General features: G+C 38.6%; 11 protein-coding genes across 11 annotated transcripts; 6 read left to right on the top strand and 5 right to left on the bottom strand.

Annotated features, from left to right (window-relative positions):
- Positions 1–50,411: 50,411 nt before the first annotated feature.
- Positions 50,412–53,307, bottom strand: K441DRAFT_677648 (TPR-like protein; the record flags this gene model as incomplete). The annotated part of the gene is made up of 8 exons (XM_067651087.1): positions 50,412–51,782; positions 51,837–52,081; positions 52,139–52,295; positions 52,350–52,442; positions 52,496–52,675; positions 52,738–52,820; positions 52,878–53,081; positions 53,145–53,307. The coding sequence occupies 8 exons, from the start codon at positions 53,305–53,307 to the stop codon at positions 50,412–50,414; spliced, it is 2,496 nt and encodes an 831-aa protein (XP_067503630.1).
- A 1,967-nt stretch (positions 53,308–55,274) lies between these two features.
- Positions 55,275–56,320, top strand: K441DRAFT_120442 (uncharacterized protein). Its single transcript, XM_067640013.1, has one exon. It carries the CDS (start codon positions 55,464–55,466, stop codon positions 56,094–56,096), a length of 633 nt encoding a protein of 210 aa, XP_067503629.1. The 5' UTR covers positions 55,275–55,463; the 3' UTR covers positions 56,097–56,320.
- Positions 56,321–56,946: 626 nt separating this feature from the next.
- Positions 56,947–58,113, top strand: K441DRAFT_660388 (uncharacterized protein). The gene is made up of 2 exons (XM_067648691.1): positions 56,947–57,508; positions 57,597–58,113. Exons 1-2 carry the CDS (start codon positions 57,079–57,081, stop codon positions 57,830–57,832), a joined length of 666 nt encoding a protein of 221 aa, XP_067503628.1. The 5' UTR covers positions 56,947–57,078; the 3' UTR covers positions 57,833–58,113.
- A 1,320-nt stretch (positions 58,114–59,433) lies between these two features.
- On the top strand, positions 59,434–62,106 carry K441DRAFT_120390 (glycoside hydrolase family 16 protein). The gene is made up of 6 exons (XM_067640012.1): positions 59,434–60,267; positions 60,356–60,533; positions 60,583–60,684; positions 60,738–61,260; positions 61,309–61,789; positions 61,843–62,106. Exons 1-6 carry the CDS (start codon positions 59,615–59,617, stop codon positions 61,898–61,900), a joined length of 1,995 nt encoding a protein of 664 aa, XP_067503627.1. The 5' UTR covers positions 59,434–59,614; the 3' UTR covers positions 61,901–62,106.
- A 3,614-nt stretch (positions 62,107–65,720) lies between these two features.
- On the top strand, positions 65,721–66,994 carry K441DRAFT_660386 (HIRA-interacting protein 5). Its single transcript, XM_067648690.1, has 3 exons — positions 65,721–65,982; positions 66,037–66,569; positions 66,628–66,994. The coding sequence occupies exons 1-3, from the start codon at positions 65,947–65,949 to the stop codon at positions 66,791–66,793; spliced, it is 735 nt and encodes a 244-aa protein (XP_067503626.1). The 5' UTR covers positions 65,721–65,946; the 3' UTR covers positions 66,794–66,994.
- A 261-nt stretch (positions 66,995–67,255) lies between these two features.
- Positions 67,256–71,064, top strand: K441DRAFT_660385 (glycoside hydrolase family 63 protein-like protein). The gene is made up of 7 exons (XM_067648689.1): positions 67,256–67,642; positions 67,697–67,712; positions 67,764–67,786; positions 67,837–67,954; positions 68,003–68,102; positions 68,155–70,484; positions 70,544–71,064. Exons 1-7 carry the CDS (start codon positions 67,519–67,521, stop codon positions 70,980–70,982), a joined length of 3,150 nt encoding a protein of 1,049 aa, XP_067503625.1. The 5' UTR covers positions 67,256–67,518; the 3' UTR covers positions 70,983–71,064.
- A 111-nt stretch (positions 71,065–71,175) lies between these two features.
- Positions 71,176–72,937, top strand: K441DRAFT_120339 (maintenance of ploidy protein MOB2). The gene is made up of 6 exons (XM_067640011.1): positions 71,176–71,334; positions 71,394–71,481; positions 72,020–72,183; positions 72,257–72,350; positions 72,400–72,533; positions 72,579–72,937. The coding sequence occupies exons 2-6, from the start codon at positions 71,459–71,461 to the stop codon at positions 72,821–72,823; spliced, it is 660 nt and encodes a 219-aa protein (XP_067503624.1). The 5' UTR covers positions 71,176–71,334; positions 71,394–71,458; the 3' UTR covers positions 72,824–72,937.
- Positions 72,938–83,271: 10,334 nt separating this feature from the next.
- On the bottom strand, positions 83,272–83,436 carry K441DRAFT_440666 (uncharacterized protein; the record flags this gene model as incomplete). Its single annotated transcript, XM_067641672.1, has 1 exon — positions 83,272–83,436. A coding segment is annotated over one exon (165 nt), but the record flags the coding sequence as incomplete, so codon positions are not given.
- Positions 83,437–92,154: 8,718 nt separating this feature from the next.
- Positions 92,155–92,403, bottom strand: K441DRAFT_562092 (uncharacterized protein; the record flags this gene model as incomplete). The annotated part of the gene is made up of 1 exon (XM_067643553.1): positions 92,155–92,403. A coding segment is annotated over one exon (249 nt), but the record flags the coding sequence as incomplete, so codon positions are not given.
- A 276-nt stretch (positions 92,404–92,679) lies between these two features.
- Positions 92,680–92,847, bottom strand: K441DRAFT_562659 (uncharacterized protein; the record flags this gene model as incomplete). Its single annotated transcript, XM_067643568.1, has 1 exon — positions 92,680–92,847. A coding segment is annotated over one exon (168 nt), but the record flags the coding sequence as incomplete, so codon positions are not given.
- Positions 92,848–119,213: 26,366 nt separating this feature from the next.
- On the bottom strand, positions 119,214–119,381 carry K441DRAFT_562279 (uncharacterized protein; the record flags this gene model as incomplete). Its single annotated transcript, XM_067643555.1, has 1 exon — positions 119,214–119,381. A coding segment is annotated over one exon (168 nt), but the record flags the coding sequence as incomplete, so codon positions are not given.
- Positions 119,382–144,179: the final 24,798 nt, after the last annotated feature.

The following is a 144,179-nucleotide window of genomic DNA, read 5'->3' as shown; positions in this document are numbered from 1 at the left end:
CTTTTCTCTTCTAATTTACCGTACGTTTTTCTTTAATAGGCCTTATTTTTATAATAATCTCTACCTCTATAGTCTAAGCTTCTTCTATTTATTTATAACTGAGTATATTAACTCTATTAATACTTAGAGCTAAATTAATAGCTAATCTTTATAACCGTCGCTTCTTAATATATAAAATAGCCTTATATTACTCCTCTGTAAAGGCTCTTCTTAAGTTTTAAATATAAAACGACTTTATTAGCTTGTCGCCTAAGCTAATACGCTTTAAGGGAGATTCTAGGTAGAAAAAGGTGGAAATAGCGCAATTAAACTAACTTAGCGTCTTGGGTGTATCTATAGGCTAACTAGGTATAAAGGGAAGCTCTAAAGTACGTCTTAATAAGGGAGGAGAATAAGGATAACCGTTAAGTACTTACTGCTTAGGTAGTGTTAACCTACTAAACTACTAGAAAAGGTTAGCCATATCTATATAAATTAGTTCAATTCTTATATTTTTATAGGTAGTTATAACGCTCTTACCCGTAAAGATTAGCTCTAGTACTTACCTGCTAGTAGGAATTCTTAATATTACGTAGCTAACGGCAAGATAATGCGGTAATCTGCTGTAATTTACCCTAAATAGGCTAGTAATAGGCCTAAGCTCCCTAGCAGAATATTAAAATCTGCCCCTTTACTTCTCCGTTTTATTAACTGCATCTATACCAGTAAATATATAATTTAAAAGTGTTATACTTTATCTTTATATCTTTATTAACTTCTCTAACTTCTCTTATGTTAGTTATACCGAAGGTTTATTAACCTCTACTATACTAAAAAAATATAACTATAGCTTTTAAAAAGAATAAGGTATAGACTACCCTTTATATAGCTGCTTAAAATACTAATATATACCTAGGACTAAGGTAAAGGTAAAAGAAATAATATTACTAGTATAAGAAGAATCTAGAAACGTATACGTGAACGGCAGTTGGGCTAAAGTACTATAAATAGTATATACACGGTAGTATACAGCTAATTTTAGTAGATAGCTATATAAGGTAATAGAGTATCCAGGGATAGCGTCCTAAAACGTTAGTTAGATATAAATAGCGATTCTAAAAAAGATAGAGGCTTAATGCCCTAGGGAAGAACATATTATTAATAACTCTAGCAGAGTTTAGATAAAGAATCTCTAGATCTATATATATAGAATTTAACCATAGTATCTATTATATAGACCCTATTAATTTACACCCGCTAACGCTTTAATAGTGGTTATAAGTCCTAAATCGCCCTAATAAGCGGCTCTAATGCTACTATCCCTCTACTAAAGAGCTTATCTTTGGTGCTAAAGATAACTCTATAGCCGAGTCGTTTTATATAGCGCCTATACGCAGTAATAAGCAGCGGAAGTCTCGATATAGTATAGATACAGTTAGAAAATAGCAAGAAATAAGTTATAGCAGTAAACTTAAACTAAAACTTACGGATAAACTGATATTAAAAGCTGCCGTACGCTTCTTTTAAATATTTATAATATTAGGTAAGGCTCCTAAAGGTCTTTGTCTTACGTTGTGGCCGGAAGGGAATATAGCGACTCTAGAAAAGATAATGGACTTAGTATAGAATAAAGTAGTGGAGTATAATAGGGTTTCTAAAGGCGATAGTTCTAGCGAGGCTATATAAGAACTGTTGCTATTAATATATCGTATAGTAAGCTACCTTTTATTGCTTTTATATATACTAATATTAAATAAATATATAATAGTATTAGCTAGTTCTGGTTTTACCTATTAAAACGTATACGGGATTACGTAAAGACTAAGTACTTATTTAAAAAGCTCTCTAAGAAGGAAATAATTACTAAAGTAGAAGAGCTACTTTATATAGATAACTTTTAATACTTTAAGATAGTACGCATAGCTAAACTACCTTAGCACCCTCCTAACTATTTATAGGATAAGCAATCCCGCTTTATAGCACCGGTTATTATAGCCAGTCTCTTTAAGTTATTCTTTAAAGGAAAGCGGTAATTTGGGTTTAGTATAGATATATAGTACTTTCTGCGCCTAATTAGCCCAGGGGCTGTTATACTAATTTGTGTAGTAATCCGCCACGTTATTAATAAATAGAAAAGTAGTAGTTTTATCCAATAAAAGTTTAAAGTAGGTGCCAATCTTTATAGTAATTTATTCTTTCTCTACCCTTATTTTAACTACCCAGACTACGCCGTAACTAACTCTAATATTAGCTATATAGGAACGGATAAAGGCTATATAGGCAGATTAGTTAACAGAGCGCTAGAACCAGATTTTAGGGCTTTTGTAATAGGGCATCTTAAAAAGACTCCAAGTAACTATATATAGCGATAACCCTGCTATATAAGTAATTCTAAATCCATTTAAATATCGTCTTAATAATCTTTTTAACCTAGACTTTAACTATAATACAGGATTTAATAAGTAGCGCTTTAATATACTTCTACTAGTATGCGACTACTTATAATAATAGTTCTGGACTAATACTTATATCTAGGTACTTAACGTGTCCCTTTTCTTAAACTTAGATACCTTCTACCCTTTTGGTACTATTACTAAGCCTAATATACCCTATAATATATTGCTTAATTAGACCGACTATAGTACCAATTACTAAGGCGGTAGGCTTAATAATGTTAGCGACCCTAATAGTAGTATAGATAGCAGGACTAATATAAATAAGTATTGTAATAGATATAGCGGAGTTAATATAGATAAAGATAGTAATGTGGATAATAGAACGGATATAGCTCTAGGTGGTAATATAGATGATCGGAATAGTATAAGAAAGGGGGGCAATAAATACAATAGAGTAGATACAGGCAATAATACCAGCGTAAATAGTGGAGAAGATATAGATAAGGATAGTGGCGCTAGTAATAATTTCGGAAATAATACCTATAAGCTTATCTTTAAAGGTATAAAATTACGGAATTGGAAATATACTATTAATATACTATATCGCTAGAATTATAAACAGTTAATGGTTATAGTTAAGCTATTTAGAAAGACGCTTAGGGCTAAACCTAATATAAGTCTTTAGTATACTATTGGAAAAGGGGTTAAGTTTATACTATTTAATAATAAGGATTTAGATATCTTTAGAATAAAGGTAAAGAAGGGGCTAGGCAGGGTAAATACTTTATAGTCTATAATAGGTTTAGAGTAGCTATTTTATATAGTGGTTATAATATAAATATATTTTTAAAGGCATATTATAGCAATCTATAGTAATCTATGGTAATCTATAGCAATCTATAACAATCTATAGCAATCTATAGTAGTATATTATAATTTAAAGAAATATATATAGTTTATACCGTTTATATAGTTTATATAGTTTATATCATTTATATAGTTTATACGGTTTATATTATTTATATAATTTATACAGTTTATATAATTTATACGGTTTATATATAGTATAGATATTATATAATTTATACAGTTTATATAGTTTATATAATATATATAGTTTACGCACTATTTATTTATAGGGTAGCAATTTACTAGCATTAGTTTAGTAGTTAAGCGTTTTGCTATAATTTGCTAGCGGGGGCTACAAATTTATTGCGAAACGTGTGGTTTGCGCGAATCGCTAATGACTATATACGACTACGCAAATCGCACAGTTTGCAGCAAATTGCCGCAATCTGCAACAACGCGCCCAAAAAAAAATCCTAATAAAGCCTATATGATTGGATTGTCTATAAACAAGAATCTAAAGCTAGGAAAAGGAAAGGAGAAAAAAAGTAGCGCCGTTTAATGTTTTATAAGATCTTCGCGTCACGTAACCGTAATATACGGCACTCTGTGGCAACTTGCTAGTGTAAAGTTCTACTAAGTTCTACTAGTGCCATAACATTACCCCCCCCTCTAAAAAAGCCTGCCCTTAGGCTTTATTGCTAAAAATCTTAGTAAGAGAATCTAACTAATTAGATAACTTTAACCGCTAGTTAAAGTTCCTAGATATCTTAAGACCTTATATAACTAAGAAATTTCTAGGGTGTTTTTGTCCTTCCGTTCTTCTAGTAACTTATCGTCTTTATTATACTAGTATTCTATCCACTTATCTAGGTACTTTAGCAGTCCGGGTTTATTAGGGTAACGGTTATAGAACTTCTAAAGCTTATAGGGACTATCTATAAAGTTCTATATAGGGTACTAAGTAGGGTCTAGGTTATATCCTTTTTAACTAATATAATACTTTAACGTTCCCTTTACAAGTTTATAGGCTAGTATTTCTTTAATTTCCTATTTATTATTGCCATTAACTTAAATTAGTAGGGGAGGTTTATTCTTTTATCTAGATAGTAGGTTATTTATAGCTTTCTATAGCTTATCCAGTAAGAAGATAGGGTAAACTTTAATTAAGTTTGGGAGCTTAACCTTATATAAATTGCCTACTTTATTAAAAATCTTATACGGTCCTACTATCTTATAGTCTAGCTTATAGCTAGGCCGTTCTATCTTCTAGTTCTTTATTATAACCTAGACTATATCGCCTATAGTAAAGTTAGGCTCGCGCCTATATTTATTCGCCTACTATTTTATTAATTTTTAGGCCTTTTTTAGGTTTATACGGGCTACTTTCTAAGCTTCTTCTAAGCGCTTAGCGTACTACTAGGCTTCCTTATAAGATGGTTTTTCGCGTATAGTCTAGGGCCCTTTTAGTCTTTCCTAGTTAAAGCTTATACGGGGTAGGTAACCCATTTCTAGTTAAATAGGGGCAAATCCAGTGGAGTCGTAGGGTAGGGTCGCTTGGGCGTAGTTTATTAAGGGTAATAGTTCGGCCTAGTTATCCTAGAAGTAGTTAATAAAAGGCCAGAGTCTCTAGTCTAAGTATTAATTTATAATCTCTGTTTAACCGTCTATTTAGGAGTAATATACTATAGAAAGCTTTAGCTTAATGCCTAGAATCTAGGTAAACTTATTCCAAAAGGCTAATATAAACTACAGCCCGTAGTTAAATATAATAGTATCTAGTAGTCCGTAAATTCGGTAGACGTAGTAGATATACAGTTAGGCCGCCTCTTTAATATTAATATTCTTATAATAGGGAATTAAGAACGGGTGCTTGCTAAAGCGGTTAACTAGGATTATAACTATATTATATCCGTTATAGTCTAGAGGTAGCTTATAAAAGTCTATAGAGACATATTACTAGGGGCGGTTAGGTATTAGGAGGGATTTTAATAGTTCTAGGGTCTTATCTCGTGGAATTATAAACCTACGGCAGTTATTACAGTTCTATATATAGCGGTTAATATCTATAATTATTCCGGGCTAGTAATAGCGGTCGCTAATAATCCTGCAGGTCTTATTTTTTCTAGGGTAAGCTATAGAGACCTAGGTATATGCTTCGGCAATAAGCTAAGTCCATAAGTTCTGTTCCTCTACTACTACTAGCTATTTACAGTGCTTAAGTAGTCCACTTTTAAGGGACTATAGGCTAGAAACGTTCTTTGCCTTTTTACAGTACTCCTATAGAGAAGGGGCCGTACGGTTTGCCTATAGCAGTTTATTAATAAGGTTTAGTTCCATAGAGTTAATAGGGCATATCTCGGCATCTAAAGAGTCTATATTTAGTTCTGCCCGTATTTAGGGGTTAAGGTACTCTAGTTATAGTAGCGCTTAAGTCCGTAATAAGATCTTTACGGCTATCTAGTTATTTATATCCTATTTACGCTTTATAAAAGCGTTTGCACGGTTAGTAGCGCCTAGCCTATATATAATTAGGAAATTAAACTAAGATACGGTATCCGCCTAGCGCGCCTATCGGGCCGTAAGGGCCTTATAATTAGAAACTACCTAGATAGACTTAGGGGTGCCTTCTAATTAGGCTCGCCAGTACTAAAAGCTAAAGATAATAGCCAGTATTTCTTTATTATAAATCGGGTAGTTTAGCTCAGCATCTACTATAGTCTTTAAATAGTAAGCAATAGGGTGCCATTCTCTATCTATCTACTTTTAGGAGTAAACGCTAGCTATAATACTATCTAAGGCATCAGTTTCTAGCATTAAGGGCCATTTTAGGTTAAAGTGGGTAAGTAAGGGAGCAGAGACTAGTCGTTTCTTAAGCTTATTAAAGGCCTGCCTACATATAGTATTAAAGTAAAAGGGCCGGTCCTTATAGGTAAGTAGGCTTAGTAGCCGGGTAATCCTACTATAGTTTTTAATAAAGCGTTAGTAGAAGTTATAGAACCCTAAAAATAATTACACCCCCTTTACAGTCCTTAGGGGTACTTATTAGTTAATTATAGCTATCTTTTCTAGGTCTGCCTTAATCCCGTTTATACTAATAATAAACCCTAAGTACTTTATATGCTTAACACTAAATTCTAACTTCTTATTATTAGCTTAGAGGCTAGCTTCCTAAAGCCGTTATAGGACTTTATAAATATACTCTTTATATTCCAGTTCATTTTTAGAGTAGATTATAATATTATCTAGGTATACTATATAGAAGTTATTAAGGTAGTTAAATAGTATATTATTTATATATTATTAGTATATGGCTAGTCCGTTAGTTAGTCTAAAAGGTAGTACTTTATATTTATATGTTCTGTAATGGGTCCGAAACGTAATAAGGTCTTCTAATTTAGGGTTTATCCTAATTCAGTAAAAAGCCTAGCGGATATTAAGCTTTATAAAGATCTTAGCTCTACTTATTCGGGCCAAAGTCTCATTAAGTAAAGGCAGTGGGTAGCGGTCTTTAAGGGTTAAATTATTAAGCTTATGGTAGTCAATACAGAAACAAAGTCCTCTATTTAGCTTTTTAGTAAAGAGAATAGGTAAATTAAAAGGGGCTTAACTAGGCTTAATAAAGCCCTTATCCAGGTTATTAATAAGATACTACTTTATAGCCTATAATTTAGCAGTAGATTACTGTCGGAGGGGGCTATAGCTAAGGATAACCACCTTGTCCGGCTTAATTTTAATCTTATAGTCGTACAGTCGGTGGGGCGGAAGTATATTAGACACTACTTTGGAGAAAGTGTCTTTAAATTTCTAGTATTAACGGGGCAGTTTCTATTCTACTAGCTCCTTATCTATAAGCTCGCCTTTCTCTTAGGCTAGGGCTTCTTTCTCTTTAATTATTTAATTAATTTCGTATAAGCTAGTTATAAAGGTAATAGTATTAGGCTAAACTAGGTTCTAGTTAGAATCCTATAGCGCCAATACAGCAGATATTAACTAGTAGGAGGTCCATAGGTTTCTTTACGGATAATTTATTAGGCCGTATTTTGCGGTATAGGGTTTATAGTCTTCCTTAGCTTACATTCCATTTTCCGTAAGTTATCCTTTTAGTCTATTAGTTTAGTATATTATCCAATATCCCTAGCCTTCTTTTATAGCTACGTAGGGCCTAAGTTATCCTTTTAGTCTATTAGTTTAGTATATCATCCAATATCCCTAGCCTTCTTTTATAGCTACGTAGGGCCTAAGTTATCCTTTTAGTCTATTAGTTTAGTATATCATCCAATATCCCTAGCCTTCCTTTATAGCTACGTAGGGCCTAAGTTCTCCATTAGGGACTTAGCTAGGCTATTACCGACTTTCTAAGTCTCTAGTGCGGGTAGTGTAATATAGGCAGTCTAGAGGCGGTGTAGTATACAGATCCGTTACGGATTAAACTATATATCCTTCTTAAAAGCCTAGTCCCTACGCGTCGCATTAGCCTAGTAAACGGTGTTTATCTACGGCCGTATAAGGTTTTCTATTATAATACTAATCTCTTTTATAAAGGAAGGCGTTAGGGGTATAGTTTTAGGCTAGATAAGCTACCTATTCTATATATTAAGCTATAAGCCTAAATAGGCTAGCTATTTTCTTTTTAAGATTATATTATAGCTTCCAAGGTCCATAATAAGGAAGGGGATATTATACTACCTTTATCCGTTAACGCGGAGGTAAATCCGCAAGATAGTTATAATAGGTAGCCCTATTTATCCGTTATAACAATAAATAGGAATTAGTTTAGGTAGTTCTTTAAGGGGTATATTTAAAAAGTTAGCTAGTTTTACAGCGCATTTTATATTAATTAAGGTAAAGGTATTTGCTCCTAAGTTAGCTAAAGTAAAGGTTAAAACTTAATATCTATTACAGAATAAAGTATAAGGGATAGTACAGCTTCTTCTACTAACTAGCTAACCCAGATTAATATATAACATATTAATCCCTTTTAACCCTAAAGAGGAGTCTTCCTCTAAGGTTCCTCTTTTTCCGGCTCCACACTATCCTCCTAAATTAACAGGACCTCGTTTATCTTTACCTTTATTAGGCAGTTCCTTATAAGGTGGCCTATTTAACTATATAAAAAGCAAGCTCCTTAATCGCTAAGGGCCTATATATAGGGGTTACTATATATAGGCTAGGTATACACCGGGCCCATAATAGGGGTAGCTACGCGGCTAGCTGCTAGGTTAACTATAGGAGTTGCCAATTATACTAGGGCACTATAGGCCGTACTTATAGTACTTATGGCCTAGTTTGCAAGGTTTCTAGTTTTTAGCCAATTAGCGTATGCCTTAATTTAATAGAGGCCTTGGTTAATAGCTAGGTAATAGTCTATAAGTTCCTTTAATATCTATACCGTAGTATAAGCTAGCAATACGGCCCGTTATAGGTCTAGGGTAAGCTTATTAAAGAGGTCTAGTAGTAGGTCTTCCTAGGGGATCTAGGCCTATCCGGCTAGGTATAGAAAGCGGGTTTAGAAGGCTAAAAAGGTTTCCATTATTTTTATATTTAGGCTTTTATAGCTAAGGCAGGCGTTTTATACTTTAAAAGGGTCTTTATAAATAGAAAATAAGTGTTTAATTATTTCTTCTTTAGAGATAAAGGGGTTTATTAAGTCTTTAGTATATTATAGGCGTAAATGCGTTTAGGCGTCTTCGCCAGTACGGCTAAAGATATAGGCTATTCTAGCTCGGGCGCTAGGGAAGTGGTCTATATTAACTTTAAGCTTATCCCGTAATTAAAGCTTCTAATTATTAAATATAGGGTCGATTCCGTCTATAAGTAGTAGGGAATCCGCAACCTTTACCAACCGCTTTGGTGCTATATAGGCCTTAGTAGATCCACTAAGGCGCTAGAATAGGGCCTAAAGGACTATAGCAAGTCTTTAGTTATCTAATAATAACTTATTATTAGATATAGGGGTATCTCTAGCTTTAAGCAGCTCTCGCAGTTATTTAATTTCGGTATTAGTAGCCGCAAGCTCCGCCTAGGGGGTTAAAACGTTAATTATTTCTTTATCTAAAGTATTTATAGGTCCTATAGCTGCTTTACCTACTACTATATTTCGTGGCATAGTGGTAAGGGTATTAGGTAATTCCGGGTAATTTCTTTAGGGGTTCTAGTCTGTGCGTGTCTTATAGGTCCTTTCCTTAGGGTTCTGTTCTTTTCTTTTAGGTCTTGTCCTTAGGGTCCTATTCTATGTTCTTATCCTATTTATAGTTTTGTAAATATATTTAAGTTCCTTTTTAGGAAGAAAGAGTAAAGTGAGCTTTAGATAATGTTAGCGACTTAGTTAATTAAGGCATGGGCGCAGCAAAAGGGACGCGCAAGCCTGTACGATTAAATTATCTATAAACAAGAATCTAAAGCTAAGGAAAGGAAAGGAGAAGAAGTGTAGCGCCGTTCGATGTTTTATAAGATCTTCGCGTCACGTGACCGCAATATGCGGCAATCTGTGGCAACTTGCCGGTACGAAGTTCTGCTAAGTTCTGCCAGTGTTATAACATATACTTTTTTATCTAGTGGTCCTATACTATATAATTAGCGTAGCTTTAATACCTAGTAAATAGGAATACTTTATAATAGTACCTATAGCTATTTTACGATTATTAAAAACGATTATAAGGTTATTCTTTAATACTATAGTATTATTTTAGGTATAATTTAACCTATATACGTCTTTAATTGGCATTTTAATTGCTTTCCCCCAGCCGCGTCATTAGTTTTTATAAGGAAGTAATGGCTAAATAGCTTATACGCGTATTTCCTTCCTTTTAAATAGCGCTATTATAACGGAGTTATATTGGTAAGGTTGCGGCTATTTACTAGAAGGGTATTGGAAGGTAAAGTATAAAGATATAACGTTGTACACAAGCGAGCGCCGCACACGACCGAGCGCCGCACCCCACCAAGCTTCAACCACTTCGTAAGCTAATAGCAACCCACCACTACTAGCTATCGCTACAATAATTAACTAGTAGATAGCCAGCCTAATCTTCAGCTTGTTTACACGTTCTTAAATCATGCCCAGTCTCCCTACAGCGTCCACATCGCCTAGGCTGCGGCGCGACAGCTACTTTGCGCTTCTTGCCCTGGTACGTTTCCCCCCCTATCTGCTTATCAACCTTAGCCTAAGCTATTAGCTCTAAGCCCTCTGCCTTTATAAGTGTGCCTTGCTTTTATATGCGCTTTTTTTAACGCTTCTTGCGCTGTGTTACGGCCTCATTAGCCTTCTGTAGGCCAGCGACCTGTAAGCGCAGCAGCACAGCCGAATACATCATCTGCTCAGCACCCCTAGCTAGCTGATCCAGCGATTCTAGAATTGAGCTAGGTGAGCTATTCTGGTGATTTTGAATTCGATTACGTAGTAGAGCTGTTTAACTGCCTAGCTCAGCAACGTTGCTAGGTGTTTTGGGTTCCCATGGAGTAACCTCTGTAGGTGGTGTAGGTGTTCGAAGCCTGATATTAAGCTTTAAGAGTACAGCCTCTGGATCAAATGGAACTAGGCCTGCACCTCAAAAGCCTACGCGGATATTACCCTTAGTAATTAATTGCTGATAGGCTGCCTTAAACGCTGGCAGGAATTCAAGCTTTGTGACGTGGAAGATGTAGCTGCGGATAAGGCTATCAACCTGCTGTCCGTACGCGCGCTTAAGAGGCGCAAAGCAGCCTACATCTAGCGGCTGTAGTAGATGCGACGCGTGTGCTGGCATGCAGAGTGTAAGGATATTCTTCTCCTTACAGAGCTGTTGAAATTCAAGAGATTAATGGCTTTTATGGCCGTCGATTACTAGTAGACGATATACGCCTACAGTACGATCCTTCGTGTGCTTGTCAAAGTGCTGTAGCCATTTAATACCCAGCTGATTAGTCGTCCAGCCATTCTCGCTCAGCGCTATAGCCCATTCTGGTGGTATATCGTCGCCTTCGTACCAGGTAGAAAAGTGGTATTTTCCAGCAAATATGATAAATGGTGGAATTGCCCAGCCCTGAGCGTTTATACCCTAAATTACTATAACCCATTCTCTATTGCCTGGCTGTACAGCTTTAGGCTGGCTACGTCGCTCAGAGCCTGTAACAACTTTAGCAGTTAATGTAACACCCATTTAGAATCCAGTCTTATTAAAATTGTATAAGTCTTCGTCAACAATGCCATGCTTTGCCTTAAAATTACATACGAGGTTAAACCAAGGCTGGATAAACCCTAGGATCCTCGCATAGAGCTCGCTGATAGTCGTATTTCCGATTATATCGTGTCTTAACCTCTAGTGTTCGTCGTATGAAGCTAGCTGGCCAGTTAATGCCGACCTGGCTAGCAGGGCCGGTAGAGCGCGCAGCGAGCAGTTAATTAGCCATCTCTCTTACGTAGATAAGCTTAGGCGCGAATCCTCGTGAATCTAGGTCAAGAATATGCTGAACAATAGCTAATTCTTCTAGCTTAATAAGCTTCTTTGAATTGGCCTCGCAATCGCGTCGTGATTGGATTCCAGCGCGTCGTCGTCTAAGTGTACGGTCGTCAACGTTATAGGTTGCTGCAGCGCGTCGCACGCTCTGGAATTGATTCTGCTTGAGAGCTGAGATAGCTAGAGCTACCCTACCTTCTCTATAAACTGATTCAGGAACGTTATGTTGAGGCATAGTGGTTAGAAGCTGGTTGAACCCGTTCTCTTGGTGGGGTGCGGCGCTCGGTCGTGTGCGGCGCTCGCTTGTGTACAACGTTATTAGGAAAACTTTTTTTGGGCACGTTATCGCAAGCGAAAATCAGGGTCTGCAAAACCGCGATTTTGGCGATTTGCGGCGATTTGCGGCGATTTGCAGCGATTTGCTAGGCTACTTATATAAATTTCTGTAAATTGCTATAAATATATAAGCTACTTTTGCAAATTGCTACAAATTACTAAAATTGCGACTTAAGTAGACCCTAATTTTAGCTGTAATAAAAATACTACAAAATTGCAATAAAAATACTATAAAACTGCAATAAAAATACTATAAAGCTGCATAAAGCTCTGCATAAAGCTCTGCACGAAGCTTTACACGAAGCTCTATACGAATATCGCTAACAAAAGTTCTTGCACCTTCCTAATTAGGAAGTTACATTACTAACTCTCTTGGTATGTTATTAAATAAATATTTTTATATTTTTATATGAAGTTTCATAAGTTTTATATAAGTTCTAAATTAAAATTATTTTATAATTAATAATATTGAAGTAGTTATTATAACTTAAAATTTATCAAAATTTATTAGTACTATAATTTACGCAGCAGTGCTAAAAATTACGCATTTGTAGCGGGATCGTGTCTAAATTTACGTGGGGTAGGCCGATAACTGCGCACCCGTGATTGCGCGTGCGCAGTCGCTTAACTTCCTAATTTGGAAGGTGCAAGAACTTTTGTTAGCGATATTCGTACGAAGCTTTATATAAGGCTCTACACAAGGCTCTACACGAAGCTCTACACAAAGCTCTGCACGAAGCTCTACACGAAGCTCTACACGAAGCTCTACACGAAGCTCTGCACGAAGCTCTGCACGAAGCTCTGCACGAAGCTCTGCACGAAGCTCTGCACGAAGCTCTGCACGAAGCTATACACGAAGCTCTGCACGAGGCTCTACACGAAGCTCTACACAAAGCTCTACGTATAGAGGCTCTGCACGAGGCTCTACGCGAAGCTCTGCGTACGGAGGCTCTACACGAAGCTCTGCATCGGGTCCCCGCTATATTCCCGATAGCCTCTACACGTGCCTCTGCCAAGTATACCCCCTATATACACCTAGGTAGCCACCTTATTTTTTACCCTTCCTTCCTTACATCCTCCCTATCTAGGGAGACACCAGAACGACAGCCAGTAGACGACCGTCGCCAGAACCAGACGACCGTCGCCAGAGCTAGACGACCGTCGCCAGAGCCAGACGACCGTCGCCGGAGCCAGATGACTGTCGTCAGGGCCAGACGACTGTCGTCAGGGACAGGCGACTGTCGTCAGAGCCAGACGACTGTCGCCAGAGCTAGACGGCCGTCGCCAGAGCTAGACGACTGTCGCCGTCGCCAGATGACCGTCGTCAGGGCCAGACGACTGTCGTCAGAGCTAGACGGCCGTCGCCGTCGCCAGATGACCATCGCCAGAGCTAGACGACCGTCGTCAGAGCTACACGACCGCTGCTAGAACCAGACAACAACCGTTCAAACGACCAGCCAGCGAACACTATAAACGATTCAATCGATCAATTAAATCAAGGTGGCATAGACAGGTAGGCACAGACAGGTAGGCACAGACGGGTAGGCAGGCAGGCAGGCAGGCAGGCAGGCAGGCAGGCAGGCAGGCAGGCAGGTAGGTAGACAGACAGACAGACAGACAGACAGACAGACAGATAAACAGGCAGGCAGGCAGGCAGGCACTAGGCCAATTGACGATTTAGAGCCTCTGTGAAAGGCTTCTCCCCTTTACACCTAATTAGATGGCTCTGCATTTTATATAGTTATAATATAAATATATTNAAAAGTATATTATAGCAATCTGTGAAAATATATAATAATTTAGTTATAATTTATATAGACTAAAACTTACAAAACCTGTAAAACGCATAGGCTCTGCGCAGGGTGCTGCAAAACGCATAGGCTACGTGTAAGCTCCGCGCAAAGTGCTGCAAAACGTACAACGCGCAATAGACCATATACGACCGCTTAAATCGCACGTTTCGTTTCGCAGCAAATTGCCGCAATCTACAACAACGTGCCCCAAAAAAAAAATCCTGATGTACTTTACTTATTAAACTTAATCCTTTTTCTTAACACCTTACTTCCTATTATTAACCTTTATCTAATTTAGACGTATCTTTAATATATTATTAAGATTTTCTTCTTTTCTATTAATAATTTAATATACCTCTTCGTTCTCCTACTAACTACTCTTTTAAATAGATTCTATAGTGTGTCCTAGCTTTATCTTTATATATAAAACCCTAACCTCCGCTAACTGTTATAGGACACCTTTATAACACCTTATATACATCTACCTATTTTTACCAACTTAGTAACTAGAGACTAACTATAAGACGGTAACCTAATGGCAATTTACGGCAATCTGACGGCAATCTGCTATATTCTACCATATTCCACTAAGTTTTGCTAGGACTACTACCTAAATCCTATTCTACTTTGTGTATATATTAACTAAGTAACTAAGCTAATAATATATACCCTTTCTTCCCGTTTTCTTACCTTCTTTCCTTATATAACGTCTTAACTTTATTATACAGTTTATATACGTAGCTTAATAATATCTACTTTATTATATATTATCGTCGCTTATACTTACTCCGTAATACTATATTACGTTAAACCTATACTTTATACCGCCTATTTAGCATATAAAATAACCCTAAAGCCCATATATCTATAACTAACTTACGCGATATATTTACTAAATAAATTAAGAGCCTGCAATAGGCCTTTATAGACACCCTTGCTAAATAAGAAGCTTAATATTAGGAAATAATTAGATCTCCAAGAAAAGAAATTAAAGAGATCCGTTATTACCCACTATCTACTATACTATCGCCCTTACCTACTCCTACTAGTATTAACCTATAAGTACTAGATAGAGGAAATATGTCTAAAACTAACTCCTTAACCCCAAACTCGCTAATAAGTACCTCTATAAAGAAGCTAACTAAACGTCTCCCTAATTCTTCAGCCTATTTAGGTAAAAGGGGTAAACTACGCTCTTTCCTTAACTAACTTAAGAATAAACTAAACGGTAATATTGATTGCTACGCCACCCCTAATAGCTAACTACGTTATACCATAAGCTATTTAATAGGAGATGCCATAGAAACTATATATCTATTTTATCTAAGCACTATAGAATAACTAGTTACTATATTAGAAGTATCTTATAGCGACCCTAACTAAATTACTATAATATAAAGAAAACTAAATAAGATAATATAAGGCTCTAAAAGCTTTCCGTTATACTTTACTAAATTCTGCTACTATACTAAGGAGACTAAATAGAATAATCCCGCCTTAATTAATTACCTAATAGAGTCTCTAAACTCTGAACTAAAGGCCTCCCTTATAGGAGTTAAGCTGCCGGATACCCTTACCGCCTACGCTAATATTATTAATAGCTTATATAATAATATACTACGTCTTGTTCTAAAATATATACTCTAATATACTCCCCCTTAGCTACCTAAAACCCGTAAGGACCTAGATACTATAGATATTAATACGTCAATCGCGCGTTCCCGCTACTAGCCTTCCTTAATTAGACAGATATACAAATCCTCGCTAAATAAGATCCTTTAGCCCTTGGCATTCGTACTTGGTGAAATGGTAACTTTCTCCGCATCCAGAACAGGTCTGCTGGCCTTGTCTTCGCGTGCCTTGCTGACCCTATACGTCCCGCTGCGGCCGTCCAAAGGCAGTAGAATCCCGCGGATATCGATAGTCTTGCGGATATTAAGGGTCTTGCGGAGGTCGAGAGTCCTGCGGAGGTCGGGTGCTGTTCTGCCAGTCTTCGTATCCTCGTGCTGGGCTTTAAACTGTAGCCTAATCCGTGGTCGGTAACTGCTGCTATATTAGGGCTCCTCCGCGTATACCTAGTCTAGCTAGGTTAAGAAGTCTTCCTTCCCTTCGGCGGTTAATCTTATCCCTTTAAACCGGCTGCTAATTACGGAATTGTTAAACCAGCTAACAAAGGCTCTGCTCCTTAGGGTCCATTTTTAATAGACGATCTACGCCCTTATATAAACTAAGCCTGTCCTCTATAGCTCTTAGTAACTAATAGAAGTTAAAGGACTTTTGTCTATCCAGATCAGCTCCCGTTTTAGCTATAGCGTGTCTTTAATATTTAAGCGGAAGTCCTTTTGCAAACCAGTATCCTCGCTTACTGTTCTCTAGATTGCCTACCTCCGTAACCCTTTAGGAGATTAGTATAAACTGCCTACAGTACTTACGTATACTGCTTGGCGGATTATCCCTATACTGCCGCATATAGGCTTCTAAGAATTCTACTGTTTCCATCTATTGAAACTAGTCACTTCCTTAGTATTTTACCCTAAGCTTTCTTATAAGCTCCGTCCAGTCACTAGCTATAAATTTAGGTAAGCTTTAAATCCACATTCCTATCTAGTAATCGCAGTACTTTAGAAGACTCTGGTGCTTTTTCTTACTCGTTATATAGTGTTAGACGCATAACCGCTTATACTGTTTAATAAACTGCGACACATCCTGTCCTATAAAGTAGAGAGTTTAAGCAGCTCCTAGGGCTGGCATAGGCTGGACTATAATGTAGACCTTATTTTAAGCCGTTGACTGCTAGCTATAAGGTGCATCTAGAGCTTCCTTAGGAGCTTATGGGTGGTCCTTGCGGCTCTTATCCTTTGTCTACTGAGGATTATCAGTCCTAGGTGTTACGGGTAAACGCTGCAGTAGATCTGCCTGCATGGCCGTAGTCTTGACAAAGAGTGTCCCAGATAGCTATCCTGGCGGGACCTTAACAGGTATATGCTGTAGCTAGTCTACCTATACAGCCATGTCCCTAACGGAGGGCACCTACTTCTTAATGCCTAAGGGGGGGTCTCCCTAAGAGAGTAAAGAGTCCTTATCTTCTACTAATGCCGGGTCTCAATACGTCCGTCTGTTTTAGCCTACTGTTGTTCTACGCGGCAGTTCTTTACGGAGTGCCTCTAAAGCTGCTGCTAACATAATCCGGACGACTTAAAAGAGGATAAAGCTAAGCTAGAATAGGAAGCTTTTAAGGACAGATCTAATCTCATATGCTTGCGACCTTGCTCGGTATTGTATCCTTTGTTTATAAATGGCAGTACTAACTTCCTTCGCCGCCAAATATCTTAGATCTCGTTCCTATCTAATTAATTAGCCCTTAGCTTATCGTCTTTACATCTTCAATAAAGGTCTAGCCATGCTTGGTAGTAGATCTCAGTAACTCTAACCGCTAGTTAAAGTTGTCTAATTGGCTCGCTGGTTCGCCTAATGTCCTTATACATAACTTTCTAAGACCCTTCTCTTCCTATAACCGAGTTAAGGTGGCAAAGACATCCGATTTAGGTCGATAGACTTACAGTCTTTTACTTCTTATTGCCACTCTTTGGCCTATGCGTTAAGTCTAGCTATCCTGTCTTTTTCCGGTACTGCCTAGTTCCCCTTACTGTTTAATATTACCTAGTTCTCTTCTACTATCTCATCTATCTGGCTGGCGGTTCTTCCACAGCTGGTCATTCTTCCGCAGCTGGTCGTTCTTCCGCAGCTAATCGTTCTTCTACAGCTAGCGGTTCTTCTATAGTTGTAGGATGTTCCTACGCGTCTCCCGTGTATATAGCACTAGACTTCTAATCTAAAGAGCTTGCCGTCGTCCCTATGTAGAATGCCATAAAATATATGGGAGGGTACGACCTCTCTAAGATGGAAAGTCACGGTGCTGTTAGTCAGTTAGTCTATTAGTCGGTAGGTCGATTAATCGTAATTAGTCAGTAGAACAGTCAGTAAGAAAGAAAGAAAAGAGTGTATTTCCGGTAACTGGTAGAGTCGTGATGTGTATATATAAGGAAAGAAGGAAGGAAGCCGAAGGCTATATAAATACAGGAAAATGCCAAGATACTAGGCGTCGTCTAATCTACACCACCATAATAGTAGCCCTAAAACTCTAATACCTAAACCCTAAAGAACTAATTAAGCCTTTTATTACTATTTTAAGTTACCTAGTAATCCTTAGATAACCCTAGATAAAGCTATATAAGGTAGTTATTAATTAAAATAACCTTAAGCTTCTATTTACTACCCCTTATTATAAAAAGAAATGTTTTATAACGTACCGTCCTAAACCTAAACTAAAATCTAGGAAATCCACTAAGATCTACTAGCCTAAGATTTCTACTAATATCTACTCTACGCCTAAGGAATCTACTAGATTCTACCAATATAGGAATTCTACCGAATTCTACTAATATAAGAATTCTACTGACATCCACTAAGGATCTAAAAATTCTACTAAATTCCATAAGTTATTACTAAGCACTATACCGCCCCAAACTAAGTAAAAGCTTAAGCTTAATATACGAAACTACTAGAAGAACTAGTATCCTATAATAAAAAGGATACTTAAAGAACCTAAACCTAAACCTAGTACTAACTCCGTATTTAATACTAAACCTAAAGCCGAATAAGAATCTATATAAGAAACTATAGGCAACTTAAGTAAGCTTAACACCCTAAATATCCGCATAATTAGAGCTACCCCGCTAGCGTAACTTGCTAAAAAACCCAAATATACAATTTTCGTTATTACGATAGCCGATATTAAGAAGGCCTTAGTACTAAAGAAGTATACTAACCCTGCCATAAAGGTACTAGTAGAGTATTATTACCGCCTAGATATATTCTTATAAAAGCAAGCCGATAAGCTACTAGAATACTAACTATATAACTATAAGATTATACTTAAAAAAGGAAAATAGCCTAGATTTAGACCCTTATATAGGATATCCTAAAATAAACTCTAAGTACTATAAAAGTATTTAGACGAGAACCTAAGTAAAGGATTTATTAAAGTAAGCTTATCGCCTATAGCTATACTGGTGATCTTTGTTGGGGAACCTAGTAGCGGTTTACGCTTCTATATAAACTACTAAGCTCTTAACGCCATTACTGTTAAGAACTAATATCCGATTCTATTAATATAGGAGACACTAAACTAACTAAGTAAGGCTCGCTACTATATAAAGCTTAATATTATCTCTATATTTAACCGCTTCTATATTATAAAAGGAGATAAATAGCTTACTACATTTCATACTTAGTAATGCTATTCGGCCTCATAAATGCCCTAAGCTTGTTTTAATATTATATAAATAATACCTTATATCCCTACCTAGATATCTTCTATACTGCTTATATTAATAATATCCTAATATATAGTAATAACCTAACTAAATATTAGAAATACGTTAACCTTATTTTATAAGCCCTATACGGAGCTAGTCTATAATTAGATATAGATAAATACGAGTTTTATAAAATGGAAGTTCTATACCTTAGACTCCTTATTTTTATAAACGGTATATAGATAGACCTAAAGAAAGTTAAAGTAATTATAAACTAGAAAGAACCTAGGAATGTTAAGAATATAAAAGCCTTTATAGGATTTGCTAATTTCTACTAACGGTTTATTAATAACTTCTCTGCCCTAGTTTTACCCCTTATAGCTCTAACCTAAAAGGATAAAGCCTTTATCTTTAATAAGGAATATAAGAAGGCCTTTACTTATTTAAAGGTTATGTTTACTACCGCGCCTATACTCTAACACTTTAACCTAAACTAAATAAGTATTATAGAAGCTAATTTATCTAACTACATTACTAAAGGTATTTTATCTTAATATAATAAGGACGGAGTATTGTATCCTATAGTATACTTCTTAAAATAACTAAGACTAGCTAAATATAACTATAAGATCTACGATAAGGAGCTACTGGCTATTATTAGATATTTTAAATAATAGTAACCTAAGTTAGAAAGCGCTGGGTTTCTAATTAAGGTCCTTAGCGATTATAAGAATCTATAGTACTATCACAGTACTGCAATAAAGTAAACTAAATAACTACGTTATAGTATAAAGAGGAGAAGAAGGTGGAAAGGGGGTATTATATATAAATAGTAGGGCTGGCCGCTAAGGTACTAGTTATGGGGCAGCCAATAGTAGGAAATAGTACGAGATAGTATAAAACAGTATGCGTTAGGTTAGTGCCGTAACAGTACTCCTTTCCCCTAGATAGTTTGGTCCCTAAACTAAATAAATAACTCTAAAATAGGCAGTATTTAGGGTCGCCTATTTTTTACCATAAAGATATTAGTTCCGCTTACTACCCTTAACTAAGCTAATAGCGATTTTCCGTACCGGGTATAGAAAACCCTAATTAGTTAGTTTAGTAAGTAAGGTCGGCAGAACTCTATACCGCCACCTAAATTAATCTATATAGCGTTTCTTGGCAATAATCTAGCTAATTAAACAACTTTAACCGCTGGTTAAAGTTCTATAACATCTTAACCACTATAAATTTTAATATAGTGGTCGGCCACGACTTTAGCGTAACTTTTTTTTATTTTATACCTAGTCTAGGGGTCCTAGCTTCTTAAGGTATTACTTATAAAAGCGCTATACAGCCTATTTATAACCCTTTAGGTCTTCTTTTAGCTGCTATGTTGTGTCCTTATAATATTTCCATTTAATCTTATAAGTTAGGCCTTAGGGGTCTTCGTTATATACATTAAGGATTTTCTTAAACTTCTATTTGTCTTCTATATTACTATTATTATCTCTCTCTACTACTCGTCCTTATATATTGTGGCGCTCTATAGTATTAATATTTGCTTAGTTAGGGATTTCTTTAGTAGCCTAAAGGCGGACCTTAGATATATAGAAGGATTTATTTACTTAGATATAGTCTAGGAGGTCTACTATAACTACCCCTTAATATACTGTAAGTACGGGGTACGGGCCGTCCTATTTATCGTCTTATTTCTTCTTAGGTCTATTTATCTTTATATTTTCTAAGCTAACTATAACTATATCGCCTTCGTAGAATAACGCGCTCTTATCCCTATAGGTATTAGTATTGTCTTTATAGCTTTACTATAAAATCTGGGCTAGGGCCTTAAGCTATATTAATATCCGCTTAAAGCGGTTAGCCATAGAGTCTGCGTAAAAGAACTCCTTCTTTGCTTATACTAATAGTGTTAGTAGGTAGGGGCTAGTAGGCTTAATTCCAAGGTAAGGGTTAAAGCTATAGTTTATAAAAAAAATAGGGAAATGCCTATACTCTTATTAACTTAGTTATTTATAGCAAACTTAGTAAGCGGCAGGTAGTTAACCTAGTTATCCTATATAAAGCTAATAAAAGCATAAAGGTACGTATTTACGGCAGCGTTAATAATTTTAGTTTGGCCGTCTGTTTCTAGGTGCTAGGCTAAGCTTAGTCTTAAGGTTATTTTAAGGCGTTTACTTAATTATTACTAGAAGTTGCTAATAAATTATATGCTATAATTAGAGATAATTATGCTTAGTGTACCGTAGAGCTTATATATATTATTAATAAAGCCGTTAACTAGCTCCTCTATTAAGAGTCCTATTACTAAAATAAGGTATTATATTTTAGTTAGGCGGTTTATAATAATAAGGATATATTTATATACTTTACTATAGCGTTAGTATACTGGCAGCGTTATAATATAGTTAATTAAAATATCGGTTTATAGGTAAGTAGGTAGTTTTAGTAGCTTTAAAAAACCAGGTGGAGCAAAATAGGGGGTCTTAGTGCGAAAGTATAGGGTATAGTCTTTAATAAAGGTAGCCGTAAATTAGGAGATTCCTAGCCACTAGTATATTTAGTTTAAGAGGTTAAGGGTTTTAACCCAGCCGGGGTAACTAGCGGGGCTACTGCTATAAAAGTAATAGATAACTTCTAGGCGGAGGTCTAGGGCGTTAGGGACGAAGAGATATTAGCGGAAGTAGATTTATTTATTAATAATACTATATTCTAACTTATTATAACAGAGTAATTTCCTAATCTTTTTTAGCTAATAGCAAGCTTTCTAATTACGTAGGGCCGCTACTATATTTCTTACAAGTTTATTCTCCTAGTATTCTAACTAAATTAACTTATCTAGTAACTTTTTAGCTATTTTAGGGTCTAGAGCGGCTATAAACTTTATATTATTAGAGTTATAAAACTTATATAGCAATTCTTCTAAGATTATAGGGTTAATTTTCTAGGGTAATATAACGACTTAGGCTTAGTAGCGGAGGCGTTTATTATCAGCGTCCTTAGGCCTTATTTCTAGTAGCCGGCTTAGGGTATTAGGGAGCGTGGCTTTGCTACTAGGTCTGTATATAATTATAAAGTTAAACTATAAAAGAAACTCTGCCTACTAGACTTGGTATTAATTTAGCTACTTAGTAATTATAAACGTCTATAGGTTTTTATAGTTGGCAATAATTTTAAACAGCTCCTTAGTCCCTTATAGCTTAGGACGCTATTCCTCTAAAGCCTTAATAATAGCTAAGAGTTCTTTATTATAAATCTCATAGTTACACTCTAGCGTAGAGTACTTTACGAAAAAAAATGCGACTAGTCTTAATTTACCGTTATTATTATACTAGGAAAGGACTCCGCTAAAAGCCTAATTTAATACGTCTGTCTCTGCCACTGTCTTCTTTATATAGTTATAGTATACTAGTACTAGTGCTAAGGTAAAGGCTCCCTTAAGGGCCTTAAACAATTTAGCTTGTTTTAGTCCTCATAGTTATCCAATATCCTTTTTTAGAAGTTTTGTTATAGGTATAGCGACGGCAGAGTAGCCTTAAATAAATTATTAGTAGAAGTTCGCGAAGCTAAGAAATTATTATAGTTCTTTAATTAATATCGGGTCCTTTTATTCCTATAAGGCCTATACCTTTTTAGGGTCCATAATTATGCTATTAATTAAGATAATTAAGCTAAGGTATTTTGTTTTAGTAGAGTAGAACTTAAACTTATTAATATTAATTTAAAGTCTAGCATTACCGAGTCTTCGGATAACTTTATTTATATACTTAGTATGCTTAGTATATATTTTAGAAAAGATAAGGACGTCATTAAGGTAGATAGTATAGTAGTCGTTAAGGGCGTTATATAAGATATAATTAATATAGTTCTAGAATATAGCGGGTGTGTTATAGAGGCTAAATAGTATAACTAGCATCTTATAGAGTCCGAATGTCACGGAACCCCACCGTAGGGGCCTCTATAGGAGAGCCCCGTGCTCTTACATACACCTTGCGTACAGCTTATGTCAGCTACGCGTAGGTATATCACCTCCTTACGCCCTCGACCCTTACGATCGATCGCGTAACGTCTTGTAGACTCCTCAAATACATACGCTCTGTAGCCACTGCCCACGTTCTATAACATTACATTACGCCTTTTTTACTACTAACGCTTAGCCTACGACCAATTCTACGTCTTTATAATACTGTAGGTGCTGCTAGAAGTAGCGTGTTTATGAATTACCTTACTTTATACTTCTAAGGAACCTATAATAGTAAGATAATATTCTTTACTAGCTACTATATTAAACCTAAAGAACAATCTAATACCTATACTTAACCTACAACGCCAACCAATCCCAGAAGAATTCAATTTATTAGCTTTAGCCTTAACCCCTAAGGAGATAAACACCGATAATGTCTTATCTTTTATTAACTATATAACTACGGACAAGCAAACGGAAGGGCTACTACCTATTAAAATTAAAATATAAGACGCCGAGACGTTTATAAAAATGGTAGTATAAGACCCTAATAAATACTACCGCCTTCTATAGAACTATTACCTAAAGCTTATATAAGCTAAGATGCGTACTGCCTAAGATCGCGATATTATCTAAGACCTATAAGCTTGTAAGGCGCTTGCCGATAATACACGTTAAGAAACTAAAGATAACCTCTATGTGTCTAAACGCGACGTTTAATAGTTAAAGAAGAATAAGATTATACTAATTGCTACGGTTACTAAAAAAGAAGGTATAATTAAATACCTATAATCTTAGCTTAATAAGTATATTTATAATAACGCTAGATACCTCTCTACTATATATAACGCCACCTAAGTCTTTACGCCCCCGGCAACTTTACCTACTTAACGCTTAATAGAGGGTTAGCGCTAAGCAGCTTTACCTAATAGGAACCCCTACTAAAGCAGTAACGATAAAAGCCATAATAATTGGACCTAAACTGCTACTGTAGGGTCTAATATACGCTACTTTAATCCCCTAGTCTTTTAAGGAGACCATAAGGAATACAGCTACTAAAAGATATAAATCCGCAAGAAACTAACTTAGAGCGCCTACCTTTTTCCTACGGAAGATACTAAGATTGGCTATATTATTAGGCGAATAAAGGGTATATTATTTAATAGACTCTTCGCCTAATAGGAGACTAATAGCCCCTAGAAGTAGCAGTCTTACTAAGAAGTTCTTAACGATCTTAACCTAATATACCGTAACTATAACCTACTGGCTACTAACCGAGCTAAACTACGTGCCCTAAAGATGAGCTCTACTAAATTATTTAACGAGTTCTATATTAAATTCTAGAAATACACTAAAGCCCTCGTCTGAGACGATACTAAAAACTAAAAGAATCTCCTTAAAAAAGTTACTTATCGCCTTAGTTACGCAGCCGCTAGCTATAACTATAATAATATTTATAAGATAGTAGCAGCCCTACAGAAGATTAAACGATAACTAAATTAGATTGCTACTACTAACCCTTGCTTAAAGACCTCTCTATAAAAGCCCTCTGGGCCTATTAAACCTATATATACTAAGCTACTAACGCCTACTACCTTAAGTACCACTAGAGCTAATATTAACCTCTTTATACTAACCTTTCTATAAAAACTCCTAGATAGAGAGCGCAAGCTACTCTAAAAACTAAGACGCTGCTATAAATGCCGTTAAGAAGGCTGTTATTATAATAACCTAAACTGCCTAATAGCTAGGTTTAGTACTTACCGCCTAATACCTAACCTAATGCCCTAAACACTAAATACGTTGCTATACGCCACTACTATATAAGACGAAGACGTAGTAATAGTAGTAGAATTAGATACGGAAGCGGAAAACGCTAAGTCCTAGCCCTAAGTTATGGGTTAGGACGCCCTAATAATAGAAGGATCTATATATTAGCCTACTTAATAAATAACTTAATAAAAATAAACGGATAGAAATAGATAGTTTTACCTATAATAGGAACTACTGTTATAAAATAATATAAAAGCCGTTCTATAATTAACTGCGAAGCTACTAACTAATTTATAAATACCTAACTCGTACGTACTTATAATCTACCTACCTTACCCCTTACTAAAGCCCGCGCCCTATAACTTGCTAACGGTAGTTATACTATATAAAAGATTACCTATATAGTATAATTCTACTTAGATATAAACGGGCACTAGGAAGAGCTTTAGGCCTATATTATACTACTTACTAACTACCCTATTATCCTTAGAATAAGCTAGCTTAAATAACACAACCCCGCCATTAACTGGGAAAAGAGAGAAGTAACCTTTAACTCTAAATACTGTAGAGAGACTTGCCTAGGATATAGCCTAGCCGCCTTTATTTACTCACTAGGATATTAACCTAAGAAACCCCTTATTATCCTACCTATAACTAACTACTACTACGTAAGTGCCGCGGCCTTTTACTATATAGCACGTATAAAAGGCTAGACTATTACTATAGTTTCCCGATTATAATTATATAAGCTTAATAAAGAATAGGACTATGTCCTCTATAGTAATAGAATAGACATAGTTGACCTTTTAGAAGATAACGCCCCTGCGGAACTCTCTGGACTTTTACCTTTAGACTTTAAGAAGTTTATAAAACTTAAAAAAGGACTTACTAACGAAGAACTCCGTAAGCTCCTTCCTAAGAGGTACTATAACTTTATCAATATATGCTTATAAAAGGGCGCAGATATACTCCCCCTATATTGACCTAATAACTATACCATTAATATTAAATAAGGAAAAACGCTACCTTATAAGAGACCCTATCTAATATTAAAAGACGAACTTTTAGTTATAAGAAAGTATATTAACGAGTACCTTAATAAAGGGTTTATTCGTCCCAGTATATTACTAGTAGCCGCCCCTATCCTTCTTACTAAGAAGCTAAAAGGAGGTATTTAATTCTACGTTAACTATAGAGGACTTAACGCTATTATAATTAAAAACTAATACCTAGTACCGCTTATACGGGAGACCCTTAAGCGGCTTAGCTAAGTTAAAATCTATACTAAGCTTAATATTATCGCCGCCTTTAACTATCTCTAAATATAGNAAGNTAATAAATNGAAAACNGNATTTATATTACGCTTTNGCCAATTTAAATANACNGTTATACCCTTTAGCGTATATAACGGCCTAGGCACCTTCTAAAGCTATATTAATAACGCCTTATGGGACTACCTTAATGACTTCTACTCTGCGTACCTGGACGATATACTTATTTATAATAATAACCCTTTTAAATATACCAAACATGTTTAAAAGGTCCTATAGTATCTTAGGGACGTAGGACTTTATATTATTTTAAAGAAATGCGAATTCTTAGTTATAGAAGTAAAATACCTTAGACTAATTGTTACTACTAAGGGTGTCTATATAGACCCTAAGAAGGTACGTATAATTACTAAATAGTAAGCCCTTAACTATATTAAAGACGTATAAGCCTTCCTTAGTTTTGCTAACTTCTATTAAAAATTTATATATAACTTCTTAGGCGTAGTAGCACTATTTATAGCAATAATGCGAACAAAGGGCCTTTCTATAAAAGGAAGAAAAACGCATCTATACTTTACCTAGACGCCTAAATACAAGAAGGCGTTCTAAGACCTTAAAAATGCCTTTACTAAAGCACCTATCCTAGCTTACTTTATACTAGGATAATAACTCTATCTTAAAACCAACTCCTTAGACTATGTTAACGTAGGCGTCCTCTCCTAGATAGGTAATAACGGTCTTTTTTACCTAGTTGCATTCTACTTGTTTAAGCTTATACTATAAGAGTATAACTATAAGATCTATAATAAAGAACTCCTTATAATTATATAAGCGTTTAAAGAATTTTAACTAGAACTCTCCTTAGTAGAGCCTAACTAGCTAACTAAAGTCCTTACGGACTATTGCAACCTTAAGTACTTTATAACCACAAAGTAGCTAAACTAACGCTAAGCACGTTGAAACGAGTTCCTTTCTAGTTTTAACTTTAAAATTATATATAGACTAGGAGTATAAGGTACTAAGCCTAATAGCCTAATATGCCGCTCATAAGACCTTCCTTAGTCTAAAAATAACCCCCGTAATCAGTTCTAATAATAAATAATCTTAAAAGTATAAAATCTGGCCCTAGGCATACTACCTATAATAGAGCTAACTGTACCTTAGCTTTATACCATAGAACTAGAGTTACCTCCCAAAATTAATAAGCTTATTACTACGGCATAAAACACCTCTATTAACCTATTACTATATTAACTTATTGCTGTAAAGACCGCTAGCGCCTATACGCTACCTACTAACCTCTAAAGCTTAGGCTAGATTAATATAGCAGCCTTAAAAGTAAAAGAGAATAGGCTCTATTATAGAGGTCGCCTATTTATCCCTAACTTAGAAAATCTATAATGGTAACTAATCTAAATGGCCTATGACCTTTAATTAAGCGGCTACCTAGGCAAAGGAGAAACTTATAAGCTTCTTAGCCGATACTACTTTTGGCTAAAAATAATAGACTTAGTTAAACGCTTTATAGGCGCCTACTATAGTTATAAGCGCGCTAAGGCCTTTAATACAAAGTATTAAGGACTACTATACCCTTTACTAGTACCTATATAATGATAGGCAGATATCGCTATAGATTTCGTTATTAACCTACTACCCTATAAACGATATGGCCGTACCTATAAGAATATCCTTATAATAATATACCGACTTATAAAAGAGCGCCACTACGTCCTAACTAAAGGCGTAGCCGTTAGAAATATTACTAACGCCTTTCTTCGCAAAGTTTACCGACTATATAGGTTACCTAACTTAATTACGTCCGACTAAGGTATATAATTTAACTCCGATATATAGAGACGAATCTACTAACGCCTTAGCATCTCTGTTAAGATATCTATATCCTTTTACTATAAAACTGCTAGGTAACCGGAAAACGCTAATACTAGTATAAAAGCGTACCTATAATAGGTAGTCGCCTATAGTTAAAATAACTAGGTAGATTACCTCCTACTAGGTAAATTCGCAGCGAATAACTACGTCTTAACTACTATAGGACTTACCCCGTTCTTTATAAATAAGGGTTATTACCCCCAATCTAGTATAGAGCCACTAGAACCTATTAATAAGAAACTACTATATAGAAAACGCCTTAAGATGCTACTTACTAACCAGTATATAGACCGTATAAAAAATCTACTTAACTACTACAAGGGAGAAATGGCCTAGGCTTAAGTAAAGTAGGCCTACTTTACTAATTACTATAGAACGCCACCACCGGAGATACGTGTTGGCAACTGGGTATGGCTAGATATACGCAATATCTCTATATAGAGGCCTATAAAGTCACTTAATTATAAAAACTTTAGCCCCTATTTAATTAAATAAGTTATTAATAGGGGAGCCATATATAAGCTAGAACTTTTACTTACCCTAGCTACCCACGGGATATAGCCTATATCCTACCTATAGCTACTATACCTCTATTAGCCTAACCTTTTACTAGGGCAGATATAACCTAAACCCCTACTAGTACTAATCTAAAATAAGAATAAAGATAAGAACTATAAGGAGTGGACTGTTAAACGAATTATTGACTTTAAATACTTTAGTAAAGGCAGAGGACGACGGCTCTACTATAGAGCTATATATACAGGATTTGATATAGATTAGCTAGAATAGCAACTATAGGAAGATTTTGAAAATGCAAAGGATCTAATTAGCGACTTTTATTATATAAACCCACAGAAACCAGGTCTAAGTAGAGATTTTATACCTAATCCTTTATAGGAGCCCTTATAGAGTTAAACCGTTATATATTACCACGTAAGGGCAAATTGCCGTTAGATTGCGGTAAAGTGCGATTATATAACCGGAATATCGTTAAGATGTCTAGGAACTTTAACCGGCGGTTAAAGTTATCTAATTGGTTGGATTCTTAGATGCTAAGCCTTATTACATAATATTATTTTAAACCTTTAGTAATACCCCCCTTTTTTCTTCTTTTTTATACCTTAAGTATTTCTTTTATATATATATAGTAACCACAGCGTTGCCGGAGCTCCGCCTCTATAGAAGGGGGGGTAGTATTACGGAACCCTACCGCAGGGGCCTCTATAGGAGAGCCCCGTGCTCTTGCGTACACCTTGCGTACAGCTTATGTTAGCTACGCGTAGGTATATTACCTCCTTACGCCCTCAACCCTTACGATCGATCGCGCAACGTCTTATAGACTCCTTAAATACATACGCTCTATAGCCACTACCCACGTTCCGTAATACTAAACTGGGTAATAAATGCTATAAGCTACTTATAGCCCTCCGTAATCTAGATTTGGTTAAACGTAGCGATTATATTAAGTTTAGTAAAGTACTTAGTACTATAAAGTGCGTTAAATATCTTATGGATTAGTAGCAGTAAGTACCGATTCTTAATAGTAACTATATTTAGGCCTTGGTAGTTATAAGAGATTTATATACCGCTACTAGGCTTAGTAGCGAGGAGGAGTAATACGGTAACTAGTAAGGTTAATTTACGGATAAAACCCTTATCTAGCATCTTATTAATCCACTTTTTTACATGCGTAAGTTTAGTAGGTAAGAGTAGTCTATTTTTATAGTATGGGGCCTAGTTTTTAGGGATAATCTTAATTTTATAGTCCTATGGTTAGTAAGAGAGCAGCTTATCTACGTTTTTAGGGAGAAAGTGCTTAATATATTTATAGAACTCCTTTAGTAAGCATTATAAAATGTCTTTATAGGTTAATCCTAGTTTACCTTTTAGGAATTTTTTAATATTAGTATTAACTATCTTCCGGCGTAGAGACTTAGGCTTAGTTTTAAGGTTTGTTTTAAGGAAATTATAAAAATAAGGGGGTAGCGCTTTACGGGCTACTTCTATTATATAGTTGCCCTCTACTAGCTAGCGGAAAGTCTTTTTTAATAGGTTTAGTACTTCTATTAGGCCTATAGGCAGCTCTTTAAGCAGCTGTTAGTATTCTTCTTATTTAACTAGTTCTACTAGCTCCGCTATATAGATCCTTATTACCTTTACGCCTTTTTATTTATAGAACTGGGTGAAATTAACGGCATAAGTGTATCTAATGTCGTCCAGTTTAGGGCGTGTTTAGTTCTCTGGTGCTATAGCTAGGCTAACGCGGCTTAGTCAGCCCTAGGGGGCGGAAACGTAGCGGCGGCCCTATATAGTATGCGCGGGAGATAGATATAAGGTTAGGCGTTATAGGGGGAGGTCTTAATTACTCTAGTTTCGGTCTTAGCTGTAACGCCTTTAGCTGTTATACGCGCAGTCGTATATACGTATAGTAAATAACTTAGAGTTAGGTATCTTATTAGCTAGTTTAGGTTAAGCGGGTGTATATAGGGGACTTATAGTTTTAGTAGTGTTTATATTCTTAGGGGTAGGGCGGTATTTCTTAGGGGTAAGGCGGTGGTCCAGTCTTTTAAAATCTCTGTTTGGTTACTATATATATTAGCTTACTAGTATTAGGTACCTCTTTTACTATTAGCTAACAGTATCTAAGCGTTAGCCATATAATACGTCCGTATAGTACTACTTAGTTATAATTAGGGATATGCTATAGGAGACAGTTATAGGTATAGTAATTAGAGTTAAACTTAAGCCCTAAAACGGGGAAGTTTATACTTAGGTTATGCTTTTTAAGCTAGGACATTCTAAGAATTACTAGTATTAAGGGTAATAACTTTATAATATAGAAAAGCATAGATTCTATATAGTGGCCAATTATTATTTTTACTGTAAAGTAATAGGTAATAAAGCTAGATTAGAGTCCGTTAGTAAAGCGGAGTAGTTTTAGAATTAGGAGTCTTTTTATTATAATATTATGCTTTTTTATAAGCGAGTTTTCGTCTGTAAACACTAGTGCTGTACTACTACTATTAATAAGGCTTACTGTTTTAATAAGAACTTCTAAAAGTAGGTTATATAGTAACGAGAGGTAAGTCTAAATAAGGATAGAATTTCTATTATTATTTACTATTCTAAGATTAAATAGTAGCTAGTTTAGAACAAGGTTTAACTAATCTAGTAATATAAATCTAATCTTTTTATCCTCCTCCCCGTATAGTTTTAACCCTTAAAGGTAACTTAGTCTAAGGGTTAGCCTTTTAATAGCTATGTTATAGGGCTTGGCTAGTGGCTATAGTCTTAGCTAGTATATCCTAACGTGTTAGACTCTAACGGTGTATATATACTAGGGGGTACTTTGCCGATAATATAGCCGGTTTTGCGATTAGTAGTAATATGGAGTATTTATCTATAGTTCGCGTACAGAACTATTAGCTAGGGCTATATTAGGGAAGGGAATTATAGGGGTAGGTTTCTATATCTAAACCTATATCCTTATATACGGTTACTGCCTTAATTACTATCCCCTCTATTAAAGAATCCGCTATAGCTCGGGGGGGGGTTAGCGCGGTGGCATTAAAAGGGGATTTAGGTTTTATTAGGTTTTATAAGCATTTTTTTAGTAGCTAGGTTAACCACACGCTATATAGAGTCTATTATTTATATAATATCTTTAGACGTCGTTAGGGAGGCTATTACTACCGCTACTAAACTTAACGGCGTCTAGGTCTATTAGGTCATTCTATAATAATATAGGTTAATAGCCGCTAGCGGCACTTAGCTTAGCGGTATTTAACTTAGTATAGTAGGTATAGTTCTATAGGTTATAAGCGAATACATCTATTTACTTACTCTAGCCTTTATAGTTAGTATTACCAATTTTACGGCTAAGGGTAAGGGCCAGGTCCTTTATCTTAAAGGAAATATTCTTCTTAAGTAAATCCACTTTTTGTTTCTTAGTCTTATTTGCTTTAATTATTAACTTATTAAGCTCTGCTTTCTAGGACTAGTAGTTACGCTTACCTTAGCTTAAGGTATCTAACTTATTTTTAGCCACTTGGGTTATATCTATAGTCTTATAGTATCCTCTTATATATATAAATATAGACTCTCAGTTAGAAAAGGTCTATTTACTTAGGTTATTTAGGTATATGCATAGCGTATTAAGGCCATATTTAATATAATTATAAGCCTTATCCATTAGCATATCTAATATATAGAGGATTTCGTCTATTAGGGTCTTAAAGCACTTTACATCCCTCCGGAAAACGCCTTAGAATTTTATTTCCTATATTTTAAATTTTCTTACTTTTTAATTAGTAATCCCTTGCCATTAAATGGGGTTAGATCTTTTACTTTACGCTTTTTTCTATAGGGCTTAGTTAAAAGAGAGGAGCTAATAGTAGGGTTCTTATCGGTAATAGTCTTAGTAAGTATAGTAATCTAAGAGCTTAGGTTTTATATAGTCTTAGTATATATAAGGGCTTGCTATTCGTATTATTTAATATATAGTTTAAGTATCTTAAGGGAGTTAATTCTGTGTTAAGCTTTTTTAAGTTAGGACTTTATAGCTTGGCCTTTACTATAAACGGCTTAAAGGCCGCTCTTAATACTAGTTAAGAAGGCTGTATATATAAAGAGTTGCTAAAAGGTTCCTGCTACATTAAGGTCCTTTAAGTATTTAGGACCGTTCCTAATTACCTAAGTAATATTAGTATAGGAGGTATTAAGGAGGCGGGCGAGCGCTTCGTAAGGGTTTATTAGCGAGACGTCGTCTATATTATAGTCGCCCATTTTAGAAGATCTGGGTAAGGTAATTGGAATCTATAAGGCTAACTATAATACTAAGATTGCTAAGACTGTACTAAGGCTATACTAAGACTGTGCTAAGATTGTCTAGGACTGTAGTATGGTGTTATCGGTTGCGCTAAGTCGCGATTATATATGCGTTAGGTCAGTGCCGTAACAAGTACTTTATAACTACAAAATAGCTAAGCTATTATTAGGCCCGCTAGTTAGAATATCTATTACGCTTTTAATTCTTAATTATATACCGCCTAGGCGTTTAAGGTTAGAAGTCTAATACCCTAACCTAACGCTCGTAAGACGCGCTAGCATTAGAAGAAGCGCGCTTTTACTAAAATTAGACCCTACTTTTTTCTAAACCATTTCACCCTTTTACTAAAGACCTTATAGTATACGTCCTTAAAATAACCAATTAATTAAATAAATAGATTATAATTAACGAATATTTAAATAATAAGTTTATTTAAGAGACGCTTAAGCTAATATAAGATAGTATTAGACGCTTTAAAAAGATTTCTTTAAGTAAATGCAAAGCTTATAAAAACCGCTTATTTTACTAGAACCGCTTAGTTATACCTAAGTATAATAAACTTAAGCTTAAGCTATTTAAACACGTATATAATTTACCGGTAGCCGGCTACTTAGGCTAAGGAAAAACCCTAGAGCTACTTTAGTAGGAGTACTATTAGCTAAATATATATAATATAATACAAAGGTATATCTTTAGCTGCTATATCTACTAATAAGTTAAAGCTTTACATAAGACATATAACGGCCTTTTAAAGCCACTGCCTATTTTAGACCGAAGATAGAAGGATATCTTAATTAACTTTATTATTAATCTCTCTATAAGTAAAGGCTATATAAATATTATAGTAGTTATAGACTAACTATCTAAGATAAGATACTTAATTGCTTGCCCTAATATATTAACACCTATTATTACCTAACTGTTCCTAGATTATATATAGAAACTTTATAGACTCCCTAAAACAATTATCTCTAATAAAGGTAACTAGTTTATCTTTATATTTTAGAAAAAACTAACTACCTAACTCCGCATTAAAGCGCTATTATTTATAATATATTACCTAGAAATGGATAGTTAAATAGAATGTGTAAATACTATAATAGAACAATATATACGGATATATACGTTATATTTATAAAATAACTAGATTAACTAGCTTATATTTACTAAGTTTACTATAAATAATTCCGTCTTAGAAACTATAAAGGTCTCCCCGTTCCTAGCTAACTATGGCTAGTATCTATAAATAGGTTTTAAACCCTTTAGTAATATTCCTTACCCTATTTACTACGCCTTATAAGTTATAGAAGTAAACAAATTTATAAAGAAGATAGAGGAACTGTAACAGTTCCTTATTAATAAAATTATATAGGCCTAATCTATCTATAAAGCCGCAGTAAATAAGAAATAAACCCTAGTACTAGCCTACTAAATTAGTAATTTTATCTGGCTAGATATAAGAAACCTAAACACAAAATAACTTACTAAGAAACTTAATTAGAAGAACGCTAGCCCTTATAAGGTTAAAAAGGTTATCTCTCCTTATACCTACTAATTAAAGCTCCCTAATACGGTTAAAATCCACCCCGTATTCTATATATTAGTTCTTCGCTTTACTACTCCTATATTAAACGCCCTACCTAGGAGGAGGCGGTAGTAGTAGAGGGCTAACAGTCGGAGCAGCAGCTTAGATTTAAGGCTAAATAGGCAGTTAAGTAGGCGGCGGTATAGGTGGTTAAAGCTGCTGTGGTAGTAGATAAGGTACTTAATTCTACGGATACTGTGCATAGGAAGGGCCAGCGTAGTATTAAGGATACGTAGGCAGCTGCTAGTTAAAGCCATATAGAAACATCGCCATTTACTACTACTATCTCTACATAGTAATTAGACGGCGACGCTTTTCTTATTCCTTATATTATTCGTTATAGCGCTCCTTCTTCTCTTCCTCTCTATCTTTTAATTGGCGTCTATAGGCCTCTATCTATAGTTCTTAAAGCTTAGCTACGTAGTTAGTTGCTATATAAAGCTTAGCTGCTACTAAAGGTTTATAAGATCGTTAACCTAGGCAGCTAACTAGACCGTCTGCTATAAGAGCACGGAAAACCTTTATAGGCGGCTCCTTATAATAAGCGTTACTAAAGGCAATAACGTTTACCTAGGCCTTATGCTAAGCAGCGTTAATAGCGTAGTATTAACTATTAAATAAATAACAAAAGTTTTAATAGTTACCACAGTTTATATCTATACACTTAATCTATTTCCTTAGGCAAGCTTAAAAGTTAGCAATATCCTTATACACTACTTAACGGCTTAGATTCTACTATAGTAATAGCTCTAGGCGTAATTTTATAGGCGCGCCTTTACCTAATATAAGAGTAGGACTCTTAGATTATAAGGAAACTGGTAGGGAAGATAGGATTTTAATAGATTTTTTAATATCCTTAATAACCTTCTTCTTCTTTCCTAACTTTGTTAACGCCTTATAGTTAATCTTAACTTTAAAAGTTAATTAAATATCGCTATTAAGGTTATACGCCTACTAGACATTAGCAACTTTAAATAGGCGATTACTTTATTTAATAAAGAAGTCATTAATAGAGTAGTTAGCTTGTCCGCTGTAGCTAGAAACGTACTATATAACTATAAGATATTTAACCCAGGTGTAGATTTTACTACTAACTTAATAGTTAATTTTACTTATAATAGCGTCCTTAACAAGGCTTAGGTTATATAACTACCGTTTCTGCTTAACTAGATAGTCTATAGTAACCTTAAAACCATTAACGTAGAGCCTAAACTAACCGTAGATAGGATAGTTAACGGTTACTTGCTTAGTCTAACCCCTAAGATAAACACTTTAACTATAATCTTAACCTTAAATTTAACGCCTTTAACATAGATCTTCCACCTATCCTTTTAACGCGTCTTTAATATTAAAGTCCTTATTATCTTAATCGGTAAGAGCTAAACTATAAGGGCCTAAATTAAGTGTAAGAGTATATATATTAGGTCCCGCCGCGCTTGCGACAAGTTCGCAAGCACTCTCAGTCTTTTTGGCCGTATGGCGACGTGGAGGCGGGCCACGTTACATTAAGCCTCTCTAGATCTAACGGAACTTTTAAATTTAGGCCCTTAAGTCTCTTAATATTGCGCTCCCATCTAGTGTAAAGCTTATCCCTTCTACACTCCTTCCTCGTCTTAACCTCCTCCTTAGTTTTATTGTAATAGTGCCTATAACAGCTATAGTGTAAGCTTTGCAGTGTGTGGGAATTGAACGAGCAACTTGATTGTAAATCTATGGGTATCAAGTAGTATAAATATATGAAATGGTAGCTGAAATGGGAACAGTGATCTGCAAGCAATATTGATCGCAGATCAATATATTGGGTGGCGTTGAGGCTGTCTCGGCAGCACCGTAGTCGGTTACATATAGCCCTCTAACGCCTAATATAGTATAGCCTCCTTAACTTCCTTAGCTTCCTTATTCTAAAACCGCATACGCCAACTATAGTTTATAGGCGGCTCTATACAAATTATCCGAGTTACCTTTATTAGTTTAGCGCGCTAGCCAGCCTTAGGTGGCCCTAGAGGAAGAGAAGTAGACAACTTCCTATATTTATTTACAGCGGAAGCCTTAGGAGTAATACTAGCAATATGTAAATAAGTACGAGTATTGCTAATAGAGTAAGTACTGCTAGCTAGAGGAGCTGCTGATAGCGTTAACGTTACTAACGTTAACTTTAAGGCCTACTTCGCGGGCTTCTTTGCGGGCTTTTTTGCGGGCACTACAACACTAGGAAACGCGTTAAGATAGAGTAAATAGTAGGGCGATATTGGCTTTAACTTACTAACTAATAATAGGGGCGTTATATAGGCAATAAGGCGCGTTTAATATGGATATAGGCTATCTTACAGTTTTACACGTAAGGTTGGGTGCAAAAATTAGGGATCTGCATACTAAGGATTCTCATTCGTTTTATAACAGACTAATAGTCCCACTTAATACACACCAAAATCAAAAAAAATACTAAAAAATACTAAAAAATTCAACTCTATTATATACAATCAAAATGGACCCAATTAATGCCGCTCTTGCTGCATTAGAGCTATAAGATCGTCCTAATTACACTTAGACAGCTAAAGAATTTAATATTAATTGTTCTACGCTTTCGCGGCGTTATTGGCAGATTACTTACGCTAGAGAGGATGCAACGGAAATGAAATCTCTTCTATTAATACAGCAAGAGAAGACTCTTCTTGGGTATATTAATCTTCTTACTAAATATAGCCTACCTCCTATACCTTAAATGGTACGAAATTTCGCCTTTAAGATCTTAAGAATAACGCCTAAAAAGAACTAGGTTTTGCGGTTTATTAAGCGCTATAAAGATAAAATAAAATTAAGCTATTTAGCCCTAGCTAATATAGCCCGTAAAGGGGCTAATAATTTATATTAGTATTAGCTCTTTTATAAGTTATTAAAGGAGAAAATTAAGAAGTATAAGATTAAGGTGCATAATATATACAATATAGATAAAAAGGGCTTTCTTATTAGCGTACTTAATAAGAGTAAAAAAATCTATACTAGATTAAAAGTAATTTAAGGTAAGCTTTTTAGTGCTAGTTAAGACAGTAATAGAGAGTAGATTATAGTAATTATAAATATCTGCGTTAATAAAATAAGCCTCCCTCTAGGCCTAATTTATTAAACTATTTTTAGCAACCTCTAGGACTCCTAGTGTAAGAGTATATATATTAGATCCCGCCGCGCTTACAAACAATATCGCAAGCACTCCGTATCTTTTTGGCCGAATGGCGACGTTAGGGCGGGAAACGTTACACCTAGCTTTAAGATTTTAACCCTAAGTAATACCGTATCTTCTTCTTATCTACCGCAATAGGTTAGATAAACAACAAGATAGGATTTTTATAGCATACTACCCTCTTTAATATAGAAACATAGAAGAAGGCTAGAAACGAAAGATTCTAGAGGCTCTTAATATTAGATAGATACGGATTTTATATTAATATAAACTTCCTTAACTAGTGTTATAAGTATAAGATATTAGTGGCTATATTTCCGCCTTATTTAACCCACCAATTATAACCTCTTAATATTAGTCTCTTTTCTCCTTTTAGCACGTATTATAGCTAAGAACTTAATACTCTTATCTATAAAAGTTATGGCCTCTCTTCTGTTATAAAACGCGATTTCTTCTATCTATTTTGGGCTGCCTATAATAGGGCCTTTACTAGGAACAATATACTTAATAAATGGGTAAATACTAGGCTTAATCCCCTTAATCTAGAGATTGTTTTTAGCGCTATTAAGACCTAATAAAAGTAAGGCAAAACCTCTTAGCCTTTATTAAGGAACTTAAATACCTTAGCCCTCTTAGTAAGTGAGTAAAGGAAGGTATATAAGCTTCTACAAGATATAGTTAATAAGGTTATAGAGCCGCAGACTAAAAGGCTTAAAAATACGGTTCTTAAGCTTACTACTAATATTACTCTCCTCTATTTAAAAAATAAGGGCCTCTAAAAGGCGTTTAGTAATAAAAAGAAGAAGAGAACTTATAGTAAGCCTCTCTTTAATAAACTACGTATAGAGACTAATTATAAGGCTATATTCTTTAGCCCTTTAAAGATTAAGTAAGTAATAGAGCTTTAAGAGGAGCGTAAACAACTATAACACTAAGAGGAGGTACGCTAATAGGATAAGAAGATTTATAAGTAACTTATAAAGGAAGAACAACAGCTTACAATAGTATAGAGGAAGTAGGTTAGAATACAAGCCAAGGTTTAACGAGAGAAAAGGGCAGCTAAAAAACGCCGCTAGAGAGAGAAGGCTGTATATACTCGCGTAGTAAATCTATAGCTTTAAAACAACCTTAAGCTGATAAGAGGAGGTAGATGGAAGAAACAAGCTTCTAAGAAATCTCTTATTGTTATTTTAAAGGTCGTAATTAAGGTAATAGATAGAGTGGTTATATCTAGGGCTACTCGCGCTTAACACTAAATATAACAACTTTCTATAGTTGGAAAATCTTATACAGTAGCTCATTCGAATAAGGAAATCTAGTAGATTACTACATTAAAAATCTAGACGATTTTATTAATTATATGTGATTCTACGGCCTTAAATTAAGGCTTAGAAATATTTGATTTTGGTATATATTGAGTGCGACCGTGCACGGAGGGGGGAGAACCCGTAGGCTAGTCAGTTGAGTTACCAAATGCCCTTAACTGCGCGCCAATTGCGTCAACCACTAACCATTAAGGCCATTAGTAGGGTACCATATTTTACCAATATATAAAAATAAGGGGGTAGCGCTTTATAGGCTTCCTTTATTATATAATCGCCTTCTACTAGCTATTACGGCACCGTAACGCGTAACCTAAACAGGGAGCCTAGTTAGGGGTTCGGCTAAGGACTTAGCGTTATAACGCGTATATATTACGCCTCTACCTCCTATACATACCTCTCCTCTTCTTCTTAGCTTAGTATCTTTGTAATATAGCATTCTATAAGCTTTGGTTTAGAGGCATTTATATAAGCCGTAACATTATACTAAGCTCACCCTATATTGCCTAGGAAGGCCTTAATAATATCCTACCCTAAAAGAAACTTTATCTACAATAACGCGTTAACGCGCTATACTTAGACACTAAAACAACTCTATATTGCCTGGGAAGGCCTAGATAATATCCCACCTTATAAGCTAGATAGGACTAGACCTATACCCCTAAAATTAAAACCGAAGTATATAATACTAATAAACTCTAGAAAGTTAATAATGGTACCTAAAGCTAGCTTATCTAAGAGAGCTGCCTCTACTTAAGAGGAACCTGAGATCCAATTAGGATTAGAAATTAAAGATAATAATAACGTCGTAGACGTACGTAAGTAGATTTGCGCCCTCGCAGCTAACTAAAAAGCCGATTATTTAGAGGTAAGGAATATATAAGAGACTCTATAAGAGATCCTAGAAAGCCTTACGGCCCTATAAAATAGCCTAGCTTCCCCTTTTTAAAGCCCTAGCTAACCTATTTACTTTACTAAGTGCGATATACTAGGGAGTACGGATATAATAACGAAGTAATTAAAGTCCGTTAAGCTCCCTAACCCCTTATTACTATCTAACGGGATAAACCTTACCTTTAAGAATTAGAGGATTTAAGTATAAGAAAAGCTCTATGTTAACTATAACTATTTCCTTTTTAAAGAAGCTAAAATGCTCTACCTCTTTAGTTAAACTACTAGGGACGCTTAATGGCACCTTTAAGCCAAGTTTAAAAACAAGTCCCCTATCTAATTTATATTTATTAACGAGATAATATAGCACCTAGCTACTATTTATATTAACCTAAACAAAGTACGGGATGCCTAGTATAACTATAATCGCCTAATAATAAAACCGAACTAACCCTTTGCTAAATTCTAAACTTAATTCCTATACCTTATAGGGGAAGGCTAAGTCCCTCTTAAAAATTACTAATTGGACCTATACGATAAACTAATAATTAGGCTATAAGAGAAGATTATAGTAACCTTAAACGACCTACCGAACTATAAAAGACTTACGGCTTGTTACCTATTATTAAATTTAGAACTAAAGTGAATTAACGCCCGCCCTAATTGGTAGAAGCAACCCTAAAATCCGTTAACTATACCTATAGGAGCTAAAGTAGGAAGATAAGTTATAGCGGTCCCTACTCTAAAAGTGGTTACTACTATATATCCGCAAGCCTCGCCTAACCCGCCGCGTACTATACCCTTAACTAGTAATCGCTGTAATACCCTAATTAACCCTGCTATGGTTATATGCTATAACTGCGATAAAGATAGTTACTTTACCTTATCTTACCTAGAGCTAAAGGATATAAGCGATATTAAGGAGATAGAGGAAGGAAAGATGTTTAACGAGTTAGGAAAAGAAGAACCCTAGGGAAAAACTCCCCCCTAGGGTACCTTATTGATCTTAAAGAGATTAATTTAAGTTAGTTAATAGGTGGAAAATACTTTATAGTTTTATATATAGTATCTTAAAATAGATATAGTATTAATATAACCGCCCTTATTAACACTAGAGTAAATAGCTTTACCTTTATAAATACTACCTATATAAATAATATTACTAAGTTTATAAATATAAAAGCTACTAGACTAGAGAAGCCTATTTAAATAAAAGGGTATAATAGTTATGCCGGTAAGCCGGTTACCTATATTTTAAAGTTATATATCGCTTTTAACGGATAACGCTAGTATAGTATCCCCTTTTATATCCTAGACCTAGGGTTCTATAATATAATCCTTAACCAAAAATAGATGCCCTATTTTAATATTTGGCTAAATATATAATAAAGACAATTTATCTGGCTAGAGGATAGACTAAAATTACTTTCCTTTATTAGGGAAATCTAAACTAACCGTAAGACCCTAGCCGCGAGGGCTAACCCTACTTATTAGTAGGATGTTAGGGACCGCGACCTAGCCTTTACCTAAGAAGATTCCTATTATAAGGCCGGAAGGAACTCTTTTATACCAATAAAGATACTCCCCTAGAGTACTACGGTTAATAAAGACTCTATATACAGTAGTGGGATAGATAGCGATATAGATAACGTCTAAATTACGTAGATTTAACTAACCTAGAAGAGAATATACCGATAGGATATAATAGATAACCTTTAAAAAATGCGATAGGAGCTAAAAGGAGTAATAACAACGCCTTTACCCTAGAAGCCCCTAAGGTTCTATACACCCCTATTGCCACGCGACCCCCCTATAGTAGATATTACGGCAATTAGCGCTATAGTATTTTACTTTAATATATATAGGAGGAATAACGAGGTCTTTATAACTAGCTTATATAAAATTAACCGGATTATTAATAAGAGGGAAGAAAAGCTAGCTAAGAAAACTAATAAGGAACTAGTTAAACGCCTTCTCCCTACTATTTATGCGGGATATAAGAATGCATTCTTAAAAGCGGCTTTAGATAAGTTACCTTCTTACTAGATATATAATTATAAGATTTAATTAGAAGCCAATAACTCGCTAGGATATAGCCCTCTATACTAATAATTAATAGATAAGCTAAAAGTAATAAAGTAGTACTTAATTAAGAACCTTAATAAAGGGTTTATTAAGCTAAGCCAAGCCCCTTTTACTTCCCCTATTCTATTTATAAAAAAGCCTAATAGAGGCCTTTATTTCTATATCGACTATTAAAAGCTAAATACTATTACTTAAAAGGATTAGTATCCTATTCTTTTAATTAACGAGACCCTTATACGTCTAAGCTAAGTAAAGATCTTTACTAAACTTAATATTCGCTAAGCTTTCTACTAAATTAGGATGAACCCTATATCTAAAGATTTAATAACATTCCGTACCTATTACGGGTCCTATAAATATAAAGTTCTTCCTTTTAGACTAATAAATGGGCTAGCTATATACTAAAGGTATATAAATAATGTCCTTTTTAACTACCTTAATAAATTCTGCATAGTATACCTGGACGATATCCTTATATACTTAGACGACGAACTTAAGTATAAAGTTTATATAAAGAAGGTCCTAGAGAGACTACGGAACGTAGGCTTATAAGTTAATATTAAAAAATACAAATTTAGAGTAAAACGTATAAAGTACCTTAGGTTTATTATTACTATAGAAGGAATTAAAGTTAATTTTAAGAAGGTTAAAGCAATCTATAATTAAAATCCCCCTTATACCGTAAAAGGGATCTAGTCCTTCCTTAGTTTTTATAACTTTTACTACTAGTTTATCCGTAACTATAGAGTTATAGCTAAGCCTCTTATACGACTTACCCGGAAAGACACGCCCTTTATCTTTAATAGTAACTATATAAAAGCCTTTAAAGAGTTAAAAAAGCGGCTTATCTTTTCTTTAATTCTTTATTACTATAACCTAAACCTTAAATTAATGTTAGAAACGGACGCTTCTAATGGAGTTATAGCGGGAATCCTATTATAGCTATATTAGGACAGCGAATAGTACCCTATTACCTTTTTTTTTTTAAATAATAGACCCGGCTAAGTATAACTACGAAATATATAATAAAGAAATACTAGCTATTATTTAATTACTATTCTAATAGCGTGCGGAGCTTAAAGGTATAAACTCCCGGATTAAGATATATACAAATTATAAGGCCCTAAAGTACTTTATAACTATAAAGTAGATTACTAAATAGTAAGCCTAGTAGGCTAAAGTACTCTCCTAATTCTTCTTTACCATTATATATTGTTCTAGTAAGTAAAACTCTAAGGCTAATACCCTAACTTAAAGAGAATAAGATATAGGACCCTAAAATAAGCTAAAGACCTAATACCGGACGCGCGCGCTTCTTTATTTTAAATAGCTCAACCTACAGATTTTTAAGAAGCTAGACTTTTAGTAAAACGAGCTAGCACTAATAGAGGAGTCCTTAAACAAACTAATAGGGCTAATTAACTGCCTCCTAACTGTAAACCGCACGGCTAATACCCTAAAGGCCCTTTATAATTAAGTTATAAGAGAAGACCCCAATTTTAAAATAGAGGAAGGATTGCTCCTATATTAAGAGCGGCTTATAATCCCCAATATTAATAATCTACGGACTAAACTAATTCGCGAAGCCTATTGCTAAGTCTTTACGGCATACCCCAGTAATAACAAGACCTGTAAAATTATTAGTAGCCGCTACTACTAGCTTAGGATAGCTATAGATATTAATTAATATATACGGAACTATAACGACTGCTAAAGAGCTATAATCCTATAAGATAAGACTCTAAGACTACTAAAACCGCTTTTAATACTAAAGCGCCTTTAGTAATATATCTCTATAGACTTTTACAAACTACCTATAAACCGTAACGGATATAATATAGTTATAATTCTAGTTAACTACTTTAGTAAGCGCCTATTTTTAATCCCCTACTATAAGAATATTAATGCTAAAGAGGCGGCCTAGCTATATATCTACTATATCCACTAAATTTACGGACTACTAGATACTATTATATCTAATTACGGGCCGTAGTTTATATTAACCTTCTAGAACGAGTTTACCCAGATTTTAGGTATTAAGCTAAAGCTCTTTATAGCGTATTACTCTTAAACAGACGGTTAGATAGAGATTATAAATTAGTATTTAGACTAAAGACTCTAGCCCTTTATTAACTACTTTTAGGATAACTAGTCTAAACTGCTTCCTCTAATAGACTATACCCAAGCGACCTTACCCTATAACTCTATAGGGTTTGCCCCTATTTAGCTAAAAATAGGCTACTTACCCTGTATAAGCTTTAACTAGAAAAGGCCGGAAGAACCCTAGACTATACGCAAGAAACTATCTTATAGTAAGGCCTAGTAGTACGCCAAACGCTTAAAAGAGGCCTGGATAGTAGCTTATAAGAACTTAAAAAAAGCCTAAAGGTTAATAGAATAGTAGGCGAATAAACACCGCCGGGAACCTAACTTTACCCCTAGTAATAGGGTTTAGGTTATAATAAAGAATTAGAGGATTAAATGGCCTAGCTATAAGCTAGACTACTAGATAGTAGGACCGTATGAGGTTTTAAAAAAGGTAGGCAACTTATATAAGGTAAAGCTCCCGGATTTAATTAGAGTTTACCCTATTTTCTTACCAAATAAGTTATGGAAAGCTATAAGTGACTTATTACCCAGGCAGAAGAATAAGCCTCCCCTACTAATTTAAGTTGGTGGCGATAATAAATAGGAAGTTAAGGAAATACTAGCATATAAGCTAGTATAAGGAGTACTAAAATACTATATTTAATAAAAGGGCTATAACCTAGACCCAACCTAGTACCTTACTTAGAACTTTATAGGCTACCCCTAGAAGCTTAAAGAGTTCTATAATTAATACCCTAACTTACTTAGATCCCTAAAGTACCTAAATAAGTAGATAAAATATTAGTATAATAAAGACGATAAGTTACCGGAAGAGTATAAAGATAAGAACGCCCTAAGGCCTAAGGAACGAAGCCTACTATAATATACGGCCACCTAGATTTGCGCGTTATATAAGGCCTTTAGATATTTAGGAACTTTAACCGCCGGTTAAAGTTCTCTAATTAGCCAGATCCTTGCTAAGAGTTTTAGCGGCTACCCTTTCTACTTTAGCGCTTCTACGTAACCTACGGTCGCCTTATATACTTAGTCTAAACGCACTTATATCTCCTTTTCTTTAGTTTTACTTCGTTTCTAATAAAGCCTAAGGGCAGGCTTTCTTTTAAAGGGGGGGGTGATGTTACGGCACTATAACGCGTAACCTAGACAGGGAGCCTAGTTAGGGGTTCGGCTAAGGACTTAGCGTTATAACGCGTATATATTACGCCTCTACCTCCTATATATACCTCTTCTCTTCTCCTTAGCTTAGTATCTTTGTAATATAGCATTCTACAAGCTTTGGTTTAGAGGTATTTATATAAGCCGTAATACTAGCTAGCGGAAAGACCTTTTTAATAGGTTCGGTACTTCTATTAGGCCTATTAGCAGCTCTTTAAGTAGCTATTAGTGCTTTTCTTATTTAACTAGTTCTACTAGCTTCGCTATATAGATCTTTATTACCTTTACGCCTTTTTATTTATAGAACTAGGTAAAATTAATAGCATAAGTATATCTAATATTATCTAGGTTAGGGCGTATCTAGTTCTCTATTGCTATAGCTAGGCTAGCGCGGCTTAGTTAGCCTAGGGGGGTAGAAATAAGGTGGGGGCTTTATATAGTACGTGTAGGAAACAGGTATAAGGTTAGGCGTTATAGGGGGGAGGTCTTAATTACTCTGGTTTTAGTCTTAGCTATAATACCTTTAGCTATTATATATATAGTTGCATATATATATATAGCAAATAACTTAGAGTTAGGTGCTTTATTAGCTAACCTAGGTTAAGCGGGTATATATAGGGGGCTTATAGTTCTAGTGATTGTTTTTTTTTTAGGGGTGGGGCAATAATCCAGTCTTCTAGAATCTCCGCTTCGTTTACTGCGTATACTGGCCTACTAGTATTAGGCACCTTTTTTACTATTAGCTGGCGGTATCTAAGCGTTAGCTATACAATGCGTCCGCGTAGTACTACTTAGTTACTATTAGGAATATACTATAGAAGGCAGTTATAGGCATAGTAATTAAAGTTAAACTTAAGCTCTAGGGCAGGGAAGTCTATTCTTAGGTTATGCTTTTTAAGCTAGGGTATTCTAAGAATTACTAGTATAGAGGGTAATAACTTTATAACGTAGAAGAGCATAGATTCTATATAGTGGCTAATTATTATTATTACTATAAAGTAGTAGGTAATAAAGCTAGATGGGAGTCTATTAGTAAGGCAGAGTGGTTTTAGAACTAGAAGTGTGAGGTGATAAGCTCCGCACCACTCAGCCACACAAACCAAAAGGTAAGCGAGTGACTGGCTTGATGCCAGACACGGCTGTGCGGAACAATACATATAGGCGAGGTGACTTCGTCACCTGACAAGAAGTCTTTTTATTATAATATTATGCTTTTTTATAAGCGAGTCTTTATTTATAAATGCTGGTACTATACTACTAGTATTAATAAGGCTTACTATTTTAATAAAAACTTATAGGAGTGGGTTACGTAGTAAGGAAAAGTAGGTCTAAATAAGGATAGCGTTTTTATCGCTGTTCGCTATTTTAAGGTTAAGTAGCAGCTAGCTTAGAATAAGGTCTAACTAATCTAGTAATATAAATCTAATCCTTTTATCCTCCTCCCTGTATAGTTCTAACCCTTAAAGGCAACTTAGTCTAAGGGTTAGCCTTTTAATAATTAAATTATAGGGCTTAGCTAGTGGCTATAGTCTTAGCTAGTATATCCTAATATATTAGTCTCCAACGGTATATATATACTAAAGGGTACCTCTTTAAGGATATAGCCGGTCTTATAATTAGTAGTAATATAGAGCACTTGTCCATAGTTTACGTATAGGACTATTGGCTAGGGCTATATTAGGGAAGGGAATTATAGGGGTAGGTCTCTATATTTGAACCTACGTCCCTATCCACGGTTACTGCTTTAGTTATTATCCCCTCTACTAAAGAATCTGCCGTGGCTAAGAGGGGGTTAACGCGGTGGTATTAAAAGGGGGTTTAGGTTCTTTCTAGGGTTATAAGCATCTTTTTAGTAGCTAGGATAACTACATACTAAGCAGAGTCTGTTATCCATATAATATCTTTAGACGTCCTTAGGGAGGCTACTACTACCACCGCCAAATTTAATAGTTTTAAGGTCTATTGGGTTATTCTATAATACTAGTGCTAAGGTATTATTATTAGGTAATATAGGTTAATAGCCGCTAGTAGTACTTAACTTAGCGGTATTTAGCTTAGTATAGTGGGCGTAGTTCTATAAGTTATAGGTAAATACATCTATCTACTTACTCTAGCCTTTATAGTTAGTATTGTTAATCTTATAACTAAGGGTAAGAGCTAGGTCCTTTATCTTTAGGGAAATATTCTTTTTAAGTAAGTCCACTTTTTATTCCTTAGTCTTATTTGCTTTAATTATTAACTTATTAAGTTCTGCTTTTTAGGACTAGTAGTTATACTTACCTTAGCTTAATATATCTAACTTATTTTTAGCCGCTTGGGTTATATCTATAGTCTTATAGTGCTTCCTTATATATATAAGTATAGACTCCTAATTAAAGAAGGTCTATTTACTTAAGTTGTTTAGGTATATACGTAGCATATTAAGGCCATGCTTAATATAGTTATAAGCCTTATTTATTGGCATATCTGACATATAAAGGACTTCGTCTATTAGGGTCTTAAAGCACTTTATATCCTTTTAAAAAACGCTTTAGATCTTTATTTCCCATATTTTAATTTTTCTTCTTTTTTAGTTAGTAATCCTTTACTATTAAAAGGGGTTAGATCTTTTACTTTACGCTTTTTTCTATAGGGCTTAGCTAGAAGAGGGGAGCTAGTAATAGTATTCTTATTGGCAATAGTCTAGGTAAGCATAGTAATCTAAGAGCTTAAACTTTATATAGTTTTAATATATATAAAAGCTTACTGTTTATATCGTTATATATATAGTTTAAATGTCTTAAGGGAGTTAATTCTGTGCTAAGCTTCTTTAAGTTAGGACTTTATAGTTCGGCCTTTATTATAGACGGCTTAAGACCACTCTTAATACTAGTTAAAAAGGTTATATATATAGAAAGGTGTTAGGAGGTTCTTGCCATATTAAGGTCCTTAGGATGCTTAGGACTATTCCTAATCGCCTAGGTAATATTAGTGTGGGAGATATTAAAGAAGCGAGCAAGCGCTTTGCGGGTGTTTATTGCCGGAGTATTTTCCATATTATAGTCGCCCATTCTAAGGGATCTAGGTAAGATAATTAGAATCTATAAGCCTAGTTATAATACTAAGATTATTGAGACTATCTAGGACTATGCTAAGGTTGTCTAGGACTATATTTTAGTATTACTGGTTACGCCAGATTGCAATTATACTAAGAGGACGGAGGTAAGGACTAGGAGAATAGAGATAATAGACTAAGAAGAGAAAAGATCGTAATGGGGCGCAATTGGAGATACTATAAACTGTCATAGTGCTATAATACAGGTAGGCTAAATAACTACGTTATGGTATAAAGAGGAGAAGAAGGTAAACAGGGGTATCGTATACAAATGGTAGGGCCAGCCGCCAAGGAGCTAGTGGTGGGCCAGCCAACAGTAAGAAACAGTACGAGACAGTATGAAACAGTATACGTCAGGTTAGTGCCGTGACAAGAGATACTATTAAAAATCTAGTATAAAATACTATTAAACCCCTATAATATGCCTAATTAAGAAATTAGGCTAATAACGAATAGCGAGCGAACTTATCTTAATGCAGCGAACAGCGAGCGATTTAATTGGTGGTAACGAGCGAGAGGTAAGGCCTTAAAGCTCTCTGGACGCTAGATGTTGGACTTACTGTCCGGTAATGTTACTGTTAGTAAAGCCCTCATTAAATCGACTTTGACTAAGTATCCGGTCATCTATTTAGATCGGCGCGAACACTCAGGTCAACTAGATCCAAAATTGCGGGCTAGCCTATATAAGTAACTATTGTTCCTATTTAGATAATGTGCATTAGATTTGGGCTGGAGCATTGGAGTGGATTTGATCTCAGATCCACGCCAGTCCAAATAGATCACTATAAGCACCACCTCCCAGACTGGGCTGGCGGAAGTAAGAATCTAAGAAGAGACTAAAACCCGCTTTTCTACGAGCTACGTCCAAATCACGATAGTTATAATATATATATTTAATACAACAGATTCTTTAAGTAATTATATCTTTATAAATATATAATATAGCCATATATTTAGAATATTAAGGGGCGGGATATACTGTTATAGAACGTAAGTTGGATTTTAAACTAAAACTAACGAACTACCTATATTTAATTTCTTATAGAATAGAGCTACAATATCGCTATAACGTGGGGGCGATAGAGAAGATAAAGAGCTTTTAGCTTTTAGTATTTTAGAGATAAGTAGACTTGGATAATTATATCAGTTTTGGCACTAAGGCAGAGATTCTGAGACTTTCGTTACCACCAAAGCTAGGACTACCCACCAGGAGTCTGATTAATGAGATAAGGTGTAGACGACATCCACAGGAGCTCCCTACGGTCACGTAATAGCTGGAATATAGATTCGTCCCCGATGATGACCTCACCTGATGGAGTCCCCTACACGCCACCGTCCTTATATTGGCTCGTGATACAAGGAAATACCCCCGGACAGAGAAGAGACAGGGTCTTCTATATAGAACCTATTTTGATGATTGTTCAGATAATCTCATACAGTCGCTGATGTGAATAGCCCCAGGAGATTCACGACCCAAGCGCTATTTTATGAGCAAGTTATAGTTGGTGAACTTAGACGTTGGATGAAGTTGGAGAATCCCCACAAAGGTTAGTCACCCACGTATTTTTACCCAGTCGCGTGCACGATAGAGAAGCTGATCCAATCTGATTAAAAATTGCACATTTCATTTCCATATTTTCGGATACTAATTTCACAACAACAAAAGAAAAGCACCGGATATCATTTTATGGGACCAGACGAGCAGAAACTCTTGCAAGCCATCGCCATAACACCTCATCAGCCACCCGGCAAGTCATCATCAAAATGCACCAAATAGGGCCGCAATTCCAACACTCCATGCCGACTCCGTGCCGCCGTTCTTGTCAGCCGCTAATCATTCAAACCGCTAAAGTCATACTAGCTAAGAAATATGATAGAGATGATGAAGATGATGGGAAAGTGACGTGGAAAATGACCAACACTACCGCGAAGCGAATGGAAGAGGTTGGTATGCTGAAAATAGGATTTAAATAGTTGATGGCGTTGGCTGGCCAATGGCCGCATCAGTTTGGCCATTATATGCTGATTTAAGTATGACCGGATTGACCAAGTTTCTAGCAGTCCGTGGCGTCGCCGCATTTACTGTAAAGCACATGCACCAGAAAAGAACCATTGAAGTTGACAAGGAAAATTTTAGGTACTGAATAGCATAGGGGAGTCTTAGGATTTTTGCTCAACAGGCGGAGGGGCATGTGACAATCCGTTTGTCGGAACGGTGCGTGGGCTTTCCCTTTCCGATTTTAGCGGTCCGTTCCTCTTCTCGTCCTCAGCCCCATCGCTGTAGTCTTCATCTACATCTATTTGACGTGATGCTGGTTCATGATGCTCAGGGCGCTCTTGTTTTGGGGTCTCGGACATGCGCGGCATTGGCTGGGTCGCATTGATGGATGGAAGCGACGGAGGATTATGAGCGGCCTCAGATGGATGGTAGCCATCGTTCAATCGCCGAGCGTCCATGTTATCGTGCGGGCTGTGTCGTGGAGGAGAGGGTATCCTGTGGGGAGGGGACGTGCGTCGGCTATGAGGCTCGTCCAATCTCTGGCGCTTCTCGTCATTAGTAGGAGGCTTCTGATTCATTGGACTTTCATCCTCCCATTCCCGAAGTCTCTTGGGAGGCGCGGTTGGAGTCCGCTCATCACGTTCACGAGCGGCGGCTTCAGCTGCTGCTTGGGCGGATGCCGGAGCTGGAGCGCCGCTAGCGATGCCTCCTGCTGAGGAGGGATTAGGGTGGTGCTGATACTGCTGCTGAGGATAATTGCTCCCAGGGGATGATACGCGGTTTTCTATAATAGGTCGAACCTCGGGAGGCGGGCTGGCCATTCGGCCGTAAGGAGGTAGAGGTCCTTGGCTAGGTGGACCGTTCAGGCCTGTTGGAGGAGGTGGTGGGGGTGGGGGAACGGTTGCTGGGTGCGGGCCATAATTGGGATTTGATATCCGGTTCGGAGGCTGATGCTGCTGCATTTGTGACTGTGCGGGCGGGCCTTGTGGTGGGAGTGACGGAGGTCCATGGTACATATTTGGAGCAACATTATGTGTCTTTGGAGAAGGAGATAGTCCTCTTCGAGGAGGGGCTGATGGGTTTGGCCGTGGCGGCTCTTGGTATTGTCTTAATGGTTCTTGTCTCGGGCTTGCAGGGCGGGGAGGGGCATGCTGTGTTGGTGGTCTAATAGGGTCTCGCTGGTCATACTGGTTCAGTTGCTGGGGTGGTAGCTGCGGATCTCGTATGCTAGCTAGAGGACGATTCCAATCGCCGCTGCCCAAAGCAGGCGGGATCGGTCCCTGAGGGGCTTGAGAAGGAGTTTGCGCACCCCACTGAGGGCCAGGAGGGCCATTGATGGACGCGGGTTGATAGGCTTGAGGGTGGACATCCTGTGGAATCGGTGCGCTGTTTTGATTTGGTACGCCGCTTGTGGGTTGGCCGTTCTGTAAGAGCTGCAGGCGAGCTTTGATATGCACGTTCGAAGGGTCAAGATCGGCGGCACGCTGGTATGCGTCGAGCGCATCGGCTGTTTGGTTATTGCAAGACTCGTACTTGAACACGTAAGCGGATGTTTTGCCGAGGCAAGGGCTGAAAAGCAAACTTACCAGTGTACCAAGGTCGTACCAGACCTCGGATATATTTGGGTTCAAACGGATTGCTCGGGAGTATGCATCGAGCGCATCACGATACTGGTTGATTTGATAATAGAGAACCCCAATTGAGCACCAGAATGTCGGGTTTCGTCCATCGCGGTAGACCGCTTGTTGGTATGCTTCGTACGCCTTCGGGTACTTCTGTTGTGACATGTAGCAACGACCGAGCAGGTACCAGCTCTGTGCATCGGTTTGGTCTGAGAAGATAAATTAAACTCTAGCACATGACAATACTCGAGTCTCTGAAAATTTACCTGAGTTGACCGATTTCTCTAGATACTCAATCGCTTGTTCCTGGCTGGAGTAGTTTGTGCTTTGTTGATGATGTAGCCAGCCGAGCTGTTGCAAAACTTTCGCGTGAGAAGGATCGCGCTCGAGAACCCGCCTGTACGCAGTCTTTGCCGAGTCGTACTGTAGCCAATGGTTAATGATCTGTATTCAGCATTGCCCAATGACTGCGCTTACATCTTTTTGCTGTTCATAAACGTGCCCGATTTGGAACCAGATATCTTCCTCGGTCAGCGGCCGCGGTGGATTAGTCACTATGTATTTGAAGCACTGGTGAGAGAGTTAGTTGAAGATAGAATAAGCAAGAGCGGCGATGTTGTTACTTCTAAACTTGACTGGAATTTTTGTTGTTGCTTGTAAATTATTCCGAGACGGAAGTAAATCTCATTCGCCTTTTCAAAATTTGGCTCCATTCGCATGACTTGAGAGAAGGCCTCTTCGGCATGCTCGAGGGAACCGTAACGGTCGTAGAGAATTCCAATACCATACCAGAGCTTGGGTTCCTGAAACAGTCCATTAGCGAAGCCCGCGCATAATGTAGACTCACGGAGCGGACACGACATACCTTTGGATCGGTGAGATGGTACAGTGCCTGCTGGTAGGCTGAATAGGCCTGCTGTAGATCGTCCATCATGAGGTAGCAATGGCCTGCAAACGAGTCAATAAGCTGCATGTGCCGTCCGGAAACTTGAAAAGTGGACTTACCAAGACTTCCCCAAACTTCGCCATTGTTTGGATCGACCTTCAAGATCATGCGCAAATACTCGACGGCAGCAGGGAATTGATCCTTCGTACGTAGAATACAAGCGATACCTTGCATGGCAGGGACTGACCACGCGTTGTGGCGCAGAGCTTGCTCATAGCACTGTATGGCGCCATCGAAGTCCAGCATCTGCTCTGACAACGCACCTGGTACAAATTAGAACGGATTGCAGACGCCCAAGCAGGACACTCGATTGCAAGGCGACATACCGAGAGAGTTCCAGATGTTCTCGTTCTGCTGAGTCAAGTATTGCGAGGCGTTCTTTGCCTGGGTCTGGATGGGAGCATGGCCGTTGGCCTGAGGGTGTCCTGGAGGTGGGCCATGATGCGGTGGCATGCCCGCAGTAGGCGAAGGCTGCTGATGGCTTGCCATGTATGATGGTGTAGCAAGCGGATTAACCAAAATATGATGCGTGAGTGATTATGGGGCTAAAAGTGGTTGGGTGCTGGGGCAAGTGTTCGGAGCAGAGAGAGCTGGGGAGACGGCAGACCACCAGCGGCTGTGAAGAAGCTTATTGGCGTCAGTGACGGTTTCGCGAATGGATATAGTTCAGCATTGCGAGTGTTGGCGATGGAAAGAAGGTTGACATACAGGAGTGAATCGGCTCACCCTCGTCTGACCCAAGGCCGTAAAGCCGGCTCGAACGAGCTCGCGCCAAACAAACAACGGTAGGGCGAAATAAAGTTGGAGGATGGTGAAGCAGAGACAGAAGTGTGTTTGACGGCGCGCAGGGAGAATTGCGATGGAGGAGGGTTGAGGGGTGCGCCGGTCGGCGAGCTGAGCAGCTTCCGTGGAGCAGATTCGAGGGGAGCAGGAGAGGACAGGAAGGGCCGAGCGAAGAAAGAACTCACACAAGAAGAAGCCGTAAGTCCCCTAACCCACGCGCTGGGTGTCTTACGGAGTGATGCTTGGCGGGCTGGACGTTTGGTGCCAAAGCAGCCTAGCGGCTTGGGAAGGTGGAGGCGCCGACTTGCAGGCCCGGGGTGTCCCCCCTTGTCTCTTTACCGTGGGCGGCGGCAGGCCTCGCTTGGCTTCAACCTGGCTCTGGCCGAAGGCGGTCCAGAGGGCGAGTGCGTTGACAAGATGAGGAGATGCGCCCCCGGCGGGTGATACATCTGGCTGCCACCACCACCAGAAGAGCGAGCAATTATTCCTCTGGCACACCACCTCCACTCGCTCCCCCAGCAAGCCTCCCACTCCCTCGCTCCTCCCTGAGCATGAGCGCCTGCCCTAGCTTTCTGCCATTTTCTGCCACCGTCCACCGTCGACCCGGCGAGACACACCACCCACCGTTCAAGCGTGAAACACCCGGGCTGGGGTGCGGGCACCAGGCTGAGCCTCAAGGCCCTCGTCGACCTCGCTCGCCCTCGCAGCCTCTCTCTCATAAGCTGCTTTGCCCGCTCCCCGCTGCCCGCTGCCCGTCTGCCATCCGCAGATACTTCATACATTCGAGGCTTGGCACTAGGCCGCGGGCGTTCCCACGGGGCGCGCTTTGAGAATCGCCTCGTTCGTGCTCGCGGTTCATGGCGAAGCCGGCCTCTGCGCCTCACACCAGCCTCAACCCTTCACGACAAAGGACAGCTGGTCATCTCTTCTGGGCAGCGAGTCGAGATTGCGCGCTGCTAACCTCGATCTTCCATGCGCCCTCCTACTTGAGCGACAGATTTAATTCCGGCCTAATTCTGTCAGACAGCGATGATCTCCATGCGCCTTCTGCGCGGGGCTCATTAAGCTGAAAAGGCTGGGTGATAACGTGTCTGCAGCCAGTCAGATCCGGGAAGCTGCCCTACGGGGCGATCGCTCAACTTCCCGACGCCAGGCCGTCACTTTTCTTCTTCTCCTGGGGTGCCCGACTCGTACCATGTCTGCAGCGCTCCACGCCAGCAGGCGCCTATGCCGCCCGCGTCCGCAGTGGGCGGGCTGGCAGACTAAGTTACTAGCAGACTGGCAGACTGGCAGACGGCGGGCGAGCAAAGGGTACGTACCGCGAGTGTGCAGCCTGCAGCCTGCCAGGTGCGTCGGCGCAACTCGTTCCTCACGGGTGGGGAATGGCGATCTGCATCTCTCCTGCGCGCCAAGCCTTTCTGTCTCTCCACACCATCGCAAGCTTCCGGGCTGCACGCTTTTTGGAAACTGCACCTTGCCGTGACGCAAATGTCGCTCCGCTTCCCGCGCGTCGGCAGCCTGTGTCACACCCCTTCTGGCCCATCGCAATCCTGACAAGGCTGCTGATTTGCTCGCGCACCCGGCACGCAGCAGGCCGCTTGAACGCTCTTGATGGGATGTACCTGCCCCTTGGTATTGTCGGGTCTGACAATCGATTGCGGAACAGTCGACTGGGGCTAGGGAGCGTTAAGAAGCTTCCGCTGCCATGACTCGCTAGGGAAGCCTGGAAGCCAAAAGAAGCCCCATCCCACTTTTTCGGGCGTTGGGGCCCTTTTTCGACCGCAGCCACGTGAAACGATATGGATGGCTGAAAGACGCCACGGGTAGCGGAGTGGATCCAGGGGGAACGATGCGCGTCATCCATGGACTATTTTAACGAATGGAGCTGCCGAGAAGCGAGCCGTGACAGCTATATGAGAAAGCCATCCTGCGCACAGGATAGCGAGGAACGCGAGGAGCCAGCTGAAGGCAGGTCCTTTCTCAACATCGACCATTTTCAGAAAAACTCCGAGCGTGTCTTTGGACGTGCAGGCGCCACTGCGCACGTAAGATTAAGGTTTTGCGGATTCGCTCAGGAGGTTTTCTCCATTTTTTCGGTTCCAAAACTCTATCCGTGCATTTCCGGACGGCCAACAAGACAGGAGTTTCTATCATATCAAAATCTAGAATTGCTTGATCTGAATCCAATGCAAGGCTTCTGCCCCAGCCGGCATTTGTTTGGCCAAAACACGACGCCAAGCCTGACTGCCGTGACATTGGCAGAGGGATCGAGGCTTAGTTGTCACCATCGTAGGGCACGTATCCGAACACTCAAGGGTGGCACCGCCTTCGCCATCATCATACAGAAAAACGAGGCTTTGCACACTAACATCTCTGCATTTTCCAATGATCGCTTTGAGGCTAGGATCCATCGTTCGAAGTGTCACTTGACAGCACGCGGCCGCTCCCAACGTACCTCTAACCTTGGAAGTTTGGAAGCCTGCAGAAAGTCATGAAGGCAGATATCACGATGCATCCCGATGCATCACTCTGTTTGCGATACCTTTGGTTGAAGATTGCGTAAGTTCCAGGTCTGCATCAGAAATCTGCCCAATGCCGCGGACTCAAAGAGCGTGTCGTCCCGCATCCGCAGCGATGCACTTTCGCCACTCCCCACTACGTTCTCACTACTGGGTGCTGCTCTCGATCCAGTAGGTTTGTCGACAGCGGGGGTTGCACTGCGCGCGAACCATGGAACCACCACTTGAGGGCCCAGCGGGATTTATTAGATATATATGCGCTCACATCGGTCCGACATAATTTGATGTTCCATGGAACCTTCTGTCGTCCCATACAAACGCTGTCTGCGTGGAAAGCAGATTTCATCGGTCGCACTCATTACTCTACCGCTGCAACGTAGTCTTTGGCCGAAGGAATAGTGTGGCGCTGAGTTCTAATAATATATGGCATTTGCATACAAAGCACTTGCTTACGACTTGAGAGTACCCGGAAAGTTGAACGATCCATGTAGCTGGGATTCACATGGTCCCGCATTGAAGGATGCTAATATCCTGCTTCGATCGCGGCATTCCAACAGGGCTCGATTACTCTTGGCTGTTTTCAGTAAACCTAATGTAGAATATTTACACTTCTTTAGTGGCAATCACTTACTCATGAATCAATTATCGTTTTAAATAGAATTACAGGTTTTCAGTGCCGCAACAATATTTCCGTCTTGTCCTGGACGAGGCGTCACGTGACACGAATGCTGGCTGCAGGTGGCAGAAAGCGACATACGTATTGTGCTCGGGCCCTAATTCGTTCGTCTCGAACGGCAAACTCTTCATAGGAGCTACCACATCAACAGGTTTTAACCAGAGGATCTTTGGTGTTCGCTGAATTAATCTCCGCGTGAGCTGACAGATATCCACTTGCGTGGTGGCGGAGGAGGCACTTTTCCTGCCACGAGCCAGCCGTTCGCTGCGTCATGTAGCTTACATGACCAAGGTTAACTCCCAGATCTCTCTACGTCTGCAACAACTCCGAATATTCTCATATCCAGCCCCTCAATTGCATATCCTCACATCGGCCTTAAAGATACCGGCCCATCAAACGCGACTCGCGCAAAGCCCTCATAAAGCACCATTAATTGCCTCAAGACCCTTCCACTGTCTATCACAGCTTCAAAGCCTCCACCTCTCGCCGAAGATGTCATCAGACGCTGATTATGCCTCCTTCTTAGACAAGGCGAACCAAGATACTGGCTCCACCGAGGTCTCTGCAAAATCTAAATCGGTGGGCACAAAGTCCGTGAATACAGAAGTGCCAAAGGCACTGGAGGGGATAGAGGAATACTACGTTTCTGACGCAGACGAGCCATTTGAGCCTGTTAGCCTGAAGTTTGACGGAGATAGTGTGCCATCGGCTGGTAAGTAAGCCCACTTTTAAACCCGCAGCTCCGTGTCCGGTCTGCTTTAGAACCTTTGTGCATTAGCTAAGAGTATCCTGTGCTCCAGATGAGTTTGCCGAACTCCTCTCCCACGATTCGGATGTTTCCTCAATAGGCGAAAAAGAATTTGATCCTCAGGGTCAATATAAGAAGATCGTCGATGCCGTTAAGAAAGCCGGCAGCAAGGACGTGAGCATATTTAGGGTGGAACACGGCAGCACACGCGCAGAATACTATGTTGTGAGCCTAGACAAGAAGGGTGGAAGGGTAGTTGGGCTAAAAGCTCTTGCTGTAGAATCATGAGACATGGACAGGAGTAAATGCATATCTCGTAGACATTTGATCTAGCATTGGGGTAGTGGTCAATGGCATGTGCGGGGCTGAAGCGGCTGACACCAGGTCAGCTGTACCTTTCGGTGACGTCGAACAGCTAGTAGAAAGCGTTTCAGAATTTACGTAGTCTTCGAATCAACGTTCGCGCTGAGAGCTGAGTACTCAGCTGAAAGTACCGCTCGCCAAGACCGGCGCTTATTCGCGAATACATCGCAAGTCTACCAGACAGAAAGGCTGATTAAGATTTTCCCCACCACGATGCACTGCCATCGCGAGGCTGCTTTGTAGAGTATTGGACGTTGTCGTTCCCCTCGGAATTCTCAACAGGCCACAGTTCTTTAAGGGGATCATGGCTGTTGCATGAGAGAGCTTCGGTCTTTTACCCCTTTTAATTTTACTGTTAACCAAAGGTATTTACGAAATTAAACAGAGTTGAAAGAACTCTACTTGAGTTGGAGAGCCCGATGATGGTTCACAACGTATTTGATAAGATGAAACTCTTCGGCTTAGTTATCTGGACAGTTCCAAGCCAGAGAACCCCACAATTATCGCACAGCGGTCGGGAGGCTAGCCATATATAGTAAGACGTGCTAAAGTTCTCCTGCGCCATAGATGGGACGCGTAACAGCATTCCCCATCAAAGGAATTTTGCAACGACGCCAACTATCCGCTAAGTTAACAGTATCTTGGCTCAGCGAGCATCAGTTCCGTGTGGCAATTTAAAGGGACAGATTTTGTCGAATTCTACTTGAGTGCGAGGAAACACCTGCGCTCCAGCCAGGTAAAACGGCGAATGAGTAAGGACCAATCTGGGCCTCGGGTCTTTTCTGTTCCTGGATAATTGCTGCCGCAGGCCTTATTGAAAGGGAACGGCGCCCACGGGCTAGGGGCGCAAGGCTGTGTGGCTGAGCCGGAGAGAAATGGCTAAATAGTCTAGGTAGCTACGCCGGCCATTGTGGTGCGGTGCCAAGTAGGCAAAGGTCAGCTTTGAACAGGCGCAGAATGTTGCGGCGAGGAAGTGCCATAAAACAGCTTGAAAACTGCGTTTAACCACGATGATGACATTCGCCCAAGATCCTGGCGGATAAATTTAGCAGGCCACCCCAAGCAAGTCCTGCGTAAGCCTGCAGTGTGGATTGCCGCCTCTCAGCCCCCAAGCGCCCTGATTCGCTCCAGACGTGTTGGAGCGTTTAAGATCTCCTGGCCAGGGACTTGCCAATTTTCGTGGATGCTGTTGACCCAGGGCGATCCCCAAATGCTGTCTCGGCCCAAAGTACTGACGGATTGCCACTCTTCATCGCTCCAGGTTGGAGCTAGCTTTTGCATCCCTCTTTGCATCTCTTGAGCGAGTATTGCACTCGACTGTTCCACGGTAATCGTGAGAGCCATTGCCCCTTCTTCCCCCTCGCTGCTCGCCAAGTTCCCATTCAATCGCGTACCTTGCCGACCCTGGCCAACTTCGGACAGGAGTGACCTCCTTCCATCCCCTGCGTAATAATACACAAATCACTCTCAACGTCCCACCCTGTCCTCTCCGCAAACCGGTATCCTGAGGACCGACCTTGAACGGTCACTTCTGGGGGCATTTGGACCTGCAAGCCAGTCTGTTTCCTAGCTATCATCGCGTGAGACCCTCAATCACGACTGGAATTTAACTCTTTGCGACCGAACACCACGCTCGTTTGACCAACTTCAACCTTCACGCTAGCAACCTTCTAACAACACCAACTCGACTTCTTCCACTCCTTCAGCATGTCCTTGCCCGGCTCGCCATCACCGCCGAGGAATGCTCCTCCTCACATTCGACTCAACTCGGGGACAGACAACATCCTCAACGATGCTCAGAATGACCTCCCAAGTCCAACACAGCAGCCCTCCTCGCGCTCATTAATACCCCCACGGCTGGGCACCTCTCCTAAACTACGACAGCAGAGCTCGTCGAATTCTCTCTACAATCAGCCCGCCGCTGTCGCTGATTCTGCGGAGCTATTACTACCACCGAAGAAATCAAGAACGCGGAGGTTTCGAGATGAGTCGCCAATGCAATCACCATCAGGAATATCTTCACGGCGGACCAGCTGGAGTTCCGAGTCGGTAGGGAGTCGAGACTCTCGTTCCGGACCGTTCGCATCGCCCTTTGACGACTCGCGTGCACCATCGCGAGCAGGGAGCGACGATGACCTCAACACACAGACCGTATCGGAAAAATTCAACATCCTTCCCTCCGCAGGATTACTCCTCTTTCCGGAAGATATCGAAAAGGACGATTGGCTCCATAACCCAGATCCAAACGAGAAAGATAAACGGGATTGTGATATCTTTTCAAGACGAGGGCTGGTGAATGTTGGTGGCCTTGCACTCATAACAGTCGGAGTGCTGCTACTATTCATTGGTTATCCTATATTGTATGTTTAGCTTTGTCGCTCGAGACGCTGCTCGTATTCGGCAATCCCTAGCGCTCCCCCAAATTGCTTTACTGACTAGTGACTATAGAACATTCGTTCACAGGTTAACTACACCTGAAGTCGGGCCCTGCACGAATAATCCGATGTGTATAAATGTTGGCGATGTCCCACTGCTGAAGAATCTCCGTACAAGCTTGATCGACCCTACAACACCCTCTTCAGCCAAAACGAGAACCTCGCACAGCGGAACTAAGCAAAAACTTGTGGTATGTGGTGGCGAAATAGTGATAGTGCAATCTGGTTAATAATGAGCAGTTTTCGGACGAATTTAACACGGATGGCCGAACATTTTATGATGGCGACGATCCATTCTTTCAAGCTGTGGACATCTGGTATGGTGTGACGCAGGATTTGGAGGTAAGGATTGGAATAATTGATATATGGCAATAAGTATGCTGATATGCTGGTAGTGGTACGATCCTGATGCAGTGACTACAAAGGATGGCACCTTGAATATCCAATTCGACGCCTTCCAGAATCACGGCCTCAACTACCGTTCCGGTATGCTTCAGTCATGGAACCAACTGTGCTTCAAGGGCGGGCATTTGGAAGCTAGTATCTCACTTCCCGGAAGAGGTGACACTGTTGGGTTCTGGCCTGGTTTCTGGGCTATGGGCAATCTCGGTCGGCCAGGATATGCTTCCACGACGGACGGACTATGGCCTTACAGTTACGACAACGAGTGCGATGCTGGTATTACCCCGAATCAGAGCGCAACAGATGGTATAAGCTATCTACCGGGAATGAGGCTTCCAGCATGCACTTGTTCCGGACAGGATCATCCGAATCCAGGCACATCTCGAAGTGCTCCAGAGATCGATGCAGTGGAAGCTACTGTTACGTTTTTGGATCCTCCTAATGGAGCTGGTATTGGTGTAGTCTCCCAGAGTTTTCAGTCGGCCCCATTCGATATATGGTACCGGCCAGACTACGGTAAGCTTCTGGCTTTACTTTAACAGAACTGTTCTAATGAGATCTTAGAATTCGTTGAGCTATACGATCAATCTATTACGTCGATGAATTCGTACCAAGGTGGTCCTTTCCAGCAAGCCATCTCTGGATTAACGAACTTGAACAATGATTGGTACGACGGCAAAGGATACCAAAAATACTCTTTTGAATACGAGCCAGGAGCAGACGGTTATATTACTTGGCATGTTGGTGATGCTGAAACATGGACCTTGGATGGTAAAGCGATAGGTCCAAATGGAAACGTGGGGCAAAGAGTGATTCCGGAAGAGCCTCTGGCCCTGGTTGTCAACTTTGGCATGTCTAACAGTTTCTCGGCCATCAATTTGACGGGCATTGGAAGCACGCTGCCAGCGACCATGCGTCTCGACTATATTCGGATATATCAAGATGAGGACAATGAGATAATGTCCTGCGACCCCCCAGGATATCCAACAACTTCCTACATCGCGAATCACCCTGAGCCATATTCAAATCCTAACCTTACGACATGGCTAGTCTCCAAATGTATCTCTCGATGAGTTTGAAGCTGACAATTTACCGTAGGGAACAAACCAAGTATGACTGGCCGAAGAACTCCCTCGTTGACGGTTGCAGCAAATAGCGAGCTCCATCCTCCGTTCCTTCGAATCCAACTTGTTAGGCCCACAGTAATCTCGACCATCTTACCATCTCTGCCTTCCCTCTATCTATCTAATGTGGCCACGGCAACGACATTAAAAATCCATTGACGCACACGGAATTGTGCGTAATTATAGACCAAGCCAGACATCACGTTACAACCGTGTTTCCAGCATTTCAAACCATATGCATACAAGGGCGGAGTCAGTTGGCGCTTTTCAAACCATTGATTTATTTTCCGTTTTCTTGGAGGCCTTAGATCTTCACCTCATTGAGTACGCGCTTCTCCCGCTGGCTGTTCGATCGAGGAATAATTATTAGTCGTTATTCAACACTATCTTTGCAGAGCGACCATTACCACCGGCTCTTGGATCCTTGCGACAGAAACAACTGCAATGGCCAACTCGCTTCTCTTGACGCACTCTCCTGATTGCACGCGTCTGTGTAAACCATGCGTCTCTTCCCCATCAGCATCATGCATGTATATTTCTTCCCTCTTCCTCTCCACCACCGCACCTTTTTCATCCGGGCGAAGCGCTTGCTCGCACGTCGGAGTTTTTCTTGTCCGGGCAGGCTCAGACCCTTTTTGTTTCGTGTGTTCCTTTTTCTCGCCTTCTTTCCGCTTTTTTTTTCCGCTTTACCCCGGTCCTTTTTGCAAGCCTCGATTCCATAACGGCTGGCGGGATGTCATAGATCTTTGGTTCAGGGTTTCTTTTTTTTGCTGTTTTGCTTCTGTTTTCTTGTGTGGATAGGTAGGCGAGGTTTTTTGCCTGGCGTAGGATGGGGTAGGTTGGTTGGTGTGGGACCTTGTAATTTATTGGGTTGTGTGATTCTGAAGTAGGGGAGAGGATGAAGAGGATGCGAGAGAGCGGAGGGCGAGGAAGTAGGAATGATAATTGAATATTTGGAACTTATTTTCATGATCGTTTGTGTTCTGGCTGTGTGGTAAATTGTGATTATCCCTTAACCCGCTCAGGTGCAACGCTTGGGCCGGTTTCAGGCCCGTGCAAACACCTGTCCATCATGGAGATTGAAACAAGAGCCCCCTATTGGCCATGCCTTATCGATAACACTACGCCCCAAGCAGCGGGTTAAGGGATAGGTTTTTGTTTACAAACTGACACCGTGGTCTCATGATTCGTTACGGTGTTAAATATGTCGGGGGTTCAGCAACTGGGAGTCGGCGTGGTTGAATTTGACTAGTTTGGGGAGTGTGTGCTAGGATACTATCTTGTTTGATACGGATTGGAGCTATTGGCCGAAGATGGAGGCGTATTCGAGGCCGAGTGTTAACATGCTACTGGGGGTTTAATGTAGTTGAGCTATTGGTGGCGGTGCGAGTTTAGGAAGCCGACGAAGTGAGCTATTGGTGGCGGTGCGAGTTTAGGAAGCCGACGAAGTGAGCTATTTTCTTCCTTTAAATTCTCGCATGCCTCGCTGACTGACTTGCAATTTCTTTCCAGTCGTATGTGAAGAGTAGCTAAGCTTACAAGGTCCGGGATATCTGGAGATTAAACGTTTCGCATAATTATCTGCAACTGCCATTGTGAAGAGACTTTACTTATGTTTAAGGCATTTAGGGCTGATTCGAGGGTGCTTGTCATAGTAGCTTCATTTAAATCATCACCTTGTCTTGCTTCTGCAGACATTGAAAGCAACCGCATTACGGCCATTTGCTCCTTCGGAATTATCCTACCTCAACTGAAGCAATTTTTGCATTATCGATACCTGCTGTGGGGATGCTGGGGCTAATTTCCGCACCAAACCCTTGTGAAGCCCGTGGGGTTTCCAGGGCGGGCTCGCCTCAAGAACGAAGGACTAAATGGTCAATGACTGGCCGCGAAGTGCGAATGCAGAATTTCAGACTTGGGGAGAATAATCACGAGAGTAATGTCAACCTCGAAATTCCCACCAGTGAACTTTGAGCGCTAGGTAGAGGCACGCGGACATGAAATCACGGACCCCACTATCCTAAACACATGCAGAGTGGGGCTGGAATCTAGGAACTATTGTACAGGCCTAGTCTGATTAAAAACCACGCCATCGGAATAGCTGCCCCGGATCTTTCAACATGGACAACACGGCCTTCCTAGTATCAGGAGATTCTCGGCTGTGGCTCCTGTCCCTTAGTGATTTCGGCAATGAAAGGCATGTTCAGGAATCCCATGCGGAAGAAGAAATTTAAGAAGTTTCCGAAGCGAGGCACCGACCGACTTTTACCATTTTGGTCGGCAATTGGAGATCAACGTGGTCAAGCCGTACCTTGGAAGTATTGCATTGTCTCATGCGCAGGCATGAGATACGCGCCTCCGCCAGCTGCTGGCGGGGGCTATCCCTTAACCCGTTGATTCTAGCGCAACGATATCGATAAGGATTAGCCAATAAGAGGCCCCTATTCGAACCTTTGTGATGAGAACTGTACATCTGATACTGGTGTTCATGCACGAGCCAGCTTTGCGTTGCGCCTCAACAGGTTAAGGGATAGCTAAGGGTGTGTGATAATGAGTTTCGTGCTAATATGGTGATGGCGGGTAGTACGGCATGCTGGAGATGGGTTATTATTAAAGTATGTATATAATTATATGCTTTTATACTTAGTAACAAGGGTTACAATATAATAAAGTAAGGTTCAGTATTTAAAGGAGAATATGATGGAGAACTTCAGTATTAAAGAGAATGAGTGCATTATATTAACCTGAATTCTAGTGCTCCTTCCCTCCAAAGCCTGTTTGGTTGCTCTAGTTGTCGCGCCAACCAGATGCTCTAGATTTAACGTAGTCTTGGCAAGATGAAGTCGTAGATTTGATTACCTAATCAAGTGCAGGATTAAATTATAGTAATAAACCGCTAAATTGATCTATATTGAAGCCTATGGTCCCTTGATTAGATCAAGGTGTTCCTGCCAGTAAGGTCCACATAGGCAGAGAGGTATCTCTAGTAGAGATATACTGTTGATATTTTGATGTTCGCGCACGGGCCACATTTCCTTCTAGACCTCAACAGCGCAATCATGTGTTTACCTGCAACTCCTAGGTGAAGAGGTAATCCAGGCAGTTAGTCCCGACCGTCTAGGCTCTTCTGATTGGGCAAGAGTGTGTTAAACAGCCATAAGTGTGGTGCAAATCACACGCAGACTCCCTCGATTCAGCATATGGCAAATTTGTTCTGGTAGTTTTATCACACCATAGGAAACTATTGCTAGCTGGCGTCGCTGAGGACACTACAACATTTATGGTAGCCTTTTGGCCTCTTCGGTGAGAATGAGGATGTCGAGGCTAGAGGAATTTCGACTGAAAGCGTTGTGGATCGTACGAACAGTAGCAGTAGAATCTTCTGTCCTTCACTTCTGTCATTCTAGCGGCAGCTGGATAAGAACAGCAACTTGACGAGATAGGTTAACATGACAACTTCTGTTTCTAAACACAGTTTCGAAGAACGGCTTAAGTGAAGAATTTTCACTATCATTGAAGTGGAATTACCTAAACACAATGTCTTACAAGAGAAACAGTAGGGTTGGTTAGCGGCTAACAAATCCTCCAATGAAATCATTATCTTCGGTCTCTGCATTGTCATGACTCTGCAGAATATATTTTACACTGATTTGTTGCAGAACATTTGGTGTTGAGGATGCCCCATGCAGCCGAGATTCAACCCCTTGCCGAACCCTGACGCTGAATAATCCAGAAACGTCATAACGAGGTTTTCGAGTGCTTTGCTTCTCAAACAAACAAACTTCTATTATTCCTTCAATCGCCTTGACGTTCATCTATATTACACAGCAACCGAGCTATCCTTATGGCTTCCACTACTATCCCGCGCTTTGCGATGCGCAGCCTTTCTCGGGCAACTCCCTCGGTAACGTCTCGGAGTAGCCGTAGACTGGCCACAACGCGACCTTCGACAAGATGCCTCCGTCAAGCCTCTACTGCTTCACCGATCACAGCGTCTCCTCTGCGACATAGGCCGAGCGCTCAACGATGGGGCCAACCAGCCTTTTTACTAGCCAATACTGCTTCTGGGCGGAGGACAATGTTCATCCAGACCGAGGATACTCCAAACCCGGACGTACGGCTTATCACTAGTAATCCGACTTGACATATGGATACTAACGATCTAAAGGCGCTCAAATTCAATCCTAATACTCGAGTACTACCCGAAAACCTATCTTCTCCCTTCCTCGAATACTTAACGCCTCGCTCAACACTTGCGCCGCCGCATCCGTCTCCCCTTGCTGCTAAGTTGTTAAATGTAGACGGTGTTACGTCCGTATTCTTCGGAGCAGATTACGTCACTGTCTCTAAGGACAGCGCAACTCCTTGGGCGCACGTAAAACCGGAAGTGTTCAGCATCATCAATGAATTCTTTCTTTCTGGCCAGCAGATTGTCAACACGGTAGAAGACAAAGCGGGAGAAAGTGGACAGGGGGGAACGGAGCAAGATAGTCTTGCATACGACGAGAATGACAGCGAGGTAGTGGGTATGATTAAAGAATTGCTGGAGACGAGGATTCGACCTGCGATTCAGGAAGATGGTGGAGACATTGAGTTTCGAGGATTTCACGACGGCCAAGTGCTTTTAAAACTCCGGGGAGCTTGTCGGACATGCGACTCGAGCACGGTCACCCTGAAGAATGGGATTGAAAGCATGCTAATGTAAGCTTGATTTGCTGATTTCCTGATTTCGTGAAGCGCTTGCTGATTTTGGTCGTAGGCATTACATTGAGGAGGTGCAGGGTGTACAGCAGATTATGGATCAGGAAGAAGAAATTGCGATGAAGGAATTTGCTAAATTTGAAGAGAAGCTGCGACATCAAAAAGGACCAGACGCAGCTCCTTCGACGATTGGTAAAGGCAGTTTGGATACAGTTGAAGGTTAGGAAGTGAAACACTGATGGTAATTTTTCGCTCCCGATCGGGATGCATAAGCCCCGCCAAGTATCGTTTCCATGGGGTTTGGCTTGATTTTGGTGTTGAGCCTTGCAAGCCAATGACAGGGTGGCGCAAAGCACGCAGACCGATCTCGTGCACGGCAACTTTCACATGCCGCCGATCACGGTATGAGAAGCCAGATGCGGCTTGTAACGCCCCCCCATTAAGGGGAAAAAAAAAGTGCAAAGGCGTTCACTGGAGGCTTGCTCTAGAATACGACAAGTATTTGCTGTTTAATCCGCCGCATAATGCCACAATGCCATAAATAATGCCAATTGCTGAAACGGCTGCGCCTGCCCAAACCAAAAATAAGCTCGTGCCGCACCACATCAGTTGAGACGATAACGGAAAGCACTGATAGATGACGTGGTGACAGTTCTGCATGGTTTGCGCAAGCTCTGCGAACAAAACCTCCGCCGCTCTCACTTCCCTCTTCCTTTCTCATACACCGCGCCCATACCCTCTTACTACTCTATAGGAAACACAAGGCACCGATTATTTTCAACATTCATTTGATTCAACTCCTATCCACGCTTTACTTGCTTTCCACCGTGTCGTTTACCTACCCGATTAGCCCTCTAGATCGTCTAACTGCCTATTCCCCCACCCAAATCCAATCCAATCCAATCAATTTTATTTAAATCCTCTATTTCCCCTTGGAGTAGCTTGCAAGATGGTGCTAGTCGAAAATCAAGAGTACCTGTGTGAAGAGGAGAAGCGCCTGAAGGAAGACAAGGAGCACAAGCAGTACTGGAAAAGATGGGGCCCTTACGTCGCCGAAAGGCAGTGGGCAACTGGTAAACTCTGTTCATTGTTCCACATATACAGGCTCGTAGCTAACGGTTGCTCAGTCCGGGAAGATTACTCGTGAGTTTTACAGTCTCGGTGGGGTTATATGCGCTTACTTGATTATCGCAGTCACGATGGAGACGCATGGGGCCGTAAGTGCCGTTATGGTGTACCATTGGAGCCTGCTAATGCGATTGCGCAGATTTCACTCATGATATGGCTCGATCACGCGCATTCCGCTGGGGTGAAGATGGTATCGCTGGAGTCTCGGACTCACACGGCAAGCAAAACATTGCTTTTGCCTTCTGGAACGAGAAAGAGTAGGACGAATTGACAAATTGATCCTGAGCAATTACTGACTTGCGCAGTGATTTCCTAAAAGAGAGGCTGTTTGGTTTGTCGAATCCTCAGGGAAACCACGGCGAATCTTTGAAAGAAGCCCACTTCCACCTGGACAACACTCCTACGGTAACCATCCCTCTATTCCGATCTTTTTGGCAGATACTGACTCTGATTGCAGCACTCTTATATGAAATACCTCTACAAGTACCCACAGCGGAAATTTCCCTATGAGGACCTGATCCGAGAGAACGCGAAGCGCTCGAAGCTCGAAAAGGAGTACAACATCGTTGATACCGGGTGTTTCGACGATGATAGATACTGGGATATTTTCATTGAGACCGCGAAAGAAGCTGATGATGCAGAGGAATTACTGTTCCGTGTTACGGCATACAATCGAGGTCCCGAGGCAGCCCCGTTACATGTTATTCCGCATTTGTGGTTCAGGAACACATGGTCATGGGGATATGAGAAGCCGGACAAGAAACCATCTATACGGAAGATTAGCCCAACAACTGCGCATTCCAAACACCATAAACTAGGCGAGAGATACCTTCAGCTCTCTCCATCGCCTGGAACTGGTCCTAGCGGCCAAGACATTCAGCCGAAATTGCTCTTCACAGATAATGAAACAAACTACAAATCCATCTGGGGCGGAGAAAACAAGACGCCTTACGTCAAAGATGCATTCCAAAGATATATTGTTGATGAGCAGCTGGATGCTGTCAACCCAAAACAAGCTGGCACGAAATGTGCTGGTTGGTACGCGTTTGACGAGGGTGATGGTGTCCCTCCTGGAGAGTGTGCTGTTGTTCGATTTAGGCTTTCGAGAAGATATGAAGGCTACCTCGATGAAGAGTTATTCGACGACATCATGGAGCAACGACGTGCCGAAGCCGATGAGTTTTATTGGCGAATCAGCCCAATGCCAATGGCTGACGACCTTCGCAACATCCAGCGCCAAGCTCTTTCTGGTATGCTGTGGTGCAAGCAGTACTATCACTTTATTTGGGATCAGTGGGCGAACGGCGATCCAGGAATGCCACCTCCTCCGCCAGAGCGGAAGAACATTCGAAATAAGGAGTGGAGACATATGTATCTGGACGACATTCTGTCCATGCCGGATTCTTGGGAATATCCATTCTTCGCCGCATGGGACAGCGCTTTCCATTGCATCCCTCTGGCTATGGTCGACCCAGAATTTGCAAAGAAGCAGTTGGATATTTTCACACGAGAATGGTACATGCACCCCAACGGACAACTACCAGCATATGAGTGGAACTTTGGGGATGTCAACCCTCCTGTGCATGCATGGTCTGTATTCCGGACCTTCAAGATAGAGCGAAAAATGTATGGACGTGAGGATCTTGACTTTCTCGAGCGAGTTTTCCAGAAGCTGCTGCTCAATTTCACCTGGTGGGTGAACCGAAAAGACGCTGACGGAAACAATGTCTTTGAAGGTGGTTTCCTCGGCCTTGACAACATCGGCCTCTTCAACCGATCTGAGCCTCTACCAACTGGAGGTGTTCTGGAACAAGCTGATAGTACTGGCTGGATGGCCTTCTACTGCTTGTGCATGCTCAACATTTCCCTCGAACTTGCCAAGCATCGTCGCACTTACGAGGATATTGCATCTAAGTTCTTCGAGCACTTTATCCTTATCAGCGATGCTATGCAATATCGCTCAGGCGGAGAAGAGAAGCCACTGTGGAATGAACAGGATGGTTTCTACTACGATGCGATCTCCTGGGGTGGGCCCTGGAGTCATCAGATGCCCGTCAGATCTCTTGTTGGCATTATCCCTCTTTATGCAACGTTGACCCTCGAGCCCGAAGTGATACAAAAATTCCCTGCTTTCAAGAAGCGAATGGAATGGTTCATTGAAAATCGTAATGAGATGGCGGAGCGCAATATTGCATCGATGAAGCGTCGTGGCAAAGATGACAGATTGCTTCTGGCCTTAGTTAATGAGGATCGTTTAAGATGCATCCTGACCAAGATGCTGGACGAAACAGAGTTCCTGGCAGGCCACGGCATTCGATCTTTATCAAAATACCACAAGGACCACCCGTATTCCATGGATGTCAATGGCCAGCGTTTCCAGGTCAGCTACGTTCCTGGTGACTCTGATAGCGGCCTGTTTGGAGGTAACAGCAATTGGCGTGGGCCAATTTGGATTGCTGTCAACTTCTTGATCATAGAATCGCTTCAGCGGTTCTACATGTTTTACGGCAACAACTTCAAGATCGAGTGTCCTACAGGCTCTAGAGACTACATGCACCTTGGCCATGTCGCCGAAGAGCTCCAGCATCGTTTGCAGCACTTGTTTGTCCGAGGGGATGGTGGACGGAGAGCAATCAATGGCGGTAATGAAATGCTTGACTATGATCCGAACTGGAAGGATTACTTGTGGTTCCACGAATTCTTCGATGGAGATACCGGCCGTGGATTGGGGGCAAGCCACCAGTGCGGATGGACAGGGCTCATTGCTAAGATGATCCATGATACTGGGTAAGTCGGAATCGCTCCTCTATCAACTTACTTAGGTGGTTTTTTAATAGGCATCATAGTGTCAGCTGTCGACTCCCGCAAACACCTCGTACCCCGACCACCGCGGCTGCTCATTACTTTGACGACATCTTCACCACCAATGGCAGGCCGAAGAAACAAAAACACCTCCGGCGCTCTTCTACAACCAGATCCATTGGATTCCCCAGCGACTGGGATACTTCGACGAATGGAGATACCGACGAGGCCTTTTCGCCTATTAACCGCACTAGTTCCGTCGGATATCTTGATGAAGAGAGTCTCAAACGAAAAGCTGAAGTGGACAAGCACGTTGCACACTATATTAACGACCAGCTCGAACGTATGAAGAGCAATGACTCTGCTTCCGTGAATCATGATGAATTCGAGGCACAACTTGATGGACTTGATGACCGAGAGGTCAATGTGAAAGATAACGGTCCTGGTGGATACCTCGACAATGACATATATCACAGGCAATGAATGAGACACTTCGTGTTGAGCTGAAACTCGGCTCATAGATAGAGTATCAGTAGACCTAGAAATGAAATCCTGACCTCCCTACTTAAACTTCTTGATTACTGTGCACTTCGTGGTAGATTTGGTTGTGAATGTGGCTCGTGTATCGGAAATCGAGAGCCTGTATTAGTCATGGTGTGGCGCACCCCACTGTTTACCACCATGAACAACCCACCACCAACGCAACATCCCTTCACTTCTAATTTCAGACCTCATCAATCCTCGTTTGGGGGGTTTTTTGCTTCCCCCTTCCCCTCGTCCTTCTCTTGACCACCCCTTTCTTCCTCCAATTCACCCCTTTTATCTTCCCCGAATCGTAGGTTCCAACATCCCATCCCATTAATCACCCAGCTAACTCCAGGAATGCAATCACAGCACCCTTCGTCCTTCGCCCGGCCCAACATAAACCTAAGGCATACGGGCCACAGGCACGGCGAAGCATGTCCAGCTTCATGACAACAATGTTCGTCAACACGTCCTCTTTTTCTAACTCCTCCATCTCCTTCCCCGCGAAGCCCAAGCCCCTCCATCCCGTCTTCACGCTCTCCCAGAGAGAGAGAGAGCTGCATACACCTCGGGGCCACGGGGCCGCATGCCAGAGGTGGCACGGCATGGGCGCAGGGCTTGCTCCTCGCAGAGTCCCAGACGACGTATTAGAGCCCGCTGCAGCGCAGCCTGTGCGAGGCGCTGGGGGCGCGGGCGGCCGCTGGGCGCGATGACGCTGGGTGTTGGTATCTGCACCGGCGAGAAGCTGGGGTTGGTGCCGTCGCTGTCGCTCCAGCTGCCGAGGCGGAGCCCCGTGGTGCTGTGAGGAGACGAGAGTCCGCTGCGGGGGTTTGCGGACTACTCGTACAAGCTCGTGCCCGGAGGTGGGGGCACGCCGGTGCGGTCGTCCCCTTTGGCGTGGGGCTGGGATGCTGGCTCTGCTGGGGAGGATGGGGTTGTGGAGAGTGTGGGGTTTCGTTTTGGTGGCTTGGGCTTACTTTCTGGGGTTTTTCTAGTAATCCTCGCACGCGCGCGCCGTTCAAGCCGCAGAAATCGAATCGGGGCACCAGTAGCTGGCAGCTGAAGCAGTATGCAGAGGCGACGCTGGGAAGCGGGAGTTTGAGGAAGGCGGTTAAGCTGCCGGAGGGGGAGGATAAGGATGAGTGGTTGGCTGTTAATGGTGAGTTTACAGTGCGGAAGTTAGATGGTGAAAAGTTGGGATGAGATGCGCGGGTATTGACATGGGACTGTAGTTGTCGATTTCTACAACCAGATCAATCTGCTCTATGGCTCCATCACGGAATTCTGCTCGCCGCAGACGTGTCCAGAGATGAAGGCGACAGATGAGTGAGTCTTTCACTTTTGTCTCTTTCGAGAGAGTACTAATATTTTATAGATTCGAGTATCTGTGGCAGGACGGCGAAAACTTCAAACGTCCAACCAAAATGCCTGCACCGGAATACATTGAGCACCTAATGGCGTGGGTGCAAAGCAACGTCGATAACGAGCAAATGTTCCCTAGCAGAATCGGTATGTCTATCATTATGTCCTGCTGGTCATTCCTAATTTCACTAGGGGTCCCCTTTCCTAAAACTTTCCCTGTTCTGATCCGCAACATGTTCAAGCGCCTCTACCGCGTCTACGCCCACATCTACTGCCATCACTACCCGGTCGTCATCGAGCTGGGTCTCGAACCGCACTTGAACACGAGTTTTAAACACTATGTGCTGTTCATCGACGAGCACGGCCTCGCGAACGGAAGCAAGGATTTCTGGGGCCCGCTGGGAGATTTGGTGGAGAGTATGTTGCGGAGCGATTAGTCATACCGCGGAGCGGCAACGACTGTGAATCAAGACGTTCCCCAGGGCGGATGGAGAAAGTGAGAGTTGCGCATGCATTACGTGGTTGCATTCTTTATCTAGTCATAGGGATATGAAGGGGATCGCGGGGTGTTGAGGGCGTCTTTTGGCAATGGGCATACTGGCATATTAGGATCTGATAAGAAGCCACTTTGACGGTTAAGGTTTCGATGGTGACGAGTCGTGCTAATGATTAGATGTGGTAGAGTCTTCATGGTAATGAAGTGCAGGCTTTTGAATAGGCCAGAAGTGTGCTCCATATGTTTGACTTCTGGTGGTTTTATGTTAGCTTTTGTGAATGCTGTGGATTTGCCTAGATTTGGCCCGTGGTATGGGGGTGTAGACGAAGAGATCTTGGACTTTGGATATCAGAGGGTGGAGTGGTTGAGGAGGCCCGAGGGTGTGAGTGGATTGGGGAAAGATAAAGATGCAGCCGATATTTGGTTCGTAGGGTTCTGGTCCAATATACTCGGCTTGGGACTGTACCACTATCGACAAGTCCAAGAGTGCTCTCCTCAGTATTACCTTGGGTATTATCTCGGGCACTATGTATGGCTCAGTGTTATGAAAATTATGTAGCACTTGGAGGTTTGAAACGGACAGGCAGCTTTCAGACTTATGTAGTGTATTATTGTATATTACATGAACGCATCCTTGCAAACGTAGGGTGTAGTATCTATCCTCGACCTCAACTTGAAATGCTACAGATTATTTTACTATTTGGAGAATATAATACGAATAGAACGGGCTGGGGTATTATTACAACTTAATTAGGGTATCTTAAAATACGCCCGTGTATGTACAACGTAACCGGCAAGCATGTGGCCCATGTATTATCTCGATCCCAGACGATCAACCAATCATAAGCTGCTTAGATAACACATTAATCAGCTTATATTGTTTTACCTCAGCAAGCTCAGACGTGATTCTGTTGGTGCGGATTTTCAATCGGTCCGCAAGCAGACTAACTACGTTTGTGCGAAACCACCAGAATCACGTCTAAGCCACATTTCCAAGGTTTCTTAGTAAATCTGACAATATCCGCGTTACGGAGGTTACGGATATTAGAATAACTTAATACTAATATTTTATAATATTTCCTAAAGTTAAATAATTATATAATAGAACCTAGGCTTTTAAAATATGTTATTTTTATTACTTAGGTATTTGTTGGAAATATAGGGTGACTTACCAATAATAACTACTCGAGTAGGGTTATAGTGATGTTGGTTAATTCTTATTAATAGGAATGAGGAAAGGGGTAAGGAACTTAAGGTTCCTTACCACGCTAGGGCCATATCAATATGTGACGGCAATATGCTTTATACGATGGCAACTTACCTTATTCCCGACACTAGCAACTCTTCTTTTTATGGTTGCTATATATATATATATAAATAGATAGTATATAATAATACCAGATAATATATAATAAAACTAGATAATATATAATAAAACTAGACGATATATAACAATACGGCAGTTAGTAGAATTTAGTAGATAATATAAAGATGGGTAGGCCGCTAAGACGCTAGTAGTAAGCGAGCTAATGGCGATTTTCTATGCCGGGCATAGAAAATCCTAATTAGTTGGCAGAAGTCTATACTACTACCTAAATTAATTAGGCGTGGCGCTCTTAGCAAGGATCTAACTAATTAGATAACTTTGACCGGCGGTTAAAGTTCTATAAGATTTTAACTTCTTTAAATTTCCCTTTTAACCTAACCTTTAACTCGTATACGTAGAGTATTTATATTAACAAACGTCTCTAGTGCCTTATTTAGGTTTGCCTTTATTATTACATCTACTAGGTTATCTTAGCTATTAATCTATTGGATTTTAAAGAGTTCTTAATGCTTATAGGACTGCTAAAGTGCCATAATATCGATTATAAGACGCTTCTCCTTTGTAGTACTAAGCTTAACTAAATACTTATAGAGGGAATATAAGTTAGTGCATACGATTATAGGGATAGTGGGAAGTTTAAGCCGGTCTATAATTATCTTAAGGGTAGTTCCAATTGTAATTGCCATATTAACTCCGCTGACTATTCTATATATCTCTAACGCTAGAACGCTTTAAGTAACGCGCTTACTCTTAGTTAAGCTCTAATAAATAAGGTTGCTGTAGATCGTGAAGTTATTCTCTCCGGTAGATTTATTTATAATAATAATCTTATATCCTAGCTAGGAGCTAAAATCTTTATTGTTTATAAACGATCTATTAATGAATACGAAGAGCTTAGCAGTAGGAAGGTTAATAGGCACGTAGAGTAGTCCCCTATTAAGATAGTTCATTTACTAGAAAAGACGCTTATTTAGGGCAAGAACGTTATTCTTAGTTAGTTCCTAGTATTAAGCGGCAACAGAGAGATTAAAGGAAGCCTTAGGTTGATAGATAGAAGCTATATAAGCTTCGCGAGCGCGTTACTCTACGTATCCTTGCTTTGGAGAATTAACGTTAATAATATTAATCTTCTTGCCTTAACCTTTCTGGCGTAGAGCAATGGAGCCCTTGTTTAGGGAGAGGATACATCCATTAAAGAGTAATAGTGTTGCTAAGTTAAGTTTTTCCTTTAGCTTTGCTATAAGGTTTGCCTTTACTAGCTTATCTTCTTTAAGAGCTAAGAATTGGTTATCTCCTAAGATGATTATATTGTCTGTTTATATGCCAACAATTCTAAATGGAGTTCCCGTAGTTATAATAAGGAAGCAGGGATTAAATATAGAAGTAGTTATTAAAAGCTTCTCCTTATAGTGCTTACTATAGGTAGCCTACTAATAAGTTCCTACCTCTGCGATTCTATATAATGGCTTAAGTATAACCATGATTGTATCCTCGGGATATTAGTGGCGAATTTACTCTAGAAGGTATGCTAGTATTAAGCGCTAAAGGCGCGTCTTTAATTAGGTGTAGGCCTAAGTAATATCTTATAGGTAAACCGCTATTCTATTTTTTATTAAGGAGGGAGCTAGCGTAATAATGACTTATTAACTAGCTTGTTAAATTATAGGGGATTGCGTAAGGATTACTTCCTTGCCGTTATTATTATAACCTTAAATAATTAGCCTTGACTTCTTAAATAAGGTATTAGTAGCTTTGCCTTTAATCTTATTAACTATTCTTAACTTAAATATACGGACTCTATTAAACTTAGTAGGGTTATATTTCTTAAATTTAAAAACTCCTCTTATAATAAGACCGTTAATCTCCTGCTTGTTAGATACTTGGAAAGGAACTCCTAAAGTTATAATGCGGCCTTCCTTTTAAAGCTGTTTTGCGAGTTTAAAGTTAGCCTTCTCTTTAGCTATTATAAAGGCCATTAATAGTTTATCTCTATTCTTAATAGTGGTAACAAATTACTCTTTAAAATTAATAAGATGTTAGCGATTTTGTGATTCCTTTAGGCGACCTCTACCGCGTTATAGTTATGGTACGTCTACTATAATTATATTAGAATCGCCTTCGCCTTCTAGAGTACGTTAATTGTGGTTCTCCTTTAGGGTATCCTTTAGGGTATCCTGTAAAGGCTCGGAGCTATTATCCCTATAGTAGGGCTTAATAACAGTTAAGCGGAATTAAGTAGGTCTATGGGGTATCTAAAGAGTGTAAGTTTAACTATTAATTATAATAAGTTTATATAGGCCTGACTATCCTCCTTTTTTACGCTATACGCGTACCTCCGATTAGAGTGGCAGATTAAGCGTAGTTAAGGTGTTTAAGCTATTTCTTATTTCTAGTGCGTTGTTAACCTAACGCGTAGCGTAGAGATGTTATACCTCCTTTATTGCCTTATAAATAGCCTTAGCTTATTACATAATAGAGGGAGATAGTAGAGAATTGTTAGTTATTTAAGGGTAGGCGCTAAAGACTAGTAACGTAGGTACGAGCCTATTTGGGCCAGCGGTATTGTTAATAGCCTTAACAGCTATCTGTAGGATAAGCTCTTTACTAGCACCCTCTAGTTCTAAAGAAATAATCTTATATACGCGGCGTAATAGCGTATAATATTATTTTACTTTTCTAATACTATTATGTGCCTTAATAGGGACTTCCTTAACCTTAATTGTTATTGCCTTTGCCTATTATCGAAACTCCATAAATAAGAAGTTCTTTTTTATATCGTAAACGATTTAATTAGGGGGTCTTAGGTAGACATTAATCCAGTATAATTAAAGAGTATTCTATGTATTTCTAGCTAATATATCTTTTAAAAAGCGTGCGGCTTGGAAGGAGGTTAAGAAGTTAATAACTTGGAGTACTGGCTTGCCGCTAAGATATATAACATTTATAATAATGCAGAAGTTAAAGTCGTAGTTATCTTTAAGAGTAAACTTAAATCGGCTAAGGGACTTCTAGTTTATTTGGTAGTGGTAGTAGTACTTTATAAGATGTTTAATTACCTTAACCTTAACTTTATAACCTGCTTGTTAAAGGACCCTAAGTAATTAGTAAACAGATAGGTAGCCAAAATGATAGTGTAGTTGACGTAACTCTAACTCGGTTAGGTGGCTCTAAGCAACGCTCCTTTTTAGCTATTGAAGGAGCAACTAAGGGTGACCTTACTTGCGTATAACGGGTATCTAATTATTTCCCTAGATAAGTATATTCTTAAGGTTGTTAAGCTTAATACCTAATTTATTTATATTTTGGATATAGAATAGGAATAGGGTGTTTGCGGGAATAATGTGGAAAGTAATATATTCTAACGGGGTTTGGACCTTAATTATGCTAAGAGAGATTATAGTACCCTTACTAAAGCGAATTGTATATTAGCCTACTGTTAATTGGTTAATTTAAATAGAGCTATTAAGCTACTAAAGAGCTCGAACTTGAGGCTCTCCTACTATAGATACTCCTGCGGCTCTAGTATCTAGCATAATACTATAGAAGACGTTTGCCGAGTATTTATTGTTAAAGGAGAACACGGAACTTTTCTTTAGCTTGTTAAAGATATCTGACTTTATAATAGAATAGAGCGTAGATTGGTTATTAAGGATAGCGACGGTTTATATACTATTTACCTTACTATACTTAGTGAAGTATTAGTTGGGAGAGTAGTCCTTAATTTCTATATCTATAAGGAGCTGTTCGGCCTTATTAACCTTACCCTTAAGATCTTCTTCGCCTTTATATTAAACTAGGAAGTTTTAGAAGTAGGCCATAGTAACCTCTTAGTTTCTAACATTTTATACGCTTTGGCGAAACCTATTATATACCTCCTTTTGTTTATTAAAAGGGTGTCTAGTTAACTAGTAATTTGGCTTCTTATAAATATAGTACTTCTTCTAATAATTGCTCCGAAGTGAACCTCTATAAGGACCTCTATAATTGCCTTATGGTTAATATTAATTATACCCTTTACTATATCCCCTACTACGTCCACTATATATTTAATTAGTCCAGTTATAATTGTATTAGTTGGCCGGGTCGATTAAGGTAGGTTAGAGTTAGGCGTTAAATTGCTATACTTTTTAAGAGCGTAGAGCGGTGCTAATAGAGGATCTTAATTAAGTATATACTCCTTCGTAAGTACTTATAGGGTTAAAGAGAGCGAGATTGTATTCTTTAATACCTTAGTATACGCTAATAACTTGATCGCGTAGGCTAAGGTCCTCTTAATATAATTTAAATAAACTACGCTAAATTATTTAAAGTTAATTAAAGAGCTTTTAAAGATAATTAAGCTAAGAAATACCTGGGTTCGTAGCAATAATTCTTAGAAAGGTAGTCTCTCTCCACTCCAATATATATTGCTGCTTATTCTCTTTTATTTTAAAGTGGCATCTTATCTTATATATTATTTAGTTAAAATTATATCCTTTTTCTGCTAAATGATTATAATAGAAGGTACTAGCGCGGCCCTTAAGTATAACGGAATAGGTGTTGTGATATTAGTTAGGTTCTAGTTTAACCTTTTAGTAATAGTTATAGAAGATACGCAGCTTTAAATTAAGGATGTTATATAGTTCCCCGCTAAACTTCTTCTCCTAGTTTGTATAGAGCTTTGTAAGCTCTATAAGCATTTTTAAGGTGCCTCTAAGTGGTGTTAAACTACGTTAAAATTGTATTAGAGATTAAGGTAGGGATTACTTTGTAGGCTATAGTGGAGATATAGGGCTTAGTAGAATATAGTGTGGTACCTAATCTTCCTATAGTAGAGTTTAAAGGTTGTTAAATTACGAAGTAAGGGGATCTTGCGCTTGCTCTTAAGGGGTAGTGGTTAACGTTATTGGTTAAATTAGTGGATCCTAGGGAGCTAGAGATAGAGGTGGAAGCGATAGATATAAAATATAAGAACTTATACCTAGAGTAATGGAATTAGAGCGCGTCTCTATTAGCGTATTATTTGGATTTTATTGTGAGTTAAGCTTCCTTTTAGTGCGTAGTTGGTGCTTAACCTCTTATGGAGTTTATTTGTGCTCTTCTTTTGCGTTAATAACTTGCTCCTAGATATTGTCTCTAATAGTACCCCCATCTATAGGGATAAATACTTTATTCTTCTAAAGGAAGTTACGGAAGTCTTATATAACGTCCTTTTTTGCGAGAGCCTATATTTCCTTTATCTATCTAATAAAGTCCTCCTTTATATAATACTATAGCTTAATATCGTTGTATTCGCTGTCTATATAGTATACTATATGGTATACTAAGAATCCGTTTAGGTCTTGTTTTTTGGCGTTTATAGGGTCGATGTCTGTGTTTTATATCTCCGGGTTAATACTTTTCTCGTACTTCTTTAGGTAGGTTAACGCCATAGTAGGTATAAAATTGACGGGGTGTTATACGTTAAAGGTAGGTAGGGTTTTTAGCTTTATAGAATCTTATAGGTTTGCTATTAAAAGGTAGGCAATTAAGATGTTGTTAACGCGTTTTAGACGTTAACTTTAGGACTATAGGTTTAGTAATACTTCTAACCTAAAGTACTCGACTAAATCTTCGTATGTGTAGTTGTTTAACGCGTTTTAGACGTTGATTTTGGGACCGTAGGTTTAGTAATACTTTTGACCTAAAGTACTTAACTAAATCTTTATAAACGTGGTTGTTCTGCATAATAGACGTAACTTAGTATCTCCTAGTACTTAGTAACACTTCTATTACTAGTTTTCTGTAAGTTTAAGGTAGTATAGTATCGCCGGGATCCATTCCATATAAGCGCATATAGCACCCCTATATAAGACTGTCTCTTCTATTTGAAAACCTAGCTGCTTTATAGTTGACTATGTATTTAACTATTAATTAGTGTTAGAAATATAGGGTGACTTACTAATAACGACTACTCGAGTAGGGTTATAGTAATGTTGGTTAATTCTTATTAATAGGAATAAGGAAAGGGGTGAGGAACTTAAGGTTCCTCACTACGCTAGGGCCACGTTAACATGTAACGGCAATATGCTTTATATGACGGCAACTTACCTCATTCCCGACAGTATTTTTAGGTCTTAAGATCATTTTTATTAAAAAAAAAAAAGGCGTTATTAGCAATTCTGCGACTATATATAACTTTATTAAACGCTAGCTAATATATATAAAACCGATATAGATCTATAATAGGTACCTTAAGGTACTTACTATAGCTAGGTGGATATATAATATCTATAATATACTAGATAATCCCACTCTAAACCTTATTATTATTACAGGATACCCCTATAATACCTTATATATATCTACCTATTTCTACTAACTTAGCAATTAAAGACTAACCGTAAAATGGCAATCTAATGGCAATTTAACGGCAATTTACGGCATTCTACTATATTCTGCCAAGTTCTACTAAATTTTATTAAGTTCTACTAGGACTATAACCTAAACCCTATTCTACCCTATGTACATATTAACTAGGTAACTAAGTTAATAATATATACCCTTTCTCCCCATTTCCTACCTTCTCTCCTTATATAACGTTTTAACTTCTTATATAGTTTATATATATAATAATAATTCTTTAATTAACGTCTAATATAAATGCTATCTAGCCCTATATAGACTACTCCGTATATAAGGGAAAAGTAATATTAATGGGAAAAAACCCTTACTGCTGGGGGGGAGGAAAAACCCTATAAGCCACCTTAGTAGGATAAAAAACCCTAATTTGCTATGTCCGTCCGTAACAGCGGCCCTACGGGTCTACAGCTATGTCCTGTCCTCCTTGGATGTTCGAACTCCTTAGAAACCACTACTTCCCTCTCTAGCTTACCCTAGCTAGGGTTTACTACGTCCTAGCTAGGCCTTGCCAATTGATTGCCGTACTGCTGTTTCCTATATCTTGGCTATCCCCTGTATGCTATTTCTTGTCTAACTATTGCTATATACGCTATACCTTCCCCCCCCTAGGGCCTATTAAAGGCGTAAGGGGGATTTATCCGTTTTAACTACTGTAATACTAATAAGCGAGCGGGATATTATATTATATTTAGGTATCTTTTATACCTAGGCCCTAGCTAGGCCCTTTTTAAGGGTCACCACTCTGTTGAAAGAAGATAGGGAAAACCGTAGGTCGCAATCTAGGCTGCTAGGTAGTATTTGGTAGAAAAAACGGCGAGTAACCGTATGCTCCGCGGGCAATCGCCCTAGGGGTTAAGAGGGGCTGTATATTTGCTTATTCGTCTATTTATTTATTCGCGATCGCTCGTTTATTAATATAAGAGGTTATTAATGCTTTCTATTGGGGGTTAGGGGATGCTATTAAATGCCGTATATCCACGTTGGATTATATAGGTGCCTTAATAGGAGAATAGCGTAGCTGAATTGTAGAGGGCCATAGTAGTGGTTTTCAAGATCTTACTATCTGAAAATTTTTTACTACCGCCTATAACGCTTATAACTACGACCACTAGGTCCTATCGCACGCTATACAACGTCTCTGCGTTGGCTTTAAGTCTAAACTTTGAAGACCTAGGTTTGTAGCCGTCATTACGTATAGGTATAGAGTCCGTTTTTGACGGCCTAGTTTATATATATAGCTTAATAATATCTACCTTACTATATATTATTGCCGCTTATACTTACTTTATAATACTATATTACGTTAACTTTATATACTACCTCTAAAATATAAAACAACCCTAAAGCCTCTATAACGGCTATTAGTATTATATCTATACTTTAAGAATAATAAGTAGAAATATAGAAGTTTTTTTATAAACGCCCTTATATAAAACTAAGCTACTTTAAATTAATAATAAGCCGAATAAGAAGTATAACACTAGTAATTAATCGAAGACCTCTAAGAAGAAATCCGCACACTTAAGATACCTATATTAGGGCCTTAAGACTAAACACTATCTTTAGAGATAAATACGCGGAACGTAAGCCCTAAACCTATAATAGCTATCTACCTTAAACCAACTACTATACTAAAATGATCTAAACGACTACTAGATCCCCTAGTATTTACTAGTAAATAATAAGAACTTTAATTATTCCTAAGCTAGTTTAAAAATAAGCTAACTAATAATGCTAACCGCTACCTAACTAAAGCTAACCGACTCTGTTATGCCCTAAGTTAATTAAGAAAAGAGGCAGCTAACCTTATTAAACCTCTTTAACCAAACTTAGTATAAAGCCTAGTTATACTTTTTAAAGCTATATACAGTAACCTAAACCGCTAAGCTATTACTTAAAGGAAAATAAACTATATAGCTTAAGGAACGAAAAGCTTCCCGCGATGTAGGCGCAAACAAGTCAAACGCACGTGATGTTCTAACTTAATAAGGAAGCGTGCCTTAATATACACTGGGTAGACTTTAGTATACGCTACATAGGCTATAAAATACGCACCCGTGCTTGCGCGTACGTCAGTGTAAAACTGTTGGGGACCTCCGTAACGTCATAGGCTTTCGCACAAGGCTCGGCGCTTTTATAGAGACTTGCTGTTTGCTAGGCTGTTAAAGCTACTTGTAGACAATCTTCTGCATCTAGAGCACGCGGCCAGCAAGGCATGGCTTTGGTAATATGGAGTTCTGTGCAAGGGAAAGTCAATGTATTGATGTTCAAAGCGGCAGTATATTTTAGGCAATAAGTTAGCCTAAATAAGGAGGCGGTAATGTAAATCGGTCATAACTAGGGTCACCTTCATAACCCCATCACATACGTTATACTGTATAAGGAAGCGCTATAGGAAATAGGCGTGTGCAACGAATAGCTTTAATTTCATTAGGCTCTGGGGTAACCCGCTTTCGTTTTAGGGTCTTATTACTTTAACTCTTTCGCGAAATTTTGTTTAAGACACGCTCCAAGCTACGCATGGCTTTCTTTCGCTTACTTACAAGAGATAAGTTAGGGGTATTAAAGAGAACAAAATCTACGTTCTTTCATTTTAATATTTTGCGTTAAGGCGTTTCTTATCAATGGCATAGTCAAGCTAAGGCTTGGATGAATTTAACGCGAGAGTTGTCGTTTTTGAATGGCTTAAACAGCATTCTGGCGATGGTGGCCCGCTCTCGGATTTCAAACTTAACTCGTAGCAATGTCAGCACCTCCGTTGGACCCTTCCCACTGAGCTGCTGGGCGATCTCAATTGTATTGGCTGAATCATGGAAGTCGCGAATAGCCTTGCTTAATCGTTCCCGATGCAATCTTTAATATATTGTGCCAATCTTCCGTTTGGTATCTTCATATTGCTAATACAAATCGGTTCCTATGGCCTTAGTAGTAAGCCAGAAGCCTACATTACGGATTCAGTTCTTATGCTCTTCTCGCTCGCTGCGAAGCTTTTTAAGCTTGGGGTGGTTCCGGAGTTCTTCGACCTGATCGTCACTAAGCTCGGTAGGTGCGCGCCAATCTCGTGACAGGCCCATTCTTGCGACAGATTCGATGAGGAGATCTTGTAAAGGACTCCCAAAATAGATGCTTTGGTAATCGCCCCCTAATCTCCTCCCTTCCCTCCCCTCCCTTTCTTCCCCTTCCTCTCATTGCTTAGCACTAAGCCATTATATTATTATTAAGCCATTGCGTTGCCGCCAAGCTATCGCGTTATAGTACAATCGTGTTATTGTGTTAAGGTAGTAGACAGCTACGCGGCAATTTGGTTATTAGGTGATTAAAAATATTTAGTATATAAAGCTTTAAATTGGAATTATAATTAACTACTCTATTATATCCTATATAGAGGGCTCTGTATTAAAGCTTTGCAGTTTAAATATATACTAGATTTGTAATTAATATAATCTTAATTACTGTCACGGAACCCCACCGCAGGGGCCTCCATAGGAGAGCCCCGTGCTCTCGCGTACACCTCGCGTACAGCTTATGTCAGCTACGCGTAGGTATATCACCTCCTTACGCCCTCGACCCTTACGATCGATCGCGCAACGTCTTGTAGACTCCTCGAATACATACGCTCTGTAGCCACTGCCCTCGTTCCGTGACAGTATATCACCTCCTTACGCCCTCGACCCTTACGATCGATCGCGCAACGTCTTATAGACTCCTCGAATACATACGCTCTGTAGCCACTGCCCTCGTTCCGTGACATTACGTTGCGCCTTTTTACCACCGACGCTCAGCCTATGACCAATTCTACGTCTCTGCAATACTGCAGGCGCTGCCAAAAGTAGCGTGTCTACGAATTACCTCACTTTATACTTCCAAGGAACCCATAATAGTAAGACGATATTCCTTACTAGCTATTATGTTAAACCTAAAGAATAATCTAATACCTATACTTAACCTACAACGCCAATTAATCCTAGGAGAATTTAATTTATTAGCCCTAACCCCTAAGGAAATAGACACCGATAATGTCTTATCTTTTATTAACTATATAACTATGGACAAGTAAATAGAAGGGCTACTACCTATTAAAATCAAAATATAAGACGCCGAGACGTTTGCAAAAATGGTAGCACGAAACCCTAATAAATACTACCACCTTCTATAGAACTACCACCTAAAGCTTATACGAGCTAAGATGCATACTGCCTAAGATCGCGATATTATCTAAGACCTATAAGCTTATAAGGCGCTCGCTAACAATATACGTTAAGAAACTAAAAACAACCTTTGTATGTCTAAACGCGACGTCTAATAGTTAAAGAAGAATAAGATTGCACTAATTGCTACAGTTACTAAAAAAGAAGGCATAATTAAATACCTATAATCTTAGCTTAATAAGCATATTTATAATAACACTAGATACTTCTTTACTATATATAACACCACCTAAGTCTTTATGCCCCTAGTAACTTTACCTACTTAACGCTTAATAAAGGGTTAGCGCTAAGCAGCTTTACCTAATAGGAACCCCTACTAAAGCAGCGATAATAAAAGCTATAATAATTAGACCTAAACTGTTACTATAGGATCTAATATATGCTACCCTAATCCCCTAGTCTTTTAAGGAGATCGTAAGGAATATAGCTACTAGAAGATATAAATCCGCAAAAAACTAACTTAGAGTGCCTACCTTTTTCCTACGGAAGATACTAAGATTGGCTATATTATTGGGCGAATAAAGGGTATACTATTTAACAGACTCTTCGCCTAATAGGAGACTAGTAGCCCCTAGAAGTAGTAGTCTTACTAAAAAGTCCTTAATAATCTTAACCTAATATACTACGACTATAACCTACTAGCCACTAACTAAGCTAAACTACATGCCCTAAAAATAAGCCCTACTAAATTATTTAATAAGTTCTATATTAAATTCCAAAAATATACTAGAGCCCTCGCCTAAGACAATATTAAAGACCAGGAGGATCTCTTTAAAAAAGTTACTTATTACCTTAGTTACGCAGCCGCTAGCTATAACTATAACGATATTTATAAAATAGTAATAGCCCTATAGAAGATTAAACGACGACTAAATTAGATTGCTACTGCTAACCTTTACTTAAAGACCTTTCTATAGAAGCCCTCTGGGCCTACTAAACCTATATATACTAAGCCACCGACGCCTACTACCTTAGGTGCCACTAGAGCTAATATTAACCTCTCTATACTAACCTTTCCGTAAAAACTCCTAGACGGAGAGCGCGAACTACTCTGGAAATTAGGACGCTGCTATAAATACCATTAAGAAGGCTATTATTGCGATAACCTAAACTACCTAATAGCTAGGTTTAGTACCTACCGCCTAATACCTAACCTAATGCCCTAAACACTAAATATATCGCTATATGCTACTACCGTACAAGACAAAGATGTAGTAATAGTAGTAGAATCGGATACGGAAACGGAAAACACTAAGTCCTAGCCCTAAGTTGTAGGTTAGGACGCCCTAATAATAGAGGGATCTATATATCGGCCTACTTAATAGATAACTTAGTAAAAATAAACGGATAGAAATAGATAGTTTTACCTATAATAGGAACTACTGCTATAAAATAATATAAAAGCCGTTCTATAATTAACTATAGAGCTATTAACTAATTTATAGATACCTAACTCGTGCGCACTTATAACCTACCTACTTTACCCCTTACTAAAGCCCACGCCCTATAACTCGCTAACGGTAGTTATACCGTATAGAAGATTACCTACGTAGTATAACTCTACTTAGATATAAATAGGCACCAGGAAGAGCTCTGGGCCTATATTATACCACTTACTAACTACCCTATTATCCTTAGAATAAGCTAGGTTAAATAATATAACCCTACCATTAACTAGGAAAAGAGAGAAGTAACCTTTAACTCTAAATACTATAGAGAGACTTACCTAGGATATAGCCTAGCCGCCTTTATTTACTTACTAGGATATTAACCTAAAAAACCCCTTATTACTCTACCTATAACTAACTACCACTATATAAATGCCGCGGCCTTTTACCGCATAGTATATAGGAAAGGCTAGACCATTGCTACAGCTTCCTAATTATAACTATATAAGCTTGACAAAAAATAAAACTACGTCCTTTATAGTAATAGGATAGATATAGTTAACCTTTTAAAAGACAACGCCCCTATAGAACTCCATAGACTTTTACCTTTAAACTTTAAGAAGTTTATAAAACTTAAAAAAGGATTTACTAACGAAGAACTCCACAAGCTCCTCCCTAAGAGGTACTATAACTTTATTAATATATGCTTATAAAAGGGCGTAGATATACTCCCCCTATATCGACCTAATAACTATACTATTAATATTAAATAAGGAAAAACGCCACCTTATAAGAGACCCTACCTAATATTAAAAGATAAACTTCTAGTTATAAGAAAGTATATTAATAAGCACCTTAATAAAGGGTTTATTCGTCCTAGCATATTACCAATAGCTACCCCTATTCTTCTTACTAAGAAGCTAAGAAAAGGTATCCGATTCTATATTAACTATAGAGGACTTAATACTATTATAATTAAAAACTAATACCCAGTACTGCTTATACGGGAGACCCTTAAGCGGCTTAGCTAAGCCAAAATCTATACTAAGCTTAATATTATCGCCGCCTTTAACTATCTTTAAATACGGAAAGGTAATAAATGGAAAACCGCATTCGTATCGCGCTTTAGCTAATTTAAATATACCATTATACCCTTTAGCATATATAACGGCCTAGGCACCTTTTAAAGCTATATTAATAACGCTTTACGGGACTACCTTAACGACTTCTACTCCGCATACCTAGACGATATACTTATTTATAGTAATAACCCTTCTAATTATACCGAACACGTTTAAAAGGTCTTATAGCGCCTTAGGGACGCAGAACTTTATATTAACTTAAAGAAATATAAATTCTTAGTTACAGAAGTAAAATACCTTAAACTAATTGTTACTACTAAGGGTGTCTATATAGACCCCAAGAAGGTATATATAATTACTAAATAGCAAGCCCCTAACTGCATTAAGGATATATAAGCCTTCCTTAGTTTCGCCAACTTCTATTAGAAATTTATATACAACTTCTTAGGCGTAGTAGCACTACTTATAGTAATAATGCGAACGAAGGGCCTTTCTACAAAAGGAAGAAAAACGTACTTACGCTTTACCTAGACGCCTAAATGCGAGAAGGCGTTCTAAGACCTTAAAAATGCCTTTACTAAAGCACCTATCCTAGCCTACTTTATACTAGGACAATAACTCTATCTTAAAACCGATTCCTTAGACCACGTTAACGCAGGCGTCCTCTCCTAGATAGGCGATAACGGTTTCCTTTACCTAGTTATATTCTACTTATCTAAGCTTATACTATAAAAGTATAACTATAAAATCTATAATAAAGAACTCCTTGCAATTATATAAGCGTTTAAAATTTTTTAACTAGAACTCTCCTTAGCAGAGCCTAACTAGCTAACTAAAGTCCTTACAGACTATCGTAACCTTAAGTACTTTATAACTATAAAGTAGCTAAACTAATGCTAAGTATATTAGAACGAGTTCCTCTCTAGTTTTAACTTTAAAATTATATATAGACTAGGAGTATAAGGTACTAAACCTAATAGCCTAATACGCCGCTCGCAAGACCTTTCTTAGTCTAAAAATAACTCTTATAATTAGTTCCAATAACAAACAATCCTAAAAGTATAAAATTTAGCCCTAGGTATATTACCTATAATAGAGCCAACTATACCTTAGCTTTATACTATAGAACTAGAGTTACCTTCTAAAATTAATAAGCTTATTACCACAGTACATAACACCTTTATTAACCTATTACTGCATTAACTTATTACCGCAAAGACTGCCAGCGCCCGTATACTACCTATTAACCTCTAAAGCTTAGGCCAGATTAATATAGCAGCCTTAAAAGTAAAAGAAAATAGGCTCTATTATAGAGGTCGCCTATTTATCCCTAACTTAGAAAATCTATAACGGCAACTAATCTAAATAGTCCACGACCTCTAATTAAGCGGCCACCTAAGTAGAGGAGGAACCTACGAGCTTCTTAGCCGATACTACTTCTAGCTAAAAATAATAGACTTAGTTAAATACTTTATAGGCGCCTGCTATAGTTATAAGCGCGCTAAGGCCTTTAATACAAAGTACTAAGGACTATTACACCCTCTACTGGTACCTATATAATAATAGGCAGATATCGCCATAGATTTTATTATTAACCTACCACCCTATAAATAACACGGCTATACCTATAAGAACATCCTTATAATAATATACCGACTTATAAAAGAGCACCACTACGTCCTAACCAAAGGCGTAGCCGTTAGCGATATTACTAACGCTTCCTTCGCGAAGTTTACCGACTATATAGGCTACCTAACTTAATTACGTCCGACTAAGGTATATAATTTAACTCTAATATATAGAGACGAATCTGCTAACGCCTTAGCATCTCTGTTAAGATGTCTATATCCTTCCACTATAAAACTACTAGGTAATTAGAAAACACTAATGCTAGTATAAAAGTGTACCTATAATAGGTAGTCGCCTATAGTTAAAATAACTGGGTAGATTACCTCCTACTAGGTAAATTTATAGCGAATAACTACGTCTTAACTACTATAGGACTTACCCCGTTCTTCGCGAATAAAGGTTATTACCCCTAATCCGGTATAGAGCCACTAGAACCTATTAATAAGAAACTGCTATATAAAAAACGCCTTAAGATACTGCTTGCCGACTAGCATACAGACCGTATAAAAAATCTACTTAACTACTATAAGGGAGAAATGGCCTAGGCTTAAGCAAAGTAGGCCTACTTCGCTAACCGCTATAAAACGCCACTACCAGAAATACATGTTGGCGACTAGGTATAGCTAGATATACATAATATCTCTATATAGAGGCCTATAAAGTCACTTAATTACAAAAACCTTGGCCCCTATTTAATTAAACGAGTTATTAATAGGGGAGCCATATATAAGCTAGAACTCCCGCCTACCCTAGCCACCCACGGGATATAGCCTATATTTCACCTATAGCTACTACACCTCTATTAGCCTAACCCTTTACCGGGGCAGATATAGCCTAAACCCCTACTAGTATTAATCCGAGATAAGAACGAAGATAAGAACCACGAGGAGTGGACCGTTAAACGAATTATCAACTCTAAATACTTTAGCAAAGGCAGAGGACAACGGCTCTACTACAGAGCTATATATATAGGATTTGATATAAATTAGCCAGAATAGTAACTATAGGAAGACTTTAAAAATGCAAAGGATCTAATTAGCGACTTTTACTACGCGAACCTATAGAAACTGGGCCTAAGTAGAGATTTTATACCTAATCCTCTATAGGAGCCCTTATAGAGTTAAACCGTTATATATTACCACGTAAGGGCAAATTGCCGTTAGATTGCGGTAAAGTGCGATTATATAACCGGAATATCGTTAAGATATCTAGGAACTTTAACCGGCGGTTAAAGTTATCTAATTAGTTGGATTTTTAGATGCCAAGCCTTATTATATAACGTTGTTTTAAACCTTTAGCAATACCCCCCTTTCTTCTTTTCTATACCTTAAGTGTCCCTTTTATATATATATAGTAACCACAGCGTTGCCGGAGCTCCGCCTCTATAGAAGGGGGGTAGTATTACGGAACCCTACCATAGGGGCCTCTATAGGAGAGCCCCGTGCTCTCGCGTACACCTCGCGTATAGCTTATGTCAGCTACGCGTAGGTATATCACCTCCTTACGCCCTTAACCCTTACAATCGATCGCGTAACGTCTTATAGACTCCTCAAATACATACGCTCTGTAGCCACTGCCCTTATTCTATAATAATTACTAGCTATAAAAGCTCTATTAAATAACCCTAAGCTAAAAGCCTCTAAGCTAATAGCTTTTAGATTAAAAGCTTCTAAATTAAGGCTTTATATTAAAGCTCTAAATAAAAGGCTTAGTAAGCGTAAACTCAGTCAAAATTTTCATTAGTTTTTACCCTAACGATTATCTTTATTAGTTTATTCTTTAGCATTAGATGCCGCTTTATTCTAATTAAAGATATATTTCTTTAAATACTTGCTAGATTATTAGGGAATCGTTCTTAGAATATATTAAACGAACTATTATAGTAACTAGATGCCTTGCGGATTGGAGATGTTAGTATACTATATTAAACAGCGTGTTTAATAGGTAAGCGCTTAATAAGCGCGCCTATAATTCATTAATTATTAATATAATTAATCGCAACCAGGAATTGTTATTAAGTAATTAATCGCAACTATAAATTCTTATTAAGCGCCTATAATTAATTAATATAAAACCTCACTAATAGAGGGGTAGTTCGTAATAGACTTTTAGTATTAAGGTGTCCGATTTTAATAAGGTATGTAGTATTAATCTAATTAGATCACTTGGGAATATAGCAATTAAATCCGCTAAGATTAATAAGTTTAGCGTAGTCTACCACTAGAACACGTTTATTAGCTATATTTACTTGCGCCTATCCCTATAGAGCTTTTTTAATTGTTTTTTAACCTCTATTACCTTAACTACTTCCAATACTATGCCTTTTAACCCCTTCTAACGAACTAAACAAAGGCCTAAAACTTCGCCCTTACCCTTACCGTCTTTATTATTATTAAATCTGACACCGTTAATATATAAGTTTAGCTCTGCTAACGACGTAATTACTAATAACTAAAAACCGCCTAGCTAATAAGACAATTAAGGCGCTAGAGCTTTAGAAGAGCTAGTTAAATAAAGGGTATATAGGAAAGGATAAGGATAACTAAGGGGTATAGGGAGGACCTATTTTTAGAGTGTATATTTACTATATTAGGCGAAGCTCTACTAAAAAATTATCTAGTACCTAGTGTTACGGGAACTACCTATAACACCGTCCCTATATAATCTAACAATTTAATACTTTTAACGACCTAATACTTTCTAATATAACCTGGTAGCAGCTTGCCATACCTTGCCGTAATATGCTACATCTGACGTAATCTGACGGCAACTTGCCAATTCTGCCAAATTCTGCTAGTGAACGATATTGAGTCGCGCAGCTCGACTAGGCGAGCCAGCGCTAGCTAAGTAAGCTAATGGCGATTTTCCATCCCTGGGATGGAAAATCCTAATTGGCCAGAACCTCCACGCAAGCAGTTGTACGTGCTTACGCACCGTGCCAAGCCTCCCTGAATATCTTTGCGAGCTCGCTTGCAATTCTCCTTTTCCTTTCTTCACGCAACGTCTTAATTCTCTACTTATCTTTATAGTTAGCATACCTAATAGCTTCTAATTAAGCTTATTACTACTACCTCTAGCGACTCTATAATACCCAGATTCTCTATTACAGACTACCTAATTAGGTAATTCTTGGCAATTAATCGCAATTACGAAGGCGCGCGGCATTGAAATCCGTCCATTTTTATTGGTTGCGTACGCGAATTAGGAACACCAAAGAGACTTACCCTACTATAGTAAATTGTATACAAATTAAAGTATTAACTATAGAATTCATTCCCGCCTTTAAATTCTATAATAAGAGTATTAATAGCAGCCATTCTTGTCACTAAAGCACGTATCCTATCCTGTGGAAACTTGTCCCACTTCGCTCTCCACGCGCAATCAGTCCATTCTATTGTATGTAGGGCATTCCACTGCTTTATAATCTCTATTCTTAATGGCATCCAAACCCCCTTAATTGCGTTTATTTCTGGAGAGTTACTAATATATTCTAGTATAGGAATGCCCTCTTTTTAAAGCCTCCGCTAGGTCTATTTGCTTATATGCGAAGGAGCGTTATCCTGTTAAAAAATATAAGGAAGTTAATCGCATTTAAAAGTGTCTAGATTATAGCGTTGGAGCATAAGTTCCTTCTAATAAGGAATTAGCTTTGGCTTAAGGACTTCGTACGTATAACGTAGATTATTAACTCTACCTCGTGATGCCCCCTTTTTAAACATATTCTTCTTCTAAAAGACCTCCCAAGAAGCACGTTGTGTAGGCCACTTTTGCCCCTTCTTATCCTATTTCTTTTCTTTCTCTTTTTCTTGAGTATTAAAAGCTGCACGGCACTCAGCTTCTATCTCTTCCTTATTTATCCGTTCTATCTCTGCCTTATTTACCTCCTTTTGTTCCTCCGTTTCTTTATAGTAGATATAGCAAGGCCCTTTATAATTGTATATAAAGCACCCCTAAAACATAACCTCTAAGTAGTTATTATACCGCCGTTCAATACAATCCGGGTAATATCTCTCCTCATCTCCTATTAACCGTGAGATATTTTACATACCACGTTTTGCGGAGATGATAATAGAGGCTTCGTTAGAGAAAATAACCTTCTACTACTCTTCTATTCCCTAGTCCTTCCGTAATAACGCCACCTTATACTATTAAGCTCTTTAGATATCCGTAAGACTTAGCTTCTTTGTGGACTTTGCTCGGCGGAGGCCACGGGCCTATAACTTCTTCTTAATTGTTCTACGGTGGACATTAAAAAAGCCCTCTTCTTTAGCAACAATATGCCATAGCTTCTTTCTTTGTATTTTGTTCAACGTACAAGCTTCCATTAACTTAATAACCTCTTTATCTATAATCTTCTTAGAGGCCCCACTGCCTTTTTTATACTTAATTTGCTCCACTTGCTCTTAAATTGTGGGGGGAAGGAGGCCCTTTTCGTCGTACTAGATTTGGACCTCTGCGGAGGCATTTTTAATATCTATAGCAGTTGATTTGGCAAGCCCTGCTCTACGCGCAGCTTCAGCTTAATAGACATAAAGTAAGTGGGTTAAGAAGACAGCTTTATCGACGTCAGTAGCGTGCTTCCCCATAATCAAAAAGTAATAAATTTAGATTAGTGTTAGTGGGACGAGGAGCTTTTAGTAGGGTTCGCTAACAAAAATCCTCGCCAATGTAACCAATAAAAATGGACGGATTTCAATGACGCGCGCCTTCGTATTCAATTAATTAGCTAATTTTTATTAGTTAATCAATCACAACTAGGATTTTGGCCAATCAATCGCAATTAGGGGTCCCTACCTGCGATTAATTGCCTGTCAAACACGCTAATATTGAAAGTCCAAGGGATTACCATGGACGACAATATCTATTTACTAAAGCTCCCCTCCCTATTACTACCTACAACAACTCAGACGTTGCCTAACTTTTTTAGACTTAAGTAATTGTCAATATGTTGGCCAAATCTAGAGTTCTTAGCGTTATTCTATCCTGCCTTCCCTTGCATATCTATAAACCCTTCCCTATTGCAGCACCCGCAGGCCGTGCTATACTTTAGAGAGTGCAGCCTACTGGCTGGTCACTTCCACATCATATAAAGCTCGGGGACCATTCTAGGCCGCTTAGTCGATCGATCCGCGTCAGCGCGGAAAGGGCAATTTAGTAAACGCCGTGGCAATGGTGCCTAGAGTTCTTCGGTCAACCGCCTAAGTTATGTTCTTAATGTGGTAGCGATACCAAGATTAAGGGCACATGTAATACGATCTTGCTGTCTGGGCCACAAGGAAACTGTCCTCCGGCAGGACCTTACGACCAATGCGCTAGTTATTACTGCAAGTGCTCTAAAAACGGCGGACCGGATAACAGCCCCAAAGTCACAATAACAACAGTCATTGACGGTTAGACGGGAACTGCGATTTGGGAACCTCTAACACTGACCGAATACAAAATCCTGAGAGTGTCGACAACAGTAACGCTGACGGAGACGGCTACTTCCTCAGGAGGGTCCGAGGTGGAGACTGTTGCGGTGCGTAGTATCTTGCCTGTAAGTATCCCCAAAATGGCGCCTCAGACAAAGCTTACAATACTCTATGTAGTACAGTCTGGTGCTGCCGGGGCAGCCCTACCTCTTAAGCCGCCTTCTTAACCGCCTAAGGGATCCAAAGAGGACGACGTAAGGTATCAGAAAGACCCTAAAGAGAATTGCTTAGATTGTGGAGGCGCCGACCTCCTTGGGTTGTGTAGTAGTGGAAGTAAGGTAGGATGTAAGTTCTCTGCGGTAAATAAAAGTGTATTAAGGAGCAATATGCCAACCTACCACTAACATAGGTCCTTGCGAAGAGCAACAATGTCCTGCGGACGGGCTACCGAAATGCTTATCTTTGGAATGTGGCGGCGATGTAAGACTGCTTTATTTTGCGTACTTGCGTGGGAACGTACCGCTTACGGTTTTCTAGGACGGGAACTTGAAATGCAAAGCTAGTGGCAAACTTAAAGGATGCCAATGCTGCCCGGGTGAAGAATCTTCTTGCTTTAGTAACGACTGTAAGGGTGATAAGTAACACCATTGCTAAGCAGAGAAGCTCAAAGGATATTTTTATTCCAATTTGTTTGGCAGCGTGGACGCTCTGAATGACGAACCGTGGCCCCTGTTGCCTGATAATGCCGCAATAAAGTCCGCTGCAGCTGCGGCCTTTACGACGATATGGGGCGGAGACTTGTCTCGAGCTACTAATGTATTACGTCTTTATAGAGGCGCCTGAATCAATCCAGAATGCCCAAGGACTACTGCTAGTGCGGTAACAACTACGGTACTTTCTACTCTTAGGCAACTGGGGACAATCCATGCCCCTTTAGCCCCTCGTCAACGGGTGTGCTTATAACTTAGTCAACACCGCCACCTACCCCTACTACTACTACCCCCCCACCTCCCCTACTTCCTCCACCTTTATCGGCACCGGTACCGCCTCCCCCTTTAATAACTAAGTGTAATTATAGTTGGTATGGGGTGCCATTTTGCTCCCTGGAATGCGGTCCGGTATACAGCATTGTATAAATCAAATATTTATATTACGAGGAATTTTCGTTTTATAACGTAACTATCAATGTTAGTCCGTGGGTTTATATTTTTGTTAGACACATATAGGCTTATGCAATAATTATTATAGGGCGTGTCCGTTTGTCTAAAAAAATTTCGTAGCATTATAAGAGAAGCTGTATAATCTGCTTATAACTAAAAATTGAAATCCCTATTATACTAAACACTAAAGGTATATTATAGTAGTAGAAATTCTAGAGTTATGATATTAAGTACCATTGCTCAGAGAAACACGTATTATGACGCCGTACGGCCTTTGTAACTAGCGGTGCCCGGGACGTTTTCTATATTGCCGCCCCATATCTTCTTAAATGCATTCTTGGCAGCCTGTTTATGCTCCTCTTAGGTTGGCAACTCTAAATTATAAGGATTGACGCTGATGTAACCCGCATTCTTGGTCCACACATTGTCATTAGCATTGTCCTCATCACCACTCTTCGGGACTACGCTGCCTGTTAATCCTCGTCCAGAACGCGCCATCTCCTTTGACTTAGTTTTTTTATTATCTCTTACTGCTTCGCGCATATGGGTTGACGAAGACGGATTCTCTGGCCCCTGAGGTTCATACTAAGGGATGACCATAGGGTAGGGATTGCGTAAATTAAATCGCTTATTTGTATTAAAAGGCGGGCGCTAATAGATCCCTAGGTTACTGGAAAAAGCGCAATGGCGATATGTCCGCGACACAGAGATTGAGTAGGCCATGCAGTGGTAGCAATAGACGCAATGGGGATTATTGGTGAAGCTACAGTTGCATACACTATACTTATTGGAGTCGTATAGAGACACACAGTGCACTAATATATGGACCTTTAAGGATTTAGCATAAACTAAGCAAATTCCTTTTACTACTGTGGGCGTATGCGTACAGGATTATTCCCATTACACGTCTCTTAATACTTAGCTGCCATCTTGTCTAAGGAGTCCTTAGTTCCTATAGAAGATTCTAGGGCTTATGTGGCTCCTTTTACTTAGATAGCGGCGTAGAGGAATTGAAGAGAGGGAAAAGGAAGATGGGCAAGATTCGAGAAGGGGGAAGGGTAAGGGGCCTTATACAGCCATTTCAATAATATTGTTTAACTCGCTTAGAGCTAAACGTCGCGCATCTCCTACCCTATTAAAACAATGCACCTACTATAACTTTACTAGCATAGCTCCAATTTATATAAATAGTAGCTAATTTTATAGCTTTATTCTAGAGCTATAAAATAAGACCTTATTTTTAAAATATAAAGCCATATTGGTGGAGTTGTAGGGGGTATCCTTTAAGGGCTATGGAGACTTAAATTAAGGCTCTGCGCTGACTAATTGAAACTACCCCGCCCAAAAACTAGCACCCTATTATACCCCCTACAATCCTACTAATATGGCTCTAAACTATATAAATAGAGGCTAGTTTTATAGCTTTAGTAAAGGGCTATAAAATAAGGTCCTATTTATAAAATATAAAGCCATATTGGTAGAGTTATAGTAGGTGCATTGTTTTGATGGGGTGGGAGATGCGCGACGTTCGGCTCTAAGCGAGTTAATGATATTATTAAAATGGCTGTACCTTGCGCCGTTGCGGCGTAGTTAAGGTGTAATATATATATAGTCCGTGCGCGAACACGAAGGCTATTATAAAGCTCTTTTTATTAAAGTATAAGCAAAATTAATTATTGACCCGAGGTACGAGTGGTCTATACTTTCAGGCGTTTAAATTTTCAAACCCTGCCAAGCCAGCTTCCGGTTGGTTAGAAAAAAGTACGCGCGGTAAATCGCGGCAGAATCCACGCGACGAACTTCAAAACATCGAGCTTTACCTACACAAAGCTCCGACGAAGCTCAGTAAAAGCTCTACCAAAAGCTCTACTAAAGCTCTACTAAAGCTCTACCAAAGCTCTACTAAAGGCTCTACCAAAGGCTCTACCAAAGGCTTTGCGGCACCTCTGCCCACTTAGTGTACTGGCCACGCAGTAAATGAAGCACGCAGTGCGCAGGGGAGTCTAAGGGGTCTCCCCCTTAAAGCTCTGCTCGAAGCTCTGCTCGAAGCTTTACTCGAAGCCCTATACGGAGCTCCAAAGCTCTACTAATACGTAGCACTAATATACTAGGAAGGTTCTGCAATCGGCCGTATAACCGCCCATATGGTCGATCGCCGTACAATCGTCTCTACGAACGGCTCTACAAACGGCTCTACGAAAGGCTCTATAAACGGCTCTACGAAAGGCTCTACGAACGGCTCTACGAAAGGCTCTACGAAGGGCTCTACAAATATCTACACTATCGCCCGTACAAACGCCCATACAATCGATCAATTAAAAGTCCATACAATTGCCCATACGATCGTCTCTATAAACGTCTACAATTGATCACCCTTACGAGCGTCTGCACCCTACACGCCTATACGTGGCTCTATAGAAGCCCTACACGAAGCTCTACGCAAGGCTCTATATAAAGCTTTACACGAAGGTCTGTAAAAGCTCTACTAAAAGCTCTGCTAAAGTCTCTGCTAAAGACCCCGTAAGAGCTCTGCCCACGTAGTGAATGGAGCACGCAGTGCGCAGGGGGGGTCCAAGGGGGTCTCCCCCTTGAGCTGAAAGCTCTGCTCGAAGCTCTACTCGAAGCTTAATATAGAGCTCCAAAGCTCTACTTACACACAGCACTGATATACTAGGAAGTCTTACAGTTGTCTCTACGAACGTCTCTATAAACGCCTCTACAACGACTTTACAATTGCCCATATAATCGTCCGTACAGACGTCTCTACAAACGTCTATAATTGATCAATCGCCCATACAAACGCCCGTATAAACGCCTATATAATCGACCAATCAAACGCATACAATCAATTAAACGTCCATATGTGTCGACCGTTGAGGTCACTCTCAGGTACCACCTTATGACTCACCACCTTGTTCTCGTATGTCTTACTACTGTCTCGGTCAACGACACGGTCTACGACTCGGTCTACGATACGGTCAGCGAAGTAGTCTACTACCTATTTTCCTTATGTATTTATAGAGGCTCTAGAGCCACATTCAATAGACAGAGTCTTCTCCAGTGACTTGTCCGTCCGACAGTTATGAGCCCGGGCCATCTACTGCATCATCTTTGATTTGAAACCCTGATTACCCTATCGTCAACTCTAAACAGTAGAAGCCTCAAAATGTCCTCTCAACAATCCCGAAACCCTTATTACGACGCACACTGTGACCTTAGCAGGCCCAAACGATTGGGACGCAATGGATTGGTGTCGTCAAGTAATAGAGGCCGACGGTGGAAATGTATGGGAGTACATCGATCCGGATGTCCAAGAAAGATGATCTACCTAGACACAGAGCACCGTCAGAGCCATCACCATCAGTTGTTTAATCCTCAGAAGACTACGTTCTCAGCCCTCGATGAAGGCGAGAAGGAAGAGCTTCGAGCATTACGAAAACAGTACGACCGTGCTTACAAGCCGGTATGAAAAAGAGGAAGCAGCCCTCAAGTCTCTACGCACCTACATCATCAGCACTATTTCCCGTGACTACATCGACTACACCTTCGAAGGAAAATAGCCGTCTACGATGTCCTTGTGTCGCTCAAGCAGGCTGTCGCTCCGACCGACGATGCTCGGAAGGTCGACCTAGCCACCCAATATTTGAAAATGAAGAAAGCCCCNAAGAGTCAGAATATCGAGAANTGGCTCCGCGAGTGGGAAAAGGTGTACAACGATTGCAAGAAGGTTAAACTACCTGAGGTAGATGGCGATCGANCAGTCAAGGACTTCGTGTATGCCGTCGAATCTGCCTCATCAGGATGGTCAGAATACTGGAAAAACGAATTACAGAACCTTGAGAGGAAGAAGGAAAAGCTACCTACCCTTCGAGCCATCATCGAGGTCTACCGAAATCACCGTCGCTTGGAGTCTGCTCAGGAGGCAAGGAGCCAGGATGGATCCTATGCAGCCAGCTTCAAAGGAGAGCCAATTAGCAAGCCNAAATCAGACGCTGAGTCAGAGAAGAAGGATTGGAAGCAGTGCCTGTGCGGAAAGNAGCACCCGTTCAAGTACTGCTGGTATTTAGTTNAGTCAATTCGACCGTCGGGTTGGAAACCAAACGACTNAAAAATGCAGTCAGTAGAGCAGAAGCTTGCTGAGGCTTCACNAGAATTCAAGGCCTTGATCGACCGATTGAGGAGCCAAGCCTCATCCGACAAGAAGCNAGAGAATGCAGAGAATGCAGAGCAGAAGAGCTCACCCAGCAACCCACTTGGAAGCTTCGCAGTTCATCAAGCTGGAGCTTATGTCGCATCAGATTACGCTCTCCGTGATAGTGTAATTCTAGACCCTGCGACGACCTTGCATGTCATNAACNACAGAGNAAGATTTATAGGTNATATCCGANCGGCNAGTGANCAGNTGTANACNGGATCNGGTATGGAAAATATNGAAGGCTTCGGAACAGCTGAAGTCACGGTTATCACCCCAATAGGAAAACAGAAGATTCATCTNATTGAGGCTGCGTACGTACCAGGATTTCACACGAATCTAGTTTGTAATCAAAGACTCAATAAGAAAGGTGTCTTTTGGCACAATGAAGGGAACTACCTCTACCGTCGCGGTGGCAAGAAGTTCGCATATTGCGGATATCACCACGGTCAGATAACCCTCGAATATAACAAATTGAAGCCGAGGACGGAGGACGCGTCCTTCGCGGCTCGACCGAAGGAGCCTCTACCAAATCAAAAGGTAGACGGACGTTTTTCGCACAGTCGACTCGGACACGCAGGAATTGATGCGGTCGGGCGACTGCCTAAAGAAGTGACTAGGGCGATTGTACAAGGCCCTACGACAATTAAATGTGAGACTTATGCAGTCAGCGAAGCTCACAAAGCAGTATCAGAAAGGACACCTACGGACGACAAGACATCGCTTGGAGGTGAATTCAATGACTGGATCGCCGACCAAGGCATTACAATGGATTCGATGAAAAGGACGCCCCAAGAAGAGCTTGACAAGACGTCAGAGGAGGACGAGACTCGAGTGGATATCAGTGGAAGTCAACAGGTGGATTCTGGTGGAAATCAAGATCAAGCGACCGATCGAGAGGAGCTCAATCCTCAAGACGATGACGCAATAGGCCCGCGAGCCTCAAAGGACGATCCTCCACCTGGCCTTCCTACCCCAGCTCAGTCACCAGAGCCTCAATCAACTGCATTAACCAATCAAGGATCACGATTCGAATATATTCTAGAAAAGGAAACCCGCCCAAGGCAGGGGATTCGAGACGATATAGGCGACAGTAAAATTGCAGAAGGAGGACGACGGAAGAAGCAGCTAATGCGACACCAAGCCTACCTGACTGATGTCGATCAGCGAATACACAGCGAAAGGTTTCCGATTCTACCTAAGAACTGGAAGGAGCTTTTGAGTCACCTATATAAGATATTAAGGATCTAATTTGATTCGATTTGGATAACATTGGACAAGGTAACTCTATGGAGGATTTCTTTATCTCAACACCAAATTGCTATCGTGACTTTTTTCTATTTTCTATCCAGCTGTTCAGTCTTGACTGAGCAGCTGGGGGGGTGTGTCGACCGTTGAGGTCACTCTCAGGTACCACCTTATGACTCACCACCTTGTTCTCGTATGTCTTACTACTGTCTCGGTCAACGACACGGTCTACGACTCGGTCTACGATACGGTCAGCGAAGTAGTCTACTACCTATTTTCCTTATGTATTTATAGAGGCTCTAGAGCCACATTCAATAGACAGAGTTCTTCTCAGTGACTTGTCCGTCCGACAATATGATTGCCTATACGATCGTCTCTACAAACATCTCTATAGTTAATCGCCCAAGCGAACGCCTGCATGTGGCTCTGTATAAGGCTCTGCACAAAGCTCTACCGAAGCTCTGTATAAAGCTCTACCGAAGCTCTGCATAAACCTCCATACGAAGCTCTGCAAAAGCTCTACTAAGCGCTCTACCAAAGCCTCTATAAGAGCTTTGCCTATGTAGTGAATAGGGCACGCAGTGCGCAGGGGGGTCCAAGGGGGTCTCCCCCTTAAGCTCAAAGCTTTACTTAAAGCTCTACTTAGGGCTTAATACGGAGCTCTAAAGCTCCACTAACACGCAGCACTGATATACTAAGAAGGCTCTATATTGTCTGCACGTCTATATGTCTGCACGTCTGTATATCTGCATGTGGCTTTGCACAAGGCTCTGCACGAAACTCTACGCAAGGCTCTGCATAAAGCTCTATACAAGGCTCTGCATAAAGCCCTATATAAGGCTTTACCGAAGCTCTGCACGAGGCTCTATTAAAGCTCTACATAAGGCTCTGCCCAAAGCTTACCCCTTGCTACAAAGCACAACGGAAGTATAGGATTTGTAAAGTAAATCTATACCTACTAGCATATAGTAATTAAGCTTTAGGTTAATTAATTGACTTATTAATTATAAACTTAGGTTAAGCTTCTATAAACTCGGGTCAAAGTTTTCGTTAGGGGGTACCAACGATCCGCATGTTAAAGCTATTACTATTACTAAAATATTAATTTATTTTACGAATATCTATTACAGGGCCGACAAGGCAGTTGTAATACTATTACGGGACTCTTTTTCTAAAAGGTAATACTTAACCTAACTAGGGGAATAAGTATATACTAACAATCTGTTACGGACCTGTTAAGGTTTAGTAATACAATCCTTATCGAGGGCTGGATGTAGGCAGTAACGAATAGGATGTTAGACATTAAGCCCGAGGGCCTAAGGACAGTAAGGTATTATATAACGGATATAAGGTCAAGCTATGTAAACTATGCAGACTGTGTTAAAGGGGGTTTAAATAGTTTATATAGTCCGCATAGTTACGAAGATTATAAGGAGTTTGGCTTATATATTTAAAAGGACTACTATCCTTACCTTAGATAGCTTCTCTCTTCGTAGTCAATCTAAACTATTTACTTAGGTAATAAGTAGGCACTCTTTAGCGCCCTTATTGCACACTATATTGCTCTCCCTATACTATCCTAACCTACCAGGACCTATCTGTCTGTAGCTGTATAAACAGTAGGACGGGTTACCCTTAAAAAGGTAAGAGGTTTGTAATACAATCCGGTCTATACTAGAGTTAAAGTAACTAATACTAAAGAATAAGTCCTAAGTATTATTTTCAGTTAACTATAAGGGTCCTATCTACTAAATAAATATATAAGTTTAAATATAAGTTCTAACTCTTAAGAAACCTTATAACTTACCTAGCTTACTATAATCCTAATAATCCGTTACTTACGCCGCTTATTATAATCCTAATAATCTATTCTAATATACCTTTAACTAAGGAACCCTATAATCTAATTGTCTAGCTTCTATACCTTAGCATTACATCCTTCCAAATCTATTAGCATTATAGTTTTCCTCCCTAGCAGTCCTACTGTGTTCTATAGTCTTATCCATTCTCCTATACTAACTATAGGTATAGCTCGGTTCTTAGCCTTTCTTAGCTTCCTACCTCGCTATCCAATCTAATAAAACTATGGCTCATTTATAATAGGAAAGCGCGTATTATAGAATAAACTTAGTATAGGCCTAGGGGAACCTTATAGAGATTAGGAGTATTAGATTCTTTAAGCCTAGAACCTATTAACCTATAGATATAGGGAGGCTGCGAGCCTATATAAGTGAGCTAATTAAAAAGGATCAACTAGGTTATTACTAAGGGAGTATAATCTGCTGTGATTTTATCTAAAGGATTAACTGGATTATTACTAAGGAGTATAATCCATTATAATCTTATATAAGGGATTACAAATAACTAAGGCTAAGACTTTATAATCCAGGCATTAGAAATCTACTGTGTATTTAAAGATAAGTTTTTAGCACTTTAAGAAAACCCTTATAGTTAAACTTTCTTAATAGTAGATTATAATAGAACTATTTACTAGTAACCCTACTAAGTAATATAATAAAGTATATCTCTAAATAGTTAACTCCTATCTAGCACTTAGAGGCTACTAGAGCTATTAACCCTATAGTTAGGTATTAGTTAATTAGATTAACTAAGTTAGGTAGCTGTTATACTACGGTAAGTAGAAAAATAAAAAGGGAGATTTAAATGCTTGGACTAAAAACAACCTTAATAATCTAAGCTATCCCTTTTTTATAAGAGTAAAGAGTAGCTGTAATGTACTTAATAGAAGGTATTAATAATAATATTATAACTAATCTAATAAAACTCTTAGATAGCTTTATACTTTAGATAGGTACTTTAATAACCTTTAGGGTATAAATAGACGCAAAGACTAGTGCGGTAAGTGTACTAGTTAAGATTGAAATGTTAACATATATAGGATACCGTGGTTTATCTTCCCCTAAAACATATTTTTTATATAGTAGCGCGTAGCTCTTTTAATAATTGATATTTATTTAAGCCTTAAAATATATTTATAATACCTATATTTAAAATAAGCGCTGTTACGGACGCTTTAAGTACAATGTTATAACTACTTGGAGAAGAGACGGAAGAAGCTAGTTGGTTAATACAAGCACGGTCTAGGACGGAGCCGGTAGAACTATGTAACGAGGAATAGTAACCAAGGTCACATAATGTGATCTGTGTAATCTATATAATCTGTATAATCTGCGATAAAGTAGATAGAGCACACGTACATTATATACAAGAAGGATTTCATAGGAGTACGGTTGTGTATTTAAGGACCCTTAGTCCCTACCTAGATAGTTTCTTCCTTGTAGTGATTCTTAGAATATAATTAGAGTTAATCTATTAGGCAACCACTCCACTAGTTGTTATTACTTGTTGACTTCTATCTTTGCATTTCCTATACACCTAGCCTAATAACGAGCCTATTGTAGTTCTTGCTACAAGGTTCCGTTACACAATTACTACCTAGTTACGGTATTAAATATAGAAAGTCGAATAATATACCACCAAAAGCAGCCACTATAACGCTATTGACGGCAGCAACTATATTAAGGTTAGGTAACAACACCAGTATAGCAGACACTGACTTATAGCAACCTGTAATAGTCGGACAGTTATAAGAGATAGTCGACCAGTTGACAGAAAATAATGCAACGTTGGAAAATAGGATTAATGGGATAGGCGCAGCAAAGGTTAAGTTACTATCGATCGAAAGGTACTTAGGAGAGAGATTGAAGCTTAAAGGATTTCTAACGTAAATACACTTTAAGGTAGCACAGGAAGGAGCAAAGCTGGTAATACCTATGGATTAAATAGCATACGCAGGATTGTTTCTAACAGGAAGAGCACTTAAATAGTTTAAGCCTTACCTTATAGAAATCTAGGTAAATGGAATAATAACTACGAACCAAGAGGTACGGTTTATGTTCTTAAGCTAGAATGGATTCGTAGAGCGACTTATACAAATGTTTGGAGACCTAGAGGTAGTAACTACGGCAAAAAGAAAACTCTAAGACATTATGTAACGAACCTTAGCAATTAAGTATACAATATAGTTCTAGATGTTAGTAATATAAGTTAAGTGGAATAATAGGGCGCTTATGGCATAGTATAAACAGGGACTTAAGGCTAAAGTCTAGAACGCGATTATCCTAATAGAAGATGCGGACACCCTAAGGGAACTAATAGATTAAGCGATTAAGATTAATAATTAGATCTACTAAAGGGAATAGGCTAAGAGAGGTTAGGATAGAGTTCCATAGTTATATAAGGCGCAGAGTACGTAATAATAAAAGCCAAGTTAGAAACTATAGTATGGCGTAGAGCCAATAGACCTAAGTGGTACTAGAGAAGCCTATAAGAGATAAAGTAAACTATGGAAACCTAGAGGACAAGGATTAAGTAATTAAAGGTCTAAGGAGTAGAGGCTAAATTAGGGATCTTAACAGCAGAAGACATTTAGGCGGACTTTATAATAAGAAAAATGGTTTAAAGAAGGAGCTTACATAAATTATAGAAAATAGGGTTATTATGTTAGAGACTATAGAAGTGGGTAGAGTTACTATATAGTAAAAGGTATGAGACTAGTAGACAATATATATATACAGAGGGACAATAATGTGCTGCGAGGAACAAAAGAATGTTTAATTAGAAGTTTTGCGTTTTATTATAATAACGCATACTGAATTTATAAGGACGCTAAGTACGGCGCAAGCTATTAGCTATAAGAGCCAGCACCTATAAGATATAGAGGAACTAATAAACCAGCTTATAGATCGGATATTGAGGATAATAATTTTGATATAGGCGAAGTATTTCGTAATAATAAGGTAATAAGGGCCGCTTACTAGGAGCGAGCAGCTATTGAAGATGTTATAATAGAGGTAGAGGATAATTCCACCACAGAATAGGGAACATTAGTAGGGATTAAAACCCCACTAGACACGATGTCTATCGCTTTATAAGACGTAAGAGAAGTAGGACAGCGAACTACTTCGGCACTTAATAAAGGCAAAAGGCCAAAGGCTTAAGATTCTTATAGTAAGATAAGAGATGACCAAGATTCTTAAAATAAGATAAGGTAAGCTTAAGAACCTATAATAGACGAAAACCGATAGAGCAGAGCAGTAGCTTAGTTTAGTAATATACAAATAAGCTTAGGACAGAGATTCCCACAGGTATAAGATTCTTAAGACGAGATGAGTGAGATTTAAGACTCTTAAGATGAGATAAAAACACTAAGTAAGCCTAGTTGGACTAAGGCTGGAGCTAAGCTTAAGTTAGAAGCAACATCGGGAAAATATTCGCAGGATGAGATTCAAGTAGACTTTGTGTGGCGCGTTTCGCGTAATTGACATGCAATTTGACCAACTTGACACGCAATTGACCAACTTGACACGCAATTGACCAACTTAACATGCAATTTAACTAACATTAATACGCAATTAACAAACTTGACAACTTTAAAAGCTAACTGCATATTCCTTGACACGAAGTAACCTATTTAACAACTTTAAAAGCTAAACTGTACATACCTTGACATGTCGAATTAAGGTAAAGCTATATGCCAATTACGCAATCCTAATATAATCTTACATAGTCTTATTACTTAGAGGCTCTGCACAAGGCTCTGCACAAGGCTCGTACACGAAGCTCGTACACGAAGCTATACAATCCACGAAGCTCTACACGTATAGCTCTACACGAGGCTCTGCACAAGGCTCTACACGAAGCTCTACACGAAGCTCTACACGAGGCTATGCACTAAGGCTCCTACACGAACCTCTACACGAAGCTCTACACGAAGCTCTACACGAAGCTCTAGCGTACAGAGGCTACTGCACCAGGCTCTGCGCGAAGATCTGCGTACGGAGGCTCCTGCACGAAGCTCTACGTAGAGGCCCTCTGCAACGAAGCTCTGTCGCGAGGCTCTGCGTACGGAGGCTCTGCACGAAGCTCTACGTAGAGGCCTCTGCACGAGGCTCTGCGCGAGGCTCTGCGTATCGGAGGCTCTGCACGAAGCTCTGCACGAAAGCTCTTGCACGAAGCTCTGCACGAAGCTCCGCACGAAGCTCATACGTACAGAGGGCTCTGCATGAGGCTCTGACGCCGAAATGCTCTGGCGTACGGAGGCTCTGCCACCGAAGCTTCTACGTAGAGGGCCTCTGCACGAGGCTCTACCGCGAGGCTCGGCGTACGGAGGCTCTGCACGAAGCTCTGCCACGAAGGCCTCTGCACGTAGTTTCCTCTGCGTGCGAAGCTCTGGCGTACGGAGGCTCTACACTAGGAAGCTCTGCACGAGGCTCTGCGCGAAGCTCTGCATACGGAGGTCTACCACGAAGCTCTACGTACAGAGGTCTCCTCTGCACAAGGCTCTGCGCGAAGCTCTGCGTACGGAGGGCTCTACACCGAAGCATCTGCATCGGGTCCCCGCTATATTCCCGATAGGGCGTCTACACGTGTCTCTGCCTATGTAGCCCGCCTTATTTTTTACCCTTCCTTCCCCCCTTACATCCTCTCCTACCCTAGGGAGCGGGCAGCTAGAACGGCAGCCAGCCAGAGGACCACGTTGGCTAGAAACACACTAGATGACTATCGCGCTAGAGACCAGACCGACCGTCGCCAGAACCAGACCCGACCCGTTAGCCAACCTCCAGAACCACAGACGACCGTCGCCAGTCCGCCAGACCGACGCCGTCGCCAGAACCAGACAATCGTCGTCAGAGCCAGACGACTATCGCCAGAGCCAGACAACTGTCGCTAAGAAACCAGACGACCGTCGCCCAGAAACCCAGACGACCGTTACCAAGAACCAGACGACCGTCGGCTAAGAGCCAGACGACCGTCTCCAGAGTCAGACGACTGTCGCCAAAACCAGACGACCGTCGCCAGAGCCAGACGACCGTCGCCCAACCAGACGACCGTCGCCTAAACTAGACCGACCGTCGCCAGAACCAGACGACCGTTACCAGAGCCCAGACGACCGTTACCCAGAGCCAGACGACCGTTACCCAGAACTAGACGACCGTCGCTAGAACCAGACGACCCTCGCCAGAACCAGACGACAACGACTACCAGCGAACACTTATAACGATTCGATTAATTGATCGAATCAAGGTAGGCCAGACAGGTAGGTATAAACAACGGGAGATGCTGACGGGTAGGCAGATGCAGACAGGTAAGCAGATACAGACGGTAAGCAGATGCAGACAGGCCAAGCAGATGCAGACAGGCAAGCAGATGCAGACAGGTAGGCAGATGCTGACGGGTAGGCAGATATAGACAGGTAGGGCAGATGCAAACAGGTAGGCGATGGCAGATAGGTAGGCGATGCAGAAGGTAGGGCAATGCAGACAGGTAGGCAATGGCAGGCAGGTAGGCAATGCAGACAGGTAGGTAATGCAGACAGGTAGGGCAAGCCAGATAGGTAGGCAATGCAGACAGGTAGCGCGATGCAGGCAGGTAGGTAGATAGGCAGGTAGGTAAGTTAATAGGTAGATAGGTAGAAGAGAACCATCGCTATATTATATTAAATTATCTAAAATAATATTTTTATTTGCTAGCCTTATAAATAGCTTTAAAATAGCTTTTATTTATTTAAAATATGCTATTAGTATAAAAGAGTAAATATAATTATGGTTGCCAAATGCGCAGATTGCTGGCAGGTTGCGCGCAGGTTGCGCGCAGGTTGCGCGCAGGCTGCGTGTCAAAAAAACACGACATAGGCTAGTCGGTCGAGTTGCCAAATGACCTCAACTGCGCGCCAATTGCGTCAACCACCAACCATTGAGGCCATTGAAAGGGTACCATATTTTGCCGATGAAGCTTAGGATCGAAGAATCTAAAAGACTAAGAATTTAGAGTATAAATTAAGACACCTATAAGTAAGAGGCAAGGAGCTTCTTTATAGATTAGAGAATCTGCGGCATAAATAGTAATTAGACTAGGAGACGAATATATAAACCTAGAGGACTTACTAGTAGAATACGTTGTTCGGACTAAAGATTGAAAAGTTAATACTAAGATTAAGAAGTATAAAGACTTTGAGGATCTAAGCATAAGGCGTAAACTAAAAGAAACTATAGAAGAGTTCGGGTAAAGAATTATTGCATAGTAAGAATAGAAACTAAATAAGAGATCTAGTATATTAGGACGTATGAAGGATAGAGTACTAGTACGAAGAATTACTAATAGGCCGAGAATAGGTATACTAAGAGCTAAGTGGCTTACCGAACTAGAAAATAAAGAGGATTTAGGAATCCTAACTAGGTTCAAAGAACGATATATAAAAGGCTGTTATGACGTAGTAATAAGAAGATACTTCCTTATAGATAAGCTATATACACTCTAGTAGTTGTACTAAAAGTGGTATAGGCAAAGGTATAACGACAAGTAGGAAGATTTCTATATATGGTTGGATAAGAAAGTTATCTAGGACCACCCAATTATAGAAAAGGCTATAACGTATATTAAAGGAGCCTTAATTATAACGTTAAAGGATCTAGAGGAATGTTTAGAGGACTAGAGAAGCGAGAGACGTATCTTAGTACCTATAAATAAAGTCGTAACGTTTAGATTAGCATAATAAAGGTTTAAACTTAAAGATAAAGATAAGTCAAGAGTTAACCTAAAGCACCTAGCACACTATACGTTATTATGGATTGTATGCGTGGACGATATATACGAAATGTATAAGAATCCGAAGGAAAAGAATTGGAAATACCCTGTAAGGATATACTGGATAATAGATAAGCGACAGTACAGGAATGCCAAGTTTATGCATAGATAGTATCTAGTAGAGGTTTAAGAGGAAGGGAGTTTAGTACTTTAACTAGGAAGATTCCTTACGGAAGAATGCTTAGATGGATAATAGTGGTGGGAATGCCTAGAAAATATATATTTATGGCATATTAAAGACAAAAAGCGAACTAGGCATTGGCTAAAGAGTAAGCCAAGTGTATAAAGATTAAGCAGCTAATAGTTAGGAAAAGTAGAGGCCTACGGAACTAAAGGGAGCTAGTAGTAGAGCCTTAGACCCTTAAAGGAATTTAAGGACGATACCTAAATTTATAAGTTAAATAGTAAGATTAACAGTTTAAGGCATTAATAGATAGTGGAGTAATAAGGAACTATATCTTGCTAGTAGCAGTTAAAAGAATAGGATTATCTTATAGATAAAAGGAGGAATCTTACCTATTAGTTACGATTTTAGGAGATCTAATAGCCTACGGAGGAGGGATTATTAATCTTAAAATAGGACCTATTTAAATAACTATTAAAGGAAGATAAATCGAGATGTCTTTTAATATCCTACTATTAGGACGGGATAAGGCAGTATTAGGTATGCCTTAGTTATAGGAATATAATCTAAGGATTAATTAGATTATAGGTTAGGTTAATATTAAAGATACTTAACGCCGTAAGATGCGATAATAAGCTAAGTTAGTATAGTACTAAGTAGGAGCGACTTACGAAGAAATAGAAAAGGGATTAAGTTATATACTAAAGAGATACTATAAGTATGGCAAGAAACTATAGTTACCGGAAAATGAAAAGCTGTTAAAGTATGCAGTATAGGACTATAAGATAGAATTAGAACTAGGAATAAGTCTAAGATTCTTTCTAATCTATAAGCTTACTAAAGAAGAGGGTAGAGCATTAAAAGAGTTTATCTAGGAAAATCTATGAAAGGGATATATTAGACTATTGCAGTTATTAGCGGGTTATCTAGTACTGTTTGTACTAAAGAAGAATAGCAAACTAAGGCTATATATTGACTATAGATAGTTAAATAGTATTACTAAAAAGGATAGGTATCCTTTACCCTTAATTAGCGAAATCTAAGATAGGATAGGCAATGCGCAAATTTTTACGAAGATAGATCTGAGATGGGTATACTATTAGATTAGAATTAAGAAAGGCAATAAATAGAGGGTAGCCTTTAGGTTAAAGGAAGGACTGTATAAACTATTAGTTATATAATTTAGGCTTATAAACGCACTAGCAACGTTCTAGAAGCGTATTAACAATGTATTAGGAGAACACTTAGATAAATTTATTATAGTATATCTTAATAATATTATTATCTACTTAATAAGTAAGGAAGAACATGGGGAATACGTTAAATGGGTTTTAAAGAGACTATAAGAAGAATAGATACTAGTAGTAATTAAGAAATACGAGTTCTTTATAAGGAAGACTAATTTCGTCGGATTTATTATTAAACTAGGCTAACTTAGTATAGATCTAAAGAAGATTAAGGCTATAGTGAATTGGCAAGAACTAGAGAACGTTACGCAGTTAAAATCGTTCCTAGGGTTTTGCAATTACTGTAGAAGGTTTATAGCATAATGGTTAAAGGATATTAAGCCGTTTATGCGATTAATAAAGAAAGAAGAACTATAGGCATGGGGAGAGAAATAGAGAGAACTCTTTAAAAAAGTCAAAGAGTTGTTTATCTAGGGGCCAGTTCTTAAGATCTATTAACTAGGACTAGAGACGGTTGTAGAAACAAATATATCAGACTATATATTAGGGGCGTGCTTTATGTAAAAACATTAAAATAGATAGCACCTAGTAGCATACTATAGTCGGAAGATAACACCACTAGAGTTAAACTATAACATCTATAATAAGGAGTTATTAGGTATAGTTACAGCATTAAAGAAATAGAGAGCATTCTTATAAGGCATAGAGAAACTATTTATAGTTAAGACGGATTATAAGAACCTAATAGGATTCCTAATAACAAAGGAACTTAACTAAAGATAGGTTAGATAGGTAGAGATACTTACAGAATACTATTTTAAGATTTAGTATACTAAGGGTATAGATAATACGTAGGCAGACGCTCTAAGCCGTAAAGCTAAACTATAAAGCAATAAGAAGCCATTAGGGGCTTTACTGCGGAAAGATATAGACGGGTTAATTAGGTATAATTATCTAAAAATTATAGCAACTTGAGAAGATAAGGAACTAAAAAAAGTCTATAAAATACTAGAAAGCTTTTAGGTATAAAGAATTCTAGAAGCATAGCTAGAAGATCCATAGTCGGATATATATGAAAACCAAGAAGCGAAGTACATCCTAAGAAGTATAGTAGAGTAGTTCGTGGAAGACTTCTATAAGGGACTAACTTAAGGACATAATAGAGCTATAGGCTTAGTGTTAAGACTCTAGAAGGAATACATTATTAATAAAATCTAGAGGATAGCTAAAAGGGTTACTAGAGAGTGTCTAAATTACTAAAGGAATAAACTAACGAGGCATAAGCTATATAAAGGGCTATAACCTATTAAAATACTAAAGAGACCATAGGAGGTTATATCGTGGGACTTTATTATTAAGTTGCTAAAATTAAGAGATCCTATTACCGGATAAGATTATAACGCGATCTTAGTAATAGTAGACAAGCTTATAAAGTGGGGATACTTTATAGCATATACAGAAGAAATCTCAGCGGAAGATGTCGCTAAAATCTATGTTAAAGAAGTGTTTATAAGACATAGAGCACTAAATAAGATTATATTGGACAGAGATCTAAGATTTATAGCAGCATTCTAGGAGGTATTCTTAGTGGAGTAAGGAGTTTAAGCAGCAACTTCTACCGCATATTATCTATAGACAGACGGTTAAATGGAAAGATTAAATTAGACGCTAGAATAGTATCTAAGGCATTATATCAATTATGCATAGAATAATTAGGTATCGCTATTACTAGTTATATAGTTTGCATACAATATAACACCTTAAGAAGGAATAGGCATATCACCATTTAAGGCAAATTATAGATATAAGCTAAGAATATCATTATTACTAAGATAAGTGAAGAAAACGAGTAGCATAGCTAAAGAAAGGATAAAGACGTTAATAAATCTTCATGTAGACCTTATAGAATCAGCGAAGAGAGTATAAAAGAGAATAAAAAAGTACTATAACGCTAAGAGATCTAAGGGACTAGATCTTAAGGAGGGAGATAAAGTATAGCTACTATACAAAATTTTCAAGAGTCGACGACCAAGTAAGAAGTTGGACTACGTTAGACTAGGACCTTTTAAAATTACGCAGAGGATTTCACCGGTCACGTTTAAGTTAAACCTACCAGCTAAAATGAAGATCTACCCTATATAGCACATCGTAATGCTAAAGCTAGTATACGGGAATGTTAAGCCACCGGTCTATAAAGCAGACACGTATAGAGGACAAAAAGAAGATAAATAGCAAGTTTTGAAGATCGTTAATTATAAGGACATTAACGACGAAATATAGTATAAGGTTAAGTAAATAGGCTACATTAAGACTACCTAGGAGCCACTAGAGAATTTAAAGAACGCTATAGGAAAGGTATAGAAGTATTGGAAGAGATTAGGTCAGGCAGTATTAATAAAAAAGGATCGCTAAAGAATAAATTACCTAAGGGGGACCTAAGAAGAGTAGTTGCCGAGCTACTTAGATCTATTTCCTTCTCTATTAGAGGAGAATCCGTTCTTTTATTACTAAGTTCCTATAGGCCTTATTCTATAAGTTTCTATTCCTTAAAACGTACCTTCTTATAAACCTTCTTAAGACGGATTAACCAAGCGGACGCCGTAAGATAAGACTTAAAAGCCCGTTGCTAAGCATTGGCAGCCTCCTATTCTACGTTATAAGAACGGTATAATTCCGCTAGAGCAACAGACAGTTTATTATCTAGCCGCGTAGCAGTAGATTAAATATAAGACCCTAAGATAAATTAATTAGGGAACCAGACAACTATTAAGAGTAATAGGTCGCGTATATTTAGTATTAGAGATAAAGCGAACGTTATAGGACGAACGAATATTCGCTTTAGTGTACTCTAAGTAAGAGAACGGTTGTTGCGAAGATGGGTTTACTAACGCAATATAAACTAATCCCTCTTTTAAACAGCGAGAACACAGAGATAGTATAATCTCACTAAGAGATAATATCGCAGCGACAGTGCGAGCACGACGAGCAGTTAAGGAAGAAGAAATTGCTTTAGGTATAATAAGTAATAATGTTAACCAAATTAATTAGACGGATATTATACCTCTAGTAAATAACTTAGAGATGTTTTAAATCTTTAAGGACGAAGATAAAGAGGAGGGAGATGGTGTTACGGACGCTTTAAGTATAATGTTATAACTACTTAGAGAAGAGACGGAAGAAGCTAGTTAGTTAATATAAGCATGGTCCAGGACGGAGCCGGTAGAACTATATGACGAGGAATAATAACTATGGTCATATAATGTAATCTGTATAATCTATATAATTTATATAATTTGCGATAGAGTAGATAGAGCATACGTATATTATATATAAGAAGGATTTTATAGGAGTACGGTTATGTATTTAAGGACCCTTAGTCCCTACCTAGATAGTTCCTTCCTTATAGTAATTCTTAGAATACAATTGGAGTTAATCTATTGGGCAACTACTCTACTAGTTATTATTACTTGTTGACTTTTATCTTTGTATTTCCTATACACCTAGCCTAATAATAAGCCCATCGTAGTTCTTGCTACAAGGTTCCGTTACAAGCGCTGGTAGAAGGCCTAAAGCTATTAGCCCTAATTCTAAGCTTAGAATTAATCCTTTCTCCTTTAGGTCTATATATGTGTAATAAAAGAACTATATATAGCTTATAAATTTAAGGAGAAGCATAATAGTAGCTTTATAAGAAACTGCAAGAGGACTGCTTTAGCTATTTATAGCTTAATTAACAACAGTTTCTCTTAATATTAGACTTTGCCTATTAGCTTATTTTAAGACCAGTTCTTAAAAGCCGTAGGGAGAATAATACTCATAAGACTAACGACTATAGTTATGCGTTTATATAAGTAATAATAACGGGATAAAACTGGCGTTTATACAAAATACCACCAAATAATAGGTAAGTGCCGAATATTATAAGACAGTTGAGATTAGTGACCCGGTTAAGGCAGTTTGAGCTACTACAGACTTACCTCTTACTACAGCTATAACCGCAAAGCATAGTTCCGCACTAGGGCTCCACGAAATCGGCCTCTATACCCTATACGGTGGAGCCTAGGAACCTAATAGAAACTTATTAATATTCTATCTAGGCCGTGTTAATAAGCTACTAAAGCTAACGTAGAGATATTATATAGTGTGGTAATAGGGTGCTGTAAAGAATTTTCACTATAGTGAGATAGTGAAAACTCTTATAAGGGAAGGACTGGCGACCCTTTGTAACACTACTATTATCACCTATATATCTAAATTATCTTTAAGCTATAGTAATAAACCCGCAATACTCTAACCTTCCTAGTAAAGGCCAACTTTATTACACGGTAACTGACACGCTTATAACTACTATAGCTAGCACTTAACTCGCACTTAACTCGCATATGTATAGTACTACTCTCTCCTTCTTCTAAACTACTTTACTATTATATAGTAAACGCTAGTACGCGGCAACCAAACCGTATATACTTTGTAGGCGAGGACCCTATAATAAGCCTCTTATCTACACGCATTTTAAGCTACTATCTAACAGCCTAAACTTGCCGCGCGTGGCGTTTTGTCTTCCTTTATATCCTTCTAAGCGGGAAATAAGGGGCTTAGGTTGGGGCCCTAGGATAAAACACTTAGTATCTTTTAGTTGTCCTACTGCTTCTTTAGGGTGGGAGGTTATATAGGACTGGATTATACTGCAAGTAGGGGGACCGCTAGCAGCGTGTATATATATATATATATATAAAATAGAGGAGCTAGGAGTAAGAGAAATAAAGTATACTTTAAGAAAATTATAAAGGAGCTAGGAGTGGAGTTGATAACTAGTATAGTAATCTATATTAAGTAGGGCCAATAGTTTAAAAGGCAGATAGGGCAAGATAGGCATTTAGATACTTCCTCCCGCGTAAAGGAACTAAGTCTTAGTATAGGGACCTAAGGGTGTTTTCCCTCTTATTAATATATTACATATACTATCTAACATATTACCTCTTACGTTTCCTCTAAAAATATTTTATACATTTAAAGATAGGCCTTAGTTATTATAGACCTATTAGGGGGACTGTATATAACGTTAATTAAGAAGTTACTAATTCCGCACTATTTCTAGTTTTATTAGCTTCTCTTCTAGGCATAGTTAAATACGTTAGAGAATATCTAAAGACTTAAGATTAATTTTTTCCTTTACTAGTTCCGTTTTAGTCTCCAGATATAGGTAGTAGTAGCTTTAGTATAAGCCAAGGATAAGTATGCCTAAGCAGAGCCTAAGCACAGCCTAAGCTATCCTAGCCTATAGTATAAGCATTTTAGGCAATAGCCTAAGCATCCTAAGCACGCCTTAAGTTAGCCTATATACTATAGTATAGGTTTTTATTTAGCTCCCTATGCCCAGCTTTAGTTTCCTATAATACCTAAAGGTATTAAAGCCTAACTATATTAAGCGGCATTAAAGCGGCAATGTTAAGAGAGTTGACATCAAAACTAAATGACTTGTAAGTTGTAATATCCATTTTTAGCTCAGACCTACTAGCATAGTTATTGCGCTAGAGGATAAGGGACACCACTCCTCTAATAGCAACAAATCTCTTACACTTTCTGTCATTTTTAGTGCTTTAATTGGTTGATTATTATTTTTTAGAATATAGGAGGGGATCAATAACTATATACCCAGTCTTAATTAGGGGCTTGCAGTACTAATAAATTTAACACTTCTATTTAGGAATGCGAGCTAGTCTAGTCATTGCTCTCTAGTAGCAGTTATATAAATAAAGTTAATAGTTCTAATATGTCCAAAAAACCCGTTACATCTTAGGGAAAGTCGCAGTGTATCGTTAGCTGAAAAACATAAACTAGATTATATCTTAGCATCTCTAGGCAATAAAAACCCCCCTACTTAGGAGGGAAAAGCCTTACCTGCCGTGTCTTCTTATGCCTATTTTAGCCCAATTACCTTTTTAAATCTTTTAAACTTAATCTTGTCTAATAGCTTTGTCAAGCCATCAGCTACCTAATTCTCTATCCCAATATACTAAAGCTCTACAGCTCCTTTACTAATCTTATCTTATATAAAATAATATTATATATCAATATGCTTAGTTTAGGCGTGAAATTAAGGGTTCTTCGCAAGTGCAATAGCGCCTTAATTATCGCAGTATATAATTATCGCTTGCGCTTTGTTCGCTGCTTTAGGTTATATTTTATTAAGTAGTTATTATAGCCAAATAGCTTCTTTTATAGCGTTTGTCTAGCTAATATATTCGGCCTTATATAATAATAGTACAATAATTAACTATAGTTTTAAGGACTAGCTAATTACTGCACTTCCTATATTAAAAACGTAGCCTAAAGTTAATTTTTAAGTATTATAATCTCCTGCCCAATTAGAATCACTATAGCCAGATAGTACTATTAGTGGGCCCTTAAAGACAAGCACATAGTTAACCATTTTCCGGAGGTATTAGAAGATTTGAGTTACTATAGCCTTATATACTTACGTAGGTTTTATAGCAAATTGGCCAATAACTAAGACAGCGTAGGCGATATTAGGGTAGGTTCCTAGTATAGCGTATATAAGGGAGCCTACGGCACTCTAATACTATTTAATATTGGCTATCTTTAGCTTTATTAGGACGCCAAGGTCCTTAGGGTATATAGTAATGTAATAATAGTAACGGAATACAATAAGTATCCGGTTCTTAATAAAGTAGAACTATAGAACTAAATTCTGCTGTTCTCTAATATAGGGCGACTATGTTTTATAGGCGCCTCGCCAGCGCCTCGCTGGCGCTAAGCCGGTTACGGCAGGTGCGTCTCTACGGAGGACGGCCCAGAAAAAAATTTCCCCTTCCTATTTGGGAAAAGCGCGGTTTTAGTGCCAAGACCCCACCAAAATCAACTCAATCAGCTTGATTGAAGCTTTTAATACCAGTATATTGTCTATATAGCTTCCAAAACGTGGTGTTTTAGTATCTAGCATTTACCTGATTGACCTCGTTCCACCACACCTTATATTCTACAGGCTTTCGAGGTTTTCGAGGCCTTAATTGCCTCTATTATTCTTGGCTCTCTACCTAGCTCTCTACCTGGCTCTCTACCCGTTCAATTACCTAATTACGATCGTTTCTTTGGGGTCTCTGGTTATAGAGCTGTCGATCTACAATTAAGCCAGAGCCTTAAGTATTTTGACGTCGATTTGGAACAACCAAATTAGCTAATTTTTACCACTCTTCCTTAGTAATCTCCTCAATTTCCTCACGGCTCTGCGTAGGTAGGAAGAATTATAGATAGGCGTCAGGTAGACTACAGTAATTACGCAATATCTCATAGCCTATTTCAAGCACCTTAACGGTCGTAAAGAGCTTACAATTAGCTTCCTCACGGAGCTGCTTCCGGATTCGCTGCTTTTCATCTACTCCCTCTCTATAATCGTTACCTCCTTTAAGTTCTATAATCTTCTTAATATGGCAAGGTATCCTCTTAATCCACTGCTAAATTCGCCACTACTTAAGATCTTGCTAAGCTCTAAGCCAAGCCTTCTCTGCAGCTACGCGGGAGGTAAGTAGGCCTCTTTTTATAGTAATCCGTTTTAGGTAGCCCCAGTAGGGCTCAATTATATTTAGATCAGGCGAATTACCTAGCTAAAGAAGACGCTAAATCTCGCAAGCGTCAAAGTAGGTTTAGTAAATCTTTGCAATATAAGCAGTAGCCTTGTCTTCCTATATAATCGTATTAGGATTTAAGCATATAAGACTTTAGGCAAACGGAAGGAGCTTTAGTATCAAAATATTCGTTAAATATCGCCACTAGTTAATTCCACCTCCATCTAATCGAGTTAAAGCTCCGTACAACGTCGTAAACTTCCATTTAGCAGAAGCGCCGCCCATTCGCCTCTTATAGCGTAGTTCGTATAGGCTCCTTTTAGCAGCTTAATTCTTCTTCCAGGCCTTATATACCTCTGGCTCTAGAGCTTAATTCCAGATCTTAATAATAGCTTTTAATTCATTAAATTCCTTTTTTATTTAGGGCTTCCAAATATAGCAAGGGCCTTTAAAGTCGTATATAAAGTAACCCCAAAACATAAACTCGGAGTACCCCTTTCACCGCTCTCGTACGCAGCTACGTACGCAGGCCTTATTTAATTGTCGCCATACTTAATAGCCCCCTCGACGGTGGCCCAAAACGACACTCGTCTTATCCAACCAAATTATAACCTTCCAATCTTCCAACGTCTAATAACGATGAGCCAGTGCAAATCTATATCGTTCGTTCTTTATAGCTGCAGTTAATCTAGGCTTCCTTATTAGCTTTATTTTACGGAAGCCGTACTTTTTAAGTATAATTTAAACGGACGCCGCAGAGATACCTATTTCGCGTGCGATTTTTTTACTACTTTTTTTACGCCCGTAATAATCGCATATAACGGCATTAACGACTCTCTGCTTAATATCTGGGGTAATCTTTTTAGTACGCCCTATGCGGGGCTTATCCTTAAGGTAGTCATTAAGGAGAACCCAATTTACATTCCAGCCATTCTCTACTACCTTTTTTACTAGGTTACCGATGTGCCTACCGCTAATCCCAGTAACTTAAGTGATTAGTTTTAGGGGTATACCTAAAGCCTTTATTATTATGGCCTGCGCCCTCGTTATAAGGCCGTAGTAAGGCATTTTGGGCTTAAAAACAGTAGGGAAAACAGTAGAAGGTATGTAGAGGATATTATAAGCGTTTAAGTGAGGAGATTCTATAAAAAAGTTAGTGTAGAGTTGCTTTTATAAAGCTCGAAGTCAAAAATTTGGTATATTTTGGTGGGGTCTTAGCACTAAAACCGCGCTTTTTCCAAATAGGAAGGGGAAATTTCTTTCTAGGCCGTCCTCCGTATAGCCTAACAATTGCCCCCCCTTCTTAAGCGGCTGTCCTTAGCCGGCGCTATTATACAATAGGAGTATTACTATTATCCTTTACTAAATAAGAAAATATATAGTATTATGCAATATAATAGGACAATGGGACAATAGGACAATTAAATAATAATATAATAAGACAATAGGGTAATAGGACAATAATATAATAACATAATAAGACGCTAGGGCTCCGTAGAGACCTATAAAGGTAGGAGTTCCCCCCAAGGTAGGACACTAGATTTTCCTCCATTCCTTTAGCCTACGCCTCGCCGTCTCCACGACTTCTAATTAACCATAAATCGCAAGCGTTAAGCTGCCAGTTCGCCTGCTGGCGGACCTTCCGTCAGCATTCTCCACACTAGCTTATAGCTATTACTAATCCTACTAGACGCCGTCTAAGCTCCCCCGTCGTTCGCAAGGTGCTCCCCTAGCCTTGCTTAAACCTATCTACCTCTACTACGCTAAGCGCGTGGCTACCGCTAGGCGGGCTACCTACGGCAAGCAGGCCAACCGCAATTACGGTTACTACCGACGACTAAATAAGTCGTACCAAGTAGTAAGTCCATATTCGTTAGTTTAGGTTCCGATAGCTAATAAAACTAGGTCCCTAAGTCCTTCCATAGCCGCCTAAATAAGCTACTTACCCTTATTAATAGGGCTAAGCGCCGCTAGGTTACTGGCGGAGACACGGCTAACATTAACACTCGCGTCGCCGCCGCCTAGAAATCCTTTACAAAAGATATTAAGGCCTTAGTGCGCACCGGCGCTAAGTACGGTCTCCGCCAGCGCCTAAAGGGCGAAGACTTTCCCCTACTCTAAGTATAGGAATTATAGGGCATCCGTCGGACCCTTAAAGGGATTCTTAACGTAATACGCGCTTTAGTACGTGTTGTAGCGTAGGTATTTCGCCGGCGTAGCGTATGCTAATAGTACTTATAGTCTAATATACCTCCTATTATAAGGGATAAGGAGGAGGATAAGGGGGAGGAGGATAAGAAGGGGGGAGAGGAGGAGAATAAGGAGGGAGAGGAGGAGGGGGAAGAGGAAGGAGGTAAGGAGAGGGAGGATTTGGTGGAGCTGTAGTGTATTTATATTTTATCGGCGTTCTACTATTACTTCGCCGTCGTTCTATCGTCGCCCCGCTAGCGGGGCGTAATTCCAGTTACAATTTAATTATTCCAGTTCTCCCATACTTTCTCTTCCGTTTGCCCCTTAGGGTAAAGTAACTATTATACATCTCCTTTACGTCCTTATTAATGTCCTTTACCGGGATCTATTAGTTATATTCTTTTAGCTAGCCTTTTTACTTAACTAGGTATTATAGGGTTTAGTTACGTCCCTTCCTTCCCCGTACTTCTTCTACTTTATACTAATCCTCTTATTCCTCTTAATTATCTAGCTTAATAGGCCCTAGTAGAGGGTCTCTAGTAGTGCCCTTATATTATTTATATAGCTCTAGTAAGCTAATATAAAACACTAGGTGGATACGGTAAGACGTAGGTAGATATAGCTAGTATACTTACTTTTTAACTAGTTCGGCTATATTAAAAGGTCTAATAAAGCGTGCTATAAGCTTCTTACTTGGCCTTTTTAGTTTAAGGTTCTTAGTTAATAGTAAGACTAAATCCCCTACTTTATATACCTATAGTTAGTAATAACAATTATAGTATTTCGCTTATGCCTCGGCGGCGTGTTCCTAGCATTTCGCTAGCGCTTCGCGTTTAAGGGATATTCTTTTAATCCTCTCTAAGGCAGCTAGAATAGAACTACTATTATTTACCTTAACTTTATATTTTAGGCGTAGGTAGAACCTATAGTAGGTATAGAACGGGCTTATACCTATTATACTATATTTAGCATTATTATAGGCGAATTTAGCTAGTAATAAGAGGCCTACCTAGTTGCTCTACTTTTCGTTATAGAATACATAGAGGTAATACTCTAGGGTTTAGTTCTAGCGTTCTATTTACCCGTCTATTTATAGGTAAAAGGCCGTACTTAGCCTACGTTTTATCCTTATAGTAAAATATAGCTCTAACTAGAACTTACTAGTAAAGATACTACTATAATTAGATACTATCTCTCTAGGGGTTCTAAAACGGCGTACTACTTTATTAAGGAAGAGATCCGCAAGTTTGGTTATAGTAATAGTTTTTACTATAGGTAGATATAGGGCCATCTTAGTATAGCGGTCGACTATTATATATATCGCGTTATATACCTTATTGCCTCGTTTACTAGGCGGTAGGCCTATAATAAAGTCCATTATAATCTCCTACCACGGCTAATCTAGGTAAGGTAGCGCTTAGAGCTCGCTATAAGGGCGATATTAAGGCGTACGTATACGTTAGTATAAATTATAGGTAGAGATGTAGTTTATAACGTCCGCGTTTATATTAGGCCAGTAATACTTATATAAAAGTAGATCTAGAGTCTTTTTCTTACCAAAATGGCCAGCTAGGGCATTATTATAGTAAACCTATAGGAGTTTTACTTAAACTACTAGGTCTAGGGGTATATATAGCCTCCTACGGTAATAAAGTAGTCTAGCGAAATTAAACTACCACACTAGCGTCAAGCGGGCGCGTTAACGGCGTCTCGCCATATCTACGCTGTCGCTGCGCTTTTGTAGTATAAAGTTATCTTTAGTCTAAAGTCCTTTAATAAGCTTAACAACTATTTCCATACTAGACTCATAAGCACTCTCTTAAGTACTTACTTCTCTAACTTAGGTCCTTATTACGCGCTGCTTAATGGTATACGTATAGGTTACCTAGTTAAACCGTAATACTATATAGCCTAGGCGTACCGCCGTTAGGTCGCTAGCTTATAGCTATAGAAACAACACCTCTATAGAAGGTTCGCTTTCCTATACACCTAATAGGACTTTTACCTTAGGTTAGTAGCCCTATATTCCTAAAGTCCTTTAAAGCAGTAGTAGTATAGTGTCTTTTTTTTAGCGGACCCCCTATACCTAGGGGTCGCCTTAACGGCACGTTTACGGGGTTTATTTTTCCCGCCCTATACTTAATAATAAAGCTATAGGCAGCTAATACTATAGCCTATCTAGCTTACCGTTTATTAAGCGCTTTTACTTTTATAAAACCCCTTAGATTATTATAATCTATAAGCACTTCTAGGCGGCTTAATAGCCTCTTAATATAGTATCTCTAATACTTAAAAGCCTCTATAATAGTTAGTAGCTCTTAATTATAGGTCTTATAATTACGCTCTACTAGCGAAAGCTATTAGATACTAAAGGCCGTCCTTAAATAGCTATAATATAATAGCTGCTAGGCCTTATATTAAGGCATCAGTCTCCACCTAGGTTAGTAAGCCCGGCGTATAGTGTTGCAAAAGCGGCGTCGTCGTAAAGGCGTCGTAGAGCCGGCGTATTGCTTACTCTACTTCTTCTAGCCAACTAAAGGGCCCAGCCTTACGGCCATTCTTCGCCCCCTTAAGGAGGTTAGTAATAGGCTTTGTAATAGTAGAGTACTTATAAATAAACTGGTAATAGAAGTTAGTAAAACCTAGGAAGACCTATATATCCCTATAGGATTAAGGGCTCTCCTACTTAGTAATAGCTTCTACCCAGCTAGGATCTATTACTACGCCTTTAGGGCTAATAATATATCCTAGGAACTTAACCTCTTATACGTTAAACCTGTACTTCTTAAGGTTTGCATATAGTTAATATTGCTATAGCCTACATAGCACTTTTAGTACGTAGCGCCAGTGTTCCTCTAGATTTTCTAAGAAAATTAGAATATTATTAAGGTAGACTATATAAAAGACATCTACTAGTTCTAATAAGGCTCGATTAATATAGCCCTAAAAGGTCGCTAGTCCGTTAGTTAGCCTAAAAGGCAAAACTAAATACTTAAAGTAGCCGTAACGCGTGCAGAACGCTATCTTCCACTCGTCGCCCTAACGGATACGAAGGCGGTAATACGTATTTATTAGGTCTAACTTAGTAAAAATCTTAGAACCTACTAAGCGGTCTAAGGTCTTACTAATTAATAGTAGTGCGAGATAATTCTTAATTATTACCTTATTAAGGCCCCTATAGTCTATATAGAGCCATAACTTTCTATCCTTTTTAGGTATAAATAGAATAGATACCCCCGTAGGACTAGTACTTAGTTAAATTTAGCCTTTAGCTAAGGCGTTATCTAAGTACTCTTTTAGTACCTTTAGCTCCTTAACTAAGAGGTTATAGAGTAGTCTATACGGGACCTCCTATCCCTCTTTTAGGTCAATAGCATAGTCGCCCTAGTAGTATTGGGGTAGCTTCCCTGCTTCCTTATATAAGAAGACATTACTAACTTCTTTTAACTGTAAAGGAAGGTCCGGTAAGCTGCCGTCGTCTTATTTACTAGGCATTAGTCCAGCAATTACTAGGGCGAAGACCCTAGATTCCGTTTAGAGAGACTCTGTAAAACCCTTAGGGGTTTATAGCAACAGGGACAAGCTATCTAGCTTCTATCGCTATGCCTTCGCCTTACAGTTAATAAAAAGTTGGGTTTTCTTTAACCCTAGTATACCTAGGGTAATAGTAGGGGATATATTAGCCATTCTATAGCAGATAAGGGTTACTTCCCTAATTCTACCCTAGCTATCCTTTATTCTTAGTAGTACCTTATAGGCTTTATAGTAATATGCCTAAGTTTTATTTAACTAGGAGTAGGTAGGTAAGTCTACGTCTAGCGTCTTAAAGTTGCACTCTATAGCGAATCGCTAGTTAATTATATTTACTTCGGCGCCAAGATTAAGCATTACTAAGGCCTCCCTCTAGGTCTGCTTAGAGAGGACTTTAGCCGAGACAGTAATAGCTTCCTTACGATCTAGTAGGAGCTTACGCCCTACGACTATAAGGGGCTCTAAGGGCGCTTACCTTTTCCCGGCGTAGAGATGGCGCTTATACTGCTTAAAGGCGGCTGCTATTGCTATCATTACTCTAGGCACTATCGCCACTTATATCCTAGCTTGTTACAATTTTTACAGTTCCCCTTAGGTTGGGTTAAACCCCTAGCGGTATTGCTTCGCCCCGCCGTCGTGTCGCTAGCGGTAGTTTTAGGGTCCGCTTTCCCTAAGTTACCTAACGGGGTAGTCTTTATATTTGAGTTCGCGGCACGCCTATTACCTCTAGCCTATGGGGCGCTCGCGCTCTTCTGGTTTTCCTTTAATAGGGCAGCTAGGGAAACTAGCTAATTTTAAGTTTATAGAAATTCCTAATAGTTAGTAATAGTAAGCCGTAGCTCTGGCCGTAGCTTCGCGAATAGGTATATTATTAGATGCTTTGCATTATAGGGAGGATTAATTTACACTTCTAAGGAGGTTAGGTAAGCAGTAAACTCGTTTATAGGTTAATCGGTTTACTATATTACCTTTATATATATTAGGGCTATATAGAGTTCTCAATTAATAGGACTTTTAATCCAATTAAGTAAGAATTCTATAAGCTCCTCTTAGGTAAACTACATGTCTAGATAGTTATCTTCGTACTATAGCTAAAGGGTTTAGTTGGTCCCCTTTATATATTATATAGTAAACGCGACTTTAGTATCCTTATCCGCGAAGGCGTCGGGCTCTAGGCGGAACGCTAGCTTTAAGCTATCGCGGAAGTCTTAGTACTCTTATATAGTCTTACCGTAATATAGAGCAATCTTCTCTATTTTAACGGCCCGTTTTAATAGAGCGCCTATTATATTAGTAGCCTTCTGCTTAAGGTTTAGGCGCATCTAGCTACCATCCGAGTACTCCAATAGGATAGTTTAAGGTTGTAGATCTGGGTCAGGAACGGAAGTCGACGTCGCCTCGCCGTATTAACGCCATCTTAGCACTTCCACCTCTTCCCTAAGCAACTGTAGTTTTCTTTACTCTAGGAGTTATAGCTTCTCGTTCTCCAGACGTCGTATTTCTTTCTATATATCCCCTTCGCCCGTAACTTCCGGTTTAGTCCAGGACGTAGGTTCGCCCGCGTCATCCTAAGGCCGTTCCCCAGACTCGGTACTACGCACTACGCTAATATTACGCACTGCGCTAGTATTACGCCCGCGTCTCGCTATTAGGTCGATAGGCTGCGATGTAGTTAATAAATATAGGTTGTCTTCTCAACAGAGGGTTGCTGCTACGTAGTCGTGGCCTTAGCAGACCGCTATATTATCGGGCCACTACCCCTAAAAAGGGAGGAGAATTCAGTACTATTTGGACGCCAAGGTCCTTAGGGTATATAGTAACGTAATAATAGTAACGGAATGCAATAAGTATCCGGTTCTTAATAAAGTAGAACTATAGAACTAAATTCTGCTATTCTCTAATATGGGGCGACTACGTTTTATAGGCGCCTCGCTAGCGCCTTGCTGGCGCTAAGCCGGTTACGGTAGGTGCGTCTTTATGGCCTAATAGGCTTATACTTAGCTTCTGCTTTCTATAGCTTCTGCTTTCTATAGCTTTATATACATATTAATTAGCGTATTATACTTTTTATTGCAGTCCTATATCTTAAAATCGCGTAGCACTTTCTTAAGATAGCTTCGCTGGCTTAGCTTTAGGGTTTAGTTTTATTAATCTCTTATTACCTTTATTCTAAGGTAGTACTTATAAGGGCCTAGGTCTATTATATAAAAACGCTCGCTTAGCTTTGCTTTAATTATAGAGATATTAGCTTTAAATAGGCCAACTATAAGAAGGCCGTTAATAAAGACTGCAATATATGTGCCTTTGCTATCGTAGAATATACAGTTATTGGCTATAAGGGGTTTGAAACTAAGGGTTTTAAGGTAAGCCGTAAGAGTAAAATACTAAATATGTGGTAATTGCTTTAGGCTGTAAAGTGCCTTATTTAGCTTGCAGACCTTATATAACTCCCTAATAGCTGCCATTCCTTTAGGCTACTCTATATAGATTTTAGTGTCAATATTACTATAAAGAAAAGCCGTTTTAACGTCTATTTATTCGATTTTAAGGTTATTTACTACCGTAATCGCAAATAGTAGCTTATAGCTTATTAGCTTAACAACTAAGGTAAAGGTTTTATAATAGTTAAGGCCTTCTTACTACCCATCTCGATTTGTATTATAGAATCTCGCCATTTAAGCCGCGCTTATACTTATATACCCATTTACTAGTTAATACTACTTTATTTTTTGGTTAATTAACTAGGTCCTAAGTATAGTTTTTAGTTAAAGAGTTAACCTTATCTTCTATCAATTTCTCCCACTACTTTGCATCCCCTTTACTAGCAGCTTGTTTGTATATTTGTGGTTTATAAGGTTTTAAGCTATCTATATTTACAATAAGAGCAATAAAGTAGGGCTCGTTAGTTGCGCCAAGTAGTGCTTATTTAAGTAGGTGATATATAGTTACCTTTGCAATTTATAGATAAGGTTCTCGTGCTAGTGCTAGCGCTAGCGTATAGTCTTATTTAGGTAAAGGCTCTCTTTCTAGGCTAGGAGTAACCTAAATTATCTTATTATCCCCCTATAAGTTAGGCGTAGGATATATAGGGAGTGTTAATAAGTATTGTTTTTTTAGCTAAAGGCTTAGATACTCCTATATTATTAAGGCCTCTCTTTTTAGCTACAAATTATATAGATAACGCCCAGATTAGTCGTCTAGTAGTAGTAATAAGTTAGTAAATATAATCGCCCTTATAGCCAAGAAGCGTATATTTAACTATATTGTCCTTTTATTTTAAGCAGATTCTTTTTAAAGCTGGGCACTTTATACCTAGTATGCGTATATATTAGTAGTAAGGATTATATCTATACTAAGATCGGTATAGTGTTGTCTAAAGCCTTAATTGGGGAGTACGTATTTGGACATAGTTCGCTATGCGTACTATTTCCAGCTAATATTCCTATAATAATCCTAAGAGCTTTAGGAAGGTTTTAGCTTTATTTTAGATAATATATCTAAGCTTCTCTACAGCGCCATTTTATTATAGATTTCCTAGGACTATAAACTCTAGCATAATACCTAAGAGAAAAAGGTATCTTAACATAGCTTTAGATGTGTATTCTCCACTATTATTAGCTTATAGCCGATAGATCTTACAATCTAGTCGTTTATAGTGCTATTTAAAGTTTTTAAAATAATTAAATATATTAGCCTTAGACTTAATATAATAGGTAACTAAAAGTTAGGTTACGTTATAAAGGAACGTAATAATAAATCGGAAGCTATTAAGTCCAATCTTAAATAGCCCTAAAATATCTAAGTGGATAAAATTTATAGGAGCCTCTCCTAGTCGGATATAGCTATTATAGGGTTTTAAGCGTAGTGTAAATATTCTATACGTCTTATAAGGGGCAATCTTAGGGATTGGCTTAGTGAGGTCGATCTCCTCTATTATTTTAGCCATCTTAAATAATGTGCTTTCTATAATATAGCCCAGACAGTTATACCAAACTTATAAAGTATTAGGGTTAATCTCTATAGAGAGAAGGGCTAATTGCTATTTAAGGGTTGTATTAAGGAACCAGTATCCGTTCCTGCTTATTGCTATAATTGTTCTCTTTCTAGTTTTAATCTTATAGTAATCCTTTAAGAATTAAATATCTGCGCTAACTTTAAATAATTACATAATAGAGATCAAGTTAACTGTATAATTAGGCATATGGTAAATATTAGTAAGATAAGTTAATCGAGATTTGCCTTTAATTTTGCATTATAATTTAACTATCCCTCTACTAATAGGTGCGCATAATATTCCTTCTAGACCTTTAATATATACAGAGGATTTAGGAATAGCTTTATAGCTAATAAAATGTTCTTAGAAGTAAGTAATATAATAAAAGCATCTAGTATTAATAGCCTATTAGGTGTATAGGAGGTTACCAGTATTATTATTAGCTATTATTCTAAAGTATGTAATAAGGCCTAATGTGATCGGTAAGTATCCTGGCCACGCAAGTAAGCTAGCCACCTCAAAACTCCACCAAAAATTAGAAAATTCATACCTTAATATCTTAACAACCACTTAATAATAAATTCTAATAATTTAGATTTAGACTTTTATATACGCTTTGCAGCTTCTATTAAAGTTGCATAATAATTAGTTGCGTAGTTTTTAAGATATAGCAATTTGGCTTTATTTTGGCCCCCAAATTATAATATTTTAAAAACCACTAAACCAATTACTATGCAACTTTAATAGAAGCTGCAAAACGTATATAAAAGTCCAAATCTAAATTATTAGAATTTATTATAAAGTGGTTGTTAAGATATTAAAGTATGAATCTTTTAATTTTTAAGGTGGCTAGCTTACTTGCGTGGCCAGGATACTTACCGATTACGTTATAGGATTATCTAACTTATTATTATCCTTATAAGTCTTCCTCTTCTTACTAAATAGTCTATAGTATCCTTTCCTAGCCTTAACCTACTACTTTAAATATAAATATAGCGTCTAGCACTTCTCCTTAGTATAATAAGATTTGTGGTAGTAAGTATAATAGGGAACCTTAATATTTCTAGTGTTGCTAGTTGCTATAAGTGTTACGGCTTATATAAATGCCTCTAAACCGAAGTTTATAGAATACTGTATTATAAAGATACTAAGCTAAAGAGAAGGAAAAGGGGTTGCTAGGACCGATGTAAATAAATATATAGGGTAAGCCGCTAAGGCGCTAGCTTTGGGCGGGCTAATTATAAGTCAGCAGAATATGGCAGAATTTGGCAGGTAACATGCAATAGCGCTGTTATATTACCCCCCTCTTTTAAAAAAAGCCTGCCTTTAAGCTTAGTTAAAAATAGGGTAGTACTAGGCTTATAAACATAGGATTACAAAATATAAGATAAGGAGATAAAGGGGATATAAGTATATCTAGACTAAGCATAAAGGGCGATTATGGGCTAAGTGGAAGTACTAGGCTAGAAAGAGTAGCCGCTAAAAGTCTTAGCATAGATCTGATTAATTAGACAACTTTAACCGGCGGTTAAAGTTCCTGGATATCTAAAAAATTTTATAGTACTAGTAGGAAACGGTAGAATATGGCAGAATTTGGCAGATAGCTGTATTAGGGCTTTAGGGCGTTTTTGTCCCTATATTCTTNNNGTAANTTATNNTNTTTATTATNCTAGNATTCNATCTATTNNTNTAGGTACTTTANNGGTNTAGGNNNATTAGGGTATTAGTTATAGAATTCTTTAAGCTTCTGGGGGTAGCCTATAAAGTTCTATATAGGGTACTAAGTTAGGTTAGGATTGTAGCCCTTCTATTAAATATAGTATTTTAGCGTTCCCTGTACTATTTTATAGGCTAGTATTTTATTAACCTCCTATTTGTTATCACTGTTTACTTAAACTAGTAGGGGAGGCTTATTCTTTTATCTAGGTAATAGGTTGTTTATAGCTTTCTGTAACTTATCTAGTAAGAAAATAGGGTAAACCCTAATTAAATCTAGGAGTTTTATTTTGTATAAGTTACCTATCTTTTTAAGAACCTTATACGGTCCTGCTATCTAGTAGTTTAGCTTATAGCTAGGTCATTCGGTCTTTTAATTCCTTATAGTGACCTAGACTATATTACTAGGGGCAAAATCAGGCTCTTAATGGTGTTTATTTGCCTACTATTCTATTACCCTCTAAGCTTTTTTTAGGTTCTTGCGGGCTACTATCTAGGCTTCCTCTAATTGTTTAGTGTACTATTGGGCCTTAGTATAGAATAGCTTCTCTTATATAGTTTAGGGTTTTTTTAGCCTTCTCTAGTTAAAGCTTATACGGGGTAAATATTCTATTTCTAGCTAAATTGGGGTAAACCCTGTAGAGTTATGGGGTAGGGTTGCTTGCGCGTAGTCTATTAAGGGTAGTAGTTTAAACTAGTTATCCTGGAAATAGTTAACGAAGGGCCTAAGCCTCTGGTCTAGGTACTGATTTATAATTTTTATTTAACCGTCTGTCTGGGGGTAATAAGCTGTAAAAAGCTTTAGCTTAATACTTAGGATTTAGGTAAACTTATTCCAGAAGGCTGATATAAACTATGGCTTATAATTAAATATAATAGTATTTAGTGGTCTATAGATTTAGTAAATGTAATAGATATATAGCCGGGCTACCTCTTTAGTATTGATGTTTTTGTGATAGGGAATTAAGAATAGGCGTTTACTAAAGCGGTTAACTATAACTATAACCATATCGTATCCGTCACGGTCTCTAGGTAGTTTATAGAAGTCTATAAAAATATACTGCTAAGGGCGCTCTAGTATTAGAAGTGGCTTAAGTAGTTCTAGAGTCTTATCCCGTAGGATTATAGCTCTTTAGTAGTCTTTGCAGTTCCGTATATATTAATTAATATCCGTAACTATCCTTAGCTAGTAGTAGTGGTAGTTAATAATTTTACGGGTCTTATTCTTACCAGGGTATACTATAAAGACTTAGTAATAAGCTTTACGGATTAGTTTAGTTTATAGATTGTTAATATTAGGGACTATAAGCCACTCCTAGTATAGGAGCAATCCTTCCTCTGTCTTAAAATCGGGGTCTCCTTTTATAGCTTATTCGCGGAGGGCCCTTAGGGCGTTAGCCGTGCGGTTTACAGTTAGGATGCAGTTAATTAGCCCTATTAGCTTATCTAAAGACTCCTCTATTAGTACTAGCTCGTTTTACTAGAAGTTTAGCTCCTTAAGGATCTATAGGTCGAGCTGTTCTAGATAGAGGAGGGCGTATATCTAATATTAGGTCTTTAGCTTATCCTAGGGTCCTATATCTTATTCTCTTTAGGTTAGAGTATTAGCCTTAAAGTTTTATTTACTAAAACAATATATAATTGTAAAGAAGAATTAGGAGAGTATTTTAGCCTACTAAGCTTATTATTTAGTAAGCTGCTTTATAGTTATAAAGTACTCTAGGGCTTTATAATCTGTATATATTTTAATCCGGGAGTTTATACTTTTAAGCTCTACGCACTATTAGGAAAGTAATTAAATAATAGCTAGCATTTCTTTATCGTGTACTTCGTAGTTACACTTAGCTAGGTCTATTATCTTTAAGAAAAAAGCTATAGGGTACTATTCGCCGTCTAGATATAACTATAATAGAATTCCTGCTATAACCCTATTAGAGGCGTCCGTTTCTAGTATTAATTTAAGGTCTAGGTTATAGTGATAAAGGATTAGGGAAGAGATAAGCCAATCCTTTATCTCTTTAAAGGCTTCTATATAGCTATTATTAAAGATAAAAGGCGTATTTTTCCTAGTTAGTTATATAGGGGGTTTTGCTATAATTCTATAGTTATAGATAAACTAGTGGTAAAAGTTATAAAAGCTAAGGAAGGATTAAATTCCTTTTACTATATAAGGGGGCTTTTAGTTATAGATTGCCTTTACCTTCTTAGGGTTAACCTTAATTCCTTCTATAGTTATAATAAACCTAAGGTATTTTATACGTTTTACCCTAAACTCGCATTTCTTAATATTAACTTATAAGCCTACGTTCCGTAGTCTCTCTAGGACCTTCTTAATATAAACTTAATGCTTAAGTTCGTTATCTAAGTATATAAGAATATTATCTAGGTATACCGTACAGAATATTATCTAGGTATACCGTACAGAATTCGTTAAGGTAATTAAAAAGAACGTTATTTATATACCTTTAGTACGTAGCCGGTCCGTTTATTAGTCTAAAAGGAAGAACTTTNTATTTATAGGAACTATAGTGGGTACAGAACGTTGTTAAATCTTTAGATATAGGGTTTATCCTAATTTAGTAGAAAGCTTAGCGGATATTAAGTTTAGTAAAGATCTTTGCCTAGCTTAGATATATAAGGGTCTCGTTAATTAAAGGAATAGGATACCGGTCCTTTTAAGTAATAGTGTTTAGTTTTTAATAGTTAATATAAAAATAAAGGCCTCTATTAGGCTTTTTTACGAATAGGATAGGGGAAGTAAAAGGGGCTTAACTTAGCTCAATAAACCCTTTATCTAGGTTGTTAATTAAGTACTACTTTATTACTTTTATCTTATCTATTAATTAATAGTAGAGGGGGCTATAGCCTAGTAAGTTATTGGCTTCTAATTAAATCTTATAATCGTATATTTAGTAAGGGGGTAACTTATCTAAGGCCGCCTTTAAGAATGCATCCTTATAGTCTGTATAAATAGTAAAAAGAAGGCATTTAACTAGTTCCTTATTAGTTTTCTTAGCTAGCCTTTCCTCTCTATTATTAATAATTCGGTTAATTTTATATAGGCTTATTATAAAGACCTTATTATCCTTCTAGTATATATTAAAGTGGAACGCTATAGCGCTAATTGCAGTAATGTCTATAGTAGGGGGGTTGCCTAATAATAGGGGCGTATGTGACTTTAGGGACTTCTAGGGTACTAGCGTTATTATTACTCCTTTTAGCTCTTATTATATCTTTTAGAGGTTATCCCTTATATCCTATTAATACGTTCTTTTCTATACTGGTTAGATTTATATAATTTAGACGTTATCTATATTACTATCTATCCCGCTTCTATATATAAAGTCCTCTTTAAACGTAGCGCTTTAGGAGAGTATCTTTATTAATATAGAGTTCTTTCTAGCTTCGCGGTAAGCGTCTTCTTGGGTAAAGGCTAGGTTATAGGCCCGGACATCCTGCTAGTAGGTAGGGTCGGCCCTTACGGCTAGTATCTTATGGTTGGTTTAGATCTCCCTAATAAAGGAGGGCAACCTTAGTCTATCCTCCGGCTAGATAAAACGTCTTTATTATATATTTAACCAAATATTAAAATAGGATATCTATTTTCGTTTAAGGATTATATTATAGGACCTTAGGTCTAGGATACAAAAGGGGATACTATATTAGCGTTGTCCGTTAAGAGTAATATACAACTTTAAGATGTGGATAACAGGCCGACTGGCTTGGCCGTTATAGCCTTTTACCTAGATAGGCTTCTCTAGTCGGATAGCTTCTGCATTTAGAAATTTAGCAACATTATTTATATAGGCAGTATTTATAAAGGCGAAGCTATTTACTCTAGTGTTAATAAGGGCGATTATATTAACTCTATATCTATTTTAAGATACTATATATAGAACCGTAAAATGCTTTTTACCTATTAACTAACTAAGATTAATCTCTTTAAGATTAATAGGGTACCCTAGGGGGGAGTCTTTCCCTAGGGTTCTTTTTTTCCCAACTTATCGGACGTTTCTCCTTCCTCTATCTCCTTAATATTGCCTATATCCTTTAGCTCCGGGCAGAATAAGGTAAAGTAACCCTACTTATTATAGTTATAGCACATAGCCGAGGCAGGGTTAATTAGAGTATTACGGTAAATACTAGTTAGTGGCGTAGTACGTAACTAGTTAGGCAAGGCTCGCTAGTATATAGTTATAACCGCCTTTAGTATAAGAGTAGTTATAACTTATCTTCCTGCTTTAGCTCCTATAGGTATAGCTAGTAAGTTCCAATCGTTATAGAGTCGCTTCTACTAATTAGGGCGGGCATTAATCCGCTTTAGTTTTAAGTCCAATAATAGGTAATAAGCTGTAAGTCTTTTGTAGGTTAGTAGGTTATCTAAGGTTATAGCGATCTTTTCTTATAGCTGGATTATTAGCTTATCGTATAGGTCTAATTAGTAGTTCTTAAGGGGAACCTAGCCTTTTCCTATAAGGTATAGGAATTAAGTCTAGAATTCGGCAAAGGGTTAGTTTAGTTTTATTATTAGGCGATTATAGTTATAACGGGCATCCCGTACTTTGTTTAGGTTAATATAGATAACTGCTAGGTACTATATTATCTCGTTAACAGATATAAATTGGATAGGGGAGTTATCCTTAAACTTGGCTTAAAGGTGCTGTTAGGCGTCCCTAGTAGTTCGACTAAAGAGGTAGAGCATTTTGGCTTCTTTAGAAAGGAAATAGTTATAGTTAACGCGGAGCTTTTCTTATACTTAAATCCTCTAATTCTTAAAGGTAGGGTTTATTTTATTAGATAGTAGTAGGGGGTTAGGGAGCTTAACGGACTTTAATACTTTATTATTATATCCGTACTCCCTGGTATATTGTATTTAATAGAGTAAATAGGTTAGCTAGGGCTTTAAAAAGGGGAAGCTAGGCTATTTCGTAGGGCCGTAAGGCTTTTTAGGATCTCTTATAGGGTCTCTTGTATATTTCTCGCTTTAAGATAATTGGCTTCCTAGCTAGCTGCAAGGGCGCGAATCTGCTTGCGTACGTCTACGACATTATTATTGTCTTTAATTTCTAATCCTAATTAGATCTTAAGTTCCTCTTAGGTAAAAGTAGCTCTCTTAAATAAGCTTGCTTTAGGTGCCATTGTTAGCTTCTTAAGGTTTGTTAGTATTATACGCTTTAGTTTTAATTCTAGGGGTATAGGTCTAGTCCTGTCTGGCTTATAAGGTAGGATATTATTTAGGCCTTCCCAGGCAATATAGAGTTGTTTTAGTGTCTAAGTATAGCGCGTTAATACGTCGTTGCAGACGAAGTTTCTTTAGGGTGGGATATTATTGAGGCCTTCCTAGGTAAGGTAGGGTAAGCTTAGTATAATGTTATAGCTTATACAAATGCCTCTGAACTAAAGCTTATAGAATACTGTATTACGAAGATACTAAGCTAAAGAGAAGGAAAAGGGGTCGCTAGGACCGATGTAAACAAATATATAGGGTAAGCCGCTAAGGCGCTAGCTTTAGGCGGGCTAATCGTAGGTCGGCAGAATTTGGTAGAATTTGGCAGGTAACGTGCGATAGCGCCGTTACAACAAGTATAGTATTAGTCGTTAAGACTATAGACACTGCTAGTGCAGTTATACTCTCCTCTTGTGCCAGTGTATACTTATACCCTTTAGCCTTAAGCGCTATAAAGTTAAAATTAACCTTATTTCCATTATCCGGAAGTATTTAATTATTGGTGGTAAACGAGGTATAAAAGATACTATACGCTGACCCTAGGCCCTATAAGTATTGTAGAATCACTAGTAGCTTTAGAGTTATAGCTCCTAACTAGACTAGTTAATTTTAAAGCTTCTTAATAGCTTTAGTATAATACTTAATACTCTTATAGTTGGCTAGAGAGATAATAAAGAACCAATTAAAGAGATCACGGAAAGTACCGTCGCCTTAAGGTTTATAGTTCTTTTTAAGAGTCTTATAGGCAGTGTAGTAGTTACTTATTCCATTAATTATTTGCTTGGCGTTATAATTAGATTAAGCTCTTATAGCGTATATAGCAAACTTGTATTTCTTTTTCCATTCTGTTAAGGGGATAACTAGCGTAATCCTATAGTCTTCTAGCTAGTTAAGCTGACTTCCCATAATTAGAAAGGTTTCAATACTATTAGAGAAGTCTAGCCAATTGTCTACTCCGTTAAGAAAGGGTACTATAGCTAAGCTATAGCCTCCTTTTATTTTAGCTTGTATGTTTACTATAATATTATAATATTAAGGGAAAGTAATAAATAGCTTATAGAATCAGAGTTGGACATTCCAAGTCCTATTCTAAAGACTATATATATAGCAATTTTGTTAAGAAATTCTAAAATGTCTTAGTTGTGTCTTAACTTATAACAAATTACCCTCTTTCTTGATTTTAAATGTCTTATTAAGTGTCTTATCCTATTACCAACTAAATAACAATATCTATAGTAGAGATTAATCTTTTAATTTAATAGGCCTCGCCAACGGCGTCTCCGTCAGTCTTTCCGTATAATATTCCTTGCGGATATCGCCGTACCTATTAACAAACAGTATATTTATAAGATAGCTGTTATTATAGGGCTTATTAAAGTAGGTTTTGTAGCTTACTAAAAGGACTGTTAAATGTCTTGTCGTCAGCCCTTATTCTAGACTCTTTTAATTTAAAGCCGGCCAGTTTAGACCTCTCCCTATATTATTTAGAGCTATCTTCGCTATGTTACCCTAGTCTAGAGCATATAGTAATGCCGAAGGCGTTATCAGGAGATTAAAAAGGTTGGTGGGGTAAATATCAGACTTAGCTTAGTCAGCGCCCTTCTGGGCTTATAACCTGTCATTTTTAGTGCTTTAATTAGTTAATTATTAAGTTTATTATTTTTTAGAATATAGGAGGGGATTGATAACTATATACCCAGTCTTAATTAGGGGCTTACAGTACTAACAAATTCAACACTTTCGTCTACCTATTACATATTAGGGGGGCTAATTTGGCGCGGTTATAACCCAGGTTAATACGAGGTTAGGGCCACCCCTACTAATAACGCGCCTAAACCCTACACGAGGTCGCGCAGCGACCGCTCCCAAGTACTTTTATACGCGATTTTAGGCGAAAAGGTACATAATTTAAGTTCAATCGGTACTTCTGGGCGGTCGCGTAATATTACTCTAAATTCACAACACCTAAACGGGTTCTATTCCTACATTAAGGCGTCTTAGTTGCTATAGTATAGTCCTATATTAAGATATCTTAGTTACTATAGTATAGTCCTATATTAAGGCGTTTTAGTTAATGCAGTATAGTCCTATATTAAGGCGTTTTAGTTACTATAGTATAGTTATATATTAAGGCTTCTTCGTTACTATAGTATAATCCTATATTAAGACGTTTTAGTTACTAGTATAGTCCTATATTAAGACGTTTTAGTTACTACAGTGCAGTTATATATTAAGGCGTTTTAGTTACTGCAGTGCAGTTATATATAGAGGCGTCTTAGTTACTGTAGTATAGTTATATATTAAGGTTACTATAGTAAAATAATTATTTAGATATTCTTACAAAGCCAATCTAAAAAACGCCAACCTTATAGCTATTCCAGCTAGTTAATAGCCTATCTCTTATCTCTTGCTATACCATCTTCTACATACCATCTTATATCCTTAATTATCCTACAGTAATAGCTATAGAATATAGCCTCACTGTTAACCTACTAGCGCGCCCCCTAGCAGCAATTAAGAGCTTTAATTAATGGCCCACCTACTAGCCCTAAAGTCCACTTAACCCAGAGCTAGAACACTAAATTACTGCCCTAAAGTATCTTATATTTCTTTAGCAGCGCCTATAAGTTAAGGATAAATAAAAGAGGTTAAGTGTTAGCTTACGGTAGCTGCGGTAGGGGTATAGTAAAAGCTTACAGTAGCTACAGCGGGGGTATAGTAGAAGCCTATAGTAGCTGCGGTAGGGGTATAGTAAAAGCCTACGGTAGCTGCGGCGGGGGTATAGTAAAAGCTTACGGCAGCTGCTGTGGGGGTATGGTAGATATTATAGTAGACGTTATAGTAAACAGCTAAGTAGGCTCTATAGTAGTAGACAGTTAAGGACCCCTTAGTATCTCTTTAGGGGTTAGATATATAAAAGAGAGTTTATTTAAAGATAGAATTTAGCTGTTAATATATTTAGGAATAGATGTAGGTATAGGTATAGGTATAGGGCCGTCTAAAGACGGATGTACGGACTCTGTAGGCCCTATTTAAATACCCGTCTTTTCTTACTAGATCTATATAGGTATAAATAATACTAATAACCTTTCTACCTTGCTAAGTTGTTTTAAGACCGTCTTTACGTGTACTTAAACCCCCTTTATCTTAAAGATTATGGCCTTATATCTTAGCTTAGCTACGGCCTTATAGGTAGGCCAATATTTCCACATTATTAGCTTATCTAGCGTTACTACGTTAGCTAGTAAGCTTTCTACCTATATGGTAAACCTCTAGTACTCCTTACAGCTAAAAAGGGGGTCCTTCTATAAGGGGTAGAGCGGGAACTACTTATATAGGATTACTAAGTCCTATAATAGGATTACCCTAAGCATATAGAGGAGGCGTAAAAATCCTAAGCCTGTAAGGTTAAGCCGTATAACCTTATTATTAGCCCTACCTAGGTAGAAGGCCTCTATATATTTTAGCTAAATATTAGTCTTAGGCTATATCTTTAAATAGAGGGCCTTCTTTAGTACCTCCTGTATATAAAAGAGAAAGTAGCCCTTTCCTTTAAGTAGCTAGTAATTAACCACATAAATATATAGGGTAGGTAGCTAAGGTAGGCTCCCGTTATCGCGTCTATATTCTAGCATCCGGCCTATTTAATTTAGGTCTTCTTAATACCGCTAAGCTTAGTATACTAAACGCTCTACTTACAGGCGCTATAGGTCTTCTTCTTTAAGTAAATTCCTACCCCTAGAATATCTTTTTATTTTATTTAAACTGCATATAATAGCTTAGCGGCTATTATAGTACTTTAATACTACTAGGGAAGACGTATAGGTTATAGTAATCCTCTAGCTACTAAAAGGATAAAAAGCTTTTAGCGCTGTCTTTACCCTAGTGGTTAAAGAAGTAGAAGGCTATTATAGAGAGGGGGTAGAGAATAGGGTTAGCGTTCTGTATATAGCCTATATACTTAACCTTGCCGTACTAATTCTGCTTCTTTTATATTATTAATATAATTATATATAGCGCTAACTTATCTAGTTTAATAAGGATAAGGTTAGTAAGCTAAATATCTTATCTACTTTTATTATAGATAACAGTAATATTATAACGGAACCTTGTAGCAAGAACTACAATGGGCTCGTTAATAGGCTAGGTGTGTAGGAAATGCAAGTACAAAAGTCAACAACGTAATAATAACTGGTGGAGTGGTTGCCTAACAGATTAACTCTAATTATATTCTAAGAATTACTACAAGGAAGGAACTATCTAGGTAGGGACTGAGGGTCCTTAAATACACAACCGTACTCCTATAAAATCCTTCTTATACGTAATATACGTCTTATATATAAGGTACGTAAGTTCCTCTCGTTCCTCTTATTTAATACGTAGCACATTATGTGACCTTAGTTACCATTCCTTATTATATGGTTCTATTGGCTCTATCCTGGACCGTGCCTAAATTAACTAACTAGCTTCTTCTGTCTCTTCTCTAAGTAGTCGTAATATCGTACTTAAAGCGTCCGTAACACCATCTCCCTCCTCTTTATCTTCGTCCTTAAAGATTTAAAATATCTTTAAGTTATTTACTAGAAGTATAATATCCGTCTAATTAATTTGGTTAATATTATTGCTTATTATACCTAAAGCAATTTCTTCTTTATACGCCTAACGTCGTGCTCGCACTATTGCTGCAATATTATCTCTTAGTGAGATTATGCCGTTTCCGTGTTCTTATTGTTTAAGAGAGGGGTTAGTTTATATTATATTAGCGAACCCATTTTCGCGATAACTGTCCTTTTGCTTAGAGTATACTAAAGCAAATATTCGTTCGTCCTGTGATATTTACTTTACTTTTAATGCTAAATATACGTAACCTATTACTCTTAATAGTCGTCTAGTTCCCTAATTAATTTGTCTTAGGGTCTCGTATTTAATCTGCTGCTGCGTAGCTAGATAGTAAACTATTGTAAGCCCTTGCTAAGTTGGAATGTTCCCGTAACACGGAATAGAAGGCCCTAGATACTTAAATTGCGGCGTCTACTCGTCTACTTTATCTTAAGAAGGTTTATAAGAAGGTTTATTTTAAGAAGTGGAAACTTATAAAATAAGGTTTATAGGAACTAGGTAATAAAAAAACGGATTTTCCTCTAATAGAGAAGGAAATAGATCTAAGTAGTTCGGTAACTGCTCTTCTTAGGTCCCCCTTAGGTAACTTATTCTTTAGCGATTTTTCTTTATTAATACTGCCTAACCTAATCTCTTCTAATACTCCTATACCTTTCCTATAGCGTTCTTTAAATTCTCTAGTAGCTTCTAGGTAGTCTTAGTATAGCCTATCCACTTAACCTTATACCATATTTTGTTGTTAATGTCCTTATAATTAACGATCTTTAATACTTACTATTTATCTTCTTCTTGTCCTCTATATATGTCTACTTTATAAACCGGTGGCTTAATATTCCTATATGCTAGCTCTAGTATTGCGATATGCTATATAGGGTAGATCTTTATTTTGGCTGGTAGGTTTAACTTAAACGTAACCAGTAAAATCCTCTATATAATTTTAAAAGGTCCTAGTCTGATATAGTCTAATTTCTTACTTAGTCGTCGACTCTTAAAATTTTTATATAGTAGCTATACTTTATCTCCCTCCTTAAGATCTAGTCCCTTAGATCTCTTAGCATTATAGTACTTTTTTATTCTCTTTTATACTTTCTTTACTAATTCTATAAGGTCTATATAAAGATTTATTAATGTCTTCATTCTCTCTTTAGCTATACTACTTGTTTTCTTTACTTACCGTAATAATAACGATATCCTCAGCTTGTACCCATAATTTGCCTTAAATAGTAATATGCCTATTCCTTCTTAAGGTGTTATATTATATGCGAACTATATAACTAGTAATAGCGATACCTAATTATTCTGTGTATAATTGACATAATACCTTAGATACTACTTTAGTGTCTAATTTAATCTTTCCGTTTAACCGTCTGTCTGCGGATAATATGCGGTAGAAGTTACTGCTTAAACTCCTTACTTTACTAAGAACACTTCCTAAAATGCTGCTATAAATCTTAGATCTCTATCTAATATAATCTTGCTTAGTGCTCTATATCTTATAAACACTTCTTTAACATAGATTCTAGCGATATCTTCCGCTGAGATTTCTTCTATATATGCTATAAAGTATCCCCACTTTGTAAGCTTGTCTACTATTACTAAGATCGCGTTATAATCTTGTCCGGTAATAGGATCTTTTAATTTTGGCAACTTAATAATAAAGTCCTATAATATAACCTCCTATAGTCTCTCTGGTATTTTAATAGGTTGTAGCCCTCTATATAGCTTATGCCTTATCAGTTTATTCCTTTAATAATCTAGATATTCCTTTATAACCTTTCTAGCTATCCTTTAGATTCCGTTAATAATATATTCCTTCTAAAGTCTTAACACTAAGCCCGTAGCTCCATTATGTCCTTAGGTTAGTCCCTTATAGAAGTCCTCTACAAACTACTCTGCTATGCTTCTTAGGATATACTTTACTTCTCGATTTTCGTATATATCCGTCTATAGATCTTCTAGCTGTGCTTCTAGAATTCTTTATACCTAAAAGCTTTTTAGTGTCTTATAGACTTTCTCTAATTCGTTATCTTCTTAAGTTGCTGTAATTTTTGGATAATTATACCTAATTAATCCGTCTATATCTTTTCGCAATAAAGCCCCTAATAGCTTTTCCTTATTTTATAGTTTAGCTTTATGGCTTAGAGCATCTACCTGCGTATTATCTGTACCTTTAGTATACTAAATCTTAAAATGGTATTTCATAAGCATCTCTGCCCATCTAACCTGTCTTTAGTTAAGTTCCTTCATTATTAGGAATCCTGTTAGGTTTTTATAATCTATCTTAACCATAAATAGTTTCTCTATACCTTATAAAAATACTCTCTATTCCTTTAATACTATAACTATACCTAATAACTCCTTATTGTAGATGTTATAGTTTAACTCCGGTAGTGTTATCTTCCAACTATAGTATGCTACTAGGTGCTATCTATCTTAATGCCTTTATATAAAGCACGCCCCTAATATATAGTCTAATATATCTATTTCTATAACCGTCTCTAGTCCTAGTTAATAGATCTTAAGAACTGGCTCCTAGGTAAACAACTTTTTAACTTTCTTAAAAAGTTCTCTTTACTCTTCCCCCTATGCCTATAGTTCTTCTTTCTTTATTAACCGCGTAAATGGCTTAATATCCTTTAACTACTGCGCTATAAACCTTCTATAGTAATTATAAAACCCTAGAAATAATCTTAACTATGTAACATTCTCTAGTTCCTACTAATTCACTATAGCCTTAATCTTCTTTGGATCTATACTAAGTTGGCCTAGTTTAATAATAAATCCAATAAAATCGGTCTTCTTGGTGAAGAACTTGCATTTCTTAATTATTACTAGCATCTGTTCTTCTTATAGTCTCTTTAAAACCTATTTAATGTATTCCCCGTGTTCTTCCTTAGTTATTAAGTAGATAATAATATTATTAAGATATACTATAATAAATTTATCCAAGTGTTCTCCTAATATATTATTAATACGCTTTTGGAACGTTACTAGTACGTTTATAAGCCCAAATTGCATAACTAATAGTTTATATAGTCCTTCCTTTAACCTAAAGGCTACCTTCTATTTATCGCCTTCCTTAATTCTAATCTAATGGTACGCCTATCTTAGATCTATCTTCGTAAAGATTTACGTATTACCTATCCTATCTTAGATTTCGCTAATTAAGGGTAAAGGATACCTATCCTTCCTAGTAATGCTATTTAACTATCTATAGTCAATATACAGCCTTAGTTTACTATTTTTCTTTAGTATAAATAGTACTGGATAACCCGCTAATAACTGCGATGGTCTAATGTATCCCTTTTATAGATTTTCCTAGATAAACTCTTTTAACGCTCTACCTTCTTCTTTAGTAAGCTTGTAGATTAGAAAGAACCTTAAACTTATTCCTAGTTCTAACTCTATTTTATAGTCCTATACTATATATTCTAATAGTTTTTTACTTTCTAGTGACTATAGTTTCTTACTGTATTTATAGTATCTCTCTAGTATATAGCTTAGTCCTTTTTCTATTTCTTTATAGGTTGCTCCTACTTAGTACCATACCAACTTGGCTTATTGTTGCATCTTGCGGCGTTAAGTATCTCTAATATTAACCTAACCTATAATTTAATCAATCCTCGGATTATATTTCTATAACTAAGGTATGCTTAATACTGCCTTATCCCGTCCTAATAGTAGGATATTAAAAGACATTTTAATTTGTCTCCCTTTAATAGTTATCTAAATAGGTCCTATTTTAAGATTGATAATCCCTCCTCTATAGGTTATTAGATCTCCTAAAATTATAACTAATAGGTAAAGTTACTCCTTTTATCTGTAAGGTAGTCCTATTCTCTTAACTACTACTAGTAAGATATAGTTTCGCGTTACTCTACTATCTATTAGCGCTTCAAACTGCTAATCTTGCTAATTAACTTATAAATTTAGGTGTTGTTCTTAAATTCCTTTAAGGGTCTAAGGCTCTACTACTGGCTCCCCCTAGTCCCGTAGGCCTCTACTTTTTCTAACTATTAGCTGCTTAATCCTAGTATACTTGGCTCGCTCTTTAGCTAATACCTAGTTCGCTTTTTATCTTTAATATGCCATAGATATATGTTTTCTAGGCATTCCTACCACTGTTGTCCGTCTAAGCATTCTTCCGTAAGGAATCTTCCTAGTTAAAGTACTAAACTTCCTTTCTCTTAGACCTCTGCTGGATGCCATCTATATATATATTTGGCATTCCTATACTATTACTTATCCATTATTCAGTACATCCTTATAGGGTATTTCCGATTCTTTTCCTTTAGATTCTTATATATTTTATATATATCGTCTACACACGCAATCTATAATAACGTATAGTATACTGGGTGCTTTAGGTTAACTCTTAGCTTATCTTTATCCCTAAGTTTAAACCTTTATCGTGCTAATTTAAACGTTA

The sequence above is a fragment of the Cenococcum geophilum genome, assembly GCF_001692895.1.
Source record: "Cenococcum geophilum 1.58 unplaced genomic scaffold K441scaffold_23, whole genome shotgun sequence".
In the NCBI taxonomy this organism is placed as follows: Eukaryota; Fungi; Ascomycota; class Dothideomycetes; order Gloniales; family Gloniaceae; genus Cenococcum; species Cenococcum geophilum.
This window is presented reverse-complemented; position numbering and strand designations above follow the sequence as displayed.

Bases quoted from the DNA above. Each gene is read 5' to 3' on its own strand.
- K441DRAFT_120442 (XM_067640013.1), top strand. From the start codon at position 55,464: ATGGACTATTTTAACGAATGGAGCTGCCGAGAAGCGAGCCGTGACAGC.
- K441DRAFT_660388 (XM_067648691.1), top strand. From the start codon at position 57,079: ATGACCAAGGTTAACTCCCAGATCTCTCTACGTCTGCAACAACTCCGA. The intron at 57,509-57,596 runs GTAAGTAAGCCC...CCTGTGCTCCAG, and splicing joins AGATAGTGTGCCATCGGCTG to ATGAGTTTGCCGAACTCCTC.
- K441DRAFT_120390 (XM_067640012.1), top strand. From the start codon at position 59,615: ATGTCCTTGCCCGGCTCGCCATCACCGCCGAGGAATGCTCCTCCTCAC. The intron at 61,261-61,308 runs GTAAGCTTCTGG...ATGAGATCTTAG, and splicing joins ATGGTACCGGCCAGACTACG to AATTCGTTGAGCTATACGAT. The intron at 61,790-61,842 runs GCTAGTCTCCAA...AATTTACCGTAG, and splicing joins AATCCTAACCTTACGACATG to GGAACAAACCAAGTATGACT.
- K441DRAFT_660386 (XM_067648690.1), top strand. From the start codon at position 65,947: ATGTTCATCCAGACCGAGGATACTCCAAACCCGGAC. The intron at 65,983-66,036 runs GTACGGCTTATC...AACGATCTAAAG, and splicing joins AGGATACTCCAAACCCGGAC to GCGCTCAAATTCAATCCTAA. The intron at 66,570-66,627 runs GTAAGCTTGATT...TTTTGGTCGTAG, and splicing joins GGGATTGAAAGCATGCTAAT to GCATTACATTGAGGAGGTGC.
- K441DRAFT_660385 (XM_067648689.1), top strand. From the start codon at position 67,519: ATGGTGCTAGTCGAAAATCAAGAGTACCTGTGTGAAGAGGAGAAGCGC. The intron at 67,955-68,002 runs GTAGGACGAATT...TGACTTGCGCAG, and splicing joins GCCTTCTGGAACGAGAAAGA to TGATTTCCTAAAAGAGAGGC. The intron at 68,103-68,154 runs GTAACCATCCCT...CTCTGATTGCAG, and splicing joins ACCTGGACAACACTCCTACG to CACTCTTATATGAAATACCT.
- K441DRAFT_120339 (XM_067640011.1), top strand. From the start codon at position 71,459: ATGTCCAGCTTCATGACAACAAT. The intron at 72,351-72,399 runs GTGAGTCTTTCA...AATATTTTATAG, and splicing joins GAGATGAAGGCGACAGATGA to ATTCGAGTATCTGTGGCAGG. The intron at 72,534-72,578 runs GTATGTCTATCA...TAATTTCACTAG, and splicing joins AATGTTCCCTAGCAGAATCG to GGGTCCCCTTTCCTAAAACT.